Genomic DNA, 144,179 nt, shown 5'->3' with positions numbered 1-144,179 from the left:
TGCTCCTTGGGATGTTTAAAGCTTGGGAAATCTTTTTGTATCCAAATCCGGCTTTAAACTTCTTCACAACAGTATCTCGGACCTGCCTGGTGTGTTCCTTGTTCTTCATGATGCTCTCTGCTCTTTTAACGGACCTCTGAGACTATCACAGTGCAGGTGCATTTATACGGAGACTTGATTATACACAGGTGGATTGTATATCATCATTAGTCATTTAGGTCAACATTGGATCATTCAGAGATCCTCACTGGACTTCTGGAGAGAGTTTGCTGCACTGAAAGTAAAGGGGCTGAATAATTTTGCACGCCCAATTTTTCAGTTTTTGATTTGTTAAAAAAGTTTGAAATATCCAATAAATGTCGTTCCACTTCATGATTGTGTCCCACTTATTGTTGATTCTTCACAAAAAAATACAGTTTTATATCTTTATGTTTGAAGCCTGAAATGTGGCAAAAGGTCGCAAAGTTCAAGGGGGCCGAATACTTTCACAAGGCACTGTATATAGATTTCATTGTATATCCCACCAGGGGCAAACCTGGTGTTTTTAAATAAAATGCAATATGTATTAGATCAAATCTAGACAGGAACTATTATTATATAAAATGCACTCAATAATTTACAGGATTAAAAATTCATGATATAGTGATATCGGATCATTTTCCGTTATCATGCTTGATTACACTAATAGAAAAGACATTTAGCAATAGAATTTTAGGAATGAACTGGACACATCTTCTGGACCTGAAATGTATTAAATACGTTTTTTTTTTAAATGTTACCATTACAAATATAGACAGAGGACAGAGAAAAGCAGACCACCAATGTAATTTTGGATGCCTTTAAAAGTGTACATTAAGGGGAATGAAAATATCATACTCTGCAAAAGTTACATCTGATTTAGAAATGATAGAAAAATAAGAAAAAATATAAATAGTTTTGTTATTTTGGAAAAAGCCCATAAACAATCTTTACAATTACTGAATTTAAGCAGGAATACGATATTTTACTTCTGAAGAGAACCAACAACTAAGGTTAATCTCAAATAAACCATACTTCTAAATGGCAAATAAACCTGGTAAATACCTTGCATCTCTCACAAAACGAATACATTCTAAACCAGTTTTAAAAGATGAAGATCCAAAAGTGGTAATTATAAACAACAATGTGATTAATTACAATTTTAAACATTTCCATGAATTTGTCTATAAATCAGAATTAAACAGTAAGTGGGACAGATCCTATAACCTTCTTAGACATAACTCTGAAGCAACTATCAATAGACAAAAAAAATATAATTAAAAACAGAGATCAACCAAGAATAAATTTGAAATACTGTTAAAAAATTCTCACTGAGAATTAGACAGCACCACGGCTGGTACGGTGACCATATTACTGCCACACCGGCAGTCATGAGTCATGATGGCAGTCAAATTCCACGTGACTGTTTAGTCACAGTATTAAGGATTCTCCAAGTTCTGATACAGCTGATGGTCATTAGTAGCCTAGAAAACTTGCTAACTGCCTTGTACTCAGCACTCTATTGTCCCTCTAATCACTGTGACATCAATGCAAATGTATTTGAAAATCTAATCAAACACTTCATGAGAGCCCATGAGCTCATGTTGAGGAAAATTTCTATAGACTATGCAATTGCTTGAGAAAACAGAGTGATGGCCTCTTAAAAAGAGAAGGATCCCATCAGCTAGGGCTACTATATTTATTTATCAACTTTCCTAATATGAATCACATTTCTTCTCTTTACAACAGGAGTATAGCCTCCCTGGCTGGCATGAAAATGAACCACGGGAAAAGCGTCCTCCATTCGCTATTTAAGTGAATAGATTTTTTCTCTTCCAGCCCAGATTCCAACAGGTGCATGATAATGGTCCATTCTAAATAAAACATTATTTCACACATATATTATTTAGGATATTGAAAGACAAGATTAAATCAAGAATAGTCTGATGGGTGACAATTTTAGCCTAACTGGCATACATATACAGGAAGTGAGTTTCTTTGTTAACTGCTCCAAACAGAATAGCTGCATATGTGCACTCCCTCAAATCGTTTGGAGAAAATAGCCTTTCTATTTTATTCAGCTATATTCAATTGTATTCTTCATTCTATAAAATAATTTAAAATAGTGCCATGGAATTCTAAGCAAATCTTGTCTGCTAAAAGAAATTGTGTAGTTCACAGCCATATGGCATAGCCAGATCAGGGCCTAACATGAGGACAACTCAGAATATAATATCCGGTTCTTCTGAAATAGACTACATTTCCTTCATATCATGTTTCTTTAGACCTGTCTAAAATAAATAATGGATTAATTGTGATAGTGTAGGCTATATTACATGGATTTATCAGACTTTTTAAAATGTAGATGTTCCAAAGGTCTGCATCAGTGGCTTGTATGCTATGCGTGGAAGACAGGAGATGCTAAATGTGTTACTGTTAATTAACGGTCAATTACCATGAGACCGGCAGTTATTTGCTTGACAATCACTGGCTGCAGCCCTAGACAAGACCCAAACGTAACAGGTATTGTAAACATGAATATAAACTAAACTTATTTGCAGATAATCTCCTGATATACCTGACCAATATTGAAAACTTAATGCCCCCTTTTCATAATAATAAAAAAAATATATATATATATATATATATATATATATATATATATATATATATATATATATATATATATATATATATATATATAAGAATAACTCACAATCTACAGCAATCCTTTAAGAGGACCACCAACAAATATTTAATACTTAGGATGCGTAATACACCGGCTTGCAAAAGTATTCACCCCCTTGACAATTTCCTATTTTGTTGCCTTACAACCTGGAATTAAAATGCATTTTTGGGGGGTTTGTATCATTTGATTTACAATATTTTTGCAAAAGTCAATTATTTTTAGAGCCACCTTTTTGCAGCAATTACAGCTGCAAGTCTCTTGGGGTATGTCTCGATAAGCTTGGCACATCTAGCCACGGGGATTTTTGCCCATTCTTCAAGGCAAAACTGCTCCAACTCCGTCAAGTTGGATGGGTTCCGCTGGTATACAGCAATCTTTAAGTCTGGCTTTTACTACCATGACATTTAAATGTTTCTCCTTAAACCACTCGAGTGTTGCTTTAGCAGTATGCTTAGGGTTATTGTCCTGCTGGAAGGTGAACCTCCATCCCAGTCTCAAATCGCTGGAAGACTGAAACAGGTTTCCCTCAAGAATTTCCCTGTATTTAGCACGATCCATCATTTCTTCAATTCTGATCAGCTTTCCAGTCCCTGCCAATGAAAAACATCCCCACAGCATGATGCTGATGATGTTCTCAGGGTGATGAGAGGTGTTGGTTTGCGACAGACATAACATTTTCCTTGATGGTCGAAAAGCTACATTTTTGTCTCATTTGACCAGAGTACCTTCTTCCATATGTTTGGGGAGTCTCCCACATGCCTTTTGGCGAATGTTTTTGCTAATTCTTTTCTTTAACCAATGGCTTGTTTTGGCCACTCTTCCGTAAAAGCCCAGCTCTGTGGAGTGTACGGCTTCTAGTGGTCCTATGGACAGATACAAATTCTCCTCTGTGAAGCTTTGCAGCTCCTTCAGGGTTATCTTTCCATTTTTTAATAATGAATTTAATGGTGCTCCATGGGATGTTCAAAGTTTGGGCTATTTTTTATAACCCAACCCTGATCTGTACTTCTCCCCAACTTGGTCCCTGACCTGTTTGGAGATCTCATTGGTCTTCATGGTGCCACTTGCTTTGTGGTGCCCCTTGCTTAGTGGTGTTGCAGACTCTGGGGCCTTTCAGAACAGGTACTGAGATCATGTGACAGATCACGTGACACTTAGATTGCATACAGGTGGACTTTTTAACTAATTATGTGACTTCTGAAGGTAATTGGTTACACCAGATCTTATTTAAGGGCGTCATAGCAAAGGTGGTGAATACATATGCACGCACCACTTTTCCGTTTAGAATTTTTTGAAACAAGTCATTTTAATTTCACTTCACCAATTTGGACTATTTTGTGTATGCCCATTACATGAAATCCAAATAAAAATACATTCAAATTACAGATTGTAATGCAACAAAATAGGAAAAATGCCAAGGGGGATGAATACTTTTGCAAGGCACTGTAAGTAACAAACAATACATGAAGATAACTTTATTCCATTACTCAACAAAGTTTTGCTGACAACGTTTTTGTATATGTTTTCTTTAAAATGTGCTAAAGAGGAAAAATGGGTACATTTTAAAGATACGCATGCTCATCCCCAGAATATTTTTAAATGTCTATTTTCAAATAAAAAAGCTAAGGACATTACCAACTTCATAGTCAAGAATACTATGTGGAAGAAAATGAACATTTTACAAGAACCAATATCACTTCCTAGATACACAACCTCATGGAACAATCCTTGGATAGCTTTTCAGAATTCATCGATAAATTGGCACACATGAAAAACTAAAGGCATAGAAACTGTAAATGACTTGGTTATAGGAAATGCACGTATTTCCTTGACAACTTTAGAAAGCAAGTTTGGGTTAACCAATGTACAGTAAACAAAAATATAAACACAACATGTAAAGTGTACAAACTCTACATGCTTTGTAAGTATGAAAACCTGAAAAATCAGCAGTGTATCAAATACTTGTTCTCCCCACTGTATCTCTACATCTATCTATCTAGTACCAGTCAAATGTTTGGACACACCTACTCATTCCAGGGTTTCTTCATTTTTAAAATGTTCTACATTGTAGAATAATAGTGAGGACATCAACACTGTGAAATAACACATGGAATCATGTAGTAACGAAACCTTTTAAACAAATCCAAATATATTTTAGATTCTTCAAAGTAGCCATCCTTTGCCTCCTTGACAGCTTTGCACATTCTTGGCATTCTCTCAACCAGTAGAGAGAAGGATTTATGTCAACTAATTTTACTGTGGATAGATACTTTGGTACCGGTTTCCTCCAGCATCTTCACAAGGTCCTTTGCTGTTGTTCTGGGATTGATTTACACTTTTCACACCAAAGTACGTTCATCTCTAGGAGACAGAATGCGTCTCCTTCATGAGCAGTATGACGGCTGCGTGTTGTTTATACTTGCGTATTATTGTTTGTACAGATGAACGTGGTACCTTCAGGCATTTGGAAATTGCTCCTAAGGATGAACCAGACTTGTGGAGGTCTACAATTTTTTAAAGGCACAGTCAACTTAGTGTATGTAAACTTCTGACCCACTGGAATTGTGATAAAGTGAATTATAAGTTTAATAATCTGTCTGTGAACAATTTTTGGAAAGATTACTTGTGTCATGCACGAAGTAGATGTCCTAACTGACTTGCCAAAACTGTAGTTTATTAGCAAGAAATGTGTGGAGTGGTTAAAAAACAAGCTTTAATGACTCCAACCTAAGTGTATGTAAACTTCCGATTTCAACTGTATATATATCCTCATCAATCTACACAGGTGTCCTCCAGACGTGAGGCTTGGCATTCAGGCCAAAGATTTCAATCTTGGTTTCATCAGACCAGAGAATCTGGACCAGAGAATCATGTTTCTCATGATCTGAGAGTCCTTTTAGTTGTCTTTTGGCAAACTCCAAGAGGGCTGTCATGTGCCTTTTACTGAGGAGTGGCTTCCATCTGGCCACTACCATAAAGGCCTGATTGGTGGAGTGCTGGAGAGATGGTTGTCCTTCTTGAAGGTTCTCCCATCTCCACAGAGATTGGAGATGGGAGAGCTCTGTCAAAGTGACCATTGGTTTCTTGGTCACTTCCCCAATTGCTCGGTTTGGCTGGGCAACCAGCTCTAGGAAGAGAATTGGTGGTTCCTTACTTCTTCCATTGAAGAATGATGGCGGCCACTGTGTTCTTGGGTCCTTCAATGCTGCAGACATCTTTTTGTACCCTTCCCAAGATCTTTGTCTCAACACAATCCTGTCTTGGAGCTCTAAGGACAATTCCTTCAATATCATGGCTTGGTTTTTGCTCTGACATGCATTGTCAACTGTGAGACTTTATATAGACAGGTGTGTGCCTTTCCAAATCATGTCCAATCATTTGAAATTGCCACAGGTGGACTCCAATCAAGTTGGAGGATCAATGGAAACAGGATGCACCTGAACTCAATTTTGCGGTCTAATAGCAAAGGGTCTGAATACTTATGTAAATGAGGTTTTCTTATTTCTTAAACATTTCTAAAAACCTGTTTTTGCTTTGTCATTAAGGGGTATTGTGGGTAAAATGTTTTGAATCCATTTTAGAATATGGCTGTAAAGTAACAAAATGTGGAAAAAGTTGAGGGTTCTGAATACTTTCCGAATGCACGGTATATAGCCGTTCTAGTTAGCTAAAACCCTTATTTTGCTCTCTATATAAAAATGTGTATAAACTGTCACTCCAAAACCGGTTGACCAATAGAGACCCATCGTCTAAGCCTCCCTATAAACCCCGCCTACACAGAATGAATCTGCTAAAACTTTGCAATGCAAAAAAAGTTAATGAAAGCAAATCAAATCAAATCAAATCAAATCAAATTTTATTTGTCACATACACATGGTTAGCAGATGTTAATGCGAGTGTAGCGAAATGCTTGTGCTTCTAGTTCCGACAATGCAGTAATAACAAGTAATCTAACTAACAATTCCAAAACTACTGTCTTGTACACAGTGTAAGGGGATAAAGAATATGTACATAAGGATATATGAATGAGTGATGGTACAGAGCAGCATAGGCAAGATACAGTAGATGGTATCGGGTACAGTATGTACAAATGAGATGAGTATGTAAACAAAGTGGCATAGTATAGTATAAAGTGGCTAGTGATACATGTATTACATAAGGATACCGTCGATGATATAGAGTACAGTATATACGTATGCATATGAGATGAATAATGTAGGGTAAGTAACATTTATATAAGGTAGCATTGTTTAAAGTGGCTAGTGATATATTTACATCATTTCCCATCAATTCCCATTATTAAAGTGGCTGGAGTTGAGTCAGTGTCAGTGTGTTGGCAGCAGCCACTCAGTGTTAGTGGTGGCTGTTTAACAGTCTGATGGCCTTGAGATAGAAGCTGTTTTTCAGTCTCTCGGTCCCAGCTTTGATGCACCTGTACTGACCTCGCCTTCTGGATGATAGCGGGGTGAACAGGCAGTGGCTCGGGTGGTTGATGTCCTTGATGATCTTTATGGCCTTCCTGTGACATCGGGTGGTGTAGGTGTCCTGGAGGGCAGGTAGTTTGCCCCCGGTGATGCGTTGTGCAGACCTCACTACCCTCTGGAGAGCCTTACGGTTGAGGGCGGTGCAGTTGCCATACCAGGCGGTGATACAGCCCGCCAGGATGCTCTCGATTGTGCATCTGTAGAAGTTTGTGAGTGCTTCAAATTCATTATAGGAGACAAAGCAAAGGGCAGGGCAGAGTAACCAAAGATTTTAAAAATGTCAGGCAAAAAGGGAAGGGTTTCATTGCAATCGTGTTATCATAGAAAATTATTAATTTGCTCTTGCCTTTCAAAATTATTTTCTTGCGATATTATTTATTTTGCTCTCTATACATATGTTTTGCTTTCAATATCCTTATTTTCATTAACAATAATAATAATTTTGTTCTCAAATTCAGAAGGTTTGCTTGATATTAAAGGCGCAAAGGTAAGTCCATACTAGGAGGGATTGGATAGATTTAGCTAAAAGAGGAATAGTGGTAAAACACTATCAGTTGCCTTTAGATTCAGTATGTAGGCCAAACGTTATGTAAGGATGGGGAGAGAGGGGGAGGGAAAGAGAGGGAGAGACTGCTTTTAGGGAAGACAGAGAAGTATTTGTGTGCGTGTTGTGTGTGTAAGTATTTCTAGATTTTGGGAAGATATCAATTACATACTCATCGCGTCCTCTCTCTTCGTCTCCTTTTCAACACCCATTGGATGAGAAAGCCAGAGATCCCTTCCCAGGGAGATCGTTCTAGATTGACATCGAAATTGGATGTCGATCCATGTCCTGAGGACGTAGGGAAATGCCTTCAAAACTAGCCACTAGGGGCAGCACTATTACCTTCAAGTCGGCATGGATGTTGTGGACGGGGATGGAGGATATGTCAATCACATGACTCTGGATCAGAAGGTTGTGTGTTCAATCCCAGTGGTGGACACTATTTTTTGTTTTAACCTTAACCCTCACCTTAATCAATCGGAATGAGTACCTAAAGTTAACCCTTAACCTCGGAATTTGACGAATTTTGAGAAATTGAACGATACAGAGCAGTAGTTTTGAAATTTGATGTTTGGAGCTACTTCGAAATTTGACGTTTAGAGAAACGTGGATGAACGAGATGGTGAGAGCTTGTTGCCCACCCCTCTGACCTTCTACTCCAATGGGTTTTGAGGAGGAGAGAAGACAGAACGAGTATACAATTGAGAATCTCCCTATGAAAGTGTTTCTCTAGACCTAAAGGGAGTGACAGTGCGGTTCTCCTTCTTCTGGTTCTGTCATCCACTGCTTCTGTCTGGAACACATAAAACTGTCTGCATGGATGTGATCAAACAAGCCTGTGATTGGCACACTGATGAGTCATATCTGATCAAACAGCCGTCTGATTGTCTCACAGCTGGTGGTACTGGGGCATAGACAGACTCCAGTGACCTGAAAAGAAAAGCGCTGTCAAAATGGCTGTGCTTGTAAAACACAAAGCACCAAACAATCATTAATGTGCATCAACCAAAACGTCAGATTTAAGACGTTCAAGTAACAAACAAGTAAAATAAGAAATTCATTATAGGAGACAATTGCCAATTGTCAAAAACAGCTCACAAAGTCCAGTTAAAAAAATATATATAGATACAGTATACAGTACAATGCAGCCTCTAGAGACTTACTGCAGAAAGGGACACAGTGGACACAGTCATATAAAGTGCACTACTTTGGACTGGAGCCCAATGGGCCCTGGTCAAAAGTAGTGCACTAAATAGGGAATAGGGTGCCAATTGGGACGTATTTTTATACAGTGATTCATGTTCATAGTGGTTTCATTTACAGTTTCTGTTTCTCTATCACTTACTGTGTGCATCCCAAATGGCATCCCTTTCCCTATGTTAGTGCACTACCTTTGACCAGGGCCCATAGGTAATAAGGTTACATTTGGGAAGCCGTCATAGAGTCTCACAAAGCGTGAAACCTGCTCTACTCAGCAATTGAAGGCTGACTTTACTTAACATTGACAGACAACCACCCACTAACAAGCTTACTCCAATTCAAACCCAGTTTCGTTTTGAACTGTGACACAGAATGAAATATTTGATCATGTTTTTTCCCCCGGGACTAAATAAAGGACATCATATACATACACCCTACTTAGAGCATAGTAACTACATACTAACTCAGTACATTCAGTGCATTTGGAAAGTATTCAGACCCCTTGACATTTTACAAAATGTCTTCCTCATTCATCTAAACACAATACCCCATGATGATGTGGTGGACGGGCTCCTGCAGGCTGACTTCAGTAGTCAGTTGAACAGTGTTCTTTCCTCTGACACATTGGTGCAGCTGGCCTCCGGGCTAAGCGAGCGGGTGTGGCTTGGCGGGTCATGTTTCGGAGGATGTATGACTCGACCTTCGCCTCTCCCGAGCCCGTTGGGGAGTTGCAGCGATGAGACAAGATTGTAATCATGAAATTGGGGAGTACCCCCCCCCCCCGTGACAAGATTGTAATCATGAAATTATGAAATTGGGAAACTGCTACAGAGCGTTCAGGACCTCAGACTGGGGCGAAGGTTGATCTTCCAACAGCTGGAGTGGCTTCGGGACAATATCCTTAAGTGTCCCAGCCAGATCCCGGATTTGAACCCGATCCATCATCCCGGGAGAGACCTGAAAATAGCTGAGCAGTGACACTCCCCATTCAACCTGACAGAGCTTGAGAGGATCTGCAGAGAATAATGGCAGAAACTTGCCAAATACAGGTGTGTCAACCTTGTAGCGTCATACCCAATAAGTCTCGAGACTGTAATCACTGCCAATGGTGCTTCGACAAAGTACTGAGTAAACGGTCTAAATATGTATTTTTAATAGATTTGTAAAAATGTATAAAACCTGTTTTTGCTTTGTCATTATGGGGTATTTTGTGTAGATTGAAGGAAGTTTTTTTTTTCCATCTTAGAATAAGGCTGTAACGTAACAAAATGTGGAAAAAGTGAAGGGGTCTGAATACATACCGTATGCACTGTACATCGACAAAATACAGGGTGTCATAGACACAGACTTACTCAGTACATTACATTAATTTAGAGTTAGGTAAACTTGGATTTTTCAGTAAGGACATTTACAGGATACTATCATCCACAACATAACCTTCACTCCAAACCTACAACCTGATTTTGGACAAAATTACCTGGAAGGATTCCTACTACCAACAATACTTATTTCCAAGGTCTACACAGCAAATGCACTGGCAAACCAACGACCAACAAAAGAAGCACAAGAAACCTGAAAACATCATCCAACCTTGAACTGAGTAATGTTTGAAGCTACTTTTAAAGCCATGAAGGAAAATAAATTACAATGAAATATTTTACTTCATAAGGACTGAATGTTACATTAAGGCTACCAAGCTTGCTCGGACAGAACAGATCCGCCTGCAACTTCAATTAGCACTGAGGTGTGAAGTGAGAGGTGCCAAAGCCCTTGAGCCCAACAATGGCAGGAGAGTTTCACAGCCTCCCCCACCCAAAGTCCTTTGAATCCCCCTCCACCTGTGCAGAGGTCCTTACAATACAGTACCCCCTGGATTAATATCTATTTTGAACTGATATGCAGCCAGGACACTTCAATTGTAAATTACCTGAATAAGGAACAATTTTGTTGCTGTCAGAAGATATCCTCCACAGGACAACTTTGTTTGGACTTCGTAAAGGACCATTCGCCTAAACTGAAGAGACATCGCTAGCTAACAATCTCTTCCATGTGGAAAACAATGGGGGACAGGGACTTGCTAGCTATGTTAGCTAGCTATCTGAGATTTTCTACAAGCAATCTGCCCCTCCCGAAAAAAGCTGTTGTGTTGTGACACCTACTCTCGTTGCCTGCTGCACTGCTGTTTGGATTCCACTTGGCGATATGTTCACCGTCTGCCATGGCCTGTCTCCCGCTGTCTGGTACAGGTACCCCCAGCACACTCCCCCTCTCTCCCAAACTTTCGCTCGCCTCCTGCACACATGCACTGTTGTGACGAGTGACTCAGAACTTACAATGGCTAGCCCTAGTCGTTATATTTTTTTCTTGTGCTTTATGCTATTTGCCTCATGACTTCTGCGTGCTATGTTGACTATGAACTTGCTTGTTTACCCGACCGTGGGACAGAGTATGTTTGTTCCCACACTTGGGACTCTGTTGGTTACACAGACTCTTGGCCTCCCATCCTATTCCAACCACATCTAGCCGGCTTTGTATTTATGTTACCTGAAGAAATTGCTGTACAATATGATTTTGTTGCCATCTGATGCACATTTACATGTGCATCACCTGTCCCATCTACAGTTGCTATCCCCGATTCTGACTTCTGCTCTGATATGTGCTTCGCTGATTTCTGCTCTCGTAAAAGCCTGGGTTTTCTGCACTTTAACACTCTAAGCTTATTACCTAAAATTGATAAATTGAAAGTGTGGGTTCACAGCTCCAATCCAGATGTATTGGTCATTACTGAGACGTGGACAATGATGTTTAACCTTTCTGGTTGTTACTTTTTTCGGCAAGACAGATCTTCAATGGTGGTGGAGAGGCAATCTTTACTAAGGAACACCTTCAGTGCCCGGTTGTCTCCACCAAGTCTGTCCCGAAAGTATTTGATTTGCTGGTTTTAAGCATTAAACTTTCAAATAGCTCTTTGTCGACTGTTGCTGGGTGTTATCGTCCACCAAGTCCTAAAGCAATGGGACTCCCTAAATCTTTCTGAGATTATTACTAATCCCAAAAGGTATGACTCCAAACACCCAGAAAAGGCTACTCTCCTTGATGTTATCCTCACAAATAATCCAGATAAGTATCAGTCTGATGTTTTCTGTAATGACCTTAGTGATCACTGTTTTACAGCATGTGTTCGTAATGGCTGCTCAATGAAATGACCGGTCCTTATTTGTCACAGATGCTTGCTAAAAAATTTGAATGAGCAAGCCTTCCTTCATGACCTGTAAATTGGCATACAATCAGCTTGATCCCATCTGTCAAATATATTTTTCAGTGGTATTGATTACAAACACGTAAAGAAAATGAGAATTACAAACAGGTTCAGCACCTGGTTCAGCTTGGATCTGGCAGAGTTACTCCATCTCAAGAATTCCATTTGACGAAAGGCACACGCTTACTCAGGCTGACTGGCTCTCGTTCAGGAAAATTAGAAATAAGTGCACTAGGCTATCCGGAAGGCTAAAGTTAGTTACTTTAAGGAGCAGTTCTCTCTCTGTGGTTCTAACCCCAAGAAGTTATGGAAAACAGTTAAAGACCTGGAGAATAAACCCTCCTCCTCACAGCTGCCCATGTCCCTTAATGTTGATGGTGTGGCTGTTACTGACAAGGATGAACTCTTTAACCACCACTTCAGGCATGACTCCTATTTTACTCAGCCATGCCTTCTTGCCCATCCAACATTTCCTCATCTCCCAACCCTTCTAATGCGACGAGCCCCAATGCTCCTCCCTCTTTTTCCCCTGCCACGCAACAAAGTTTCTCCCTGCAGGTGGTCACTGAGTCTGATGTGCTAAAGGAGCTCCTTAACTTCTTTGATATAGGGGGCACTCTTTTAATTTTTGGATAAAACAACGTTCCCGTTTTAAGCGCGATATTTTGTCACGAAAAGATGCTCGACTATGCATATAATTGACAGCTTTGGAAAGAAAACACTCTGACGTTTCCAAATCTGCAAAGATATTGTCTGTGAGTGCCACAGAACTGATGCTACAGGCAAAACCAAGATGAAATTTCAAACAGGAAGTACCCCCAGATTTTGAAGGCACTGTGTTTCAATGAGTCCTTATATGGCTGTGTATGGGTCACGAATGAGCTTAGACTTTCTGTCGTTTCCCCATAGTGTCGACAGCATTGTGACGTATTTGTAGGCATATCATTGGAAGATTGACCATTTTACACTACATATACCAGGTGGTCGCTTGGTGTCCTCCGTCGCAATCATTGCGTAATCTCCAGCTGCATGTATTTTTCTGTTTGCTTCCGAGGAGAAACCCAACTGCCACAAATTATTTATCATTGAATAGATATGTGAAAACACCTTGAGGATTGATTCTAAACAACGTTTGCCATGTTTCTGTCGATATTATGGATTTAATTTGGAAAAAAGTTTGGCGTTGTAATGACTGAATTTTCGTTTTTTTTTCTTAGCCAGACGTGATGAACAAAACGGAGCGATTTCTCCTACACAAATAATATTTTTGGAAAAAATGAACATTTGCTATCTAACTGAGAGTCTCCTCATTGAAAACATCCGAAGTTCTTCAAAGGTAAATGATTTTATTTGAATGCTTTTCTTGTTTTTGTGAAAATGTTGCCTGCTGAATGCTAGGCTTAATGCTATGCTAGCTATCAATACTCTTACACAAATGCTTGTGTAGCTATGGTTGAAAAGCATATTTTGAAAATCTGAGATGACAGTGTTGTTAACAAAAGGCTAAGCTTCTTAGTGAATATATTTCTTTCATTTCATTTGCGATTTTCATGAATAGTTAACGTTGCGTTATGGTAATGAGCTTGAGGTAATGATTACGCTCCCGGATACGGGTTTGCGCGACGCAAGAAGTTAAACTTGACCCTAGAAAAACATCTGGGTCAGATTGTTTAGACCCTTTCTTCTTTAAGGTTGCTGCCCCTATCATCGCCGAGCCTATCTCCTACCTTTTTAACCTGTCTCTCCTCTCTGGGGAGGTTCCCATTGCTTGGAAGGCAGCCACGGCAAGTCCTTTATTTAAAGGGGGAGATCAAGCTGATCCTATCTGTTATTGGCCAATTTCTATTTTGCCCTGTTTATCAAAACTGTTGGAAAAACTTGTCAATAATCAAGTGTGTGGCTTTCTTGATGTCTATAGTATTCTCTCTGGTATGCAATCTGATTTCCGTTCAGGTTATGGATGTGTCATTGCAAACTTAATCCACCTGGCGTGTCAGATTTCAAAAAAGCTTTTCAGCGAAAGCATACCAAGTTTATGTAAGGACATCTCTCTCAGCAGACAAGACATTACAAACAGCTAGCAGCAAAGTAGATTGGTCACGAAAGTCAGAAAAGCAATAAAATGAATCGCTTACCTTTGATGATCTTCAGATGTTTGCACTCACAAGACTCCCAGTTACACAATAAATGTTCCTTTTGTTCCATAAATATCATTTTTATATCTAAAATACCTCCATTTGGTTGGCACGTTATGTTGAGAAATCCACAGGCTCGAGCAGTCACGACGGTGCAGACGGAAATTCCAAATAGTATCCGTAAAGTTTGTAGAAACATGTCAAAGTTTTTTATAATCAAGCCTCAGGTTGTTTTAACAATACATAAACAATAATATTTCAACCGGACTGTAGCTTCTTCAATAGGAAAGAGAGAGAAAATGTCTGCTCCAAGCTGTTGCGCATGCAAAACGCTGCTGGCACCCAGCCATCCAATGACGCGATGTGATCTTTCTCGCTCATTTTTCAAAATAAAAGCCTGAAACTATGTCTGAATACTGTTCACACCATGTGGAATCTGGTTGATATCCCTTTAAATGGAGGATAGGCATGCAATGGAACAGGGAGATTCGTTTCTCTTAGGCACTTCCTGGTTGGATTATCCTCAGGTTTTAGCCTGCAATATCAGTTCTGTTATACACAGACTATATTTTGACAGTTTTGGAAACTTTAGAGTGTTTTCTATCCTAATCTGACAATGATATGTATATTCTAGATTCTGGGCCTGAGAAATAGGCAGTTTCATTTGGGTACGTTTTTCATCCAAACATCAAAATACTGCCCCCTACACTCAAGAGGTTAAACGCTCTACAACAAAGATTTCTAAGTATCCAACAAGCTAACTCTGCCATTAACCTTGTCCTGAACACCTTCAAAACAAAGGTCATGTGGTTTGATAAGAAGAATGCCCCTCTCCCCACCGGTGTTATTCCTACCTCTGAGGGTTTAGAGCTTGAAGTAGTCACCTCATACAAGTACTTGGGAGTACGGCTAGACGGTACACCGTTCTTCTCTCAGCACATGTCAAAGCTGCAGGCTAAGGTTAAATCTAAACTTGGTCTCCTCTATTGTAATCACTTCTCTTTCACCCCAGCTGCCAAACTAACACTGATTCAGATCAGCAGGTAAGGATGCTCTTGAGCGGCTAGATGTAATGCTCATTATAGGACACATCACTGTACTCTGTACTCCTCTGTAAGCTAGTCATCTCTGTATACTTGTCGCAATGCTTATTTATGAAACCCTCTTAGGCCTTATCTCTCTCCCCTTATCTGAGATACCTACTGCAGCCCTCATCCTCCACATACAACACCCATTCTGCCAGTCACATTTCGGTGGGTCCCCTGCGGGACGGTTGGGCTGACATAGGCTAATGCGATTAGCATGAGGTTGTAAGTAACAAGAACATTTCCCAGTACATAGACATATCTGATATTGGCAGAAAGCTTAAATTCTTGTTAATCTAACAGCACTGTCCAATTTACAGTAGCTATTACAGTGAAATAATACCATGCTATTGTTTGATGAGAGTGCACAGTTTTGAACATGAAAATTATTAATAAACAAATTAGGCACATTTGGGCAGTCTCGATACATAATTTTGAACAGAAATGCAATGGTTCGTTGGATCAGTCTAAAACTTTGCACATACAGTGCTGCCATCTCGTGGCCAAAAATCTAAATTGCACCTGGGCTGGAATAGTACATTATGGCCTTTCTCTTGCCTCTCAAAGAGGATGGCACAAAAAATACAAAAAAGCTGTTGGTTTTTTTCCTTGTTTTATCCTTTACCATATCTAATTTGTTATATTCTCCTACATTCCTTTCACATTTCCACAAACTTCAAGGTGTTTCCTTTCAAATGGTACGAATAATATGCATATCCTTGTTTCAGGGCCTGAGCTACAGGCAGTTAGATTTGGGTGTCATTTAAGGTGAAAATTGAAAAAAAGGGCAGATCGTTAAGGTTTTAAAGGTCCCCAAAGCACACACATCCCTGGGTTGCTCCTCTTTTCAGTTCGCTGCTGCTAGCGACTGGAACGAGCTGCAAAAAAAACACTTGAACTGGACAGTTTTATCTCCATCTCTTCATTCAAGACTCAGCCATGGACACGCTTACTGACAGTTGTGGTTGCTTCGCATGTTGTATTGTTGTCTCTACCTTCTTGCCCGTTGTGCTGCTGTCTGTGCCCAATGTTTGTACCATGTTTTCTGCTGCTACCATGTTGTGCTGCTTCCATTTTGTGTTGCTACAATGCTATTTTGTTGTCTTAGGTCTCTCTCTATGTAGTGTTGTCTCTCTTTTCGTGATGTGTGTTTTGTCTTATATATATATATATTGTTTTTAAATCCCAGCCCCCGGCCTTTTGCCTTTTTATAGGTCGTCATTGAAAAATAAGAATTTGTTCTTTAACTGACTAGTTAAATAAAGGTTAAATAAAATAAACATTTAAAAACTCACATTATTATGTGTTTATACTGTGAACAGAATGAGTGCATTAGTGCTTCTTTCTTTGAAACATTTTATTTTATACGTTCAATACATGACAGTCACCAACAAAAAGCATATAACAAATGTTCTGTAAGGCTACATACCACATGATCTAAATTGTATATAGGTCATAGAGTACACAACTGAGGCTGACTTAAAATACAGTGCATTAGGAAAGATACCCCATAATGACAAAAGCAAAAACAGGCCCTTTGCTATGAGACAGAACGTTTAGCTCAGGTGCATCCTGTTTCCATTGATTGGGAGATGTTTCTACAACTTGATTGGAGTCCAGCTGTGGTAAATTCAATTGATTGGACATGATGAGAGGAACTGCAGAGAAGGAATGGGAGAAACTCCCCAAATACAGGTGTGCCAAGCTTATAGCGTCATATCCAAGAAGACTTGAGGCTATAATCGCTGCCAAAGGTGCTTCAATAAAGTACAGAGTAAAGGGTCTGAATACTTATGTAAATGTTATATCTAAGATTTGTATTTTTAACACATTTTCAATCATTTCTGAAAACCTGTTTCTGCTTGTCACCTTGCCTTGCGTATAATACTAGTTTTTCAAGAAAATATATATACAAAGCAACACACTGTACCACACATTTAAATATGACCAATCATGCATATCATTTGAGTATAAGCATGTACAAACATAAACTATGTTTGACGTCATGCGTGTCTATTTGGGGTATATTTAGAGACAGTTTTTGTGTTTGGAAGTATGTTATGTTCAGTGTGTTGCTATGTGTGTGATGCACTTTAGTGAAATAGATGTTTTGTACAATGGGTGCCAGTCCTGAACATATGGTGAAACAGTAGAGAGCCTGCCAAGGAGAGTCATCAGTCTATCCTTGCTGCTGTGACGCCCGCCTCACACACACACACACACACACACACACACACACACACACACACACACACACACACACACACACACACACACACACACACACACACACACACACACACACACACACACACACACGCACGCACGCACGCACGCACGCACACACACACACTAAGACTCACATAACCCAATAGTACACACACGCACACACACAACATTTTGACTCACAGCACAACGCACATTCTCACGGAATATAAACCGGCAGACAATCAGGGACAGACTGTAGTATATTATACATCTTCAATGGGTACTACCAGTTGCCAGGGTTGGCAGCGATAAATAGTGCAGTCGAGCTGCGCTCCTCAGTCACATCTCTCTGGCATTTTGCGAGGGGAGTGTATGATGATGTTGCACCTTAGAGTGTGAGGGGTTTAGAGTAGACAGAACCACTGACAGTATTGTGGTAAAACACATATTATGTAGGATCTTAAATTGAACCAGTTTGCTACAGAAGGAAGTGAATCCTGCAACAACAGGAAATGTTAATTATTATATTCTAAATGGCATATATGTGGATAAAAAAAATTATACAAATGTCTAGAGGTTGATACATTTTTTGTAAGGGAAAATCACGTCTGAAATTTCTAATTGGAAATGGTGGGCAGAGGGCATGTCAGTGGGGAGTTCGGCAGGGTGGTTGGCAGGGGCAGAAGACTGAGGGCAGGGGAGGACAGGGAGCGGCATTGTGGGTAATAATGGCAGCGGATGCGGAATTGTATCGCCAACTCTAATACTGAGGGCAGGGGAAGACAGGGAGCCTGAGAGGCAGTGCCCAGCACCACGTATAGGTAAGGGGTAATGGCACCAACTGAGGCATGGCGTCGCCAATTCCAATACTGCTGATTCGGAGCCAGAATAGGTTAACCTGTCTTTTTCTGCATGGGGCACCTGAGTGTCAAGCTTTGAGCACCACAGTCAGCGGGACGGGAGGGAGCCCTGTGTCTGTCCGTTACCTTCGATTGGGCCAGGGCAGGCAGGCAGGCTGGCAGGGCGGGTAAAGCAACGTCAGCCCCCAGAAGACAGGGCTGTGTCCCGAATGCCACCATATTCCCTATATAGGGCACTTATTTTGGCCCATAAGGTACTGGCTGTGGTAGGGTGCCCTTTGGCACACAGACAAGGAGGGGAAGGCGGCACTGGCAGAACAATTGAGCTAGCTGAGCTGCCAGGCAGAAAGAGAGAGATCAGAGCTGCAACATTACTGCAGTGATAAGGGGGAGGGGGAGAAGAAGGTGGCTTGACAGACGTGTCTTCTCACTCACTCACTCACTCAGTGGTGGTGGTGTAGCTGTAGCTAGCTAACTATCAAGTGAAATGGACTGAAACGGAGCTTTGTATTTATCTTAATATCCGACTGTGAGAGCCAATCATTCCTAGATGCATTTTTCTGATTTGGAAGACTTGTTGAACTGTGCTTCTACATGAAATGGCATGCTGTTGTGTTGCAGACAAGAGAGGTAGAGCTAGATTCACAGTCACACAGAGGAGCCAAAGCGAATAATTTATTTTACATATAAGTGACCCCGGGAATCAAACCTACAATCATTGTATTGCAAGTGCCATGCTCCACCAACAAGCCATACAGCACCACACTACCACCCAGAGAAAAGACCAGTAAGATCGTTTCAGGTTCCTTCACATTGAGTATCAGTGGGCACTATACTGAGATCGTGCCACACATACTAGACCACATGGGGAGCGTGAAGAAACTAGGACACATGAGGACACACACACACAGACAAAAATAGACAAACCCGGGAGTGAGAGGCAGTCGATGTTAGAGACATGCAGGTTTGTCGAAGTTGAGGCTTTTTCTCATAAAACGACAAGTGGAAAAGGGGAAATGTTCTTTATTGAGACTGTTACAATGAGAATAGGTCACGTTATTATCCAGAGGTTTCAACAATTCATACATTAAATTTGCCCTCACTGTTACCGATATTTGATGTCATAATACTAATATAACCATATAGTCGTTTAGGGGTGGGGGGGTGGGGGTGGGGGGGTGGCGCAGTGCTCGTAGACACTGGTTGATTGGTAGCGCTGGCTTTTATGGATGGGCAGCCATTTTAGAAACGCTGCAAATATCTGTCAGAGACTAGGACTAGGGTCTGGGGGGGGGCATCAATTGGGTATACCTTAGCTCAATATCAACAATTTAAAATAGATTACTCAAATCATTCCAATAACGATTAAAAGGCAAATGCAGTTTAGTGGTATCAGCGGACTGACTTTAGGACCATGAAGACGCCTGAGAGCAGAAGCGCATCGACGCAGCTGCAGGGAATAGTGCGAGGTAAAGATGGCTGTAGTAGTTGGCTTTGGCTAGTTAGTTGCTGTTTGATTTGACATTAAAATAAACTAGAGTTTTAATCCCGGTGCTGTGCTAGTGCGTAGCAGCTAATTCTTGTATGATGAGTTTGTAGAATGTTAAGTCACCTATTGACTGACCTGAATGAAGCTACGGCAACAAGGTGATAATGGCTGGAGTCAATTTTGCTTGTTTTTGCTGTACTCCAAATTCCGTTTTAGAGGTTTCAAATGGTGTAGAAATGCAGTATATGAGCGTCAATTTGGGAAAATTCGGCATCCCACGATACATTAATCAGACACTACTCTACCACATCCTACTACACACACACACACACACACACACAGACACACAGCTCCTTATCAAGTAACACAACAACAGTATCGTGGGACAAGCACACACAACTGGAACGCTAAATATCTCATGCTTTCTCCCGACGCACACTATTTCTGTCTATGGTTTACTGACACAAACACGCCATCTTACACACCCAGTAACATACAGAGTACTTCACTGAAGCAACCATTTGATGACACACAATAACAGGATGTTATTTCAAACCAAAGGTGGTTGGCATGGTGGTTGGTATGGTACCACCTTACAGTAAGACATAACTTACTGTGGATTTTTTTTACGATTTATGTTAAATATAATAAATGGAAAAGGATCCAATTTAAGGGACAGTTCCACCTTCAAAAGAACACACTCCATCGCTGTTTTTATCAAGTTCAGCATCCAGTCTACACAATGTGATAAAATCACACCATGAAGAACACTAAAGAAAATCACAGCTCTGATTTTCACTTACTCACTCACACGGCATACTCTAGAGAATACAAGTACAACATAAACATCTGCCCCGACTGAGCCTATATATCACAGTCATAGCCAAGGCCACTCAGCAGAGAAATCACAGACAGACACACACACACACACACACACACACACACACACACACACACAGTGAATTTGAGCTCCGAGGTTGGCTGACGAAGGTTTCTATGAGGTCAAACACAGGTGTACCGAGCAGTCAGGACCACGCTCTCACCAGTACTTTGTGCTGCTCTCAAACTGAGGCCACAGGCCCATAGTATTGATCAATTGATGGAGGGGGATGAGAGAAAGTGCGGGAGAGAGGGAGGGTGGCTAGGACAAGCGGACAAGCGGATATCGTTGCGCTGTGGTGTAAGTCTCTTCCCTGGTTTTTGTGGAAAATGTGTAAACATGTTAGCATGTCTGTCACCCCACCCATAGCACAGCCCCATCCCGCTGCTCCTTCCTTCTCTCTTTCCCGCCATCCCTCCATCCCTCTATCCCTCCATCCCGGTCAGTCACATGTCCCTCAGGCCTACATTCCACTGTGCTACAGTAAGCTACTTCCCCAACCCTGTGCTTCTTTCTCTCTTCCTTTCCTCCCTACTCCTCTCCTCCCTCTATCTCTCCTACAGACTGAACATTACCTCAATATATTAACTATGTCTAACAATTCCCTCATTCTCTGCCTCTCCCTTTATTTCTCAGATGAGGCGAGCATTTCTCCTCCTCCTGCCTGTGAGGAAAAAAAAGCAATCTCTCTCTTTCTGTCACTAGCATGGTGTTTATTCTCTACCGCCAGCCCCAAAAAACGCATTTATTTTCAGAAAACGTCATTTTCCGGAGATGTGTGAGAGCACCCCTCGCAGCTCCCGAGAACCCAACCCGTGCACATCACAGGAAAAAGTCACAAGTTAGGGTCTCAGGGATTGAGAGAGGTACAGATTCGGTAAGGCTCGTCTATCCAAGCAAGGAGAGAAAGATAAGGCATCAGCACGTTGCTTTAACTGAAACACACACAGACAATGTCCCTCTAGCTGTCCCCCTAGCTTTGTGCTGGAGTACAGAAGACTATCACTGTCTCACTGTGTCAGTGTTGTGGCATACAACAAGTGCAACCTTCAGTCAGGGCACACACACAACACACACGGCACCATGCCCCCATATATCTGTCACACATTGTAATACATAGACACACAAACGCACGCACGAAATACACAAATGTAGCACATAGAAATATACACAAATCCACAAATGCACACATTCAAAGAGTACGGGCACACACACAAGTGTGACCACACACATACAGCACACACGCGCACACACGAGTTCGAGCACACAGTCTCACCACTGCAGTGACCAGTCTCATGCCCAGACATACACACATCAATCTGTAACAGTGTCCAAAAGAAAGCTTAAGCTCCAGGCTGTGACAGCCATAATATTACAACGCCAATCTTTGATCTCCATCACAGCCATCAGCAATTAAGGGAGCTTCTACAAATTGAAAAATTCAACGATGCCACACACATACAGCACATGCGTGAGTGGGCACACACACACACACACAATGGGAGCCAGGCCAGAAAGGCTGCGGCAGACTGCTAGCGCCATCACACCTAAAACGGATCGCCAGGATTCAGAGGCCATGAAAGCCAATCTCCATTACCAACAGTAAATAACTTTCCTTCATATGAGAGCTCTGTGACCCATATTTTACCTTACACATAGCAGACCTCAGATATATAGACAGGCAGCATCTGCCGGGAACATGACTATCCGCTATAGTGACATTACACAGAGCTAATGGTAGACCTAGTACAGTAAAGGCAGCATCTCGGATAAGGGCTGTCTGTCAGGAGGTGTAGGAGGGAGATGGGAGAGAGGAAGAAAGGAAGAGAGGGAACTCAAACTCACCCTTCTAGTCATGGTTGCTGAGGCTGCCGCAGTCTGATCTGTGTCTGAGCGAGAGACAGAATGAGAGCAAGAGACTGAGGGGTAAAAGGTGGAGAAAGACAGAGAAGTGAGAAAGACAAAGGAGAGAGAAGGGAAGAGGAAAGAGAAACAAAAAAGAGAGCGATATCTTAGTCAGTGGACATTGTTGCAGCAGCGGGGTGATCCTGCGGGCTATCGTAGCGTGTGAGACTGCTCCAGTCACACTGCTGTCTGGACGTCTGCTGCTCAGACATGCAAGACTCCACCATGTGGAGAAAGAGAGAGAGGGCGAGAGGGCGCGAGAGAGAGAGGGCAAGAGAGAGAGAGAGAGAGAGAGAGAGAGAGAGAGAGAGAGAGAGAGAGAGAGAGAGAATTTCAGAGATAGAGACAGAGAGAAAAGGAGACAGAATGAGCGAGAGAACGAGTGAGAGAGCGAACGAGAAAAAGGGAGATAGGGTGAAGAAGTAGAGGAAGCAACAGGCAGAGTCAGAGAGTGACATTGAAAATGTGAGAGAAAGAATAGGGATCATTCTAAAAAGAGCTTATGTGATGAGAGAGACAAGAATGGGAATCAGAGAGGAGGCACATGCCAGCGTGGGGAAAAAAAGGAACAAGCCTTGAGAGAAACAAATTGAGCAGGAGATCAATAGGCCTGTGGGACTAAGTGCTGACTGTCAAGAAAGAGAGAGAAGTGAGAGGAGCGAGAAAGAAAGAGACAAGGCCATGACGTGATGAGGCCAGCATACCTGACATCTGCCAGAGTAACAAGGTGCACATACTAAATACTTACCAAACATGCGCACACACACATTTGCACTGTAAACCCGTTACCCTTTCTCTCCCCTTCTCCCGTTGTGTCCTAATCTTGCACATGTGAACCACTGCCTCGTGTCCAGTGGCCCAGAGAGAAAACAAGCGGAAGCCTGCCATGTCATCTGATCCAAGTGACAGACAGACAGACAGGCGGTGAACATAAAAGTAAATAAAACAAAGACAAAATGGAATAATAGGAAAGAATGCGTCAACCAACGCCTGTTGCTAGAAGGCTAGTCCCTCTACCCTCTACCCACGCTCCTCTCTGCGGCTAGCTCCTCTCCACGGCTAGCTCCTCTCCATGGCTAGCTCCTCTACATTGCTGGCTCCTCTCTGCGGCTAGCTCCTCTCCGCGGCTGGCTCACTCTGCTCTGCTGGGGCACATTAACCCATGTTCTCTTTTCTCTCTCTCTCCCTCTCTTTTTATCTGTCTGCCTATCTGGCTTTCTCTTTCTCTCTGTATCTCTTTCTTTCTCTTTCTCTCCCTCTTATTCTGTCTCCCTTTCTCTCATCTCATTTTCTTTCTCTCTGTCTCTCATTTCGTTTTCTTTCTCTCTGTCTCTCATTTCATTTTCTTTCTCTCTGTCTCTCATTTAGTTTCTTTCTCTTTCCCTCCTTCTCTCCCTCTAGCTGTCTCAGAATGGCAGTCTACTGAGTGAGTCTCCAGGGCAGAAGAAAGTTAACTCTGTGCCTTGCCTTCCCTCCCTGTCTGCCTGCTCTGCCTGCCCACTCCTGTGCCTGCTTGTCTGCGCTCCTTGCCTGTCCGCCCTGCCTATCTGCCCTCCATGCCCTCCATACCTGTCTTCCCTCCCTGCCCTACTCCTCCCTTTTAGAGAGAGCATCCGACAGCAGCAACAGGACAGGGCTGGACAGAGAAATAAATATAATCCATTCATTTCCTCCCACAGCTGAAATCAGTTAGACCCAGAGGCCCACTAACAGAGAGGGAGGAGAGACACACAGACAGAGAAAGAGAGAAGGAAGGTGAGAGCGCGGAAGAGGGACGAAGGAAGGGAATGAGAGAGGGACAGAGAACGACAATCGCTTCTCGCCTTACAATGTCCCGTTTTCATGCTCCTTTTCTGTCCAAATAAAAAAAATCTGAATCCGTTTCTGGTCAGCATGTCTCCCATTCCCTCTTAGCGCTGTTCCTGTCTCTCGATCCCTCTCTGTGCAACTGGGTAATACAGAGTGTGTTTCATGAAGGAAGGGAGGGAACTAGAAAGAGAATAGGGAGAGAGGGAGGGAGCACGGGAGAGAGGGAGGGAGCAAGAGAGAGAGAATAGGGAGAGAGGGAGGGAGTGAGCAAGAGCAGGCAAGGGAACGGAGTGAATGAGTTCATGCAGACTCAGAGAAAGAGAGAGTGAGAGAGAGAGAGGCAAAGAAAGATATAAACTATTTTATGTGATGTGCCTGTCTAAATATCTTATCAACATGAGCTTAGGACCGGTAAATGTTTTAATTTAAACAGGAGATGAAAAGAGAGAGACGGAGAGAGGAAAGAGAGAAATGCAGCGACAGGGACTGCCGAGGGACGAAATGCAGAGGGCACAAATCAATGACAGCAGAATCAACGTCCACATTCTCTCTCTCTCTCTTACACTACCTTGTTACTTCTCTTATTTTCCAATGAATGTATCAATATAATATCCATAAGAAAAAGCTAATAATGGAAACAGTTATAGCATAGTTACATGATAGTGTCTAGCCTAGACATGAGGTGACAGGTGAATACTTGTTTTTCTTATCATATACTCACTTTATCTCACATTCTCGTGCAGATATATCTGCAATTCATTGGGTAGAGCCTAGCTGTGTCCACCCTTAGAGATAACAATTCCTATGTGCTTTCATACTAAGCAATCAGTCCAATCCTATGTGTTACCATACTAAGCCAATCCTTCACTGTGTCACAGACAGACATCACATGCTCTGTGTGCTCATCATCACATCACATGCAGCTGCAGGAGTCCACAGTTGGTCTGGTGCTCAAATCATTTTTCTATTGCAGAGAGAGAATCCCTTTATTTTTCTTTCTCTAACCACCCCTTATCACTGTCACCTTGAGCAACTCTCATCCATCAGCCCGCACAAGCACACACACACACACAACCAGCTAATATTAGATGCTCCACACCACAGCAGCCACAGTATATTGACAGCCATTTACTAACACCCAGAAAGGGTAAGTGAGAGTGTGAGAGACAGGGAAACATGCAAATACTAACAAGCAAACACACACACAATAAGAGACACACACGCACACTCACTGACAAAATATGTTGTCATATTCCCTCCTGTTTTTTGAGCACCGAGGGAGACGATCGTAAATTGTCTCCCGCTAAGTCAGCGGGGTTAATGTACATTCCTACCTCCCCCTCATTGTACACCCCCCTTCCCTCCCCCGTATAGGAGCCGTGAACTTTTCACCTCTCCCCTCAGTCTCCCCCTCCCCCAACCCTTACACCCCCCCCCCCCCCACCTCAACCGGTGGCCTTGGGACAGAGAACAAAGAGTTCGAGCGGAAACCCTCTCTCATCGACACACCACTCCCCACACCACCCCGGCACACAACTTCATACCACTACCACCTCGAACCAACATGGGGCGTCCTCTGGTTCACTTTGGCCTGGCTGCCTGCTGCCCTGGGAAATGGGAGGGAGACCATAGAGAATGATAGAGGCCTCTTGTGGCCATAAGGCAATTTTTGTATGGGCAGAGCCATTGAGGGATTCCACCATGCCTCCGCCATGTTAAAGTAGTCAACAGGGTGGGGATTTGTCTCAATGGTAGTCTCAATGGCGCTGCCCAGGCTGTCACAAATGCTATAATGGCACAAATATATAGATGAGTCTGATATCTATTTCTATAAAGTTATTAGGTTGGGTGGACCAGACGAGCCTAACAAGGCCAGTCCAAGCTAATGGAGTACGAAACAGAACTGTGAGATTCAGAGCAGTCCGATGGGTTTTTTAAAACGTTGCTCTGGTCTGTGCTCTGCATTCGCTTAGCAAAGCAGTATCAACCTTGGTGTCAGTGTATCACAAGGTGCTTATGTTTCCACAGTGCAAGTCAATTGACTTATGGCAAGAACGTATCAAATGTGGCATCAAACAGAGATATTGCTCAGTGAAAATGAACCCCTCACCTACTTAGAATTGCACTCCAGTATGTGTCACTGAACTCACAGTAAGGACATGTCTAGAAGAGTCACATTCCCACTCAGGAGATAACAGAGCTATTGTTAGATAGATGACACTAACATATTATGACATCTGAAGAGTAAACCTATAAACATCAAAAATTGGAATCCCAACAAATATAGACTGAACTTGTTGAACCTTCCTGCATTTTGCAATAAACCTCACCTCATTATAGAAACAAGTTGGTGTAGTGGTAGAGATGACAGAACTGAATATTGGTCGCTTTCTGCTCGACAAGGCAAATGGGAAATGGTAGGTTAAGCCTTCAGAAATTATGGTAGTGTTCATATTCATAACAATTATTTAATGTACAGTTTGCATTATTCAATGAGTTGAGTGAGTTTGGAGGTCTGTCTGTGGTCCTGTGTGAGTCAGTTGATAAGAACGATATGCTAGCAATCCCAGGATTGCACATTCAATTCACACTGGGGCCACAAGAGCTTGGGACTGTAAGGTTCTATCTGCAAAAATATGATTTGTGTTGCCCAGCAACAGCCCCAAAACATCACTGCTCTAGAGGAGATCTGCATGGAGGAATGGGCCAAAATACCAGCAACAGTGTGTGAAAACCTTGTGAAGACTTACAGAAAACGTTTGACCTCTGTCATTGCCAACAAAGGGTACATAACAAAGTATTGAGATAAACTTTTGTATTGACCAAATACTTATTTTCCACCATAATTTGCAAATAAATTCATTAAAATTCCTACAATGTGATTTTCTGGATTTTTTCTTTTCATTTTGTCTGTCATAGTTGAAGTGTACCTATGATGAAAATTACAGAACTCTCTCATCTTTTTAAGTAGGAGAACTTGCACAATTGGTGGCTGACTAAATACTTTTTTGCCCCACTGTATAGCCTCGCTACTGTTATTATTCACTGTCTTCTTACGGTTGTTTTTTTCCCCTTTCCCCTTACTTTCCCCGAATGTTCACTTGATACCTATTTTTTACTTAAAAATGGCACTGTTGGTTAGGGCCTGTAAGTAAGAATGTCACTGTGAGGTCTACACCTGTTGTTTTCGGCGCACGTGACGAATAAACTTCTATTTGAATTGAAATGTTGACAAATGCTGAAAGAATCTTATAGTCCCAAGCACTCTGTCACATAGAGTAGGCCAGAAGGCTAAACTGAAAAAACCTTAACTGCAACTTAAGCCCACATTAAACTTAAAATGTACCAAATAAAATGATGGCGGACCTGCATAAGTACTTCTGAGCAAGGGCGTTCATTTAGATAGTGATTCCGAAAGAAACCAGTACTGCCACAAAAGTATACATTATGGGGACAGCTAAACAGTGCAGTCCCATTATTAACAACTCAACGAAAAGGCCCCCTTGAATTGAGTCTCCTTTTGTAGGGGGAAGCCCCTCCATTAGGAACATACCAAACATACAAATCAAGCCATTACAAACATCAAAGCATAAATGTTCCACTCAAGCTAAACATTTTATGAATTATCTTCATTGTACCTTTGCAATCGGTTTAGCATAATTGAATATAGCACAATATATAACACATGTTTTATAACCCCACCACTACTGACATGGTGTCTTCCAATCTGCCCATACACATGAACGCGCAATTCTGGACAGGCACTACAAAGCCAACACGATTGCCGTAGCTCGGGTCCTTATTCCAGCATACCCGGAAGCTACAGAGATGGAGAGAATGGAACAGAAACAAACAAAGCGCTCATCCAAAACATTGATAAGTACAATAAACGCCGCTTAAATTAAACATGAAAGCGCGTGTGTGTGTGTATTCTCTATACCATAACAAACTATAACTGAAGGGAGGTAAGAATGTGTGTAATGCATAAACTGAGATCGCTAGGTTAACGTGTGAGTCGACCCACATTGCTAACGGAGCTGAAAACGGAGCAGGAAGGGAGAGATTGTGTGTGTGTGGGTGTGTTTTATTTTACCAAAGGCTGCCCGCAGCCAGTGACGGACACGCTGGTGTCGTAGTAGGGGTTACAGACATAAATATGAGTCACCTGTTCAGTAAGGCATTTGGGAAATGATAGGTTAAGCCTAAAGAAGTTGATGTTCTTAGTCATCAAATATGATTTAATGTGCAGTCTACATTATTCAATCAGTTGAGTGAGTTTGTAAGTCTGTCGTGGCCCTGTGAGTCGGTAAGAACGTTATACTGGCAATCCCAAGGTTGCTTGTTCGATTCCCACTGGGGCCACGAGTGATGCCCAAAGTTAAGGATCTAAATGCAAAAATATGATTCTGAGAATTTACTTTAAAAACATGAACTCACATTGGTTTGAATGGTGTCAGCAATTTTTATCTTGTATTATTTTGAACTTTTTTGGTATTTAGAGTACTATATAGGTAAAGGTATTTGAACATAACAAGGCTAACTACATTTGCATATAGAACCTTATAGTCCCAAGCTCTCTATACAAAAAATGGATGGCCTCACTACTGTAAGTCGATTTGGATAAAAGCGTCTGCTAATCATTTATACATTAATATTAAGTAGGATTATATTGTTCTCTGTGGTATACAGTAATGAAAGTTGTCTGGAGGTTTTGATCCAAGCATGCAGCAGAGTCTTTACCGCACAGCTGTGAAGCGAGGGACCATGATGTAATTTTGGTAAAGAGGTGAAGGAAGAATTGAATCTGAACTTTGTACATAATTGGCTACAGATCGTTGTGTTCTTCCCCCAGCTGCCTGCGGCCCTACTGTTCTCTACTCTATGGTTTTCCCCTAGTGGAATCTCTTTCATTACCACGTCCCTCCCACAAGCCTCGCTGCTCACTCCGTGGCGTGTTCATACATGTGCTAGTCTTAGTCTCCTGTCTTTTACTGTACTCTCTCACGCTCTTTTTTTCTGTTTTTAAAAGTACGATATCTCACACCCACTCAAACACAACAGAAATCAAAACAAGATAGTTTAATGTTAATTATTAGTTCATTTCCAAGCTGTATTGGGAATAGAGGATACATCTGTTAGTCTTTGGCGGGTGTCCTTAAACTGACAAGTCAAATTTCATTAAAATATTGAGTGATTGCGCAACAGCTCAATCATAATGTCATATTGAAATGGAATTGTAAATACTGTATAGATTGACATATGATAACAATAAACCCTGATCTAACAGTGTACATAATCTGAAAAAAATCACGGAATGCAATTTATGACTGAAACACATGAATACTAATACCCACGTTGACAGCAGTTTTTCATTGTTTTTTTTCTAGCAGTTTCCAGCAGATGATGATTGGCGTTTCCTCAGGGAAAGCTAGGAGGCTGTACAGTTATCTCCTGTGATGTCACTGAACTATACAACCTACTACCTCAACCTGTTGGAACACTGCCTGCATGGGGGGGGGGCAGAAAAAAACTTGTACCTTATTATACATTTGGGGGTGAGGGGTACAGGGGTGGGGGGGGGCAGCAGTTTAGAATATGGCTGGGTAGATGGTGTGAGGTTGATATGAGTACAGTTGGAGTTTGAGCTGGATATGGCTGGGGGTGTTAGCTGTGGTGAGTAGGGCAGGAGACTTGGTTTTTGAGATGAGATTTGGGATAAGGCTGTGGTGGGGGGTAGCAAAAAGGGGTAAAGTGAGAATTAGGAATATGACAGGCTTGGGAATAGGGATGGAAAATCTCATGCAGGAGACCAATAGAGGTATGGCACTTGTACAATAAGGTTGTCCTGGATGTTATCCTTTAACCATTTAACCTTTCACCTCAAGTACCTCTCTCCCCACCCTGCCCCTCCATAAGGTTATCACATATCGTCCTGATATGGTATTCCAATACCTTTTCTACAGCCTACCTGTACTGTATACTCTTAGGTCAGAGAGGGGTGCTGTGATGGCCACACAGACACATACCTATAGACACGAGCTTGTGCGACCAGTCACCACAAGTTCGGATCTACGGGTTTGTGGCAGCTGGCAAGTTCTCTTCGGGGACTAAACAAGATGAGGAATAGTCTTGTCTAAACTAGGAAACATGTTAATGATGACGTTATCATTTATAATCAATTTTTGGGAGTCCTGTGTCTGACAGAGGACAATAAGGAAACATAGAATACCAGAATGCCTCCTAAAGGTCATGCGTTATCATTTGAGAAAATGTGTCTCCTGTATAGTTTACAACTGTCTCTTGTATAGTTCTATACTCTCTATATCCACTCATCTGCTGGACATCTAGGTAGTGAAAACCCACTGTAAGACACAGTCTTCGCGCACACATGGCGCTTCATGACACAAAACAACAAAACACAACACGACATGACACAACGCAATATCAAAACATGACACAATCAATTGTCAGTAATAGAAAATGAAAGAATACCTCACTAACAAAAGAGCAATACAAATTCTGTCAACATTGTTTAGGAATGTGCACTTCCCCCAAACATGTAAGCCCCCATGCCATCTTTGTACGTTTTAAATCATCACTGTATGACTAATAAATCACTGTGTTTATTTCATGAAAATAACTCCAAATATATGTTTTATTTCCCTGAGCCTCCTTTGGCCCTTGAAATGATAATGTGGGTGTTAGGAAACTAATGTTAAGATATTTGTCTGATCATGTAGGTGTTAAGGTATTTACGTACACAGCCCTGATTGGCTGATAGGATAGTCTAGAGACCACCCTTTTACACAGGTGAACAGTCATTGGTCTATTATAAGTAGATGATGGGGGCCAAAACTTTTCATCCCACCTGAACAGGTTGAATTCAAGGATTTTTCTTCCGACAAGCTCATACACAAAAAGTGTATTATCATACTTTTTACAATTTCAGATTTTTATTTAGACCTCAGTGTGGAAATCTAATCTAAAACAAATACAGGAAATCACGTATTTAAATGCAATGCCCCTTTAAAATCTCATGGTAATTCCTCATTAATTTCTTGTCATTTGTTTGCACTTCGGCTTCAAAAAATGTACTTCAGTGAAGGACAGTTGTTAGAATCATTCATACACAAATTGAAATGATATTATTTAAAAAAATATATTTATTTAACTAGGTAAGAAATGTAGGAAAGCGCATGGAAACCTTGCCTGAATACAGGTTCAGACTAATATGATTGTGGTGTTTGACAATAAGATAATGGACCCATCCTTGAATGTATAATGAGGTATCAAACTTTTGTCCCGAAAAAAATATATTAAAGCAAGATTTTATATTCTTTATCAAATGTAACCTTCAATAACAAGCCGAGGTTGATACACTGCACTACTATTCTGTTTGACAACTGAAGGAGACCTTCCAAATCTGTCCGTCTGAAATGTATTTTATACCACTTATAAGTTGTGAAAAGATTGAAGATCTCCTGTAATATGGCACAGTGAAGTGGACAAGACACATGACTGTCATATGCGCTTGACGTTGTATAACCCTTATAAGTGACTCGTATACTTTTGCCTCTCAATATCAAAATCTGAAAGGGAGGAGAGAGAATAGTACGTTGGTTATTACAATGCCTTATTGCATTTTCATGTTAGCGTATATTCATTATTTTCAAGAGGTAGCCAGGAAAGATCATTCAAGTGTCCACCATTAGTATCCGGGACAGACAATTAATATTTCATTTCAGATATGTCTGCCCATCTTCCTGATTTCTGAATTGTAATATAAAAATTGACCTGTACAGACTTTGCAAATAATATGTTACCACTTAAATGTCAGGGTGTGAGTACATTTGTTGAAGAAATACTGCAATGCAGAATTGCAACAAAAAAACTAGTGAAAATGGATTTAAATCTGGCCATAGCTCTTATATAAAGACAATTTAATAACTGCTGTAGAGAAAGTCACCCCAGGGGATAGTGCAGAAGGTATAATTAAACAATGAATAAGACAACAGTCAAATGAAAGGTCACATGAATTAACAGTAAATCAATGAACTCAATGAGTTCTGCTGAGCCACCTTGTCACTCTAATCCCTACAGAAACACAGCACACCTCTTGATTAAGGTGTGTAACAGAAATGATAGACCGTGTGACATTCAACTACAAATTGAAAAGGTCATTCAATTGTCATAGCGAACTGTAAATCACAACAAAACATGGCTCTGAAAGATATTTTTGATTTGAAAATGCAATGTTTCGTTTATGTACTTCACTACACTATCTTTCAGAACGATCACTGTCAAATATTTTTCACAAGCTGAGGGTGAATATACACACGAGGGAGAGATTTAATTAGCTTTATTTATGTTACCGTACTTATCTCCGAGAAATATAGGAATTCACAATCACCGTTAAAAACAATATAGGTACTATAGGGTAAGGTCAGTTGAACATGAGAGAATGAGAGGTACAGAATCATAGGTCAAGTTTCGCACTTATCACGACAAACCAAGACCAAGAGAGAAATGAATTGAGAAATTAATAGAAAAATACAGAAATAAGAAAAGAGAAATGCCAACGTACTGGTGTGGTAGTGGGTAGCCAATGGTGTGGGCTGGAGCCAACATGGTGTGGGAACCAAAGAGCTGGTCAGTCCTCGTCTCCTCGCCTGGCATCAAAATGGAGTCAGGCTTGGTGGACAGAGTAGGCCGGCTCTTTCAGTGAAAATACAGCAGGGACCTGGAACAACACACACATTAATTGTTACAACCACATTGTGAACAGAGCAAAGAGTCTGTCTGACCCCCTTAAACCAGACACACACACACACATACACACACCCAGACACACACACATACAACACACAGTCACAAACACATCCCAACGTTAGTATACCCCAAAAAAAGAGTTCAGAAACTACTAGCAAAAAAAGCCCAATAATAGCAGCATTGTTAAAAAAAAAGAGAATATCGGCAAATCACCGGCTGAAATTGAAGCAAAGATACTGTCCCCCTCTTTCTTTCTTCTTTCTTTCACCCTCCTTTCTCGCTGTCCTATCCCCAATAACAGGGGTACAAAACCCAAACCCCCAAGATGGAGTTTGAAAAAATCTACGGCGAGCTAGAGACGGCGTAAGGTTGAATGCAGACGGTGAGATGTGGTCGAGGAGGAGCTGTTGTAGCTGCTCAGGGCTGGCTACAGAGAAAGTGGAATTTGTGACCATGCAAAGGAAAGGGTGGTGTTTTCTTTTTTTTTTGGCGCTGCTTCATTTTGCCTGTTTTTTTTTTTTATCCCAGCAGGGTCCTTGGCTGCGGTTCTGACTCTCCTTAGCTGTGCCAAAACGTTGGACGTTTCCTTTTGTTTTAAACTCCCCTGAATTGAATCGAACAAGGGGATGATAAAAAGATATCGCCTCGAACAGGCAGGGGAAAAATTGACCCATAAATGTTCAAAGCAGAGCGAAAGTTAGAGAGGAAAAGAGGAGGGAAAGAAAGAGAGACAGAGAGAGGAAAAAGCGAGTGTGAGAAAGTACAAGATCAAAAATAATAGAAGCTTAACAGAAGATTGAGGAGAGAAAAAAAATAGACATTTCGAAGGAAAAGTGAATACTGAAAAGGACTGCTTTTCGCACCGGACTTTTCTCTGCAAACATGTCTCCCATCTCTCCCCAAACGCGAGCGAGCCAGCTGCCTAGTGAGTCTCCTCACCTCTCCTCCGCCCTCTCCATAACAGAGCAGCCCTCGCCTCAGCCCCAGCCTTTCCAATCTACGCCACGTAGTGAGAGACATAGAGAGAGAGAGCAGCCACTTTTCTCTCCCCTTTCCAAAATGGCTGAGGGCCGGGGCCGGAGAGGGAGACTAGCGCTTGTCACGAGAGGGCTGTCTCACCCCGCCTCACCCCTTCTCACCCTGCTGCAACAGAGCAACTCTCTCTCTTAGTCTCCTTCCTCTCACACACCCTTTGTCCCATTCACTCACTGTCAGGCCAGAGAAATGGCGCACAGTTGTGTCGTCACCCCGTAGGAAGAAGCCTTGGTCAGCCTGGACCAGCCTGCCATGCAGGGAGGATGCTGCTAGTAGTGCCAGTAGTGCCTGGCTGTATGATGATGCTCGAGTCTGGCAAAATATTATCTGCCTATCTGGCACGCGGTCTGGCAGTTCCATCTAGCTAATCTCCTCCTGATGCAGTGATATGTATTTTCTGGCTGTCTGGTTTTGTGTCTCTCTGTCTGAATTGAATGACCCATATCTTTAACCTTTTCAATACTATTCAGGATATGAAAATCACAGAGATTTTGGATCCAGAGGGAGTCATTTCAGTGTCGCACGTGCTAACACCTCATTTCCTCCCGATGTTTAGGGGGATATATTTACCAAGCTGATTAAATTTCAGCTGGTACACATTTTCAACACACGACATTGACACAACATTTTATTTTTATTTTTTATTAATAATATTTTTGCTTTCTCTCTGTTTTGGTTTGGCAGTAAATTTGTAGCTGCATAAAAACATGACAATTGCAGACTAGTAGGCTAGGTTATTGTTCATCCACATTTTGGACATTTATCAATTATAAATGGTCCAGCATTTTAAATGACTACCTCAAGACCTTAAAAATCCCATCTGTGTACTGCTGTCAGCCAACCCATTTCAGTCTATTGGAAGGTATCTTTATATGTCTGAATGTAGTAACAAAAATGTTCAGCCAAAGACCCTTGCCTTGACAACTATTTTGCTTTGATGGAATTATTCCAAATTAAATGTGCTCCATTCCTTACAATGAATAGGCCTGAATTTAAATAATATTTAATGGCAAAATGTATGTACCCTACCATACACAAACATTATTTTGAACAGTACGCATGTGGCCTGGTCTAAAATAATAACATTAAAATGAATAGGAAAATAAAATATATTTTTGTACATACACATACCCCTCCCCCTTCCATCCCACCAACACGTGAAATAACCTATTTTAAAGCAGTGTCAGGGAGAAGCTGTGTAAATAATAATGGGAACTCTCTCTGTCTCCCAGTCTGCCTGAGTCTGCTGTCTGAGCCCTGCCAAGAGTCTGCTGTCTCCTCTCTTCCACAGCCACAGCCTCAGCCTCACACAGCCACCACTTGAATCTCAATGAACACATTTGACTTTCAGGACACACATTGCCAAGTCCCCTGGCTGGCTGTCGCAGTGCCTAGACTAAGTCCCAAATGATACCCCATCCCCCAAAGGGCCCTGGTCAACAGTAGTGCACTATATAGGGTGACATTTTGGAAGCCTAGTCTACGTGGAGAACTAAGGCCTCCTCTGGAGCAGCCGGGGGAACAAAGAGGAAGGCAGATGAGGCAGACATGGGCACAACCCCAGACTAAGGCCCCATACAGCACCCCTAGAACGTGCCAGAACCCCCAGAGGACAAAGGCCAACACCCTTCTGGGGAGAGGGGTGAGGAAGCAAGGGAGAGAGGGTGACAGACATACATGGTAGGCATAACCCCAGACACCACTGAACCCCAAGAACCCCAGAGAACCACCCAGAACCCACAGCGAACAAAGACTTAACACCCACCAGGACCCAGCCAATGTCAATCAGTAAGGGAGAGAAAGAGAGAGAAGTAGAAAAGACAGGCCAGAGACCCAAAAGATCATAATCACTAGAAGCAATGTAATATACTGTAATATATTGTCATATATTGTACAATATATGAAATACCAGTGCTAACATGATCATGTAAAAATTGGACAGCAATAGTCCAAAATCCTTTACAACTTATGCTAACTGTCAATGGGAAACCAGAGTGACTTACAGGAGCAATTAAGGTTAAGGCCTTGCTCAAGGGCACATCAACATATTCTTCACCCAGTCAGCTCGGTGATTCGAACCAGTGACCATTTGGTTACTGGCCCAATGCTTTTAACTACTACTGCACAGATGTAATGTAAGAGCAGGTAATGTACAGTGTAATGTGGAGCAATTATGCTGTTTCTTTAAAGCAGTCTTGCGTTCCTCTTACAGTTTTGTGCCCCAACTGGCATCCTATTCTCTATATAGTGCACTACTTTGGACTGATGTGTGCAGAGAGGTTTATCTTTGTCTTCCAACATGTCTCTCTGGGCTCTGAACTCTTTGTTCTTTCCGGTAACTGATGAATCATGTCCACTGAGGCCCAGAGAGTGAACACACTGGTTAAAACCACATAATAGAAAACAACAGCGTCACAAAGACAGACAGACGCACAAAGACTAACGAACCATCACTCAACCAGGGAGAGGACAGTCATAAAAATATATTTTAGATAACGATATAACCACAACATCCAGAGATTCCAGAATTGAGAAAAAAATAAAACATTGTGAAACTATGACCAAAAAGTTAAGAATAGCTGGTCATGAGATGGCAAAGCTGTTAACTAGCTAGCTGCCTACTTAACAACCAAATGACACGCAACATCTGTTTGTAGCGAAGCCAACATCCAGTCCTAGAAATCATGCTTGATTCTCTAACTCTTGTTCTGTTTCTTTCTTTTACCCCTCCCTCATGCCCTCTCTAGCTTCTTCCGTTGCTTGCCATATTATCCAAAAGTCTAGCGCTCTTAACAGAAAAGTGATGAAAGAAGACAGACAGACAAAGGAGGAGAGGACAGTAGAAAGTCAGTAAAGGGATAACACAGCTGCTCAACAACTTTGTTCCCTAATAGCCTTATCTCATCTTCTCTCTCTTTGCATGGTGATCTCATCTATTGCCTCTCCTACAGACAGACACTCTTGGAGCATTGTTGCCTATAGCTGAGATACCATCTTGGAGCACTGTACTCGATGTAGCGAAGACTGGGTTGATTTCATTTTGGGAGTACTACAAGGATAATGTTGCGTCTCCTTTAAGTTGGTGGCAGCTCAGTTGTCAATAGTTTTAGTGTTTCAAAGCACTTCATTTTAATAGTGGCTATGACTGGAGACTGGGATAGAGAAGTCAACTTACTAAAGGACCTGACTGAGATCAGGTGTTTCAGTTTAGACCAAATTAAAGATGTAAAGGCTTATGTGTTTGATACGGACCTTAAAACCTGTTAAACTCCGAACGGTTGTTTTGGGCCCTGTACTGGGCCCAGCAAGTTTTGTAAGGTACACCCTAAAAAAATGTTGGGTCAGAAAATAGGAAGTGATATACACTGAACAAAAATAAAAATGCAACATGCAACAATTTCAAAGATTTTACTGAGTTACAGTTCATATAAGGAAATCAGTTAATTGAAATAAGTTTATTAGGCCCTGATCTATGGATTTCACATGACTGTTTGTCACAGATACACTACATGACTAAAAGTATGTGAACACCTGCTCAATGAACATCTCATTCCAAAATCATGGGAATTAATATGGAGTTGGTCCCCCCCTTTCCTGCTATAACAGCCTCCACTCTTCTGGGAAGGCTTTCCACTAGATGTTGAAACATTGCTCCGGGGAATTGCTTTCATTCAGCCACAAGAGCATTAGTTAGGTCGGGCACTGATGTTGGACGATTAGATCTGGCTCGCAGTTGGCGTTCCAATTAATCTCAAAGGTGTTCGATGGGGTTGATGTCGGGGCTCTGTGCAGGCCAGTCATGTTCTTCCACACCAATCTCAACAAACCATTTCTAAATGGACCTCGCTTGTGCACAGGGGTATTGTCATGGTGAAACAGGCAAGGACCTTCCCCAAACTGTTGCTACAAAGTTGGAAGCACAGACTAATCTAGAATGTATGTATGCTGTATGTAGCATTAATATTTCCCTTCAATGGAACTTAAGGGCCTAACCCAAACCATGAAAACAGCCCAATACCATTATTCCTCCTCCACCAAACATTACAGTTGGCACTATGCATTTGGGCAGGTAGAGTTCTCCTGGCATTCGCCAAACCCAGATTCTTCCTTCAGACTGCCAGATGGGGAAGCTTGATTCATCACTTCAGAGAACGCATTTCCACTGCACCAGAGTCCAATGGCAGTAAGCTTTACACCGCTCCAGCCGACACTTGGCAATGCGCATGTTGATCTTAGACTTGTGTGTGGCTGCTCGACCATGGAAATCCATTTCATGAAGCTCCCGACGGACAGTTTGGAACTCTGTAGTGAGTGTTGCAACCGAGGACAGAATATTTCAGCACTTGGCTGTTCCGTTCAGTGAATTTGTGTGGCCTGCCACTTCTCGGCTGAGCCGTCGTTGCTCCTAGATGTTTCCACTTCAAAATAACAGCACTTACAGTTGACCGGGGCAGCTCTAGCAGGGCATAAATTTGACAAACTGATTTGTTGGAAAGGTGGCATCCTATGAAGGTGCCACATTGAAAGCCACTGAGCTCATCAATAAGGCCATTCTACTGCCAGTGTTTGTCTATGGAGATTGCATGGCTGTGTGCTCGATTTTATACACCTTTATAAATGAGAACTTGTTCTCAACTTGCCTACCTGGTTAAATAAAGGTTCAATTAAATAAAATAAAATAAAATCTCCTTCGCATAGAGTTGATCAGGCTGTTGTTTGTGGAATGTTGTCCCACTCTTCTTCAATGGCTGTGCGAAGTTAGTGGATATTGGCGGGAACTGGAACACTGTTGTACATGTCGATCCAGAGCATCCCAAACTTGCTCAATGGGGGACATGTCTGGTGAGTATGCAGGCCATGGAAGAACTGGGAAATTTTCATCTTTCAGAAATTGTTTACAGATCCTTACAACATGGGGCTGTGCATTATCATACTGAAACATGAGGTGATGGAGGCGGAGGAATAGCACGACAATGGGCCTCAGGATCTCGTCATGGTATCTCTGTAATGCAACTGTGTTTGAAGTCTATAGCTTATGCCTGCCCATACCATAACCCCAACGCCACAATGGGACAGCCTTTTCACCACGTTGACATCAGCAAACCGCTCACCCACACAACGCCATACACGACCCTGTCTGACATCTGCCCGGGATAGTTAAAACCGTGATTCACCATATTTCTTTTGATGCCCGGGAAGCTGGTGTTTGGAGGATATATTGCCACTCGAAATATCAATATCAACATATTCAAATAGTGATTGACATATTTTCATAAAAGTGTTTTATTCATTTATTTGTACTATTTCTTCCTTCCAGAAGATATGGTCCCGACACAAATGCTACCCAAGCCGGCTGGTCATTCAGTATTTTTGTTCTGTATCTATGGACGCGACCAGTTGTGGAAGAAGTACACGATTGTCATACTTGAGTAAAAGTAAAGATACCTAAATAGAAAATTATTCAAGTAAAACTGAAAGTCACCCAGTAACATACTACTTCAGTAAAAGTCTAAAAGTATTTGGTCTTAAATATACTTAAATATCAAAAGTACATGTAATTGCTAAAATATAGTATTGAAAGTAAAAGTATAAATCATTTAAATATCCCTATATTAAGCAAACCAGACTGCACCATTTTCTTGTTTTTTTATTCATGGATTGCCGGGGGCACACTCCAACACATCATTTACAAACTAAACATTTGTGCTTAGTGAGTCCGCCAGCTCAGAGGCAATAGGGATGACCACAACCCAGTCGTTCTAACTAAATGCTCCAACTATGGCTAACTTACAGTCACGTCAAAAAGTGCAACCAAGAATAACAGCAAGGTAGCTGTATTTGCATTTGTTTCTGCTGTTTTCTAGTGACATTTATTTTGATCCATGACAATGAGCTAATGAGGCTCGATTTCACCTGGCATGTAAAATGTGCTCACTCGTCAGGACACTGTTGTTTAGAGGAGCTAGCCAACAACACAGCTAACACAATCACTTCAAACTGAAGCTGGAAAGACTGCAAATGATCCATAAAAATTATGCCAGCTGATTCATGATTTCGACTGGCTGTGAAACGCAGCCTGCCTGCCTGCTTGTCTGGTCCCGACTCCAGACACATTCATTACTATGGGACAGCTGGAGATCGAATTTCAATATTGAAACAATGTTGTAAATGTTGGAGAGACAGACAGCAAGGTTTATACAAATCTCAGCTATTGAAAACTAAATGTTAGTCTAAAAAAAAAGTGAGAAAATGTCTTGATGCTTTTTATAGTGGAGATTAAGTTTATGTAGTGCCTGGCTGGGCTGATGAGACAGTGGATTGCGCAGTCAGATGGAACAGAGTTAAACAGACATTTTAACGTCATAGATTTAGCCAGTGGCAACTTGTGGAATAGACACCGGCTGGAATGCGGTTTTAACCAATCAGCAATCAGGACTAGACCCACCCGTTGAAGGTGAAGGTGGCTTATGGTAGAGAAAGGAACTTACAATTATCTGATGACAGCTCTGTTGGACATTCCTGCAGTCAGCATGCCAATTGCACAAAACCTTAAAACTTGAGACATCTGCGGCATTGTAATGTGCGACAAAAATGTGCACCTGTGTAATGATCATGCTGTTTAATGAGCTTCTTGATATGTCACACCTGTCAGGTGGATGGATTCTCTTGGCAAAGGAGAAATGCTCATTAACAGGGATGTAAACAAATTTGTGCACACAACTTGAGATAAATAAGCTCTTTGTGCGTATGAACCATTTCTGGGATCTTTTATTTCAGCTCATGAAACATTGGACCAACAATTTACATGTTGTTTTTATATTTTTATTCAGTGAATCATTTGAAAGCTATAGCCCTTGTCTTTTTGGAAATGTCAATACGAATCTTCTGTAGTAGTCACATTGAGCCATGGGTGAGAGAGGAAGAGAGGGAGATCTAAAGGTTGTAAGAAAGGGGGACCTAATTACTATATTAATCTGTTTGTAATTTCTATTAATCTACAGGAACTGGTGCCTTGGTGTTAATCACCCTGAAAACAATGCCGCTGCTCCAGCCAAGAGTACAGCAATATTAACACATCATATCTCACATGACAGGCAGACAGGGAGAGGAGAGAGAGAGAGAGGGGAGATAGAGAATGAGAGAAGAGAGAAAGAGAAGGAGCGTGTGTGAGAGAGACAGAGAGAGAGAGAGAGAGAGAGAGAGACAGACAGACATACAGACATATGGAGAGCAAGAGAGAGTGAGAGAGTGTGAGAGAAAGATAGATGCAGAGGGAGAGAAGAAGATAGAGATAGCCTGCCTATGAAGCTGTGAGGGGAGCGCCAAGCCCCGACGAAGAAATGCAGGGATTTGCAGTGAAATTAAACTGACTAATGCCATTAATCTACCCAATTGAGCAGCTCCACTGGGAGAGGGGGAGAGGAAAGGGAGAGGAAAGGGAGAGGGGAAGGGAGAGGGAGAGAGAAGAGAGAGGAGAGGGGGAGGATGATTGTAAGGAACAGAAAAGGGATGGAGGAGGTGGGGGTCCCTGGGACTTGCAGAGAATTGCATTTCTCTTTCAGGGGATGCCAGTTTGTAATATGACAGTGTTCTGTAGGCAAGATGGAGGGAGAATGGCGATTAGTACCTGGAGACTAATAGTAAACATTAAACACACAGACAATGTCAAGAGAATAACAACGTTTGAAATAGTATATTATTAGCAGTTAAAAAAAAATGTAGCATAACATTTCAAAGGTTACATAAAGCTACGTATTTACAGTGTTTTGACAATGTACAAATATTAGAGTGTATGTATGAATGACGGGGTGGAAATAAATAGGCATATAAACACTGGTTATATTTACATTGGTGTTTCTGACCCAATGGTTGACCTTTTCTTTTGGCAGCAGGTCAGAAATGTTGCTGCACACTGCGGTATTTTGCCTAACAGATACGGAAGTTTGTCAAAGTTTGATTTGCATTCAAATTCATTGTGGGTTTGTGTAATTTGAGGGAAATATGTGTCGCTTACAGTATATGGTCATACATTTGGCAGGAGGTTTGAATATGCATGTGTAACAGGGTTGGTTATGTTTCCACTTGCCTCTAAAGAAATGTGCATTTAATGTTCAAGCATTCTTATTGGTTAGTTCAACTCTGATGACAATAAGGTGTGTTGTGATTGGCCCCGCTTGCAGATAGGGGGAGATCGCAAACGTCAGGTCTCCCCAGTATGAAAATGTGATGCAAGGGGTAGGTCACGTTCTGAATACTGTTTTCTATTTTCTATTTTACAATGTGTACAAGTTTGCTGTACGTTACTGATTTATACATGTGTACATATGGTACCTGTTAGGGATTGAGGGGCTTTCTGGGATGTGCTTTGGCATATGATTGCTGTAAATACGTGTGTTAGCTAGCATACACCGATGTAATGGTCACATAAGCCACTACTAACACAGTTGTCTTCATGCTACAGATTTTGCGATCGACAGCCATCAATACCGTTAAGCCCTGCACAACTAACGTGCTGTTTCCCATTTAACAACAGGTATTTACACACGTTATATTTTGTATTGTATTTTTGTATTTTGTTCGCCCAGTATGAAAATGTGATGCAAGGGATTTTGCCATCGACAGCCATCAATACCGTTAAGCCCTGCACAACTAACGTGCTGTTTCTCATTTAACAACAGAAATAAATGCTCAACTGGGACCACTGACCGAAGTGATTTATTTTGAGAAAACACAACGCATGGAGAGTACATGTACATCTGTTACACATGTCGGTTTCCATTTAATTTTGTGGGCAGTGGACACATATCTTGTCTTCTCTTGAGAGCCAGGTATGCCTATGGCGACCTCTCTAAATATCAAGGCTATGCTCACTGAGTTTGTACATAGTCAAGGCTTTTCTTAGTTTTGGGTCAAAACAAGGGCCTTCTTTTGTAGGCCCTAGTTGGTTGGGAACAGAAGCAGCAGATCATCTGCAAACAGTAGACATTTAATGTCAGTCTGGTAGGGTGAGGCCGGTTTCTGCACTGTTCTGTTCGTTGATATAAATGTTTTAAGAGGGTGGGGCTCAAGCTGAATCCATGTCTCAACCCCCGGTCCGAGGAAAGTCATCTCTGTGTTTATTGCCAATTTTGACGACACACTTATTGTTTGTGTACATTGATTTTATAATATCATAGGTTTCCCCCCCACCCCCAACACCGCTTTCCATCAGTTTATACAGCAGGCCATCATGCCAAATTGATTCAACAGCTTTTTTTTTAAATCAACAAAGCATGAGAAGCCCATTTGACATTTGCTCAGGACATTGTTTTCATTGTGGAAATGTTGGAGTCTGCTGTTGATGGTACTGCAGAGTTACTGTGCACAGATTGATTGGTAATTATTGGGGTGAAATTTGTGTCCACTTTTGTGGATTGAGGGGATCAGAACTTGGTTCCAAATATTGGGGAAGATACCAGCACTGAGGATAATATAGAAGTTTGTGGTCTGTATATTTTAACATTTCATTTGGGGTACCATCAACACCACAGGCCTTTTGTGTTTGAAGGGTTTATATTTTGTCCTGGTTTCCTTCTATTTGTTTTTGAATGTTAAGACCCATTTATGAATTTTTAAAAAATATTATTATTTACATAGCAATTCAGACTCGAAATTTAGCTCAGGTGCATTCTGTTTCCATTGTACATCCTTGATATATGCAATTGACTGGACATGATTTGGAAAGGCACACACCTGTCTATTTAAGGTCCCACAGTTGACAGTGGATGTCAGAGCAAAAACCAGGCTATGAGGTTGAAGGAAGACAGGATTGTGTCGAGGCACAGATCTGGGGAAGGGTACCAGAAATTTCTGCAGTAATGAAGGCCCCCAAGAACACAGTGGCCGCCATCATTCTTAAATGGAAGAAGTTTGGAACCATCTAGACTCTTCCCCTTCCCCGGCTAAACTGAGCAATCGGGGGATAAGGGCCTTGGTCAGGGAGGTGACCAAGAACCGGATGGTCACTTTGACAGAGCTCCTCTGTGGAGATGGGAGAAACTTCCAGAAGGACAAACATCTCTACAGCACTCCACCAATCAGGCCTTTATTTCAGTTTGGCCAGACGGAAGTCACTCCTCAGTAAAAGGCACATGACAGCCCACTTGGAGTTTGCCAAAAAGGCACCTTAAGACTAAGAAAGAAGATTCTCTGGTCTGATGAAACCAAGATTAAACTCTTTGGCCTGAATGCCAAGCTTCACGTCTGGAGGAAACCTGGCACAATCCCTATGCTGAAGCATGGTGGTGGCAGCATCATGATGTGGGGATATTTTTCAGCGGCATGGACTGGGAAACAGGTCAGGATCGAGGCAAAGATAAACGGAGCAAAGTACAGAGAGATCCTTGATGAAAACCTGCTCCAGAGCGCTCAGGACCTCAGACTGGGGCGAAGGTTCAACTTCCAACAGGACAATGACCCTAAGCACACAGCCAAGAGAAAGCAGGAGTGGCTTCTGGACAAGTCTCTGAATATCCTTGAGTGGCCCAGCAACAGCCCAGACTTGAACCCGATCAAGCATCTCTGGAGAGACCTGAAAATCGATGTGCAGCAACACTCCCCATCCAACCTGCAAAGAAGAATGGGAGAAACTCCCCAAATACAGGTGTGTCAAGCTTGTAGCATCATTCCGAAGAAGACTCCATGCTGTAATCGCTGCCAATGGTGCTTCAACAAAGTTCTGAATAAAGGGTCTGAATACTTATGTAAATGTTACATTTCAGTTTTAGTTTTATTGATTTGCAAAAATATATTACAAACTGTTTTTGCTTCGTCATTATGGGGTATTGTGTGTAGACTGATGATAATTGTTTTTTGTAATAAAATTTAGAATAAGACAAACGTAAAAAATGTGGAAAAAGTCTAGTGGTCTAAATAAGATATGGTACCAGTTAAAAGTTTAAACACACCTACTCATTCAATGATTTTTCTTTATTTCTAGTATTTTCTACATTGTAGAATAATAGTGAAGACATCAAAATGATCAAATAACATATATGGAATCATGTAGTAACCAAAAAAGTGAAAAACAAATCAAAATATGTTTTATATTATAGATTCTTCAAAGTACCCACCCTTTACCTTGCACACTCTTGCCATTATCTCAACCAGCTTCACCTGAAATGCTTTTCTAACAGTCTTGAAGGAGTTCCCATATATGCTGAGCACTTGTTGGCTGCTTTTCCTTCACTCTCCGGTCCAAATCTTCCCAAACCATCTCAATTGGGTTGAGATCGGGTGATTGTGGAGGCCAGGTCATTAATGCAGTCCTCCATCACCCTCCTTATTGGTCAAATAGCCCTTACACAGCCTGGAAGTGCGTTGGGTAATTGTCCTGTTGAAAAACAGATGATAGTCCCACTAAAAGCGCAAACCAGATGGGATAGCGTATTGCTGCAGAATGGCTTATAAAGAATGGCTTATAAAGCCACTGTGCTTCTACACCTGCATTGCTTGCTGTTTGGGATTTTAGGCTGAGTTTCTGTACAGCACTTTGACATCAGCTGATGTAAGAAGGGCTTCATAAATACATTTGACTGCTTGATTGATTGATTGATTGATTGATACCTTGTCTCAACACAACTGATTGGCTCAAACGCATTAAGAAGGAAAGAATGTCAAGAAATGTACTTTTTTCAAGGCAGACCTGTTAATTGAAATGCATTCCAGGTGACTACATCATGAAACCGTTTGAGATAATTGCCAAGCATGTGCAAGGCTGTCATCAAGGCAAAGGGCGGATCCTCTGAAGAATCTCAAATATAAAATATGTTTTGATTCGTTTAACACTTTTTTGGTTAATACATGATTCCATATGTGCTATTTCATAGTTGTGATGTCTTCACTATTATACAATGTAAAACATTTTACAAATATAGAAAAACCCTGGAATGAGTAGGTGTCCAAACTTGGTACTATATATAAAAATATAAAAACACTGTCATTGGAAGCACAAATAAAACATCCCAAATCACCTAGAGAATATAGGTGTTCGTGAGTGTCTCACCTTTCCATAGACCGGTCATTTTAGCGTGTATTCAAAACTGTTCGGACGCTAAAGACATACATTGGCAGATTGGAGGTACCAACTTCACACAAGTCCCGTGACACCGTTCAGATGCAACAGACGTTCTTGTGAGAAGATCGATTTTTGCAAAGTCTCATAGTATGACAAACACGCTGTAGCGGTGATCTGCTCCACCGCAGATTCGGAAGGCCGCAATTGAGACGCAGCCCATGCCTAAATACTAAACTCAGCAAAAAAAGAAACGTCCATTTTTCAGGACTCTGTCTTTCAAAGATAATTAGTAAAAATCTGAATATCTTCACAGATCTTCATTGTAAAGGGATTAAACATTGTTTCCCATGCTTGTTCGATAAACCATAAACAATTAATGAACATACACCTGTCGAACGGTCGTCAAGACACTAACAGCTTACAGACGGTAGGCAATTAAGGTCAGTTATGAACATTTAGGACACTAAAGAGGCCTTTCTACTGACTCTGAAAAACACTAAAAGAGTGTTCACGCAGATGAGCAGGGTCCCTGCTCATCTGCGTGAATGTGCCTTAGGCATGCTGCAAGAAGGCATGAGGACTGCAGATGTGGCCAGGGCAATAAATTGCAATGTCCGTACTGTGAGATGCCTAAGACAGCCCTACTGTAATGGCTGTTGGTGGAAGGTGAGGACCAAGGTGCAGCGTGGTACGTGTTCATCCTTTTATTAATGGAACTGAACACTGATTAACAAAACAACAACGACGAGAACAACCGAAACAGTTCTGTCTGGTGCAGACACAAAAACAGAAATCAACTACCTATCCCACACAGGTGGTAAAAGGCTACCTAAGTATGGTTCTCAAGACAACGATAGAGAGCTGCCTCTGATTGAGAACCACACCCAGCCAAACAACACAGAGATCCAAAACATAGAAAATTAACATAGAATGCCCACCCTAGTCAAATAACATATTTAAATAACATACCATGGCCTAACCAAAATAGAGAATAAAAACCTCTCTATGGCCAGGGTGTGACAGCTACAAGGAGACAGGACGGACAGCTGATCGCCCTCGCAGTGGCAGACCACGTGTAACAACACCTGCACAGGATCGGTACATTCGAAAATCACACCTGTGGGACAGGTGCAGGATGGCAGCATCAAATGTCCGAGTTACACCAGGAACGCACAATCCCTCCTTCAGTGCGCAGACTGTCTGCGTTTTGCTGAGAGAGGCTGGAGTGAGGGCCTGTAGGCCTGTTGTATAAGGCAGGTCCTCACCAGACATCACCGGCAAACAATGTCACCTATGGGCACAAATCCACCGTCACTGGACCAGACAGGCCTGCTCTTCATTGAGTCGCGGTTTTGTCTCACCGGGGGTGATGGTCGGATTCGCGTTTATCGTTGAAGGAATGAGCGTTACACCGAAGCCTGTACTCTGGAGCAGGATCGAATTGGAGGTGGAGGGTCCGTCATGGTCTGGGGCGGTGTGTCACAGCATCATCGGACTGAGCTTGTTGTCATTGCAATCTCAACGGTGTGCGTTACAGGGAAGACAACCTCCTCCCTCATGTGGTACCCTTCCTGCAGGCTCATCCTGACATGACCCTCCAGCATGACAATGCCATGAGCCGTACCGCTCGTTCTATGCGTGATTTCCTGTAAAACAGGAATGTCAGTGTTCTGCCATGTCCTCCGGACATGCCCGGATCTCAATCCCATTGAGCACGTCTGGGACATGTTAGTTTGGAGGGTGAGGGTTAGGGCCATTCCCCCCAGAAATGTCCGGGAACTTGCAGGTGCCTTGGTGGAAGAGTGGGGTAACATCTCACAGCAAGAACTGTCAAATCTGGTGCAGTCCATGAGGAGGAGATGCAGCTGGTGGCCACACCAGATACTGACTGTTACTTTTAATTTTGACCCCCTCTTTGTTCAGGGACACATTATTCCATTTCTGTTAGTCACATGTCTGTAGAACTTGTTCAGCTTATGTCTCAGTTGCTGAATCTTGTTATGTTCATACAAATATTTACACATGTTAAGTTTGCTGACAATAAATGCAGTTGACAGTGAGGACGTTTCTTTTTTTGCTGAGTTAAGGTAGTATCTCTAGATTAAACATACAGATATATATGGGACATTTTTTATTATGCTAATTCGATTTCTACAGGGTCACGGACCTCGACTCTAGGGGGGTTTAATTAGTTGATTCTAAGTTTAGTAAACTGAAATGTATGTGTTTTTGCTCTTGGTTCTTTGTTATATGGCCAAAAAGGTTGGAGAAGTGGTTTATCCATACATCTCTATTTTGGACAGCTAGCTCTTCGTGTTGTTGTTCGTTCAGTATTTTCCCAGAAGTGACATTATTCTATGAATTTTTCGATTACATCAAGCTTTTTTCTGACATGGTGTTCCTTCTTTTTTCTTAGTTTATTTCTGAAGTGTTTTAGTGTTACCCCATATTAAAGGTGTATATTTAGGTTTTCTGGGTCACTGTGGTGTTGGTTGGATAGGTTTCGAAATGTTTTTAATTGCTGTCAAAATGCTTAGGTTTTCAGCTTGATATGTTAGCTGCTATGTCAAATATACTGTTCAGGCTTTCTTCTGCTAAGTTTACACCTTTTTGAAAAATGTTGTCTAGGAGGGATTGGATTTGTTTTTGGACAATTGTTCTATGGTAAATTTCAACACTATCTTCCTTCCATCTATAGCATTTCTTAATAGCATGCAGTTTGTTGGACTTAGATGCCTCATGGTAGAGTATTGCTCTTTTCAAGTAGGCTGTGATTTCACTGTGTTATGAAAGGGCTGACTGTGAATTGAAGTTGTATTTAAGTAGTTTATAGTTCTGCTGCCAAGAGATGAGCTGTACAGTCGGTGTACCTAACGTAGGATTCTCCTCGAAGCCTACCAATGACTATCTACAGACCAAGTGTGTGAAAGAGGTGCAGGACTTGCGACCCATTTTTGTTGGTTATGTTGTTGTAGGTGTGTCTAGGGGAGCATATGGGGGAGGGAATGCTGGCCCCTCCAGGTAGGTGTTGGTCCTCCTGTGTGCTGAGGCTGTCCGGTTCTTGTCCAGTTCTGGTGTTTAGGTCACCACAGACTAGTATATGTCCCCGGGCCTGGAAATGGTTGAAAACCCCCTCTATGTTGGAGAAACTGTCTTCGTTAAAGTATGGGATTCTATATGGGGTACGTAGCACACAGGAGAACATTTTTCTCTGTAATTTCCTTATTTATTTCTAACCAGATGTAAAATGCTCCTGATTTAATTAATTAGTAGAGTGGGTTAGGTCTGATCTATACCAAATTAGCATACCCCCTGAGTTTCACTCCTGGTAGTTTGGTGGATGGGACTACCAGCTCTCCATAACCTAGAGGGCAACCAGTGGGGCCATCTCCTCTATAGAATAACAATGTCTGTATTTCAGAAAAGGATTGGAATCAAAGTTATTTTTAATTCAAAACCATTTATTTTTTTGTTCCGTTCCACTGAACCCGACCAGCAAAATAAAGTTCTGAACCGGTTCGGACCCAGAAAAGTACATTATTTTCTGTTCCTTATTAAACCTCTGAAATCATGTATTTTTTAAAAACATTTAGCTCGACATGAAATTACTTCACCAATCAGTGTGGATAGGGCAGCTTGCTAAGGAGCGGGTACGTGATTTAATCTGTATACGGAAGTTGTTAAGAGCAAATTGTATCTTGCCATAACAGTATGACTTAACTATAATGAAAGACAAACACACAAACTGTTCTGCCAGTCACAGTGTTTGGTGCAACAAGTTATCTAGCTAGCTAACAAGCTTGTGTGTGCCGAACAGCACAAGAATTAAAAACACATCTTACCTCTTTGTAGTTAATAATGCAATGTGAAATGTTGTAACTATAGTATCTGTAACTAACATTAAAAAAAGTTTATGCATTCTTCTCCAAATTTAATGTTGTCAGTAGGATACAGTAAACTATGCTTCAGAGGGGAGGGGCAGGTAGTCTACACACACACACACACACACACACTGGCAAAGATTTCCAGCTGCCAGGCAAAAACTGGAAGAAGTTTCTGAGTGACAGAGTTGGAGACAGAGTTAGGAGCTTCGTTGCGATTTTTGTGGGACTGGATACAATTGCCTGGAACATAAAATAATGTTATTAACCGGTTCCAATACTTTTAAAATAGCAGTTCTCTTCTGGAACAGCATAGATCACTTTTGTTTCCGGTTTGGGTTCCGTTCCTCAAAAAAAGAAAAATCTCTCTCCCTCTCTCCCCCCCCCTCTCTCTCTCTCTCTCTCCCTCTCTCTCTCCCCCTCTCTCTCTCCCCCTCTCTCTCTCTCTCTCTCCCTCTCTCTCTCTCCCTCTCTCTCCCTCTCTCTCTCTCTCTCTCTCTCTCTCGCTCTCTCTCTCTCTCCCCCTCTCTCACTCCTCCCTCTCTCCCCCTCTCTCCCTCCCTCTCTCTCTCGTTCTCTCTCAAGGATACTGCTATGAACAGCACCTTGATCCATCAGTGGGGAGGGGGTGTCTGTTATGTGGGAAGGAGGAGAATGTGGGAAGGAGTTTTTTTTATTGTTCCAGGCTGACTATGGACCTATACGTTGGAGGGTCAACTACCTAGTAAACTACCTTTTGGGGCATGCAAAAATGGCAGTGTGGAAGACCAGGAAACGTGAGATGATGCTGGGGCTGGTGCAGGCTCAACACTGGAGCATGAATATGGGGGGCTGATTATTAATTGTTTGGGGGACTGTGTGGGGCATCAGGGGGAGGAGGGGGGCTTAGTTCTAACTTTTTAGGTCTGTTATAATGAAGTAAAGTTTAGTGGTTTTTATTAAAGTTATTTTTTGTAATAAAATAAAAATGATCTCTCGTCTGTCTGTCTATCTGTCTGTCTGTTTGTCCCTACCATCGTCTCACCCCCCCCCCCCCTTTCGCTTCTCCCCCTCGTCTCTCTGCTCCGCCCCTCGTCTCTCTCTCTCTGTTTCATTTTGAACCCTGCTCTGGTAGACAGGGATGGAGAGAGTAGGGAGAGAAAGCAGAAAGAGAGGGGTGGCTCCATGGTTACCTGGCATTGGGCCATCTCATTACACCGCCAATTGATTCTGGCCTGCCGCCACATCCGTTCACCCTACCTCCCCCCTCCCCCTGAACCCCCAAATCCCCACCTGCCAGCCAGCCAGCCACCTTCCCATCATGCACCTTGCTCAGACTGTCTGCAGTGCGGGAGGAATTCAGAGCACACACAAACATACCAAACACAGCTTTACTTTACAGAGACACTAACCTGCCTCAATCACAGTCCCAAAAAGCTCAGAATCCAAAGAACAGGCAAACAAACACAAATATACGGAGAGCAACTTTTTGCCAAACGAGTGATAAAACCAATTGCACCCCCCAAAATGTCATACATCACCACATTGTTTACAGAGGTGTCAGAGGCAACTGGTAACATCTCCCTTTGATCTGAGAAGGAGCTAAACAGATGTGATACAGAATGCCATGAAGATCCTAAAATTTCAAGCAGATAAGCCTCTTACAGAATGAACCAAACCAACGCTTTAGCAGCCAATGGATCACTGTGTACACACCTACAACATGCAGGTACTACTACTACTACTATTGATAATAAATAATATTAATAATATATGTCATTTAGCAGACATTTTTGTCCAAAGAGACTCAGATGTGGTATCTTAATTTGATCACTCTGTTGTTGCATAGAATGGTCCAGCGCCGCAGGAAATTCGAATGATCCTCGTGATTTACATAAACTCACTGAAAACCTGCAGTTCTCTCTCTCACTATAACCCACACCTAAACCTTACGCCTCTATAGCATATCAAAATGAATTTCCATTCTAAATTGTCACTTTGAAGGACCCATTTTGTAGAACCCTCTGTGGAAATGGTCCTACATGGAACCAAAAAGGGTTCTCCCTGGAACCAAAAAGGATTATCCTATGGGACAGTCAAAGAACCCTTTGGGGGGGGAATTCTAAGAGGGGACGCAACCAAGACGCTTGGGAGTGAAAGGATTCTCTGCTTTAACTTACACAAAAACCTTGTGACAAAAATCCAGTTCCATAAACTGTACAACACACTGCATGTACTGTTAGACACTGCATTATCTCTCGTGGACAGACATGTAACATAACTGGTATTGTAGCATCTGTCAACAGACAGTGGGATGCGATGGCAAAACAACGACCCGGTACGCAGGATCATCTGGACAGATCACGATTTCACAGGTGTTCGCATATTTCGAATTTCGTAAGGGGGAAGAGACATTTGGCCCTTAGAACTGCGCAACTTGTAAAGAGAGGTGGGTGGAGTTACCGCCCTGCTCCTCGTTCTAGTATCTTTTCTATCACGTCTGCCCCCCAGAACTTAACCGAGTATCTGATGGAATTACGCAATAGTTCAGTTCTGGGTTTGGGAGAATGGACACTGCATGGACTGAATGGATTGTTAGTAGACAGAGAGAGCTCAAACAAGAACCAGGCCATTCTTCAAACACAGCTTTTTTTTTTTGCAAGCCAACAGAACCAATCACAGGCCAGCCAATGTATCATGTGACACATATCTTGCCTTGTCACAGACTTCCAGTAGTGACTGAGTTAGTTCGTGGAAGTCTGTGTTCTGTTTCATGCTCTGTTCTGTTTCGCCCCACCAATCAGTGCCACATGTGACACGTGTGCTTTGCCTTGTCACAGACACTGACTTTCAGTAGCTGTGACTGGGTTCACGGAGGTCTGCTGTGCTCTTTCCTGGCCCACCCGGCCCTGGAATAGACAAACACGTACTCTCTTGATGGCTGACGATAATCAACAAGCTCTCACAGTCTCGCTGCACAATTAGACATTTCTTGAAACGTCAAATTTCAAAGTTGCTCCAAATGTCAAATTTAGAAGGTTATGGAACCAAAAAGGGTTCTTTTTTATAAAGGGATGAGGTTAAAACATTAGATTTAGGCACTCATTCCAAATGGCTAAAGTAAGGAATAAGGTTTGGGATAGGGTTAAAATAAACGTATAAAAAAGGAATGTTCACCACTGGGATCAAACGCGTAACCTTTTGATCCATAATCAAGAGATTACCCAAGCGTACTTGATGGTAATAGCACTCACTGTCGCCCCTTGTGACTGTTTTTGAAGGCATTTCCCGACATCCCGAAGAAATGGATAGACTTCCGATTTCAAAGTCACTCTTTAGAGATCTGCCTGCTATAATACCACATCAGTAATGCGAGTGCATATTACATGTAGGCCTGTGTGCATGTTTGTTTGTATGAACCCGTTGACAATACTTAACCCATACTGTTACCAGTAAGCCCAACTATAATATACGTTATAAAACTGGTTTGGATTCTGGATGTTGATGGACACACCTATGCCTGCTAACAGTTCCATCTGAAAATTATCACTGCACGTCAATAAGAATATCATGGTCATGTTGCTGTCTGAATAATCTCCTGTATTTATCTCGCACATTATTTCCCCTTGCGTCCAGCCTAGCATTTAGTTTGGAACGTTCGGTCTGCCTGTCCGACCTTAAAAACATTGTCTCACTTGTCAGTAACAACAGAAGCAAATCGAACAACTAGATTTTTTTCTCTCCAGAATACATCGTCTGATGGAATAATGAAATTGTATGAATGACATATCAAAATAACGTTTTAATGAAAATATGTAATTCATTGTTATTTCAATATGTTGTCAAACAGTTTTATAAAAGCAATAAGGTGGTGCTGTATCGTGTCGGGCCAAACAACACCATTTACCTGTGACTGTCTTCATGATACAGCACTGCCTCTTGTGCCTTATTCATTCTAGAGTACCTGTTTAGTTCATTTCATAGCACTCCTACAATACCGCACAGCAAGGCCCGTATCCACAAAGCATCTAAGAGAATAAGTGCTGATTTAGGATCAGTTTTGCCTTTTTAGATAATAATGACCGATATGGACAGATCCTACATCAGCACTCCTACTCTGAAATGCTTTGTGGATATGGGCCCAGATCCCCTCCTAAGAGACCGATCTGGGCCTGCTGTATGTGATTTATTACTCTCTACACGAAGCCCTGAGTCTGTAGTAGGTACTGTATGTACTGTAAGCTCCGTTACATTTGCATCAGACTCATATTCCCCTGCCCAGCTGAGAGACAGCTTATGGATGGAGAGAGCAGTGCTGTCTAGCATCCACGCACATGCGTACGAACGAACACACACACACACACACACGCACACGCACTCACACTCACACTCACACACACACACACACACACACACACACACACACACACACACACACACACACACACACACATACACAATACCTGGAACACCTGTGTCATTACTTACACTCAGGAAATGGGCCTATAAAGGGAATAGAGTCAAAACATACTCTGTCCCTCTCCATTCAGTGTGTGTGTGTGTGTGTGTGTGTGTGTGTGTGTGTGTGTGTGTGTGTGTTAAGGTGAAGCATGTGTATGCGTTTGCTTGCTTGCGTGTGTGTTTTATGTTGAATCACGGATCGTACTGTGAGCTGTTTGCATAACTGAACCCTTGCAAATTCAATGATATGTCCTAAGAATCAGTGAAATCATAATCATAAGTCCTTTCCTCCCTTTCTTTCTTCCCTCTCTCTTTCCCTCGTTACACCGACACTTCCTGATCTGCTCAGCCCCCAAGGGTGAGAGTGTGGTTTAAGGAGGTGAGTATAGAATTAGCACAGTTATACCAAAGACAGACACATTATAGAATTATCTCAGCAATAGCAGTGAGGGCAGACACATTCTATTCAATATAGAATTAGCACAGTGAAGCAGTGAAGTTATCGAACTGAAGGCAGGCATCTTATAAAACTTGTGTGGTTAAAGAACTACTAAAGACAGACAGAGTTTTGATTTACAACTAATGTGAATACAATGTGAAATCACCAGAAAACGTGACCATGGTGTTGGATTTAGGTTCAAAGTTGAAATGCCTCTAAGTTGATTACTCTAATCCGTTTTTCACATGGATTCAAAAGCATCGCATAGGGTTTTTGGTTGAAATTACATGGCGGGGGGATTCAACAAGTTTTTGACCAGTGGGAATCTTCTCTTCCTTTATATGACTTTTTAAAACATTAATAGCACAGTGCCTATAGGCCTCTGCATGCAATGCCCTGATGCATTTAGTGCTAAAATCTCATATAGCTGAACTGTGAGGTGGATAATTACTGTTTTAGGAAAGTAAAGAAGCCAATAAAACAATAGGCTATGAATATTTGCATATGCTAAACATCGAAACACAAGGTACAGGGTTTCTGTAATTTGTTATAGGCTGTTTTTAAGGACATGTGCAGTGCATTCGGAAAGTATTCTGACCTCTTGACTTTTTCCACATTTTGTTTACGTTACAGCATTGTTATTATTTTACTCATCAATCTACACACAATACCCCATAATGACAAAGCAAAAACAGTTTTTTAGAAAATTTTGCAAATGTATAAAACAAAAATATTTAAAAAATACCTTATTTACATAAGTATTCAGAACCTCTGCTATGAGACTCGAAATTGAGTTCAGGTGCATCCTAAAATGTTTCTTCAACTTGAATGGAGTCCACCAGTTGTAAAATCAATTGATTGAACTCGATTTGGAAAGGCACACACCTGTCTGTCTACCTAAGGTTCCACAGTTGACAATGCATGTCAGAGCAACAACCAAGCCGTGAGGTCAAAGGAATTGTCTGTAGAGCTCCGAGACAGAAATGTGTCGATGCATAGATCAGGGGAAGGGTAAGAAAAAGTGTCTGCAGCATTGAAGGTCCCCAAGAACACAGTGGCCTCCATCATTCTTAAATGGAAGAAGTTTGGAACAACCAAGACTCTTCTTAGAGCTGACCGCCTGGCCAAACTGAGCAATCTGGGGAGAAGGGCCTTTGTCAGGGAGGTGACCAAGAACCCGATGGTCACTCTGACAGATCTCTGCAGCTGTCCACCAATTAGGCAATTATGGTTGCCAGATGGAAATCACTCCTCAGTAAAAGGCACAGCGTGCCTGGAGTTTGCCAAATGGCACCTAAAGACTCTCAGACCATGAGAAACAAGATTCTCTGGTCTGATGAAACCAAGATTTAACTCTTTGGCCTGAATGCAAAGCTTAACGTCTGGAGGAAACCTGGCGCCATCCCTACAGTGAAGCATGGTGGTGGCAGCATCATAATGTTGGGATATTTTTCAGCGGCAGGGACTGGGAGACAAGTCAGGATCGAGGGAAAGATGAACATAGCAAAGTACAGAGAGATTATTGATGAAAATAGCTGTGCGGCAACACTCCCTATCCAACCTGACAGAGTTTGAGAGGATTTGCAGAGAAGAATTGGAGGTGTACAGCTGTGACAAGCTTGTAGCAGCATAGCCAAGAAGACTCGAGGCTGTAATTGCTGCCAAAAGTGCTTCAACAAAGTACTGAGTAAAGGTGTCTATATAAACTCAGCAAAAAAAGAAACGTCCTTTCACTGTCAACAGTGTTTATTTTCATCAAACGTAACGTAAAAATATTTGTATGAACATATATAACAGATTCAACAACTGAGAAATAAACTGAACAAGTTCCACAGACATGTGACTAACAGAAATTGAATAATGTGTCCCTGAACAAAGGGGGGTCAGTATCTGGTGTGGCCACCAGCTGCATTAAGTATTGCAGTGCATCTCCTCCTCATGGAGTGCACCACATTTGCCAGTTCTTCCTGTGAGATGTTACCCCACTCTTCCACCAAGGCATGTGCAAGTTCCCAGACATTTCTGGGGGGAATGGCCCAAGCCCTCACCCTCCGATCCAACAGGTCCCAGACGTGTTCAATGGGATTGAGATCCGGGCTCTTCCCTGGCCATAGCAGAACACTGACTTGCAGGAAATCTCGCACAGAACGAGTGGCTGGTGGCATTGTCATGCTGGAGGGTCATGTCAGGATGAGCCTGCAGGAAGGGTACCACATGAGGGAGGAGGATGTCTTCCTTGTAATGCACAGTGTTCAGATTGCCTGCAATGACAACAAGCTCTGTCCGATGATGCTGTGATAGACCGCCCCAGACCATGACGGACCCTCCACCTCCAAATCGATCCTGCTCCAGAGTACAGGCCTTGGTGTAACGCTCATTCCTTCGACGATAAATACGAATCCGACCATCACCCCTGGTGAGGCAAAACCACGACTCGTCAGTGAAGAGCACTTTTTGCCAGTCCTGTCTAGTCCAGCGACGGTGGGTTTGTTGCCCATAGGCGCCGTTGTTGCCGGGGATGTCTGGTGAGGACCTGCCTTTACAACATGCCTACAAGCCCTCAGTCCAGCCTCTCTCAGCCTATTGCGGACAGTCTGAGCACTGATGGAGGGATTGTGCATTCCTGGTGTAACTCGGGCAGTTGCCACTGCGAGGACGATCAGCTGTCTGTCCTGTCTCCCTGTAGCACTGTGTTAGGCATCTCACAGTGCAGACATTGCAATTTATTGCCCCGGCCACATGTCTCCTTGCAGCATACCTAAGGCACATTCACGCAGATGAGCAAGGACCCCCGGGCATCTTTCTTTTTGGTGTTTTTCAGAGTTAGTAGAAAGGCCTCTTTAGTGTCCTAGGTTTTCATAACTATGACCTTAATTACCTACCGTCTGTAAGCTGTTAGTTTCTTAACGACCGTTCCACAGGTGCATGTTTATTAATTGTTTATGGTTGATCAATGAAGATCTGTGAAGTTATTTGGATTTTTAGGAATTATCTTTGAAAGACAGGGTCAAGAAAAAGGGTTTATTTATGTAAATGTGGTATTTTAGTTTTTCATTTGAATAAATTAGAGCATTTATAAAAACCCGCTTTTGCTTTGTCATTATGGGGTATTGTGTGTAGGTTGATGAAGAAAAAAAACTATTTAATTAATTTTAGAATAAGGCTGTATCATAACAAAATGTGGAACAACTCAAGCGGTCTGAATACTTTCCAAATGCACTGTAAATGTGGCTCTTTTGGCCAATATCCCTTGTTTATTGATGGTGCGGACTACGTGGATGGGTTATGCCCTAATGGGTTACGCACTCCATGCATATGGATGACAGTTCAATGTCTCAAATGTCCGATCAATTAAAATCTTTCCGGTCACTGGTCAGGCGCCAAGTTTACCTAACAAAAACCCAAACCTGTCATCAAGGCAAAGGGTGGCTACTTTGAAGAATCTAACATCTAAAATATATTTTCATTCGTTTAATACTTTTTTGGTTACTACATGATCCCATATATGCTATTTCATAGTGTTGATGTCTTCACTACTATTCTACAATGTAGAAAGTAGTAAAAATAAATAAAAACCCTTGAAGGAGTAGGTGTGTCCAAACTTTTGACTGGTACTGCATGTGTGCACATACGCATGTGTGAATGTGTACATGATGAAATACTCTACTTCCCCAATAGTGTTTCAGGCAGCTACACAAAGGAAGGCAGTAGTTGAGGGTTACGTTTTTAGAGTTTGGCTCTCTGAGTGCTGGAGGTGGGCCTCCCCAGATTGGGGCCCCTTTCCTTTCCTTTAGATGCACAAGGGTTGTCTAAGGACACAGTGAACCGGGCTACCCGATCTGAGAGGCCGAGCAAGGGGGGCAGCGACGGGACGACGGGCCGGCTGGAAGGAACACACAGAGAATCCTTGTAGCCCAAAACCGACCGGTCGGCTGGCTCAACCATTGCTGGTGGGAGGGGGGGGGGGGGGGGGGAGAGGGATGTGATTGGAGGGGAGAGAGAGAGAGGAGGATCCATGAGGAGGGGCAGTAGGAAAGAGGATAGATTCATGTAGGGAAATAACAGAAAGGAGACAGAGAGAGAGAGGGAAAGGGAAGGGAGAGAGAGAGGGAGAGAGGGCCAAATGTAAATGGAAAACTGTATATTTCCACTGTTGTTTAGAGAAAGTTGACAATCCAAAGCTACATGGAAATAGCATCATAACTTCATTCGTTTTTGCTCTGATATCTTGATTTATGGATCGTAGGAGACCTGCCTTTCAGAGCACCTCATGGCTATAGACGGTTGTCATTTAGGCAGTGTTACTTTAGTGTTCTTGGGCACAGCTACTATGGTGGTCTGCTTGAAACATGTTGGTATTACAGACTCAGACATGGAGAGGTTGAAAATGTCAGTGAAGTCCCTGGCCACTAGGAGCGCTGCCTCTGGGTGAGCGTTTTCCTATTTGCTTATGGCGGAATACAGCTCATTGAGTGCATGGGAGTGCATTTACTGGCATGGGAAACATATGTTTACATTGCCAAAGCAATTGAAATAGATAATAGACAAAAGTGAAATAAACAATAAAAATGTACCGTAAACATTAGACTTTAAAAAAAGTTCCAAAAGAATAAAGATATTTCAAATGTCATATTATGTCTACATACAGTGTTGTAATGGTGTGAAAATAGTTAAAGTACAAAAGGGAAAATAAATAAACATAAATATAGGTTGTATTTACAATGTTTTTTGTTCTTCACTGGTTGCCCTTTTCTTGTGGCAACAGGTCACACATTTTGCTGCTGTGATGGCACACTGTGGTATTTCACCCAGTGGGAGTTTATCAAAATTGGATTTGTTTTCGAATTCTTTGTGGGTCTATGTAAAATGAGGGAAATATGTGTCTTTAATATGCAGGGATGCAAACTGGTGAGAGCCCACAAAGGTGACACTTTTTTTTACACTGAAACATGCAAAAAATCTGCTCTGCATGCACGTTTTACATTGTACACAGGATATTTTTGCTGAATTCTGCACACAGAGTCTCAATTTTGTGTTTGTCCCATTTTGTCAATTCTTGGTTGGTGAGCGGACCCCAGACCTCACAACCATAAAGGGCAATGGGTTCTATAACTGATTCAAGTATTTTTAGCCAGATCCTAATTGCTATGTCAAATTTTATGTTCCTTTTGATGGCATAGAAGGCCCTTCTTGCCTTGTCTCTCAGATCGTTCACAGCTTTGTGGAAGTTAACTGTGGCGCTGATGTTTAGGCCTAGGTATGCATAGTTGTTTGTGTGCTGTAGGGCAACGGTGTGTAGATGGAATTGGTATTCGTGGTCCTGGCAACTGGACCATTATTTTTGTCTTACTGAGATTTACTGTCAGGGCCCAGGTCTGACAGAATCTGTGCAGAAGATCTAGGTGCTGCTGTAGGCCCTCCTTCGTTGGGGAGAGATCATCAGCAAACAGTAGTTTGAATCTGAACCTTTCACCTATTACTACCTGTCAGGGCAAGGATATTGAGGTTGTAATCTCATAAATATCTTGGAATTTTAATTGATGACGGCCTCTATTTTAAATTGCATAATCAACAACTTACAAAAAAATTGAAGCTGAAATTGGGATTTTATTTTAGGAATAAGGCCTGTTTTTCTTTTGAAGCCAGAAGGACGCTAGTATCAGCTACATTTATGCCTTTACTAGACTATGGGGATATTTTATATATGAATGCTTCCGCTCAGTGTTTGAGATCAATTGACACTCTTTACCATGGCACTTTGAGATTTATTTTAAACTGCAAAACCCTTACGCACCACTGCACTTTGTATACCAGGGTTGGCTGGCCTTCTCTAGTCACTCGTAGGCTCAGTCACTGGAATACTTTTATTTACAAAGCCATTTTGCGTTTACTACCTTTTTATTTGTGCATTTTTATTGTTCAGAAATGTGGTGGGTACTCTCTTCGTTCGCTGGACTTTATCCTGCTAACTGTTCCAAGTGTCCGAACTGAATTTGGTAAAAGGGCTTTTATGTACTCTGCGCCATCGTCTTGGAACACCTTACAAAATACTTTTAAACTGTAAGAACTTGTCCCGATTGGTGTTTTTAAATCACTGATGAAGGATTTTGAGGCTGATTCCCTGACCTGTCAATGTTTTTAATTTGCTCTTTTATACTCTTGTGAATTCAATGGTTTTTACTAGATTACTTGTAGTTTTTCATGTTGTCTGTCTGTATTTTTTTTGTAATGACTTGGTGCTGCCTATCTTTGCCAGGGTGCTCTTGAAAAAGAGATTTTAATCTCAATGAGCCCTTCCTGGTTAAATAAAGGTTAAATAAAAATAATAAAAGTAGACATTTGACTTCAGATTCTAGTAGGGTGAGGCCGGGTAGCTACAGACCTTTCTAGTGCCCTCACCAATCCGTTGATATATATGTTGAAGAGGGTGGGGCTTAAGCTGCTTCCCTGTCTCACCCCCAACCTTGTGGACATTTTTTTGTGTGTTTTTTGCCAATTTTAACCGCACACTTGTTGTTTGTGTACATGGATTTTATAAAGTTGTATATTTTCCCCCCAACACCACTTTCTGTCCATTTGTATAGCAGGCCCTAATGTCAAATTGAGTCGAAAGCTTTTTTTAAATCAACAAAGCATGAGAAGGGTGTATACGTGGTCTGCCGTACGGAAATTTGGTAAAAAGCCAATTTCACATTTGCTCAGTATATTGTTTTCGCTGACAAAATGTATGAGTCTGCTATTAATGATAATGCAGAGGATTTTCCCAAGGTTGCTGTTGATTTTCTTTTATTTCACCTTTATTTAACCAGGTAAGCTAGTTGAGAACAAGCTCTCATTTGTGACTTGGCCAAGATAAAGCATAGCAATTCGACACAAGGTTGCTGTTGATGCATATCCCATGGTAGTTATTGGGGTCAAATTTGTCTCCATTTTTGTGGATTGGGGTGATCAATCCTTGGTTCCAAATATTGGGGAAAATGCCAGAGCTGAAGATGATGTTAAAGAGTTTAAGTATAGCCAATTGGAATTTGTGGTCTGTATATTTTATAATTTCATTTAGGATGCCATCAACCCCACAGGCCTTTTTGGGTTGGAGGGTTGGTATTTTGTCCTATAGTTCATTCAGTGTAATTGGAGAATCCAGTGGGTTCTGGTAGTCTTTAATAGTTGATTCTATGATTTGTATTTTATAATGTAAATGTTGTTGCTGTTTGTTCTTTGTTATAGAGACAAAAAGATTGGAGAAGTGGTTTATCTAACTCTTTGTGTTGTTGTTTGTTTAGAGTTTTTCAATTTTCCCAGAAGAGGTTAGATTCTATGGATTCTTCAACTACATTGAGCTGATTTCTTCCGCACTGTTCCTTCTTTTTCCGTAGTGTATTTCTGTATCGTTTTAATGATTCACCATAATGAAGGCTTAAGTTTTCTGGGTCTCTATATTTTTGGTTGGATAGGTTTCTCTATTACTTTCTTAGTTTTTCATCAAACCATTTGTCATTGTTGTTAATTTTTTGATAGGGAAGCTGAGAGGTCAAATATACTGTTTAGGTTTTCTACTGCCAAGTTTACAACTTCACTATTACAGTGAAACATTTTGTCCAGGAAATTGTCTAGAAAGGTTTAAATTTGTTGTTGCCTAATTGTTTTTTGGTTGAATTCCACACTACTTTCCTTCCATCTATACAATTTCTTAATGTTATTCAGTTCCTTTGGCTTTGATGTCTCATGATTGAGCAAAGCTCTGTTCAATTTGAGTGTGATTTTGCTGTGATCTGATAGGGGTGTCAGTGGACTGACTGTGAATGCTCTAAGAGACTCTGGGTTGAGGTCAGTGATAAAGTAGTCTACAGAACTACTGCCAAGAGATGAGCTATAGGTGTACCTACCATAGGAGTCCCCACGATGTACATACCCAGCGTACGACAAAGCTGCAGGAGTTGTAACCCGTTTTTGTTGGTTATGTTGTCGTAGTTGTGTCTAGAGGGTCTTATGAGGGAGGGAATGCTGTCACCTCCGTGTAGGTGTTTGTCACCCTGTGTGTTGAGGGTGTCAGGTTCTTGTCCACTCTGACTCTCCTGTCCCCCTCTCTCTCTCTCTGTTGCTACACACAGACCTTCTCTGAGTGCCCTCTTTGCTCCTCTCCTCTCTATCTCCCCTGGGTTGTTCCACCACAAGGAGGACAAGAGGATTGACACCCACCCTCTCAGATTTTCATGAAATCGTATAATTAGTTAGTAACAGATACGATTAGTAATCCAGAAACATTCAGACCCCCAGACCCCCACCCAGACCCCCACACCCCACACCCCACACTCCATCCAACCCAACAACAAGTATACAGTATCAGTTCTATATGGTTGACAAATAGTATGAAGCTGTGGCTTCGAGTATTGATTCTCCATTATATGTAATGTATTCCCTGTGAATCCATTGATGTTTTTTCTTTCTCTTTTTTCTTTTGATATCGCTTGCATTATTTACCATAAAGTTGTATGAAAGTACCAGGTCTGAACACTAGATGCTGCTTTTCCTGCTATACAGCTACACTCATATCCATTTTGCTGGTCTCTTGTGTTTATTCACAACATCACAACATTTACTTTGCAACTTTGGGTAGTAACCATAATATCTGGCTCGTTATTCAAATAAATGTTATGGTCCTCCTCACAATTCAAGCCAGTCCTCCGTGAAAGCAAATCAGTTTGCCCTTCTCTTAGCAACCTAATGCTTCAACCCAACTCTCCTTGACTAGTCCAACAAGTGCCAGCTCTCTAAGAGGCCTATCACTATGCAAAATTGTACAGTGGCTTCAGAAAGTATTCACACCCCTAGACTTTTTCCACATTTTGTTGTGTTACAGCCTGAATTTAAAATGGATTATATTGAGATTTTGTGTCACAATATCCCATAATGTCAAAGTGGAATTATGTTTTTAGAAACTTTTACAAATGTATTCAAAATGAAAGGCTGAAATTTCTGGACTCAATTAGTATTCAACCCCTTTTTTATGGCAAGTCTAAATAAGTTCAGGAGTAAAAATGTGCTTAACGAGTCACATAATAAGTTGCATGGAATCACAAAAGACCAGCGAAATAAACACAAAAGACCAGCGAAATGGATAAAAGCATGTGGCGGTATAGTAGGAACAGTGGCATCTAGTGGTCAAAACCTGGTATTCATACTACTTTCTGGTAAATAATGCAAGTGACTTCAAATACAAATATCTCTGAACATGGGTAAAAACTTCACCAGATTCACAGGGAATACATTGCATAGTTTGGAGAAGCAATACTACAAGCTGCAGCTTCATACTACTTGTATACTGGATACTGGATTTACCTAGGGTGAGGGTAGTCCATGGGTGACTATTGACCAAGAAAATGTGGATTCCTCATGTCTTACTCATTGGTAAAAATACGTTTGGTACAAATCGGATGTTGTGTACTATATTTACTGAATATTATCTGAATCCTATTAATTAAGAAGGCCAGATACTTTTTAATTTCAACAAGAAATTATGTTTCAGGATGCCAATCTTACTTGCTTCTAACTACAGAAGCAATTGATTTCAGAACAATCTGAGATGGTGGGTGTCATGACTTGTTGAATTTACATGGAACGCCTCTCCCTCTCCCCTTCGTCCCTCTGTCTGTTCCTACACACCTTCTCTCATCGCTCTTCTTTCTTTTTCCCCCTCTCCTATCCCCCTTCTCCCGTCCTTTACCTCCCTCTCCCTCTCTCCCCTAGTTCCTCCCTGTCTCTGTGAGTTTGTGTGAGTGTGTCTGGGCTCTGCTGGATAGGCTTTGTCCTGTGAACAGTGGAGGCCGGTCCTGCCCACAGGGGCTAGAGCCATGAATACCTGCACTGTGAGAGTAGCACTCTTTCACTTCACACCGCTTTCTCTACAGGAATGCCTAACCAGTGAGGTAAGACACACACACTCACAACACACACAGACAAACACAAAGCACCCCAGTATGCATGCCACGCACACGCAACATACACAAACGCCAGTATGCACGCAAACACAACTACACACTTTCTCACTTTCTTTGTCTTACACACACATACATGTACGTGCAAACACACTCACACACACCCCAACCATACACACAACACACACTGAATGAGTCATGATGTGATGAAAAGCCAGTGTTTTGTGCGTGAACTCTCTCACCCTGGACTCACATCCTGAGAGCCTTTCTCCTCCATCAGTCTCTGCAGAGCATTCCCTCTAATTAACAACCATCAGCTCCAATATCATTAGACCACTCTCCCCTATCTCCCACAGGCCGAATCTTCCCTTGTCTCCCCTAGTCTCAGCCCAGGCTCCCCCTCTCACCCATAACCACAGGCCAAACTCACCTCATTTCCCTAGAGCCCCTATTCTCACACCAGTCACCCTATCCCCCAGGTCCAGCCCCCATTCCCAGGCCCCAGCCTCTAGCCCCAACATATAGAGGAGCGGACCCAGGTCAGACCGGTGAGTCTGTGTATGACTGTGGTGATTAACAACTTCTCAGGGTGTCTAATCCCCCAATTAATGATGTGCTAGACTTCAAACTTCAAACTCAAAGGAATGCGTCCCAAATGGCAGCCTGTTCCCTATTCAGTGCACTATGTTTGACCAGGGCCAATAGTGAATAGGGTAGCATAAAGGACACAGACAAAGACTGGGGAGCCATACAGTAAAGATTTAGCTGGCCCGATGGAGAGCAGAGTTTTCAGTAGCCTTCAGAGGGAGAGATCTATAAAAAAATAGTAAAAATTAACTACAGGTTATTTAATGAGGTCATTGAAAAATAAAAAAAATCTCTACTTTACCTCTATTTCCTATTTCAGGTTTAATCCAAACCTCAAACCCAAAGTAGAAGCAGGAGCCTTGAGCAGCCTTGCTACAATAGGGAGGAAGCAAAGGTGTGGTGTGTGTAAACCCGGTGTTTACAGCAGTTTAACTGGAGGTTGAGTACAGTATAGGTGGCCTCTGGCAGCTGTTTACTGACTGACACACAAGGCTCTCAGTGTTGTGTATTCTGGAATGAGGTGATGCCTGAGAAACACTACAGGGTCCTGTTCAGTGGGGCCCACTGTAGCAACAAAGAGTGCAACAGAAACACCCAAATCTGTTTTCTTATTAGACAAGCTCCCGTACAGTTAGTCCCCATTTCAAAATGTTTTCCTACTCAACAGTAACCAGGTAAGAATGCTGAATGGAATAGAGTGGCAGTGATGGTGTAACACAGGGAGTGGTAATGAGGAAAACAGACAGACATGGTGCTCAGTGCAGGTCCAGAGCTAAGTCTGAAATTACACCCTATTCCATAGACGGTATAGTGCACACATTATGACCACAGCCCAATTGGAAATAGAGCGTCAAAGCAATGCACTTTACATAGAAATGGTTTTCATTTTAGGCCAGGTCAACTCCCTCACCCTCACCCTGTGCCTCTCAGAGCCTTTTGTTGTAATTTAGCAGATGTAATTATCCATAGCAACTTACATTAGTGCATTAATATTAGGATAGCTAGGTTAGACAACAACATATCATCACTATCGTAGCAAGTACATTTTCCCTAAAAAAAAAGTAGTTATCAGTAAAGACAGTGCTAGTAGGAAAAGACAATTGCGTTTTGGGGGGGGGGGGGGGGATTTATTTAAGATACTCTTTAAAAAGGTAGGGTTTTAGAAGTTTTTGGCCTGAAGGTAGGGAGGGGCAGTTCCCCTTGCGGTTCCATGGGCAAGCACCAGGGTCTTGAAGATGATGCGATCTTCGACAGGAAGCCAGTGTAGTGTGCGGAGGAGCAGGGTGACATGGGAGAACTTGGGAAGGTTGAACACAAGGCCCGCTGTGGCTTTCTGAATTTGCAGGGCTTTGATGGCACAAGCGGGGAGCCCAGCCAACAGAGTGTTGCAGTAGTGTGGACGGGAGATGACAAGTGCCTGAATTAGCCCCTCGCTTCCTGTGTGAGGAAAGGTCGTAGTCTGTGGATGTTGTAGAGCATGAACCTGCAGGACCGAGTCACTGCATTGATGTTTGCAATGACTGACAGGGTGTTGTCCAAGCCCATGCCAAGGTTCTTTGCAATCTAGGAGGGGGACACCGTGGAGTTATCAAACGGGACAGAGATTTCTTGGAGCAGGTAGGCCTTCCCTGGTAGGAAGAGCCGCTCTGTCTTGTTGAGACTGAGCTTGAAGAGGTGGGCCGACATCCAAGCTGAGATGTCTGTCACCTGGGTGTCAGAAGGGGGGAATTAGAAGAGTGTAGAGAGGTCTTGAATGTGGTGTCTTTGAAATCAGTATTTACCACTATTGTTTTTTTTGTTTTTTTTATCAGTAAGAACTCAAGTTTATTACTTATTTTATTGAACCATTATGTTAGAAATACATCAAATAAACAACAAATATATTATATAGAGTGGAGAACACTGTGGTGAAGTGTGTGTACCAATTTTTTTTATATATTGTTTTATTAACCTTTATTTAACAAGGCAAGTCAGTACAAATTATTATTTACAATGACGCCTACCCAGGCCAAACCCAGACGACACTGGGCCAATTGTGCACCGCCCTATGGAACTTCCAATCACGGATGTGATGCAGACTGGATTCGAACCAGGTATTGCAGTGTGTTAGACCACTGCGCCAGTCAGGAGCCCAATGTGTATTGTCTGTTGACTTTGACACGTTGTGGCTTTCGAGTGCATTGTTTGCTGTTCATACACATATTTCATTAGGGATTTTATATATATGACCTCCATATATACACACTGCTCAAAAAAATAAAGGGAACACTAAAATAACAGATCCTAGATCTGAATGAATGAAATAGTTGAGTGTGCTGACAACAAAATCACACAAAAATGATCAATGGAAATCAAATGTATCAACCCATGGAGGTCTGGATTTGGAGTCACACTCAAAATTAAAGTGGAAAACCACACTACAGGCTGATCCAACTTTGATGTAATGTCCTTAACAAGTCAAAATGAGGCTCAGTAGTGTGTGTGGCCTCCACGTGCCTGCATGACCTCCCTACAACGCCTGGGCATGCCCCTGATGAGGTGGAGGAGATCCCTCAGGAGACCATCCCAGACCTGGACTAAAGCATCCGACTAACTCCTGGACAGTCTGTGGTGCAACGTGGCGTTGGTGGATGGAGCGAGACATGATGTCCCAGACCTGTGGACGTCGGGCCCTCATACCACCCTCATGGAGTCTGCTGGAGGTCATTTTGCAGGGCTCTGGCAGTGCTCCTCCTGCTCCTCCTTGCACAAAGGCGAAGGTAGCAGTCCTGCTGCTGGGTTGTTGCCCTCCTACGGCCTCCTCCACGTCTCCTGATGTACTGGCCTGTCTCCTGGTAGCGCCTCCATGCTCTGGACACTACGCTGACAGACACAGCAAACCTTCTTGCCACAGCTCGCATTGATGTGCCATCCTGGATGAGCTGCACTACCTGAGCCACTTGTGTGGGTTGTAGACTCCGTCTCATGCTACCACTAGTGTGAAAGCACCACCAGCATTCAAAAGTGACCAAAACATCAGCCAGGAAGCATAGGAACTGAGAAGTGGTCTGTGGTCACCACCTGCAGAACCACTCCTTTATTGGGGGTGTCTTGCTAATTGCCTATAATGTCCACCTGTTGTCTATTACATTTGCACAACAGCAGGTGAAATTTATTGTCAATCAGTGTTGCTTCCTAAGTGGACAGTTTGATTTCACAGAAGTGTGATTGACTTGGAGTTACATTGTGTTCCCTTTATTTTTTGGAGCAGTGTATATACAATCAAAGAACATATAAAAAATAAAAAAATATTACTTTGCAACCATTGAAACAACTGCATTAGCTCGGATTTATAATATAAAATAATATAACTATAAAGACTGGTATTTCACTTACCAGTCTAAGGTAACATAAAGTCTGTGACACTTTTACAGTAGATTTCTGCTAGAATATCATCCAAAATCTGTATACCTGGACTTTGATTTAGCTTTTCCAGTATTAGTAGCCATATTGTAAGTTCAAAATTTGCAAAGACTTATTTGTCATAACTCACAGATATGTGTAACGCACTTCGACATGCTCTTGCATAAATGTCCAAACGCCACTCGACTCATACGCGCGAGGTTAGATGAAAGATTTTGCTTCACACAAAGGGTTTCTACCTACTCTCGTAAAGCACAGATCATTGGCAATCCAGCTAGCTAGGTTTCAAAATGATTGGTGGTTATTGGACAAAGATACAGTCAATCAAGTGAACACCGCCCGTGTCATCAGTGCTCAATGATCGTGCCTTCCTGTCTAAAATTAGCTTTCCAGTGGACATACTGAATGCAGAATGATATAGAAAGACTGGTTACTTTTTAGAGTGTCTGAGGATTAAATACGAATGTAATTTGACTGGTTGAAACAACGTTTAGCGTTTAATTTTTACAGATTTCTTTCTTTGCAAGTTGAACGAGTGGAAATACAAAATTGATCGTGCAGACTATATGAACCTTTTTAGGATATGAAAAAGGATTTTATCAAACAAAACGACACTAAATTTTATCTCTGGGTCCCCTTAGGATGACAAATCAGAGCAAGATTTCAGAATGTAAGGAAATGATTTACCTTCAGATGTGAATGTATTAAACTGTCGCTGTGCTAAAAGTGTTTTGTTGTTGTGCACTCTCCTCATACAATAGCATGGTATTTTTTCGCTGTGATAGCTACTGTAAATTAGACAATGCAGTTAAATTAACAAGAATTTAAGCTTTCTGCCCAATTAAGACACATATATGTACTGTTTTATTTGTTGTTGTTTAAAACAACGTTTTAGTCACATGAGCAACAACTGTCCCGTTGACGTTTTAAGAAGGAAAGACATTCCAAAAAATGTACTTTTAAGAAGGCACACCTCTTAATTGAAATGCATTCCAGGTGACTACCTCATGAAGCTGGTTGAGAGAATGCCAAGAGTGTGCAAAGCTGTCATCAAGGCAAAGGGTGGCTATTTGAAGAATCTCAAATATAAAATATCTTCACTATTATTCTGCAATGTAGAAAATTGTAAAAATAAAAGTAAGTGTTCTAAAACTTTTGACCAGTAGTGTATGTGTCAACTGTTGTTACTTCTGTTTTCAATTCTGTTGTACATTTTTTGTTTTTGTTGTTACCAATTTTAATAAATGTTTTTATGTACAATGTATTGTTTTTCTTACATTTAGATTTCAGTGAGAATTTCATTCATGTACAGTATTTTTCTGGTGCCAGTATAATGCTGTACATTTACAAGGAAATGTTTTATAGTGCACCACCACCACCACCCAACCTCACCACACTGCTCACCCCACCATCACCACAATTCCAGCAATCAACACCACTACCATCACAGAAGGTTGGTGGCACCTTAATTGGGGAGGACGGGCTCGTGGTAACGGCTGGAGCGGAATTCATGGAATGATATCAAACACATGGCTTCTATGTGTTTGAGGCCATACCATTTGCTCGTTTTCAGCCGTTATTATGAGTCATCCTCCCCTCAGCAGCCTCCACTGACTTCCACCACCCTCATCCCATTCAACCGACCACCACCAGCACTACCATCAACACCACCACACACTTTCACCCCACTGCTCAACCCCACCACCATCCCAACCATCAACACAACCACCAACACCCTCATCCCACTGCTCAAACCACCACCACTCATCCCATTGCTCACCACCGCACCCACCTTGTATGATCTGACAGACCCCCCATCCTCCTTCACCCCCAGAGGCGTCCTGTCATCTCCAGTGTCTGCCCAGTCAGTCACAACCCGAAACATACCGTCATGTCCATCTCGCACCACACAGCACTAGACTGGGTATAAACAGACACCAGTTAGGACTGGTCTCTCGAGAACATGCATGTTGCTAAATCTCTGGTCTTGGTTTCTCCTCCTTAATGGACGTGTTTGTGTGTGATGGCATTTATTTTGCAATGTCTCTGTTATTTAAAGAAGGTAGGTGGGGATTTCTGAGCTTGAATGTAATATACTTGGCATCTTTTCTCCTTTAGAGGCTGTATAGAGTTATTTTCAGAGGAAACCCTTTTCGCTAGTCTAATTATCTCATATTCACTTGGTTTTGACCCCACACAATATCAACAGAGCCCTCACAGATAACCTGGATGGTCTATATCACCCCATCCTTTTCCAAACAAAATACTAATTGGATATGGTTCTCCATCTCCAGATCTTGGTGCCTCTTCTCCAGAGTGATGGTGTACAGTGCTTCTGTCACATATAGGGGCTCTTACCATCCATAACACTGGTGTTAATATCCTGGCACAGCTTAGTCAAATAAATTACGGCTGTAGGTCCCACTATACAAGCAGGGAAAATTAAGATAATACCCTATACCAAAAAGCCATGGGTGGAGGATAGACTAACATAAATGCAGTTTACACACCTTTTGCAGAATAATTGATTGAAAATATAGGGAGGTTTACTTTATTCATGGCGAACTGCGATCAGCAAATACCAACATGCTTTTTTTAACCACTTCATTATTGCTTGTAACTATTTTGCATTTTGAAAAGAATAATGGACAAGTGTTGCACAATCCAGGTGTGGAAAGCTCTTAGAGCCTTACCCTGAAAGACTCACAGCTGTAATCACTGCCAAAAGTGCTTCTACAAAGTATTGACTCACGGTTGTGTAAATTATATATTTGTCTATTTCATTTTCAATAAATTTGCAAACATTTCTAAGAACATGTTTTCACTTTGTCATTCTGGGGTATTGTGTGTAGATGGGTAAGATTGTTATTTATTTTAAATCCATTTTGAATTCAGGATGTAACACAACAAAATGTGGAATAAGCCAAGGGGTATGAATACTTTCTGAAGTCACTGTATCTCTTTAATTGCACTCCCTTTTGCTATTCACAGGCAGTGAAAGATTCATACACATCATCAATGTGTACATTCATAAATGTGTACATAGTTTTCAATATAAACATAGATTTGGAATACTGTTCATGTATAGATTCATTCATACATATTTGAATTAAATTGTTTACTGTATACAGTACATACTGTATGTGTGTGTGTGTGTGTGTGTGTGTGTGTATGTGTGTGTGTGTGTGTGTGTGTGTGTTTGTGTGTGTGTGTGCGTGCATGCACGGTCATGTTCATTTGTTCCTCCGTAAACCGGGGTGTCAAACTAGGGGGTTCAATCCTGCCTGCAGGTAGTTGGGGGTGGGGGCAAACTCAGTATACTTTAAAATGACTATAACCAAATGAAAACTATGTAGAAATCATAATCTGTCATTCTAAGCTGAGACATGCTCATTAGCTTTTTAGCTATTCTGAAAGGTAACCTTATGGGCTTTCTGTTTCAATGACAATCTATTCATACATTCATACAGTGTCCAGCTCACTAATAATCACCCAAATGAAAGCTTGATAGTCAGGATGCATCGGAAATTCCCAAAACGATGGATAGAGGAAATTTTTTGACAATTTTGACAGTGAGGAAATATAACCCATTTTCAGTGCGTCCCTCTGGATCACGTTGAAGACCGAATGAGGCCCCCAGGGCAAAATGACAAGCCTGCCATGAAGGGAATAGGGTGCTATTTGGGACGCAGGAGCAAGTTACGTTTCGGTAGATAACAACTGGCTTGGTCTAGAACTGCAGAGTGAGAGAAAAAAGAGTGAGAGTGAGAGAGAGAGAGAGAGAGAGAGAGAGAGAGAGAGAGAGAGAGAGAGCAATGCTTTAGGTCCCATCTGGGTTCACTTTGCTAATATTACTTTATTATTATTTTACGCACTGTTCAAAGTCTCACTGGGATGGCAGCCACATAGTTCACATTTTTTTGTGATTACTTCTGGGCAGGGGGAGGAATGTTCTGCTCCTGCACCTCCTACTGCACCCTATCACTTTCTCCTTAAGCCATGACGAGTAGGGACCTCCTCTCGCCTCCTTATTCCATGGGGTACATACAGTAGACAGAAATTGAATGAAGTGCTTTCAAAAACCACAGGTTTATTTTTCTGTTTCGGCGAAGCAATAAAAAAAAATTAAAAAAAACACAACTGTTGTCAGAGTGTGGCAGGGCTGTGAATAAAGAGTGGCATGACTGGTTAGGTTACTGTACAGTGTGTGCTCTGTGAGTATGAGTATGTTGAGGGTCAGTGAGAGAAACAGCTCAGTTGGTAGAGCATAGCACTTGCAATGCTAAGAAAGTGGGTTTGATTCCCAGGACCATCCATACGTAACATTTTTTTTAAAATGCACTCAGGTCGCTTTGGATAAAAGTCTGCTAAATGGCATATTACTAGAATCAGGAGGAGACTGTAGCCTAGGTTGACGATGACAACGGGATTCTAATTATTCAATAACTTTTTGCAACAAAAGGGAGCAGCTATGCTAGTTAGCAATGGTACTGGTCCCACTCTCTGACCACACTCCCTCTGGCCTTGATGGAATCTCGACCCCCCCTACACACACACATACATGCATCTGTCCTCTGTTCCTCCCCACCCACTGCTCTAGGATATGACTCAGGCGACAGCGTGTGTGTGTGTGTGTGTATGGTTACACCACCAATGCCCTGATGTCTGTGATGACTCAGAACACTTTCACTGGTAGCAGGGAGATGAGGGAAGTAAATTAACCCCGTCATTCATCCTTTCCCTGTTCTGACTCCACACACAGCCCTCCTTACCCTACTCCCTGCCTGACTCATATCCTAGAGGACACACACACACACACACACACAACACCCCCACCCACTCCTACAGCAGCAGTGGGAAGAGCACCACACCTCTTTTCCCTTTGTCATATCCGAGAGCGGTGGTGTGTAGACAGGCACATCCCCACCCGAATCAAACATGTATCGCAATGTTTCACATCCTTAAGCAATGGAGTGTGACATAAACACATATTCATTCACACAAACACACACACACACACACACTTACACACACACACACACACACAAACACACACACACACACACACACACACACACACACACACACACTGCCCAGCCTCGGCACCCCCCCCCCCCACCCCCTCCACTGAGAAAATCTGAGACGGTGTCAATGTTCAAAGAATTCCTCATATGGTCGCTTCCCAGTGGACTGAATCATCTCTATAAGTGGATTAGTTGTGCGTCCTCACTATGAGACACACCCCGGTCAAACCCAGTGCCATGTATTGTTTTCAGCAGCCTAGCTGTGTAGCATATTGTTTTCAGAGACAGAGAGTCACCTCATAGACACTGGTGGTCAATAAATCTCCACCGCTGAACTTTACGGAAGAACTATAACAAGTCATAGGTCAGCTGTGAGGTCGGTGTTCGTCATCTGCCCTTTTAGAGAAAGACTCATCAGACCCTTTCCTTGTTTCTCTACTCATAAGTGACTAAGGGAATTTGAAATTGAACGCCTAAAATTGAAAAGTTTGTTTGAGTGTGCGTGGTCAAATGTCATTGTCACTTTCTGGGAAATGTTTTGTTGTTTATTTTGAAGACAGTAACCGATTCCCTGTCCTGAGTTGATCCTTTAGTTTAGTTACTGAGTTGTTTCTGCGTTGGATGAGAGCTTCCAGTTTTGTCCTGCACTCAGTTATATCCCCACAGACAGAGTCCTGTAATGTTCTTATTATACTGAACAAAAATATAAACACAACATGCAACAATTTCAGATTTTATTGAGTTACAGTTCTTATAATGTCACGCCCTGACCTTAGAGAGCCGTTTTATTTCTCTATTTGGTTAGGTCAGGGTGTGATGTGGGGTATTCTATGTTTTGTTTTCTATGTTTCTTTGTTTCTATGTTTTGGCCGGGTATGGTTCTCAATCAGGGACCGCTGTCTATCGTTGTCTCTGATGGGGAATCATACTTAGGTAGCCCTTTTTCCCTCCTTCAGTGTAGGTAGTTGTCTTTGTTAGGGGTACTATAGCCCTTGTAAGCGTCACGGTCGTTTTTTTTCTTATTTTTCTTGTTTTGTTGGCGACTTTAACAAATAAAAGAAAATGTACGCTCACCACGCTGCACCTTGGTCTGGTCATTTCCAGGAAGACGGTCGTGACATAGAGAGCCTTTTTAGTTCTCTATTTGGTTAGGTCGGGGTGTGATTTGGGTGGGCATTCTAGTTTTTCTATTTCTTTGTTGGCTGGGTATGGTTCCCAATCAGAGGCAGCTGTCTATCGTTGTCTCTGATTGGGAATGATACTTAGGCAGCCTTTTTTCCCACCTTAGTTTGTGGGATCAATAACAGATTATTTTACCAGACTTACATTTTCCTTTCGTTCTGTGCCCCAACTGTGTGCATACTACTGATAAAGTGAACAGGTTTAGCTAATACTGTAACATTATGGAACAATGTTGTTTAAAGGGGAAGTGCACCTTCTTATTTGGTATAGTTCTTTGGCTTGCTCCTCAAGAAATGCTGGCGGCCCCCCCCCCCCCCACACTCAATCACAACAAACCTCCTGCAGGTTGAGTTCAATAACTACAGGCAGATGTATGGTGAGATGCCAGTGGAAGCTTTGAATAGGTCAGTAGCCTACAGAGTACTAAGTAATACCACCAGTTAGAATAGATGATATCTGATAAACAAACATATACTATATTATCTGACAAGCAAACATATACTATGTTGAAGTTTGAACAGGTCAGACTAAACCTACATCATTTTGATATCCCCTTCAATAATGGTCGGTGAGCAGGCAAAAGTTAAGGCTGGAGGTAAGATCTTTGCCAGCGCCCCATTTATGTGCATGGCAGTGTAGATCAGTTCCTGGCCCCTCATCAAAGGTACTTGTCGGTCACATACAAACACACACACAGAGCACTGATTAAATTATCAATGGTGGTTATGATTAGCATGGTGGAACCAACCCTTCGCTGCATTCACCTTTCTATTTCACTTCAGATATCATGATATGTGACGTGAAATGGAATGGTAAACACAGCAATTGGGAAAAAACTTGAAATAGTTTTCAACTTTGACCAGGTCAAATGTCACCAACATGATTCAAGTGTCTCACCTGTTCCCCTTGAAGGAGTGCTCACAGCAAGGGCATGACTGCATGACACACATTCCCGTTGTTGATGATACTGTTTGTCTCATCGGGACAGTCACTCGGGTCAAGCTTATTTTAGGTCCTCACTAGTTACCACAGCCACAAAGTCATAAAGCCTTACAATTTCTCTTCTTAAAATGTGATTTTAAACCTAACCCTCACCATAACCACACTGCTAACCGTATGCCTAACTTTACATTGTTTTCATGAATTTTCACGATACAGCCAATTTTGACTTTGGCTCTGTGGCAACTAGTGGAAACCCTAATTCTATGCTTTACAAATGTAGACTGACTGTAGCTCCAGATTGGAGTAGATTAGTCCTGTCCTAGACAATACAGACTGCACTTGCTACTAACTAATTTGCAAATTCGACTTGTAGGCTAACCTTAGCTAGCTAGCTAACTAGCTAACGTTAGCTAGCCTGTAGTTAGCTAGCCAGCCTGCTGTAACGGCTTTCCTCTTCCTCTTCTGAGGATTAGTAGCAAGGATCGGACCAATACGCAGCGTGGTAAGTGTCCATGATACTTTAATAATCACTGAACATGACAAAATACAAAGTGAATGAAAACGAAAACCGAAACAGTCCTGAATGGTGACACAAACAACAAAACAGGAAACAATCACCCACACCACACAGGTGGGAAAAGGCTACCTAAGTATGATTCTCAATCAGAGACAACTAACGACACCTGCCTCCCCCCAAAGGTGCGGACTCCGGCCACAAAACCTGAACATATAGGGGAGGGTCTGGGTGGGTGTCTGTCCACGGTAGTGGCTCTGGCGCAGGACGTGGACCCCACTCCATCATAGTCTTTAACGCTTCTTAACCCGCCTCCGTGGAGCCTTTCGAGCGGCGACTCTCGCCGCCGACCTCGGACTGGGGACCCTAGCAACGGGTCCCGAATGGATGGGAGATTCCGGCAGCACCGAACAGGCGGGAGAATCCGGCAGCGCCGAAGTGAAGGGCGACTCCGGCAGCACCAGACCGGCGGGAGACTCTGGCGGTTCCGACGTGAAGGGCGACTCCGACAGCGCCGGAGTGACGGGCGATTCTGGCAGCTCCTGGCTGACGGACGGCTCTGGCAGCTCCTGACTGATGGAGGGCTCTGGCAGCTCCCGACAGACGGGCGACTCTGGAAGCTCAGGACAGACGGGCGACTCTGGAAGCTCAGGACAGACGGGCGACTCTGGCAGCTCCAGACTGACGGACGGCTCTGGCAGCTCCCGACAGACGGGCGACTCTGGAAGCTCAGGACAGACGGGAGACTCTGGTAGCTCAGGACAAACGGGAGACTCTGGCAGCTCAGGACAGACGGGAGACTCTGGCAGCACTGGACAGACGGGAGCACCTGGAGGAAGGAGACGGAGAGACAGCCTGGTGCGTGGGGCTGCCACCGGAGGCCTGGTGCGCGGAGGAGGCACCGGATAGACCGGACTGTGGAGGCGCACTGGAGGTCTCGAGCACCGAGCCTGCACAACCCTACCTGGCTGGATACTCCCCGTCGCCAGGCCAGTGCGGCGAGGTGGAACAGACCGCACTGGGCTGTGCTGGCGAACTGGGGACACCGTGCGTAGGGCTGGTGCCATGTACCCCGGCCCAAGGAGACGCACTGGAGACCAGATGGGCTGAGCCGGCTTCATGGCACCTGGCTCGATGCCCACTCTAGCCCCTCCGATACGAGGCGCTGCAATATAATGCACCGGGCTATGCCTGTGCACCAGGGACACCGTGCGCCTCACGGCATAACACAGTGCCTGCCTGGTCCACCTCTCTCCACGGTAAGCACGGGGAGTTGGCTCAGGTCTCCTTCCTGACTTAGTGTGCCTCCCACCAATACATTTTTGGGGCTTCCTCACATCCCAGCCGCTCTGCCGTGCTGCCTCCTCATACCACCGCCGCTCAGCTTTCGCTGCCTCCAGCTCTGCCTTGGGGCTGCGATATTCCCCAGCCTGTGCCCAGGGTCCTTCTCCATCCAGAATCTCCTCCCATGTCCATGAGTCCCGAGATTTCTGCTGCTGCCCGATGCCACGCTGCTTGGTCCTTTGGCGGTGGGTGGTTCTGTAACGGCTTTCCCCTTCCTCTTCTGAGGAGGAGTAGCAAGGATCGGACCAATACGCAGCGTGGTAAGTGTCCATGATACTTTAATAATCACTGAACAAGACAAAATACAAAGTGAATGAAAACGAAAACCGAAACAGTCCTGAATGGTGACACAAACAACAAAATAGGAAACAATCACCCACACCACACAGGTGGGAAAAGGCTACATAAGTATGATTCTCAATCAGAGACAACTAACGACACCTGCCTCTGATTGAGAACCATACCAGGCCAAACACAAAACACAACATAGAAAATGAAGATAGACAGCCCACCCCAACTCACACCCTGACCAACCTAAAACAAAGACATAACAAAAAAATGAAGGTCAGAACGTGACACCTGCCTTGCTAGATTATCAAATGATAACATTACATAACTAATATATAGACAATATACAATATACGTGTATGAGCTACGACCTAGCTAAATTGTAATGAGGTAGCTATAAATAGCTAGCTATGCTAACGTTAGCTAAAACATTAGCTAACCTGCCTCACTAGCTAATGTTATAGCTAGCCTGCCTCACTTTATCAAAAGACAGCTAGCTAACGGTGACTAACCCCATTCCGTACAAATTTACGCAACCTGATTCAAATTCGACACAAACCTTCAAATAGGTATGTAATGACACATTATATAAACTCTTTCTCATATTTTATTTACATTTTAGAGGTGATAAGGTGATAAGTTGGACAGATCAGGTGAAAAAAAGCCGTTTCCCCACACGACATCTTTCCCTTTCACTATCACGCAATAGGTTTCGCTTCCCCACCCGCCATTTTTAAAAAGACCCGATGGAGCTCATTGCCGCCTTGAATCATACAGAGATGGGCATCATGAAGGGTCTCATCATTGAAATTGTGCTTTACAATGGTATTGATATTACAGTTGCTCTGGAAGTATTACGTTTTTTGGGCGCTAAAATGATCAATTGTACGGACCAGCATGATGTACAAAAGTGAGTTAGTTAACGTTAACTATATAACCAGCAATAACGTTATCTAACGTCATTAGCTAAGTTATACTAAAGAGGTCCATATATTCCAATATCACTCACCACCAACGGTTGGAAACCAAGCTAGCGTTGCAAACCAAGCTAGCATTACTGGTGCAGACTTGGGGATCGACACACTCCAAACACCTAGCTATTCATCATAACAGGGTCGGCAGGGCATCCAAACCTTAGAAATTTGTCTGTGGAGGCTTTTCAGTTTGCCATTCTTTGAGGACGTTGGGGGCAATGAAACAACAGTGCCCCATTCAATGAAGGGATTGAAGTGGGAGGAGGGAAGATTTGCACGTGGAGCTCAGCAAAAGGGGGAATGATTTGTTGACATAATTGTAATCCAAACTCAATCTTCATTTACTCATTGTGACGCAAATGAGGTTCCAAACTTAGTTTTAGACGAGACTGACTTTATGACCAAAAGTATCCTATTTACACTTTGTACCCAAATTTGACACTAGAGTAAATGTTCTTGACTAATATCAATGCCACAGGTCGTTTTCAAAGGGATTAGTTGCTTTTAATGGGGTAGTCACTCTTTAAATTAAACAAATGGTTAGCGGAGAGAGGCTATGTGGACGCAGCTGAGAGCCGAGTGACCCGAATCACACACCGTTGTGTAAGCTAAGGAGGACACTGCGTAGACTGTATCATGGTGACATCTAGATGGCTACCAACATTAGTTAATTCTTGAGTAGGCTGCTATCCTACTTGAAATATAATCCTGGGAGGACAGAATTGGCCACGTTAATAGCTAACGTCTATTTCTGTTTGAGGAACAGGAATAAAACTGGGAACAAAAGTGATTTTCAGAACCTTAATTTTAAAAGCATGGGAACCGGTTAATGACATTATTTTACATTCCGGGCATTTTTTTTGTCCCATAAAAGCTTCTAAGCAAAGCCCTCACTCTCACTCAGAAACTTTTTCCAGTGTCTGCCTGCTTGCCAGCTGAAAATCTTTGCCAATGTGTGTGCTTGTGTGTGAAGGCAACCTGCCTCTCCCCCTCCAAAGCACAGTCTAGTAGCCTACTGACACTCTAAGTGTTATTCAGAAATTAGCAAATGAGATGTTTTATTAGAAAATAATGGAATATTCTTTTAAATGCTAGTTAAGGATACTATAGTAATCATGTTTCACATTGAATTTATTTACTACAAATGTAGTTCTGATGCCGCTCTGCACACACAAGGTTGTTAGCTAGCTAGTCCAACGTTAAGCCAACTCTCTGAAGTTCAAAGATATGAAATGTTCCTTCATAGAAACCGCTCCTCCGCAGGTATAATTCTGTTGGCCTAATTCAGATAATGCATGTCTTAACAACAAGATGCCCAGTGCTTCAAGCCAAGCCTCCTTCTCCAACCTCTCTCACTCTCTCCCCATCTGCAAAATGTCAGTCGCATCTCACACCCTACACTTGTCTGTCCAAGCTGTTCTATCCGCACTGATTGTTGGAGTAATTTAATGTTGAGCTAAATGTAAAAAAGGAAAATGGTTTCAGACCATGTGAAATTAATTCTTCACAGTGAAAGCTTGGTCCCACAGACAATAGGGCTTTTCATCTATAGAAAAGCATTACCTACGCCCCTCACATAACCATGACACCCCCATTGATTGTGATTGAGCTAGCTAACTGTCCTAGCACACAAGCAATCGTGACCTTATAGGGATGCCTTGTGGCAACAGGAAGTGTCTTCATTAATCCCCAAAACAGTCTTCCATCCTCTGTAGAACGGTCAATTCTTAACGTAAAGACTTGAAACTCAGGGCATCGTTAAAGAGTGTTCCCAGGAGGCCGTACATTGAATTTCAGTGACTTAATTGGGGACATAGGGGCAGTTTTGAGGTGTTCAAATTATTTAATTTTACATCTTTGTGCTCAGGGGATTCAGCATATGAAATTTGAAGTCAACTGACCCAAAATCATTTTTGACCTCCATTGGACACAATGGTCTTGCAGTTCTAAAAACTAAGAGCCTTGTTATGAATTCTTGAATTAATTCTGAAGAAGATATTGACTTGAAATTGTCTGCCTGCCTGCCTGCCTGCCTGCCTGCCTGCCTGCCTATCTGCCTGCCTAGCTGTCTGCCTGCCTGTCTGTCTGTCTGTCTGTCTGTCTGTCTTCCTAACTGCCTGTCTGCCTGGCTAACTGCATGCCTGTCTGTCTGTATGTCTGTGGGAGGGAGGAGGCAGAGAGAGGAGGGAGAGAAAGAGATTAGAGGAGAGGAGGAGAATGAGACAGGGAAAGAAGGATGGAGAGAGAATGGAGGGGGAGGAGAGAGGGAAAAGGGGGAGTGTGAGGGAGGGGGGAAAGTGGAGAGAGAGGGGGAGATGGTGAAGGAGGAATAGGGAGAGAGAAAAGGGAGAGGGAGAGAGAGATGAAAGGAAGGGGAGGAAGGGATGGAAAGAAGGCGGGAGAGAGAATGGAGGGGGAGGAGGGAGAGAGAAGGGAGAGTGAGGTAAGGCAAAAGAGGGAGAGAGGAGAGGGTGAAGGAGGGAGGGGGAGAGAGTGAGACGAAAGGAAGTGGAGGCAGGGGAAGAAGGAGGGAGAGAGAAGGGGAGAGTGAGAAAAGGGGAGAGAGAGAGAGAGAAGGAGAGGGTGAAGGAGGGATGGGGAGAAGGAGAGAGAAAGATGTTAGGTGGAAGTAGGGAAAGAAGGGAGAGACAATGGAGGGGGAGAGAGAGAAGGGGAGGGTGAGGGAAGTGGAGAGAAGGGAGAGAGACTGAGAGGGTGAGGGGGAGAGTGTTGAAAGGGTGGAGGGGTTGAAAGAAGGGGAAGGGAGAGAGAAGAGAATATGGGGGAATGAAGAGGATAGAGTGAGAGAGCGACAGACATGAGATAAATAAGAAAAACTTCAACCCTGTGATGCTTATTTTTTCCCATTAAATACAATTTATTGAAAAAAATGTCAGCTACTGTGGGGTGAGTAGGGGTCTTAGTATTAGTAACACATCCTTGGTGCATTGCGGTTGTGAACCAATGCTAGGCCACCTCTGTCAATGAGCTGTCATGACTGTCCTGTGAGGATCAGAATGGGTCAGATCAGCTTCATGGGGGATGACAGTAACCAGGCCTTCTCTCGCCCACAGAGGGGGGAGGACTGGATGTGAGACAGTTCACACCCTGTTGTAAATTACAGGAGAAGGGGGCTCTTTCTCCCCCTTCAGTATGAACAAAAGGAATGTCTTTGTTAACTTCTCTAGGGTAGGGGGCAGCATTCGGAATTTTGGATGAAAAGCATGCCCAAATTAAACTGCCTGCTACTCGGGCCCAGAAGATATGATATGCATATAACTCGTAGAATTGGATAGAAAACACACTAAAGTTTCCAAAACTGTTAAAATAGTGTCTGTGAGTATAACAGAACTGATTTTGCAGGCGAAAACCTGAGAAAAACCCATTCAGGAAGTAGTTTTTTTTGGTTTTGTAGTTTTCTATTCAATGCCATTACAGTATCCATTGACTTAGGACTCAGATTGCAGTTCCTATGCCTTCCACTAGATGTCAACAGTCTTTAGAAATTGTTTCAGGCTTGTATTCTGATAAATGAGGGAGTAAGACCAGTCGGAATGAGTGGACCCTGCCGTGTCACAGAGCTTTTTCATGAGCAATCCCGAGAGAGTGCCTTTCTTGTTTACCTTTTATATTGACAACGTTATTGTCTGGTTGAAATATTATCGATTATTTAGGCTAAAAACAACCTCAGGATTGAATATAAACATCGTTTGACATGTTTCTATGAACTTTATGGATACAATTTGGATTTTTTTGTCTGCCTGTTTTGACTGTATTTGAGCCTGTGGATTACTGGAGAAAACGCGTGAACAAAACCAAGGTTTTTGGATATAATCGATATTATCGAACAAAAGGAACATTTATTAAGTAAATGAATGTCTTCTGAGTGCAACCATATGAAGATCATCAAAGGTAAGTGATTGATTTTATCTCTATTTCTGACTTGTGTAACTCTTCTACTTGGCTGGTTACTGTTTGTAATGATTTGTCTGCTGAGCAATGTTCTCAAATAATCGTACGGTATGCTTTTTTTTTTATCTGACACCGTGGTTGGATTCACAAGAAGTTCATCTTTAAACCTATTTAAAATATGTTTTGTTTTCTGAATTTTTATATTGAGAATTTCTGTATTTGAATTTGGCGCTCTGCAATCTCACTGGATGTTGGCCAGGTGGGATGCTAGCGTCCCACATACCCTCGAGAGGTTAACAGACAGTCTTCCCGCCAAATCTCTAATTGTTCAAAAGGTGTATACTGTAACAATATTTCTAACAAGAATGTGGGGAATGGTCGGAGATGATCTATAGAAAACTAATGTCATATTGGTTTTTATTTTGTGATGTCATTAAAAAGGTCATACTGTACCTTGAAAAGTATTTACACTACAGGTATGAGGCCTCCATCCGAAACGTTGTGTGTGAAATATAAAAAAATATGAAAGTATAGAAAGGAATGTGATTTTAGGAAGCATAAGAGTTAATAGTTTTACATAACTTTGCACAAGTATGTAGCCACACACCGAGTGAGGTCAGAGAGCATGTCAGCCTGACAGAACCGGACCCTTTTGACCAGAGTGCATAAAGGCTTGGGAGAGAAATCAATCTTCAGACCAGGAAATGTGAGGCGGTAGCTACAGGTTTGATATGGTTGGAACTTTGAACCGCAACACGAGGTGAAGGAAATCAACTCACCTCCCAGACGAGACCAGAACATTATCAGGCTGCAGCTGTGCGTGTAAAGTGGTTAAAACTCTGACTAGCAACACGAGGTGGAGAGAGGAGAAAACTCCCCTCTCGGACAATCACTGGTACAGCTGATTAGCTGTTTTAAGTCAAATATCTAGAAAAGCGAACTTTCAAATCATCCTACTGTACAACTCTTCTCAAATCCCCGTATCCCACTACGCTCATCACCAATGGAAACCATCAACACGGCTGGTTAGCTATCTTCCAGAGTGAACAACAGTAGAAGACAGGAAAGGGGAGATGCCTTTCGGTCAATCAGTGCCATGCAAGCATGCCGTTGAAAGGTCAACAACCTTCCTGAGGAGGGCTGGTTCTGACAGAGATAAACAGCGAACAGCACTCACATGTAAATACATTCATGAATTCTTACTTCAAACGGGCGGTGGTTCGTGTGTAAACTATATGATAAATGTGAGAATAGCTCTAAAATGTATCAATGTTTTGCAAGAACAATTTCCTTAATAATATTGTTTACATGTGTCACGTTCTGAACTTAGTTCCTCTATTATGTCTTTGTGTTAGTTTGGTCAGGGCGTGAGTTGGGGTGGGTAGTCTATGTTCCTTTTTCTATGTTGTATTTCTGTTTGGCCTGGTATGGTTCTCAATCAGAGGCAATCAGAGGCAGCTGTCGATCGTTGTTTCGGTTTCATTTCGGTCTCCTGTTGTTTTTGTCATTCAGTGTTCTGTTCTATTAAATATCATGAACACTTACCACGCTGCGCTTTGGCCCTCACCTTCTTCCACCAACGAAAACCTACAACATGACGTCAAATCAGGCTACCTGATGGGATTTTGATGAATCCACAAAATCACTAATCAAAATAAATGTTATACCACTGTGACCATTTTCTTTTTGGGAAGTTCGGACATATAAAGTTTATGTGTGAAAACAATTTCTAATATTAATATTTGAACTTTTTCCCAACTCACTTCATGCGTGCATTAGCATAGTGCATTAGCATAGCATACAAATACACCACTGCAGTTGATGTAGCTTATGTCGGCTGATGTAGCCTCGCAAGCTAATTGCAGAATGTGACGACAGAACTGAAGCAAATCGTAAAATCTGGTAAATTGATATCCAGATTTTAGTTTGGTAAAATCTTACAGTGTGTGACGTAGTAATCGTAAAAGACTGTATCCGACCTACAGCGTGGGAAGGCCTTAAGTCAAAATAATTTGTTCCCTCCGGGATGTGAATGGATCAAGGTGCATTGTTATAGGTTGATATTAAACAAGGGTGCTCTGTGAAAAGCAGGGGCGCAACTTTGGTTTGGAGGGGACATTATTTTATTTTTGTTGGTTTTTTATCCAGTGGGATAAATACTACAAACAGCCTACCCGACCACTCGGAGGTGTCCGCATGGTCCTAATGCACACCATTGACTCATTTTGTGTCATATTCCAATGATAAAACTGGGGAGGTACAGAAATGCATTTTCAGAATGTGGGTGGGACATGTCCACCACCGCCGTCCCCGTCCCCAGTGAAAGTTGGGTCCCTGGTGAAAAGTGTATGTTAAATCGGGCAACGGTCAAGGCTGGAATGAAAACGAGGTGAGGACGTTTAATCAGCCTGTGTCCAGACTCTCAATAAAGTCTGTCTGGCATTAAATCACTGTAACAATCACCATCTAGTCTTCTCTGTGTGTATTGATATATCAGATGGCGTTATAGAAAACCATGATTTTTACATGAATGTCATTCAGCTTCAGTACAGGTAAATTTTTTCTGTGAGCTGTTAATGGACTTACAATTTTTAACATTGTAACTGTGAGTCGTCCTTAAATAGATTCAAACAATGCAGTCAGTCATCCTCATAATTTAATCGACAGATTCTACCTGAGTTTCTCCCTCTCCCTGAACTTTTTTCTAAATTTCTCTGTGTCTGATAATTTTTTTTCTCTATCGTTCTATCATTCTCTCTCTCCCTCTCTCTCTCTCTCTCTCTCTCTCTCTCTCTCTCTCTCTCTCTCTCTGTTTGTTAGTGCAACTGCGATCTTTGCTGCAGTGCAGTCTGATTGGCTGAATGCCTGTCTCAAACCATTCGAACACTGGCTGGCTGAGAGGTGCTATTGGCTGCTGCTGTCCCCCTGGTTGAGGCGGGCGGGTCGGTGTGCGGGAGGGCAGGTTGCTAGGTGAGGTGGGACTGTGCCCCTTTGTTTGCGGCCAGGGAGTGGAGGGCACTCTGGGCTGCCAGGGTAGGAGAGCTCCAGGCAACAGGGCAAGACATGCCCATCCGTGGCTCTGGCTCTGGCTCAGATCCTCCCAGTCCCAGATAGACTAATCACAAAGTAATAGGATCATCCCTCACATCAATCTAGGTCTGACATAGCCAGGAGGAGGAGGGGAAAGGGGAGGAGGAGAGCGGTACTATTATACGGTTGAGTCATGATCTTTCTCACTACATCTTCACTTTCTCAAACCCTCTCAGCCGACATACTCTAAGTCATGTTCATCATTTTGAGACACATTCTTTCCATATCTAAATTTGAGCTCTGTTCATTCTTCAGAAGGGATGTGTCACTGGGTGGTGCTGTGGTCCATCATCTTTGGCGCACACACACACACACACAGACACACACACACACAGACACACACACACACACACACACACACACACACACACACACACACACACACACACACACACACACACACACACACACACACACACACACACACACACACACACACACACACACACACACACACACACACACACACACACCCTTCGCTGCAGTGTGGCCTTTATGGACATTTAAGGACCTCAGCCACCCGAGCCACGGAAGGCGGAGACAATACATGTGCATCAAAGCTTGGTCCGAGAGACTAATAAACGGCTTCTATCTCCAGGCCATCAGACTGTTAATCAGTCATCACTAGCCGGCCTCCACCCAGTACCATTCTCTTATCCTTAGTCACTGTTAATAGCCGGTACTCTACCCTGCACCTTAGAGACTGCTGCCCTAGAGTCATTGAGCACTGGTCACATTAATAATGTTTAAATACTGTTTTATCCATTTTTGTACATACGGTATTGTAGTCATGTCTCATCCTACTGCTGTACAAACCTTTTCTATTCATATACTGTTCAGACTGTGTATAGACACCATTACGTATATATACAGTTGAAGTCGGAAGTTTACATACACCTTAGCCAAATACGTTTAAACTCAGTTTTTCACAATTCCTGACATTTAATCAGAGTAAAAATTCCATCTTAGGTCAGTTAGGATCACCACTTTATTTTAAGAATGTGACATGTCAGAATAATAGTAGAGAGAATTATTTATTTCACCTGTTATTTATTTCATCACATTCCCAGTGGGTCAGAAGTTTACATAAACTCAATTCGTTTTTGGAAGCATTGCCTTTAAATTGTTTAACCTCACTAGGGTAGATGGCACTATTTTTCACCTCTGGATTAAAAGCATGCCCAAAGCCTGTTAAGCCCAGAAGCTAGGATATGCATATCATTGGTAGATATGGATAGAAAACACTCTAAAGTTTCCAAAACTGTTAACATAATGTCTGTGAGTATAACAGAACTGATATGGCAGGCGAAATCCATGAGAAAAAAACATCCAGTAAGTGGTATTTTTTTATGTTTGTAGTTTTCCATTGACTGCCTTTACAGTATCCAATTACTTAGTATTCAGATTGCACTTCCTATGGCTTCCACTAGATGTCAACAGTCTTTAGAAATCGTTTCAGGCTTGTATTCTGAAGAATGAGAGAGTAAGATCACTCTGAGTGAGTGGAAAGTTGAAAGTCCCCAGACCTGTTTGCTGCGCACCTTTCTTGTTTTTCTTTTATATTGACGAAGCTATTGTCCAGTTGAGATATTATTGATTATTATGACTAAAAACAACCTGAGGATTGATTATAAACATCATTTGACATGTTTCTAAGAACCTTACTGATACTTTGGGGATTTTTCATCTGCTTGTTGTGACCGCCTTGGAGCAATTGGATTACTGAACAAAACGCGCCAACAAAACTGAGGTTTTTGGATATGAAGAGGGACTTTGTCGAACAAAATAAATATTTATAGGGTAACTGAGAGTCTTGTGAGTGCAACCATATGAAGATCATCAAAGGTAAGTGATACATTTTATCGCTATTTCTGACTTTTTTTACTCCTCTACTTGGCTGGTAACTGTTTAATGTTTTGTTTGCTGGGTGCTGTCCTCAGATAATCGCATGGTATGCTTTCGCCGTAAAGCCTTTTTGAAATATGACACAATGGTTGGATTAACAAGAGTTTCATCTTTAAGTCGATGTATAATACGTGTATATTTTATGATTATTTTATTATGAGTATTTCTGTTTTTGAATTTGGCGCTCTGCAATTTCACCGGATGTTGGCCACCCCCAAGAGAGGTTAACTTAGGTCAAACGTTTCGGGTAGCCTTCCACAAGATTCCCACAATAAGTTGGGTGAATTTTGGCCCATTCCTCCTGACAGAGCTGGTGTAACTGAGTCAGGTTTGTAGGCCTCCTTGCTCGCACACGCTTTTCAGTTCTGCCCACACATTTTCTATGGGATTGTGGTCAGGGCTTTGTGATGGACACTTCAATACCTTGACTTTGTTGTTCTTAAGCCATTTTGCCTCAACTTTAAAAGTATGCTTGGGGTCATTGTTCATTTGGAAGACCCATTTGGGACCAAGCTTTAACTGATGTCTTGAGATGTTGCTTCAATATATCCACATGATTTTCCTACCTCATAATGCCATCTATTTTGTGAAGTGCACCAGTCCCTCTGGCAGCAAAGCACCCCCACAACATGATGCTGCCACCCATGTGCTTCACGGTTGGGGTGGTGTTCTTCGGCTTGCAAGCCTCCCCCTTTTTCCTCCAAACATGGCGATGGTCATTAAGGCCAAACAGTTCTATTTTTGTTTCATCAGACCAAGGACATTTCTCCAAAAAGTACGATCTTTGTCCCCATGTGCAGTTGCAAACCATAGTCTGGCTTTTTTTATGGTGGTTTTAGAGCAGTGGCTTCTTCCTTGCTGAGCGGCCTTTCAGGTTTTGTCGATATAGGACTCGTTTTACTGTGGATATAGATACTTTTTGTACCTGTTTCCTCCAGCATCTTCACAAGGTCCTTTGCTGTTGTTCTGGGATTGATTTGCACTTCTCGCACCAAAGTACATTCATCTCTAGGATACAGTTCGCGTCTCCTTCCTGAGCGATATGATGTCTGCGTGGTCCCATGGTGTTTGTACTTGCGTGCTATTGTTTGTACAGATGAAGGTGGTACCTTCAGGCATTTGGAAATTGCCCCCAAGGATGAACCAGACTTGTGGAGGTCAACAATTATTTATTTTTAGGTCTTGGCTGATTTTTTTTTTCTCCATGATGTCAAGCAGAGAAGCAATGCGTTTGAAGGTAGGCCTTGAAATACACCCACAGGCACACCTCCTACTGAATAGCCTATCAGAAGCTTCTAAAGCCATGACATCATTTTCTGGAATTTTCCAAGCTGTTTAAAGGCACAGTCAACTCAGTGTACTTCTGACCCACTGGAATTGTGATACAATTCTGTCTGTGAAATAATCTGTCTGTAAACAATTGTTGGGAGAATGATTTGTGTCATGCACGAAGTAGATGTCCTAACCGACGTGTCAAAACTATAGTTTGTTAACAAGAAATTCATGGAGTTGGTGAAAAATTAGTTTTAATAACTCCAACCTAAGTTTATGTAAACTTCCGACTTCAACTGTATATATAGACATCAAAATTATGAAATACCAAGAGTGTGTAAAGCTTTCATCAAGGCAAAGGGTGGCTACTTTGAAGAATCTCAAATATAAAATATATTTTGATTTGTTTAACACTTTTTTGGTTACGACATGATTCCATATGTGTCGTATGTGACATTTCATGTCTTCACTCTTATTCTACAATGTATAAAAACTAAACATTTAATAAAAAAATTAACCTTGAAAATAAACTTAGGTGTGTCCAAACTTTTGACTGGTACTGTATATTTATTTATATTCATATTTCGGACTCTGACATTTCATAATATCTTTATTTTTTACTTTTTGGATTATGTGTGTATTGCTAGGTATTACTGCACTGTTGGAGCTAGAAACACAGGCATTTCGCACCTGTGATATCATCTGCCAATCTGTGTACATGACAAATAAACGTTGATATGATTTGATTTTATATGGTTACGTGACTCAGAGCTCTGGTAGTCTGACTGAAGAGGGCTGGAATGCGGCTGATTCCGAGGACGTGTGTTTGTGTTTATGTCAGTGTGTGTGTGTGCATGTGTGTGTGTGCGAGTGAGTGTGTGCGCATGCCATAAAACCGATCCCTTTTGTCTTTTTGTTATTTTACTATTTCCTCTCTCACTCACATCTCGGGCGTTCAAGATTCTGCTGCATCATGTGTTGAGTAGGGAGCGGATGAGAGGATGTGAAGGGGAGTGTAGAACCTGATTGGATATTTTTCAGCTGCTGCTAGTGCTGTATGCAGCCCAGTGGATCACAGCTGCAGGAGATGGGCGTGTGACTGACACCTGCAGACCAGGCCTGGTAGTGAATCTGAGTTGATTACAATACACCGCCCATAAGGAATAACAGAGTAAGAACACTTACCATAAAAACCATTGACGATAGACCATCTCCATCTCCTCATTAAAGACAAAGGTTGACTCAGCCACCTGCAGAGCACAAAACAAAGAGGGGAAGTCAGAGGTCAATAACTTGGTGTTGTATGAGTAGATTAGATTAGATAGTACCCCCCCCCCCCCCTAAAAAAAGTGTATTACACATCCACCTAATCATCATTACACTTAATGAACATTACACATAATATATTATTGCACATCCCTGTAATCTCAATGTCCATGATTCCTGTACATTTTTACTACAGACAGTGGAGACATCTGATAGATTTAGTGTTGGAGTGGGTGCTACAGGGTGGTACAGAGGTAAGTCTTGACCCCACCTGAAGAACATTTTCAAGCATAGGCCTACACAATCAAAATAGCACAAATATAAGCATAGCTATAGTATAATGTCTGTTAACTGCAAGGCATGCTGACTTAGAATACTCCTCAGACCACAGTCAGCAGTTGATGTTGCATGACCTGAAGGTGTATACAGTGCCTTCAGAAAGTATTCTTACCCTCGACTTATTCCACATGTTACAGCCTGAATTCAAATTGGATTCAATATATATTTTTGGTCACCCATCTACACACACCCCATGATGACAAAGAGAAAACGTGTTTTTAGAAATATTTGCAAATGTATTGAAAATTAAATAGAGAAATATCTTATTTGCATACAGTACCAGTCAAACGTTTTTGGACCCACCTACCCATTCCAGGGTTTTTCTTTATTTTTATTATTTTCTACTTTGTAGAATAATAGTGAAGACATCAAAACTATGAAATTACACAAATGGAATCATATAGTAACCAAAAAAGTGTTAAACAAATCAAAAATATATTTCATATTTGAGATTCTTAAAAGTGGCCACCCTGTGCCTTGATGACAGCTTTGAACACTAATGGCATTCTCTCAACCAGCTTCATGAGGTAGTCACCTGGAATGCATTTCAATTAACAGATGTGCCTTGTTAAAAGTTGATTTGTGGAATTTATTTCCTTCTTAATGAATGTGAGCCAATCAGTTGTGTTGTGACAAGGTAGGGGTGGTATACAGAAGATAGCCCTATTTGGTAAAAGACCAAAACAGCTCAAATAAGCAAAGAGAAACAACAGTCCATCAACTTTGAAAGTTTCTTCAAGTGCATGTGGCAAAAACCATCAAGCGTTATTATGACTCTCTTGAGGACCGCCACAGGAAAGGAAGCCCCAGAGTTACCTTTGCTGCAGAGGATAAGTTCATTAGAGTTACCAGCCTCACAAATTGCAGCCCAAATAAACGCTTGACAGAGTTCAAGTAACAGACACATCTCAAGATCAACTGTTCAGAGGAGACACCGTGAATCAGGCCTTCATGGTCAAATTGCTGCAAAGAAACTACTACTAAAGGACACCAATGAGAAGAAGAGACTTGCCTGGGCCAAGAAACACAAGAAATGGACATTAGACCGGTGGAAATCTGTCCCTTGGTCTGATGAGTCCAAATTTGAGATTTTTGGTTCCAACTGCCGTGTCTTTGTGAGAAGCAGAGTAGGTGAACGGATGATCTCTGCATGTGTGGTTCCCACTGTGAAGCATGGAGGAGGAGGTGTGATGCTGTGATGCTGTGGAGTTGCTTTGCTGGTGACACTGTCTGTGATTTATTCAGAATTCAAGGCACACAACTAGCATGGCTACTACAGAATTCTGTAGCGATACGCCATCCCATCTGGCTTGCGCTTAGTGGGACAATCATTTGTTTTTCACCAGGACAATGACCCAACACACCTCCAGACTGTGTAAGGCCTATTTGACCAAGAAGGAGACTGATGGAGTACTGCATCAGATGACCTGGCCTTCACAATTACCTGACCTCGACCCTATTAAAATGGTTTGGGATGAGTTGGACCGCAGAGTGAAGGAAAAGCAGCCAACAAGTGCTCAGCATATGTGGGAACTCCTTAAATACTGTTGGAAAATATTAGTTAGAGAGTTAGAGAGATTAGTTTGAGAGAACATTATGAACAGCTGTCTCACATTACCCTCTTTACATAAAACTACCAATCCGTTTTTGGCTTCTAGCTTTTTAACCACAACATGTAATATTTTGCGGCATTCGTGGTAATAAAAAGAAAACCGACCTGGCAGGTGGATGAAAGTATTTTACTCGAAGAGCAAATAGAAAAATACAAAAGTATTATCAACAGCAAATTTTGTCCTACATTGACCAGCACAAGAAAAACGCGTGGAGGGCCATTTCTGAATCAATAAACAGCATATTTAAATTTTCCTGTTTGAACTCCTGCAGAATGTGGAATAATGCTGGTGCACCATCCTATCAAAATGTTGGTTGGAGATTGCCAACTTCTGCAGAGAAACGGAAAAAGCAGGTAGGCTTAAGTTCAGTTTATATGGTATGTACACTGTATAGTAGACTATTTTGTTGTCTAATAGGAATTCTCTACATTCAAGAGGTGGCCCTCCACCTAAACCTCTCAATGCGTTTAACTACCTGGGGCGCTCAAATGTGACCATCTCGGGCATTGGAGAGGGCCAAGACGCTGAACGTTTGAGCGTCAGCGAGCAACACAATTAGTAGGATTTAAGTTTATTGTTGAATTTCAAACACTTTTATCCTCATGATATTTTGATTAACAAATTACATTTTTATTGGACATAAGTAAGATAAACTGAAAACCATCATTATTTTGTTGCAGCAGATGCCTCGCTTCAGCGTCTGGCACAGCATCTGAGGGGACCACCTCACAGTTGCTGCAGGACGCACCATCCACCAGCAGCTCCCCAGAAGGTCTGGTTCCAAAAACCCTGAGGAGGACATTGGTCAGCCTCAACGGGAGAAATGTTTAATAAAAAGTATTGTGTTTGCAGGAGGCATATGACTCTCTTACAATAAAAAAGCTTAAGAAATAATATGGTGTGTTTATTTGTTCACAGTAATCTAACCTGTACTTAAATGTTAGCCCACTATGGCATACTGTATCTGTATTATCCTCTCCAATTCCTTAGCTTAAATGTTTATCTGTAGCTAGATCAGCATTTCCCAAACTCAGTCCTAGGGACCCCAAGGGGTGCATGTTTAGTTTTTTGCCCTAACATTACACAGCTGTTCCAAATGATCAAATCAGATGTGTAGTGCTAGAGGTAAAAAAACAAAACATGCACCACTTGGTGTCTGGGAAACCCTGAGCTAGATATTGGCTTCTGCTGACACTGCGCCAAAACGAAGCGTGGAGATTGCAATGCGAGCCTACCCAAAATTAAGGTTGGCAAAGTGCTGGCGGAAAATAGTTTCCTTTCCACATATGGCACTTGGGCGCGCATCATCATCAACATTTTCTCCATCAGTGTCAATATCACTGTAGTCAATGTCACTGTCATCGTCAGTTTCTGGATTTCCATCGTTGAGAGGTAGAGTGATCAGTCGTAGTTTGTAGATGTCGTGCAACATTGCACAAGAGATGATTATGCAACCTGATCTCATAGCATTTCGTATTCTGTTCATAAATCCGCAACACTCCTTATATATATATATATTTTTTTTAATGTTACGTTTTGTATGGTATGCATTCATTTGTGGCTGTTCATCATCCATTTCGTATGAGATGTTACAAATTGCAATTTTGTACAACATTTACGAATTGCAATACCTACAATATGTTACGAATTTGCAAAACATATGATATGTTACGAATTCCAATTTGTTGTGCCTAACGTTAGCTAGGTGGCTAACATTGGCTAGCTGGCTAACATTAGCTAGGCGTGGGGTTAGGGGTAAGTTTAGGTTTCAAGGTTAGAAGTTAGGTTAAGGTTAGGGGACTGGGACGGGTTAGCTAAAAGGGTTAGGATTAGGGGAAGGTTAGTTGCAAAGTTGCTAAAAGGCAGTAGTAGTAGACAAGTTACTAAATAGCTAAAATGCTAAAGTTCACATTGTACACTCACCAATCCATCCATCCATCCCGACCAACCACCATCCTTTCGTTGGAATTGTTTTAAGACGGTCATACCATAGATTATTTAGCTATTTGATTTTGAATTTTAGGACAAAAAATGATGTACAAATCTTTTGATAAAATGTTTAATTTGGTGGATACATTTTTCATTTGGCCTACTACTATAGCCCAAAGAAACACATTGAATAACACATTCATAAATTACAAAATAGACATTCAAAAATTGTACCATAAGGAATAGTGTTTTGAAGTTTATTTCCCATATTGGTTGTCACATCGGCGGTACTGACGAGTCCCGTTGGGCTTGTGGGGATTGTAGAGCAAAATGGATAAGCAATCGTGTTTGTGAGATTCTCATCCTTATATAGAGGGGTCATATTAGTTACTAAAACTGTTAGCCAACCCGATTTTCGGGATGTCTCATGGTCTGACAAACATCGCTGTAGCTCGACCACCTTTCACTGCAGATGAGGAAGGCTGACATAGGCGGATGCATTGGATTGACATATCTCTAGCTTAACTGATGGATTTTGATGGGGATTATTTCATTATGTTACTTATTAAATTGACGAACAGGTGCATCAAACTCTTAAGGATTTCCTTAAGTGACCTTCTGCCTTCTGTTTGCATTTGAAAAGTATTCAGACCCCTTGACTTTTCCACATTTTGTTATGTTAGAGCCTTATTCTAAAGTGTATTCAGTTGTTTTTTCCTTATCAATCTACACACAATACCCCATAATGACATACCAAAACAATATTTTAGAAATAAAAAATAAACACAGAAGAAAAAAAAACGGAATTATCACATTTACAGTGGGGAGAACAAGTATTTGATACACTGCCGATTTTGCAGGTTTTCCTACTTATAAAGCATGTAGAGGCCTGTGATTTTTATCATAGGTACACTTCTTCTGTGAGAGACGGAATCTAAAACAAAAATCCAGAAAATCACATTGTATGATTTGTAAGTAATTAATTTGCATTTTATTGCATGACATAAGTATTTGATCACCTACCAACCAGTAAGAATTCCGGCTCTCACAGACCTGTTAGTTTTTTTTAAAGAAGCCCTTCTGTTCTCCACTCATTACCTGTATTAACTGCACCTATTTGAACTCGTTACCTGTATAAATGACACCTGTCCACACACTCAATCAAACAGACTCCAACCTCTCCACAATGGCCAAGACCAGAGAGCTGTGTAAGGACATCAGGGATACAATTGTAGATCTGCACAAGGCTGGGATGGGCAACAGGACAGGACAATAGGCAAGCAGCTTGGTGAGAAGGCAACAACTGTTGGCGCAATTATTAGAAAATGGAAGAAGTTCAAGATGACGGTCAATCACCCTCGGTCTGGGGCTCAAGGCAAGATCTCACCTCGTGGGGCATCAATGATCATGAGGAAGGTGAGGGATCAGCCCAGAACTACACGGCAGGACCTGATCAATGACCTGAAGAGAGCTGGGACCACAGTCTCAAAGAAAACCATTAGTAACACACTATGCCGTCATGGATTAAAATCCTGCAGTGCACGCAAGGTCCCCCTGCTCAAGCCAGCGCATGTCCAGGCCCATCTGAAGTTTGCCAATGACCATCTGGATGATCCAGAGGAGGAATGGGAGAAGGTCATGTGGTCTGATGAGACAAAAATAGAGCTTTTTGGTTTAAACTCCACTTGCCGTGTTTGGAGGAAGAAGAAGGATGAGTACAACCCTAAGAACACCATCCCAACCGTGAAGCATGGAGGTGGAAACATAATTCTTTGGGGATGCTTTTCTGCAAAGGGGACAGGACGACTGCACCATATTGAGGGGAGGATGGATGGGGCCATGTAACACGAGATCTTGGCCAACAACAGCATTGAAGATGGGTCGTGGCGGGTCTTCCAGCATGACAACGACCCGAAACACACAGCCAGGGCAACTAAGGAGTGGCTCCGTAAGAAGCATCTCAAGGTCCTGGAGTGGCCTAGCCAGTCTCCAGACCTGAACCCAATAGAAAATCTTTGGAGGGAGCTGAAAGTCCGTATTGCCCAGTGACAGCCCCAAAACCTGAATGTTCTGGAGAAGGTCTGTATGGAGGAGTGGGCCAAAATCCCTGCTGCAGTGTGTGCAAACCTGGTCAAGAACTACAGGAAACGTATGATCTCTGTAATTTCAAACAAAGGTTTCTGTACCAAATATTAAGTTCTGCTTTTCTGATGTATCAAATACTTATGTCATTCAATAAAATGCAAATTAATTACTTAAAAATCATACAATGCGATTTTCTGGATTTTCTTTTTAGATTCCGTCTCTCACAGTTGAAGTGTACCTATGATAAAACAAATTACAGACCTCTACAAGCTTTGTAGGTAGCAAAACCTGCAAAATCGGCAGTGTATCAAATATTTGTTCTCCCCACTGTACATACGTACTCAGACGCTTTACTCAGTACTTTACTTAGTACTTTCAGACACATTACAAAATACTTTTGGCAGCGATTACAGCCTTGAGTCTTCTTGGGTATGACGCTACAAGCTTGGCACACCTGTTTTGGGGGAGTTTATCCCATTCTTCGCTGCAGATCCTCTCAAGCTCTGTCAGGTTGGATGGGGAGCGTCGTTGCACACGTACTGAGCAGTCTGGAGCAGGTTCTCTCTGTACTTTGTTCCGTTTATTTTTCAATCGATCCTGACAAGTCACCCAGTCCCTCCCGCTAAATAACCTCACCACAGCATGATGCTGTCACAACCTTGCTTTACCGTAGGGATGGTGTCAGATTTTCTCCAGACGTGATACTTGTCATTCAGGCCAAAGAGTTCAATCTTGATTTCATCAGACCAGAGTATCTTGTTTTTCATGGTCTGAGAGTCTTTAGGTGCCTGTCTTTAGGTGCCAGAGATGGTTCCCCTTCTGGAAGGTTCTCCCATCTCCATAGAGGAACTCTGGAGCTCTGTCAGAGTGACCTTCGGATTATTGGTTACCTCCCTGACCAATGCCCTTCTCCCCCGATTGCTCAGTTAGGCCAGGTGGCCAGCTCTAGGAAGACTCTTGGTGGTTTCAATGCTACAGACATGTTTTGGTACCCTTCCCCTGATCTGTGCCTCGACACAATCCTGTCGGAGCTCTACGGACAATTCCTTTGACATCATGGCTTGGTTTTTGCTCTGGCATGCACTGTCAAATGTGGGGCCTTATATACCCAGGTGTGTGCCTTTCCAAATCCTGTCCAATCAATTGAATTTACCATAGGTGGACTCCAATCAAGTTGTAGAAACATCTAAAGGATGATCAATGGAAAAAGGATGTACCTGAGCTCAATGTCTCATAGCAAAAGGTTTGAATGCTTATGTAAATATGGTATTTCTGTTTTTAATTTAGCATAAATTTACAAACATTTCTAAAAACCTGTTTTCACAGGGGCCTACTGAGTGGCACAGTGCTAGCTGCATCCCTACAGATCCTGGTTTGATCCCAGGCTGTGTCACACTGGCCCCGACCCATGACGTAGCACACAATTGGCCCAGCATGGTCCGGGTTAGGTGAGGGTTTGGCCGGCTGGGTGGTACTTGTCTCATTGCACTCTAGCATCTCCTGTGGACGGGTGCAATGCACACTGACAAGGTTGCCAGGTGTACGGTGTTTGGTGCGGCTGGCTTCTGGGGTTTAGCAAGCATTGTGTCAAGAATCAGTGCGTCTTGGTGGGGTTGTGTTTTGGAAGATGCACAGCTCTCAACATTCACCCATTGTTCCTAGGCCGTCATTGAAAATAAGAATTTGTTCTTAACTGACTTGCCTAGTTAAATGAAGGTAAAATACTAATTTGAGTGTCCCGGATTTAAATGTACTATGTTACGTCTAGTCTATGAGGCCAGGCTGTATTATGAGGCAGACCATCCTCAGGCTGTGACACAAATCCTCTTCCAATGGCCTTTCTACTCCACTCCTTGTGATCTTGTGAGCCCCTCAGATAAAAATAATAATATTTACATGTGATTTTAAATAGATTCATAATGTAATTGTGCTGTGATAAAGTCCACTATATACAGTTGAAGCACCATGGGACCACTCAGCCGTCATATCTCTCAGGAAGGAGACGCGTTCTCCTAGAGACGAACGTACTTTGGTGCGAAAAGTGCAAATCAATCCCAGAACAACAACAAAGGACCTTGTGAAGATGCTGGATGTACAAAATATCTATATCCACAGTAAAACGAGGCCTCTATCGACATAACCTGAAAGGCCGCTCAGCCAGGAAGAAGCCACTGCTCCAAAACCACCATAAAAAAAGCAAGACTATGGTTTGCAACTGCACATGGGGACAAAGATCGCACTTTTTGGAGAAATGTCCTTGGTCTGATGAAGCAAAAATAGAACTGTTTGGCCATAATGACCATCGTTATGTTTGGAGGAAAAAGGGGAGGCTTGCAACCCGAAGAATACCATCCCAACCGTGAAGCACAGGGAACAGCATCATGTTGTGGGGGTGCGTTGTTGCAGGAGGGACTGGTGCACTTCAAAAAATAGATGGCATCATGTGGCAGGAAAATTATGTGGATATATTGAAGGAAAATCTCAAGACATCAGTCAGGAAGTTAAAGCTTGCATTTGGGTCTTCCAAATGGACAATGACCCCAAGCATACTTCCAAAGTTGTGGCAAAATGGCTTAAGAACAACACCGTCAATGTATTGGAGTGGCCATCACAAAGCCCTGACCTCAATCCTGCAGAAAAGATGTGGGCAGAACTGAAAAGCGTGTGTGAGCAAGGAGGCCTACAAACCTGACTCAGTTTCACCAGCTCTGTCAGGAGGAATGGGCCAAAATTCACCCAATCTATTGTGGGAAGCTTGTGGAAGGCTACCCGAAACGTTTGACCCAAGTTAAACAATTTAAAGGCAATGGTCCTGAATAGTAATTGAGTGGATGTAAACTTCTGACCCACTGGGAATGTGATGAAAGAAATACAAGCTCAGATAAATCATTCTCTCTACCATTATTCTGACATTTCACATTCTTAAAATAAAGTGGTGATCCTAATTGACCTAAGACAGGGAATTCTTACCACTATTTAAAGTCAGGAATTGTGAAAAACTGAGTTTAAATGTATTTGGCTAAGGTGTATGTACATTTCCGACTTCAACTCACCTCAATTGCCCAGGAAAACAATGTTTGTCCTATTGCCTCACCTGCTATAATTGAGGTGAGTGCTCAGAAGACTTCGAAGGAAAGGGGTCAGCAGCCACCTCCTTTGGGGGTACCCCTTGTCACCAAGCAAGTGACATCAAGGGGGAACAACATTGTGCTCAAACAACTCTCACTGATCACTTTGGAGTCATGTGTAGACCCAGGCCAGTTGGCTACAACATCAAGAGTCATATAGTCTGCATTGGGTATTAATACTGTGGTACCGCTTTCGATCGATGAATGTGTCCTCATCCATGTGTGGAACAATGATGTTGATGTTGATACAATCAATGACGCCAACAACTCCCAGGAAACCAGTGATTTGCATGCAATCATCTTGTTTTTGAATAATTTGGCGTTGAGTGGTGGGAAAATCAATTAACCTTCAGATGATTTGAGGTGCCGTAATTGCCATTAGGGTTTGACGGATTTATATGCTGATAGTAGTCTGTGATAAACCAAATCATTGCTGTTACCCTGTTGCATTTTTCCTGTTACAAAGAAGCGTAAAATGGTGATTACTTTCATCTCTGTCGAGAGAGTACACGATTGTCCCGTAGATGGAGAAATAGCATCACGGACAAGGTCAGTAACAAAAAGTATACCATCCCTATCTAAACGGTATCTTTTGATTAAAATCTCTTTATAAAATGTTTGTAAAACATCCCCCTTCTCCCTAAATATGCTTGCTTGCCATCATCTCAATGCAGCCATTTTATGGCAACTCCTAATTGGTGAGCTCTCTTAAATATACCCTGAGATATGAGTACTTTTATGTCAAAGGAAGGTTGATAACATGCTCTTGCTCTTATGCGTAAAAGCAGGACCAAATTTGCGTCACTCTGCAAATTTTTGAGCAGTTAGAACCAATTTCCTACTCTGAGATGCTTGATAACTGCAGGTCAAGCTCTCCCCTTTACATCATAATGATATGGACAGGAGGGAACTGATCCCACATTAGTATTCCATACCCTGAGAGACGCTTTATGAATATGGGCCCTGGGCTGGGTGATGCAGTCTGCTAGTGTGTGTGTGTGTGTGTGCGTGCGTGTGTGCGTGCGTGCGTGCGTGCGTGCTGTAGTGGCAGTCAGTGCCGTTTCAGATGAGGGAGGACAATTTTTTTTTTCATGAGCATGGCCTTATTTCTATTACAGTATATTGGATGATTGTCATTCATATTCCATTCACCCAGTTAAATTGAACAGCGATAGGTTTAGGCTACATGATACTCAAATTTTCCCTATACTCATCATGAGGTTGCTTCAACCTAGCCTATGAATATAGGGAAGGACACTCAACAAGCACAGCACTTACACAAATGACTGATGATCGGCTGAGAGAAATTGATGATAAAATGATTGTAGGGGCTGTCTTGTTAGACTTCAGTGTAGCTTTTGCCATTCTTGACCATAATCTGCCGCTGGAAAAATGTACGTGTTATAGCTTTGCACCCCCTGCTACAATGTGGATAAAGAGTTATTTGTCTAACAGAACACAGAGGGTATTCTTGAATGGAAGCCTATCAAATATAATCCAGTTAGAATCAGGAATTCCCCAGGCTAGCTGTTTAGGCCCCTTGCTTTTTAATTTTTTCCTATAACATGCCACTGACTGAGTAAAGCCAGATTTTCTATGTATGCGGATGGCTCAACACTATACACGTCAGCTACTGCAGCGACTGAAATGACTGCAACACTCAACAAAGAGCTGCAGTTAGTTTCAGAGTGGGTGGCAAGGAATAAGTTAGCGTTAAATATTTGTAAAACTAAAAACATTGTATTTGGAACAAAACACTCACTAAACCCTAAACCTCAATTAAATCTTGTAATAGATTATGCGGTAATTGAGCAAGTTGAGATGACTAAACTGCTTGGAGTAACACTAGATTGTAAACTATCATGGTAAAAACATATTGATGCAGTAGTAGCTAAGATGGGGAGTAGTCTATCTATAAAAAAGCGATGCCTGCCTTCTTAACAACACTATCAGCAAGGCAGGTCCTACAGGCCCTGGTTTTGTCGCACCTTGACTACTGTTCAGTCGTGTGGTCAGGTGCCACAAAAAAGGAATTGAAATTGGATCAGAACAGGGCAGCATGGCTGACTCTTGGACGTGCACAGAAAGCTAATATTAACAATATGCATGTCAATCTCTCCTGGCTGAAAGTGGAGGAGAGATTGACTTCATCAATACTTTCATTTATGAGAGGTATTGACACGTTGAATGCACCTAGCTGTCTGTCTACACTACTGGCACACAGCTCGGACACCCATGCATACCCCACAAGACATGTCACAAGAGGTCTCTTCACAGTCCCAAGTCCAGAACAGACTATAGGAGGCACACAGTACTACATTGAGCCATGACTACATGGAACTCTATTCCACATCAAGTAATTGACGCAAGCAGTAAAATAAAATGTAAAAAACAGATTAAAAAACACCTTATGGAACAGCGGGAACTGTGAAGCAACACAAACATTGGCACTGACACATGCATACACACACACATACGATAACATACGCACTATACATACACCTGGATTTAGTACTGTAGATATGTGGTAGTGGTGGAGTAGGGGCATGAGGGCAGACGGTATGGAGTGAAATCTGTGATGTTTTAAAATTGTATAAACTGCCTTAATTTTTCTAGACCCCAGGAAGAGTAGCTGCTGCTTTGGCAGCAGCTAATGGGGATCCATAATAAATACAAATAGAAAATGAAAGTTTACAACGTACAGTGCCTTGCGAAAGTATTCGGGCCCCTTGAACTTTGCGACCTTTTGCCACATTTCAGGCTTCAAACATAAAGATATAAAACTGTATTTTTTTGTGAAGAATCAACAACAAGTGGGACACAATCATGAAGTGGAATGACATTTATTGGATATTTCAAACTTTTTTAACAAATCAAAAACTGAAAAATTGGGCGTGCAAAATTATTCAGCCCCCTTAAGTTAATACTTTGTAGCGCCACCTTTTGCTGCGATTACAGCTGTAAGTCGCTTGGGGTATGTCTCTATCAGTTTTGCACATCGAGAGACTGACATTTTTTCCCATTCCTCCTTGCAAAACAGCTCGAGCTCAGTGAGGTTGGATGGAGAGCATTTGTGAACAGCAGTTTTCAGTTCTTTCCACAGATTCTCGATTGGATTCAGGTCTGGACTTTGACTTGGCCATTCTAACACCTGGATATGTTTATTTTTGAACCATTCCATTGTAGATGTTGCTTTATGTTTTGGATCATTGTCTTGTTGGAAGACAAATCTCCGTCCCAGTCTCAGGTCTTTTGCAGACTCCATCAGGTTTTCTTCCAGAATGGTCCTGTATTTGACTCCATCCATCTTCCCATCAATTTTAACCATCTTCCCTGTCCCTGCTGAAGAAAAGCAGGCCCAAACCATGATGCTGCCACCACCATGTTTGACATTGGGGATGGTGTGTTCAGGGTGATGAGCTGTGTTGCTTTTACGCCAAACATAACGTTTTGAATTGTTGCCAAAAAGTTCAATTTTGGTTTCATCTGACCAGAGCACCTTCTTCCACACCAGTCTTCTCCTTGTATGAGCTGAAAGTTTAGAGGGACGGCCAGGTCTTTGTAGATTTGTAGTGGTCTGATACTCCTTCCATTTCAATATTATCGCTTGCACAGTGCTCCTTGAGATTTTTAAAGCTTGGGAAATCTTTTTGTATCCAAATCCGGCTTTAAACTTCTTCACAACAGTATCTCGGACCTGCCTGGTGTGTTCCTTGTTCTTCATGATGCTCTCTGCGCTTTTGACGGACCTCTGAGACTATCTCAGTGCAGGTGCATTTATACGGAGACTTGATTACACACAGGTGGATTGTATTTATCATCATTAGTCATTTAGGTCAACATTGGATCATTTAGAGATCCTCACTGAACTTCTGGAGAGAGTTTGCTGCACTGAAAGTAAAGGGGCTGAATAATTTTGCACGCCCAATTTTTCAGTTTTTGATTTGTTAAAAAAGTTTGAAATATCCAATAAATGTCGTTCCACTTCATGATTGTGTCCCACTTGTTGTTGATTCTTCACAAAAAAATACAGTTTTATATCTTTATGTTTGAAGCCTGAAATGTGGCAAAAGGTCGCAAAGTTCAAGGGGGCCGAATACTTTCGCAAGGCACTGTAGGGGCCCACATGTCGAGAGACAAATTTGATGTGACAGACAGTGACACATGGACAGACAGTGACATTCAATACTGTCTTGCACACTGCATCTAGCTGATAGTGGGTGTAATCATTAGTCCAACAGTTACAAACGAGAGTATCTATTGAACAAATTCAGGTATGTTTATCCCCGTTCTCTTCCGCTTGCTTCTGTGAAAGAAACATTTTCGACAGAATCGGTGAAATGAATACACCCTTGATCACACATAAACACAGTTCACAGTTTCATAGCAGCCATGTTGTATTCATTCTCACATCTAAGTTATGCGCTCTCCTCCTTTCACCTCTTCCCTTTGCTTGTGGACCTCAATGCACAACACATCAGCTGTATGTGACCAGGCAAAAAACCTTTCCAAGCCAAACCGCTACACACAGCCTACATCGTTGTCACCATATTAGCTAAAGGAGCGTCATAGCCAGCATAGCTAATAGAACTAACGCGTTAGTAAACCCGCTACAATCATGCAGTAACGTTACAGTGTAGTCAGTAAGCATTTACATCTGCGGGCCCAGGTGGCAATACATTTGTAAAACCAAAAGCTTACCTTGACTTGGAAGAGTTCCAGTGTCGTGTTAAATAGTCATAGCCAGCTAGCTAATATAGTATCCCTCTGTTTGAGCAGGGTGTTTCAGTAGGCTAAACTAGCTAGCTGCATTTGCTAGCTAAGTAAGTGAAACTGAAAATGAAAATAGTAACGACATCTCTTTCTCTGTCTCTATTTCTCTATCTTCTCCTTCATTTGTTCAAAACTGTTCAACAATTTTCTTTCTCTCTTTGAGTCCACTACTCACCACATTTTATGCACTGCAGTTCTAGCTAGCTGTAGTTTATGCTTTCAGTACTAGATTCATTCTTTGATCCTTTGAATGGGTGGACAACATGTCAGTTAATGCTGCAAGAGCTCTGATAGGTTGGAGGACGTCCTCTGGAAGTTGACATAATTACTGTGTAAGTCTATGGAAGAGGTGAGAACCACGAGTTCCTAGGTTTTGAATTGAAGTCAATGTACTCAGAGGAGGATGGAAGCTAGCTGTCCTCCGGCTACATCATGGTGCTACCCTACAGAGTGCTGTTGAGGCTACTGTAGACCTTTGCAAAATAGTGTGCTTTAATCAATTATTTGGTGATGTGATTATATTTAGTATAGTTTTACCTAAAAAGGCTAACTGGAGTACTGTCAAACACTGCATGTACTGTCTGCCAGTGCTCAGACTCTACCCTAGTACGATGCGGCTCACTGAAAGGCACATTCATGGAGACAGGAAAGATGTCTGTGTTTTAGGAGAGGCTGAGCAGCTTCTCGCTGTCTTTGTCTCCCTCGCTTTGTCTGCTTTTCGCTCTTCATCTTCCTCTCTCTCTCTTTCCCTCCAATTCTCTGATGTTCATCTCTCTTTTGCTCCCTCCTTCTGTCTGCCCCCTCTCTCTGCCTCTCTTGTTCTCATTCACTCTATCCCTCTCTCTCTGTGTCTTCAGTTGCCCTGATGTCTCATGTCAACTCATTCCTCTCTCTCTCTGCATGTTTGTGTGTATGTGAGTCTGTCTCTCTGTTCCTCTCTCTGCTCTCATTATGTTCCTGTCATTCTCTCTCTTTCCTCCTGATGGAGGGAGGGTGGAGATATCTGCATTGGTTGCTATGGCACCAGACATCTCTCTCTCCCTCCTCAGACACAGGGGTAAGTGTGATTCTGTGTGATTGTGAGTATGTCTGTCAGTTTGTGTGTGTGTGTGTGTGTGTGCGTGCGTGCGTGAGTGTGTGCGTGCGTGCGTGTGTGTATCTGTTAACATGATGTGTTGGGACAGTAATTGGCATCTTTGTCAGCTTCGGGGACGGAAGGTTTCCATTTAGAAAGATCGCCATTAACTCTCATTAAAACGGATTAATTTATTGGTGAGTGGCTGCAAGACTGTGCCACCCTTTTGTTTGCTGGTGATTTACTTAATGAGAGAAATGGCTATAATTCACTAATGGCAGATTTGAATGAAATGAGGTAGCAGCTGGCATATGATCAGACGATTATCATAAATAGATTTGATTTGATCTGTGAGTCTTTCTAGGTCTGTTTGTGTCCTTTATGTGGGGATTGGTGTGTGTGTGTGTGTGTGTGTGTGTGTGTGTGTGTGTGTGTGTGTGTGTGTGTGTGTGTGCGTGCGTGCGTGCGTGCGTGTGCCAGACAGAAAGTGTTTTTTATAACTCATAACATTACTATTGAGTCAGAAAATTAATGCATTATGCAAAAAAAGTACGAAAAAGGTCCTCTGTAGCTCAGTTGGTAGAGCATGATGCTTGTAATGCCAGGATAGTGGGTCCAATTTCCGGGACCACCCATACGTAAAATGTATGCACTCGTGACTGTAAGTTTGTTTGAATAAAAGTGTCTTCTAAATGGCATATATTATTATTATTAATATATTAGGTCATTAAGCTAAATCCACAGCCTCTCGTTTTCCACATCTATCTATTTCCCTTCCTGTCTCCCTCTCCCCCTCCCAGTCCCCTTTTCTTTCTCCCCATCTCCCTCTCACCTTCCCCTTCTCCCTCCCAGTCTCTCTCACTCCCCCTTTCTCTCCCTCCTTATCTCTCTCTCGCCCTCCCCATCCCTCTCTCTCCCCATCCCTCTTTCTCTCTCCCCCTTCTTTTGACCCCATCTCCCTAGCAGTTTCCCGTCTCTGTCAGTCTCTCTCTCTCCCACCCCATCTCCCTGACAGTCTCTCTGTCTCCCTCCTCGTCTCTCTCCCTTCCCGTCCCTCTCTCTCTTTCCCGTCCCTCTTTCTCCCTCCTCGTCCCGCTTTCTTCCCATCCCGCTACCTCTCTTCCTCCCCGTCTCCCTAGCAGTCTCTCCCTCCCAACCCGTACATCTCTCTCCCTCCGCATCTCCCTGCCTCTCTCTCTCCCACCTGTCTTCCTCTTTCCCCATCTCCCTGCCACCTACTCTCCCACCCCGTCTTCCTGACAGTATCTCTGCCTCCTCGTCTCTCCCCCTCCCCATCTCTCTCTCCCTCCCCATCTCTCTCCCTCTCCCTCTCTCTCCCTCTCCTTGTCTCTCTCCCTCCCTGTCTCACTCCCAGTCCCTCTCCTCTCTCCTCAAATTCCAGTAGAGGGCAGTGTCTTTCCACTATGTCCGATTCCCCACTCGGACACATAACTATCTTTTAAATAACAATATTACAAGACAATAATATAACAAGATATTTTAATAGATCAAATAAATGTCTCATTCAGCAAACACGACATATCAGAACTTTATAATGAACTCTCCACCTGCACTCTCTAGCATCTCTCCTCTCCCTACAGTATCTCTATAAAAACTTATTTCCACCTTTCTTCCTCAAGCCTAGAATTCATTTTTATTTTTGTTGCATTGTAAGTGAATATGACATTCCAAACAATGCTAATTGTAAAGGTATAAGGATGAGGTGAACAGTCACCTCAGGTCAAGTCATAGAGAGAAAGCATTGTCTAGTGATATCTTGTGTATGAAAGAGAAGATAAAAAAGCAGCATAGGGTAAACTAAGAAGATAAAATAATTGCAGACAGGTCATAGTCCAGCAGAAAGGTTAATTAATTGTATATTTTATGATACAATTCTCAAACTTACACTAGTACTAGATACCTTATGGAACATTATTAAGATTGGAGGCATTCTGGAAAGCCTTTCAGACAACCAGGGTGGCGATTTTTTTACAAAATGGCTGCCATTGGGATTTCCTGTTAGAAGAAAATAGGGTAAAATTATCCCAAACAATATCAAAAAGACTTAGATCATAATGTTATCTACCCACTAATTAAACTCCACAGATAATGTAGACAATTCTGATCGTAAAGTACATTTAAGACCTTCATGTGGGTCATTTTGACCATTGTCCAGCAGCTACGCAAAGAAATTGTGGACTTTGTGATAGAGGCTCCAAATTTCACACACAGCTATACGGCATTTATAAATAATTATCTGGGGCTATAGTCCCATTCCAGATTTTGTTTATTACACCCCTGGTGGCCATTTCCAATATGGCCACCAACAAGCTACATGGGGCCATATTGGACACATGGACATATCATTACAAAATGCTTTTATGATGAGACCTTTCAGCTTTTACACAAGTAAAAGTCTAAATAAAAATGTCTAGCTGTAGTACCATTGCAGATGTAACATATTATACTCTAAAGTGGTGGTATTCAAACTTGTTTTGAGTGGACTCCATTTTTTAACTCATCATTGCTGGGGACAATATGTTTCTCCAGAAGAACTTCAAGACCCCACCCCACACCAAATCTAATCACACATGCTGAAAAACAATTACATGTCCATTTTTACATCAACAAATGGGACATGTTTCAGGAAACTAGGTGTAGGTCGCATGTCACAACTTCACAGGAGCGGCATTTGAAAAAACATTTATTCTTTATCAAAATGCTTTTTTTTTTTAAAATACATTCTGTCTGGAACATGTAAACTTTTATGTGGTTTAATAATAAACTTGTATTCCATCCATAAATATGAATAAAATTGTTCAATTACGAGCCTAGTTGGTTTAGCCATGGAAAAAGTCAGAGACCTTCCCACTAGCCATGATTTGCTGAGATAATGGATGGGCTGGACAAGCCAGGAGATTAGTTTGGATTGGTCTGTCATGTAACATGCTTGTGTCTGTAATATAAGCTGTTCAGTATGTGTTGATGGTCCTTTCTACAGCAGCGTTTTTGAAAGATATGTTAGCCATCGAGAACTAGTTTGTTAGCTTTAGATACCTGCAGATTCATACTATAGTTATGACAATAATTGTATTGTTCGGGATGATGCCGGTTCATTGTTTAGCTCGCTAGCTACATGTCTAAACAAAATACTCCACTTCGGCCGGATTATTACATCATCCATTAAATTAGACCCATCCACTTAGCTAGATGTGGCTGGGGGTGGTTATAGCATTTCCTTCACATGACCGATCAATTTAGACAAGTGTGTTGTGTAAGCGTCATCTAATAATGATAAAATTTGTATCAAATATTTTTATCTGGACACTTTCTGTTTTTTGATAGTGCAAGTCATCATTTCAGTGTACCGTTGACACCTATCCTGTGCATGTGTCAAATAAACCAAGATTTTATTTGATAATATTTTATATTTAAGATGGCGCCAGAGAACAAGGCTGACATTTTACGTATTCCTAACCAATTGTGTTTTTTTTGTTAATTTCTTTGCGTTGTTTCTAACTTATTTTTTAACTTATTTTGTACATAATGTTGCTGCTACCGTCTCTTATGACCTAAAATAACTTCTGGACATCAGAACTGCCATTAATCACGACGGACTGGCAGAATCCTTTTTTTTCCTTTAACGAGTCTGACGAGCCCGACATGAATGATATACTGCTTACCTGGGAACAGGCCCAGATCCCGTCATTTTCGTAAAGAGAAGGTGGAGACAAAGGGGCCAGAGGGTGGGCTGCCTTCTGAGAATTCGTAGGCGATCGAATAAACCCCCACTTCCTTCCATTCTGCTAGAAAACTTGCAATCTTTGGAAAATGAAATTGATGGCCTAAGCGGAATATTAAACTACCAACAGGACATTCATTAGTGGTCATATCTTCAAAGACCAAAAAAAATACATGATGAACTCGAATGTATTTTCCACACTACCTTGGACATTTTAAGCTTAAATCATTAAAATGCTCCTTTAAGGTATATAGTATTATGTACCAAATGTGATAATTTTATCATAAAAGGCACAGTGTTGGGCATATTTGGAGATAAGGCTACTTCTAAATGTATTTTTATTTTAAGTAGATAGGGTACTTCTATATGTCTTGGTACTTGTAACGTCTGCTTCCAACTCACACTCGCAAACACATAGTTCCCCTGAATGCAGCTCACTCTCCAGATCCCAATCACCTGAATTCTGATCACCTGTTCATGTAGTTCAGTTATTTGCACCCCATCAATGTGAGGTATTGTTTGTTTTGTGACACACTTCCATTAGTAGTGCTGTTTTTCCCGTAATTTACTCCTCCTGTGTATGATAGTTTTTGCCTGCCTCAGTAATGACACCTTTTGCCTATTCCCTGCCTGTCCTTTAGCCTGCCTGTACTTTAGCGAATTTACTGTTATCAACCTATTGCCTGATCTCCCGGACGACGTTACTAGCCTTTTCCCTGCCTGTACTGTTTCCTTTTTGGGCCCCCTATTGTAGGACCTTCTGCCTGCCACTAGACATAGCTACCTGGCTCCTCCTGTGGTCCTTTACAATAAACACCTGCTGCGCCCTGCGCTTGAAACCAGCTCTCTGTCCCCCATCGTGTTCATTACCGTACTGTATTTAGGGTAATTCTATAAGTGTTTTAATGTAGTTAGGGTACTTGTGTGTGTGTTTTAGAGTACACTACATGACCAAAAGTATGTGGACACCAGCTCATTGAAGGTCTCATTCCACAATCATGGGAATTAATATGGAGATGCCGCCCCCCCTTTGCTGCTATGAAAGCCTCCACTCTTCTGGAAAGGTTTTCCAGTAGATTATGGAACATTGCTGTCGGGGTGGCAGGGTTGCCTAGTGGTTAAAGCGTTGGACTAATAACCGGAAGGTTGCAAGTTCAAACCCCCGAGCTGATAAGGTACAAATCTGTCGTTCTGCCCCTGAACAGGCAGTTAACCCACTGTTCCTAGACCGCCATTGAAAATAATAATTTGTTCTTAACTGACTTGCCTGGTTAAATAAAGGTTTAAAAAAACAGGCACTAATGTTGGGCATTTAGGCCTAGCTCGCAGTCAGCATTCCAATTTATCCCAAAGGTGTTCGATGTGGTAGAGGTAAGGGCTCTAGGCAGGCCACTAAAGTTCTTCCACACCAATCTCAACAAAACATTTATGTATGGACCTTGATTTGTGCATGGGGCCATTGTCATACTGAAACAGGCAAGGGACTTCCCCCACAAAGTTGGAAGCACAGAATCATCTAGAATGTCATTGTATGCTGTAGCATTACGATTTCCCTTCACTGGAACTAAGGGTCCTAGCCCAAACCATGAAAACAGCCCCAGACCATTAATCCACCAAACTTTACAGCTGGCACTATGCATTGGGTCAGGTAGTGTTCTCCAGACATCCCCCAAACCCATATTTGTCCGTTTGACTGCCAGATTGTCATCACTCCAGAGAATGTGTCAGATTTCAAAAAGGCTTTATTGCGAAAGCCTACCTTACGATTATTTGAGGACATCGCCCAGCAGACAAATCATTACAAACAGTAACCAGCCAAGTAGAAGAGTTACACAAGTCAGAAATAGAGATAAAATTAATCACTTACCTTTGATGATCTTCATATTGTTGCACTCAGACGACATTCATTTACTCAATAAATGTTTGTTTTGTTCGATAAAGTCTCTCTTTATATCCAAAAACCTTGGTTTTGTTTGCGCATTTTCTTCAGTAATCCACAGGCTCAAACGCAGTCACAACAGGCAGACAAAAAATCCCAATTGTATCTGTAAAGTTCATAGAAACATGTCAAACGATGTTTATATTCAATCCTCAGGTTGTTTTTAGCCTGAATAATCGATAATATTTCAACCGGACAATAACGTTGTCAATATAAAGGGTAAACAAGAAAGGCACTCTCTCTCTCGGTGCAATTTGAGTCCTACGTCAATGGATACTGTAATGGCATTGAATAGAAACTTCCTGGATGGATTTTTCTCCAAATCAGTTGTGTTATTCTCACAGAAACTATTTTAACAGTTTTGGAAACTATCCAAATCTACTAATTATATGCATATCCATATCTTCTGGGCCTGAGTAGCAGGCAGTTTAATTTGGGCATGCTTTTCATCCAAAATACCGAATGCTGACCCCTACCCTAGAGAGGTTTTAAGAATGATGGAGGCCACTGTGTTCTTGGGCCATTCAATGCTGCAAAAATGTTTTGGTACCCTTCCTCAGATCTGTTCCTAGAAACAATCCTGTCTCGGAGCTCTACGGTCAATTCCTTCAACCTCATGGCTTTGTTTTTGCTCTGACATGCACTGCCAACTGTGGAACCTTATATAGTGTTGTGACTTGACATTAACATTAATCTGAAGACTGTTATTTATCTAATTGACTGGCTCCATGTGGATGAGCTGACAGAGAGGGCTGCTTCACTTCTAGTTCTTAGGAAACTTTGCAGTATTATTTCTTACATTGTTTGCCCAGTAAATGTTATGTGTTATTACATACAGCCGGGAATAACTATTGTGTATCAGAGTGGCGGTAACTCAACAGCATTACTAGCATTACGACCAGGAATACGACTTTCCCGAAGCAGATCCTTTGTTCGCACCACACAGGGCAATTGAACCGATTCCAGAGGCTGACCCAAAACAATGGCGAGGAAGAGGTAGTCAGAGCAGTTTTCTAGTCAGACTTAGGAGGCACTCACACCACCGACCGCTTCTGAGTATATTACTCTCTAATGTTCAGTCCCTGGAAAACAAGGTTAGGGCAAGGGTTTCTTTCCATAGACATCAGGGATTGTAACATACTCTGTTTCACGGAAACATGGTTTTCTCTGGATATACTATCGGAGTCGGTCCAGCCGTCTGGATTCTCAGTCCATTGTGCCAACAGGACAAACTGAAATGGTCCACCCAGACATGGAGTGTGGTGAAGAAGGCGCAACAGTGCCTCTTCAATCTCAGGAGGCTGAAGAAATTTGTCTTGTCACCTAAAACCCTCGTACAATTTTATAGATGCACAATTGAGAGCACCTTGTCGGGCTGTATCACCACCTGGTATGGCAACTGCACCACCCACAACCACAGGGCTCTCCAGGACACCTACAGCATCCAATGTCCCAGGAAGGCCAAAAAGATCATCAAGGACAACATCCACCCGAGCCACTGCCTGTTCACCCCGCTATCATCCAGCAAGGTCAGTACAGGTGCATCAAAGCTGGGACCGAGAGACTGAAAAACAGCTTCTATCTTAAGGCCATCAGACTGCTAAATAGCCATCACTAGCACAGAGGCTGTGTACAGCCTGTACATACACAGACTTGAAATCATTGGTCACTGTAATAAATGAAACACTAGTCACTTTAATAATGACACTTTAATAATCTTTACATATCTTGCATTACTCATCTCATATGTATATACCGTATTCCATACTATCGACTGTATCTCAGTCTGTGCCGCTCTGACAATGCTCGTCCATATATTTAGATATTCTTAATTCCATTCCTTTACTTAGATTTGTGTGTATTAGGTATTTGTTGTGAAATTATTAGATATTACTTGTTAGATATTGCTGCACTGTCGGAACTAGAAGCACAAGCATTTCGCTACACCCGCAATAACATCAGCTAAACAGGTTTATGTGACAAGTAACATTTGATTTGATTTAAAAAGTTACCATCTCCCGAATTAAACTCTAAAAGGTTTAAATGACCTATTACATCTATAAACAGTCAACTTATAAATCATAACCTCGTATCATATCATCATTCTGAACAGTCGTAACCTCCTTGCATCTGCAAAAACCTGAGCCTTACTTATGATTCTGTACTTCACAAAATGTATTCATTATTTATTTAAAATCAAATCAAACTTTATTTGTCACATGCTCCGAATACAACAAGTGTAGATTTTACCGTGAAATGCTGATTTACAAGCCCTTAACCAACAGTGCAATTCAAGAAGAGTTAAGAAAATATATTTACCAAGGAGACTAAAATAAAAAGTAACACAATAAGAATAACAATAACGAGGCTATATACAGGGGGCATCGGTACCGAGTCAGTGTGCGGGGTTACAGGTTAGTTGAGGTCTTTTGTACATGTAGGTGGGGGTGAAGTGACTATGCAACGAAAATAAACACCGAGCAGCAGCAGTGTACAAATGGTAGGGAGGTATGCATATTGTCCAGTGGCAATTTTATTAATTGTTCAGCAGTCTTATGACTTGGGGGTAGAAGCTGGAGATTTTTGTTGAGATTTTTTTTTGTGCCTAGACTTGGCGCTCCGGTACCGCTTGCCATGCGGTAGCAGAGAAAAAGTCTATAACTTGGGTTACTGGAGTCTCTGACAATTTTATGAGCTTTCCTCTGACATCACCTATTATATAGATCCTGGATGGCAGGAAGCTTGGCCCCAGTGATGTATTGGGCCGTTCGCATTACCCTTTGTAGTGCCTTACGGTCAGATGCCAAGCAGTTGCCATACCAGGCGGTGATGCAACTGGTGCAGCTGTAGAACCTTTTGAGGATCTGGGGACCCATGCCAAATCTTTTCAGTCTCCTGAGGGGGAAAATATTTTGTTGTGCTCTCTTCACGACTGTCTTGGTATGTTTGGACCATGATCGCATGGTCATGATCGCATGATCGCATTGCCAGGTCGCAATTGTAAATGAAAACTTGTTCTCAACTTGAACACCTGGTTAAATAAAGGTGAAATAAAAAATAAATAAAAAATGATAGTTCAATGGTGATGTGGACACCAACTTGAAACTCTCGACCCGCTCCACTACAGCCCCGTCAATGTTAATGTGGGCCTGTTCGGCCTGCCTTTTCCTTTAGTCCATGATCAGCTCCTTATTTAATAGCTAATTAAATGAGAACACAAAATAACATACACACTTTGCACCGGTTACCGACTGGAGATTTAATACACTGAAAACAGGTCCCTAGCGGAATGACAACAACATGTCTGCTTGTTAAAGAAGAGATTGAGAGAGAGAGGGATAGAGACAATTAACTTTGGTTCATTCATAAACTACTCTAACCTACAGTAACCATATACTTTGCACACGAAACGCTGCCCACTTTGAGTAAGAAATCTTGAATGTATTTACGTGATATGCCTGGGTTCGGCGAACAGGGCAGCCTTGGAAAGGGGGTTGGCCTTTTCGTGGCACTTTTGTAAGGCTTTGATTGTCTGAAATGGTCTTCTATTGTTCTATTGTTGTCCTTCTTTGTAGTTGACAAGTCACCGGATACCAGACGTGTAGTCCTGGACAGAACTACAGAGTAGACTTTCCATCCATTCATTCTTGAATAGGCTTCTTTGAAGATAGGCTAGCAGAGTAACAGGATGATCCTACTTAAATTCTCTTTCGAAGATACTTTACTTAGAACAGCTAATCAGCCCTACCAGTGATCGTCCGGGTGGTGAGTTTATTGTCTCCACCGCGTGTTGAAATTCAAAGTTTAAATCACTTTAAACATGCAGCGGCAGCTTCACGCTGTTCTGGGATAATGTGTTTTTTTCTTAACCCATAATTTATACAGTTCACTCGAAAGGGGCGGTTCAAGCCGGTTGACACGCTCGCTGAACTCACTCCGGGCGGTAACTACTCACTGTGCAAAGTTAAGAAAAGCAATTATCTCTAATAGCTTTTCACATAACATCCTGCAAATAACAAAAAACCTTTCAGAATTTTTCATATTACCTGCACAACACATGGAAACTTCAAACTCCGTATTCTAAAATGAACGCTCCAAGTGTGTATACTTTCCAAATTACAGTATTTCCTTCAGAGTTTTTTATTACATCACAAAATAACAAACAATATGACATTAATGTCCAATAGATCGCCTCTGACCATTCCCCATGTTCTATGTTAGAAATATTGTTCCAGTATTTGCTTTTGAATGTGTTAGTTTCAGCAGGAAAAAGTATGTTAGTTGTTAACCCCTGAATACTTTCCGAAGGCACTGTGTAGTGTAGTTATGGTACTCCTGCAGGTCTTGGAACAGATGTTGGGGTACTTCTGTAGGTGTTTTAAATTAGTTAGGCTACTATAGCTGTTTTAAGGTAGTTAGGGTACTTCTACAGGTCTTGGTACAGCACAGGATACTTCTATAGATCTAGCAGATCAGATGGGGAGGGTAAGAAGAAACTGTTTGAGCCTCAGGAACTGGTACTGGAGCTGTTCTGACAGCTGGGCTAAGGGAGGGTGGGAACTGTGTGTGCGTGTGCACATGGGTGTGCTCGTTTGGGAGTATTCATTCACTTGTGTGTGTATGCTCACTTGAGTGCATGTGCTTATGTGTGTGTCCATGTGTGTGTCGGTGGTGTCGGATGAAGGAGGTGTGTTTTTTTCCAACCTGAGGGGCCTCTGCTCTGGCGGGGGGGGGGGGGGGGGGGGGGGGGGGGGGATTAAGGCGGTGCGTGGCTGGGGGCCGCAGCAGGCGGCGGCCCTGTTTCAGCTGAACCCAGTGCACTCTAGCAGCACTCAGGGCGTGAGGTCACAGAGTCCAGCATTCCTCTGGAGCCCTGTCTGTTTACACGACTGCTGGTTGCCATTCCCCAGTATAAATTTTTTATATCTGTGTCCGTGAGTTTCTAGTAGACAGTCCATATGGTTCAAGATAAAATAGCCTAATTAATTAAACAAATCATCTAATCAACAATGGCATTATTTTCAGTTACCTCTGCAACTCGTCCAACTGTTTACTTTTTTCACAACGGCCACCAGTTAAAGGCCAAAACATTGAAAACAAAAACATAGTCAAATAAATAAAAGTGTGTAAAAAAATATATAGCGGATAGTGACTGCTGAAACTGTCATATTAAACACCAAGTTGATGGTTTACTAAGTATGACTTAGTTGATGGTTTATATTTAGGATAATGTTTTACAACTTTGTCATGAAATCAAGTCATCTCATTTAATTATTTCATATTTTACACACACCTGTGATAATCTGAAGTCGTGAGAAGGGCCACAAGATGTCTTGTGATGTCATTGCAGGGTAGCAGAGGGAAGCGAGGTCTTCACATACAGCAGATGACTGTCTCCGGCACCCTGGCTATTCCCTATGTAGTGCACTACTTTTCACCAGAGCCTATGGTAGCACAAAGTACTCTGGTCAAATGCAGTGCACTATTTAGGGGATAGGGTGCCAGCCTCTATTTCCCTTTCTCTCTGGGTCTGACTCTAAAATGTACCCCTGCAGCCCATCCTGGCCCCTAGCCCCCAGCCTGGCCTGCCTGACCCTAACTGGCCGGGAGGATGTAGCTGTAGCTAGCTGTAGGCTTCTCTCCCAAGGCAGGTTAAAATGTAACCATGTCCTTGTTTTCTCAGGGAAGTGTGTTTATCTAAAGAACCAACTGTGAGGCCCTTTTGTTTAACTAAGTGGAGAGGCTCGCCCTAAAAGTAAAGCTCTCTGAAAACACACACACACACACACACACACACACACACACACACACACACACACACACACACACACACACACACACACACACACACACACACACACACACACACACACACACACACACACACACACACACACCAGGTGGCCCTTCTCTCCTCCCTTTACTGCTGGTTAGGGACAGGACAGTGTGCCCAATGTGGGTGTGTGTGTCTATACATTATTATTCTGAACAGTGCAATAGATACAGATGCACAGAGCACTAACTGCCTATAGAATAGAACAGATTAGCCTTATAGTTTCATATGGCACAACCCACTGAAGCCTTAGATGAGTAATGATATAGAAATTAGAATGAATGTGCTGTAAATTTGAAGTTTAGAACACCTACAAAATGTGACATTTGGTGAAATGTAAAATTTTGCTATGAGACAGAGCTAGATGAGCACACACACACACGCACACATATACAGAAGACAGACACGGGGTAGGGCTGCTGCCTTGTCTTCAGTTTGGTATCTGCTGTAGCTCTATCCCCTGGGGCTGGAACTGTAGAAGACATTTGACACATTCTCCAGTGTTCCCCTTTGCCCTGCATCTGTTGAAGAATGGTACAGTATGTGCTATCCTACGACTCATATAACTCATACGCACACATAAACACACATATACCTGAAAAAGGAAACATCTTCGCACATTCAGAAAGAAAATATTTACAACAAAGACACTGACACTAAGTACAGACGATCCCTCACTTGATGACACCTCAAATCATGGACACCCTAATGATGGGAGGGAGGGAGAGAGAGAGCAAGAGAGAGAGAGAGAGAGTGTGTGAGACAGAGAATAAGGAGAAAGAAACAGAGTGAGAGACAGAGGGCTATTATAATTCCTCTGGAGATTACAGAGGTGTTAAAAAATATAAACAGCCCTCTAGTCTAAACCACTCCCAGTGCCAAGTGTGTGTGTGTGTGTGTGTGTGTGTGTGTATCTGTGTCCTCTAGTCTAGAAGATCCCAAACTTACAAACAACTCCCAGTGCCCATGACAGTTCTTCACTCCCCAGGCACCATCATGCAATAAAACACCCCTCTCTCTCTCCACCCCTCTCTCTCTCGTACAGTATGTGCTATGGTCAGCAAGGCACAGAATATGCTAACATGCATGTTTTTAAAATATTTGTATGTTCTGCTGACTCTGTTTACTACATAGAGTAACAAAACAACTGATTTAGAAACCTCAGGGCTCTCAGATGCAGACCACACAGCCCACACAGCCTGCAGTGCGCGAGCATTGCAAAATAAATGTACACATACATGTTATTCAATCATTGCACTCACACTGCTCGCGCACGTCAACGAGCGTTTGAGTAGCCAGGCGCTAAAATAGAACTTGGTTCTATTTGTGATGCTTAACGCGCTGCAAGTCCCGCCTCTCCCATCACCTCAGTGGTTTTTAGGAGCATATACCCACGTGGGTGATTGAAAGATGAACTGAGGTCCACATCCAGTCCCGTCGGTGGTAATGCACCTTAAAGTTGGTTGCCAACCGCCATGTAAAGTCCAAAGAAGAAGAAGCCTGAAGGAGGCGAGATTTACTTGAAACAAACTTTTAGCCTTTTATCTGTGGACTAATTGTCGAGGACCCAGTGCATTTCAGGTAAAATAACAACCAAATGTTTATATTCCAGGACAAATTAACTAGCAACAGCAAGCTAGCTAGCTAAATTGCCATGAATGTCTAATGCTTTTCGTCCCCAAATTAATATAGTTGGTTCAGAGTTTGTTTTGATATTTCAACCTGCGTGTCCTGATCACATTTGGTGAGGAGGGACAAAATCAACATGCGCATGCAGTCTGGTCAGCATGTTATGATCCCAAGGGTGGCCAGACTTAGCCACAAAAATGCAGGGGGCTCCCAGGGGAGAAGCATGAAGAGGACCTTCAGGCCACTGTGACAGAGCAGAGCAGGGGGACCCGGGGGCTTTAGGGCTGAGGGATAGGGCTGGGGGGCAGAGCTGGCCACAGAGCTCTATTAGTCCAGTCTGTCAGCAGCCATCCTCCCCAGCCATCAGTCCTCCCTGGAAATACATCTGGGAATTAATGGGCCTCACTCACAACATGCCCTCTCTCTCTCTCTTCCATTCCTCCATCTGTCTCTCTGTCTATGCACACATCCTCCCTCTTTTCCTCCTTCCTTTCCTCTCCACACATAGTCTCTCTCCATTTCTATCTCTTTCTAATGTGCCTTAACATGCCTTCTCTCCCCCTCTCGATTACCTCCACTCTCTTTCCCTTCCTCCCTCCAGATATATTACTTTACTCAATGACACTTAATCACTCTGCTCGCGATCAATATCAAGAGAGCTGTTAAAGCATGAGGTAGCACACAAACACACCTACACAGACACGCTCACACACACAGCTCAACAAAGCTAGATAGCAAAATATTGCAACACACGCAAGTACACAACTCCAACCCAGGCTGAGTGGGTGAGAGAGTTCAGCCAGCCAGCCTGCCTGCCTGCCTGCCTGCCTGCCTGCCTGCCTGCCTGCCTGCCTGCCTGCCTGCCTGCGACCGTGCAGTGGTCCTGAGGACATGAGTGTGCGCTCTGGGAAAACGTGGGCCTACTCACACTAATCGCTATTTACTTTTCCTGCCCACATATCAAGCTTCTCTCCTCCACATACAAGTAAGTAAGTAAGTGGGTAAGTAAGTAAGTAGAGTATAGGGTACCATTTAAGATGCAGTTATAACTCTTTCCACATTGTCTTCGGAGAGGGAGTATGATGGTTCTGAGTAGCAGCATGGGAATACTGGGAATACGTTTACAACCAAAAGGCTGACACGCTGACTCAATCACACCCTAGGTAGGTCACTCCCTTGAGGTGATATGTGCACATAAAGAATTGATGTGTGCACACAAAATAATGACTTGTACAACAGTGGCGGTCAGTGCCGTTTCAGATGAGGGAGGACAATTTTTCATGAGCATGGACTTATTTCTATTACAGCATATTGGATAACTGTCATTCATATTCCATTCACCCAGGTAAATGTAACATCAATAGGTTTAGACTACTACATGATACTCTAATTTCACCCTATACCCATCATGAGGTTGCTACAACCTAGCCTATGAATGAAAGTTTACAACGTAGGTGCACACAGGTCGAGAGACAAATTTGATGTGACAGACAGTGACATTCAATACCGTCTTGCACACTCTTGTCTGTATCTAGCTGATAGTGGGTGTAATCATTAGTCCAACAGTTGCAAACAAGAGTTTCTATTGGACAAATTCAGGTATGTTTATCCACGTGTTGTTCCATTTGCTTCTGTTTAAGAAACGTTTTTCAACAGAATCGGAGGAATGAAACCACCCCGATCACGCGTAAACACAGTTCACAGTTTCATAGCAGTCACGTTGTATTCCTTCTCACATCTATGTTATGCATTCTCCTCCTTTCACCTCTTCCCTTTGCTTGTGGACTTCAATGCACAACACATCAGCTGTATGTGACCAAATCTGGGGTGTGAACTGCAATTCTATTCAAGCGTTGATTGACATGGTAGTGGCTCTATAGTATTCGAGAAAAGTTGAATAAACTGACCCCTCCGACGCTGTACGTTACAACGTGACATGTCATGGCGTAACGTACAGCACGCATAAAGCAACTAATTCTGTCTTACAGCCTCTCTCCACCCGGTGTAGCACTTCTTTCACAGTTTAAAAACAAGAGAGGGACAGGGACAGGGTAAGGGGGGATACCTAGTCATTTTTTGCATCACTCATCACTGCAAGCTATCATGACTCTCAAAAGCCTGTTTACTTCTGAAGATCACTTTAGCACCGCCCTAAAAACCCGATTCAAATTCGACACAACCCTTCAAATAGGTATGTAATGACACATTATATAAACTCTTTATAGTGTTTTATTTACAATTTAGAGGCTATAAGGTGATAAGTTGGACAGATCGATTGAAAAAAGCCGTTTCCCCGCACGACATCGCTCCTTCTCACAATCACGCAATAGGTTTCGCTTCCCCACCTGCCATTTTTAAAAAGACCCGATGGAGCTCATTGCCATCTTGAATCATACAGAGATGGGCATCATGAAGGGTCTCATCATTGATTTTGTTGGAAAGGGGAGAAATTGTGCTTTACAATGGTATTGATATTACAATTGATCTGGAAGTATTACGTTTTTTGGGCGCTAAAATTACATCAATTGTACGGACTAGCGATGTTCAAAAGTGAGTTAGTTTACGTTAGCTAACAGCAGGGTGTTTCAGTAGGCTAAACTATCTAGCTGCATTTGCTAGCTAAGTAAGTGAAACTGAAAAAAATGACACTATTTCTCTCTTGCTTCTCCTTCATTTAGGAAGAAATTAATTATTTCAAAACTGTTCAAATATTCTCTCTCTCTCTCTTTGAGTCAACTACTCACCACATTGTATGCACTGCTGTGCTAGCTAGCAAAAGCTTGCGCTTTCAGTACTAGATTATTTCTCTGATCCTTTGATTGGGTGGACAACATGTCAGTTCATGCTGCAAGAGCTCTGATAGGTTGGAGGACGTCCTCCGGAAGTTGGCATAATCACTGTGTAAGTCTATGGAAGTGGGTGCGAACCATGAGCCTCCTAGGTTTTGTATTGAAGTCAATGTACTCAGAGGAGGACGGAAGCTATCTGTGCTCCGACTACACCATGGTGCTACCCTACAGAGTGCTGTTGAGGCTACTGTAGACCTTCTTTGCAAAATACCATGTTTTAATCAATTATTTGGTGACGTGATTATGTTTAGTATAGTTTTATCGAAAAATGATCCCTTTTGAAATGTTAAAAAATATATTTTTTTATTAAATTCACAGAGGAGGATGGTCCTCCCTTTCTTCCTCTGAGGAACCTCCTCTGGTGTACACACAAAATGTTAAGCAAACCAACAACCTAACAATCTAAGATTATGTCCACACTACATGAAAAGGTATTTATATAAATTTTGGACATAATACAATATTATCCCAACTCTACCTTGTAATTTGAATATAATGTAACTTATTCCATGGGATAATTCTGAGAAGGGAACCTTAACATCAGGCAATACAGCTAACACCAGACATTCAGCTCCTATTTCATCTTAATTGCTTTACAACCTCTATAAAGAACCTCATCAGTCAGGTTGATTGGTGTTGTAATAGCAAAAATGTTTGTTGGCTTATAAACTGATACTATCCTGGTGTTGCAGTAAGGTTTTGGAAGGTGTTGTAGCCTTCTAATAGCAGTACTCTTTCATTATTAGTGTTCATTACAGGTGTTGACTGCAGATGTTGATTGCATTGTAGGGGATTGACAGGTGGGCACTTTCACACACAGTCACACATGCACCCACCCACACGCATGCAAAGTCACATACTGTATATACGCATCTTTTTTCCCATGGCCTCGGCTATGTCAGTGTGATAGAGGTTTTGTGTCTAGCACCAGTGCACTATAGGAACCATTGGGAGGCATTCAATGCCATTGGAAAAATATTATCTAGATTGTAGCACCCGGCACCAGCATTCCACAGACTGAGTGATTATTTATACATTTTAACTGCTATACACAGAGATTAACATAAATCGGACAATTGAAATTTGGGCAATTCATATTCACAAATATTGTGCAACAAACCCCACAGTCAACTACTCTCTCACCTGCCAGACTCACGGCCCTCCAGCGGCTGTGGGAAGAAACCAAGTCAACAACAGCAACAACAACAACCATGGCCATGGATGCATCCCAAATCACACCCTTTGCCAATATAGTACACCACTTTTGATCAGGGCCCATAGTGGTGTAATTTGGGACCCTTCCCGGTCCATACAGGTCAAAAGACACGATTAGAGACATACAACACAGTCAGACAGAGATACTTTCAGTTCATAGTCTGATTCTGGATCACATTCTGGAGCAGCTAATTATACTCTGTTTGCATCCCAATTTGCAACCTTATCCACTACAAATTTGACCAAGGCCTTGTTCAAAAGTAGTGCACTATATATTGAATAGGGTGCCATTTGCGACACATTCTGTGAGATAAAAAGGCTTCTTTAAGAATAAAGCTGGGGACCTGCCGCCAAGTCATCTGGGACTAAAAGTCTGCATCGTATTTATAGCTTATAATTTTAGCAGGGGCCTGGGGCTGCTGGTTGTCTGTCTGCTCGACTTAAAGCTATCTGTGTTAGTGAGAGAACTCAGACCCAATGACAGAGAGATGATTGACTGACTGATGACATAAAGGGGCTGGAGAGAGAGGAAGATTGCTGATAGATAATATGATAGGTTTGGCATGACAAGGGTGCAAACAGATTTTCGGACCAGGTTCAAATCGGACCATTACCTGACAAACAGACAAACAAACAATTGATAAAGAGTGAGACAGAGAGCGAAGGATAGATATTAATATCAAACTGTTATCATATAATATATTCTATAATAACCACAGCACATCCCTGAGTGGAACTGCAAGTTGGCTCTCTAGTACCCACAGTCCTTCTATTGAACAAAGTATACAGCAAAATCTCTACAACAAAAGCGCCATCCACCTGTCTATCATCCCTGTTTTTTCTCGCAATCTCTTTCTCTCACCCCATCTCTCTCTTTCTCCCCATCTCTCTCGCTACCCCCTCATTATTCCCCTCTCCAACCTCTCCTCTCCCTTTCCCTTTGTCTCTCCTCACTGTCAGGTAGTTATGATCTCTTGTTTCACAAACACCTAATTTGTCCAGTGTTTTGTCCTGTGTGGTCTATACTTGATGACAGTGGGGAACAATGACAGTATGGCTGAGTATGAAAGAATATGGCTGAAGTATCAGATAAATAAAAATGTACTATACAGAAGGATGGGCTTTTGTGTCAAAGAGATGTAAGCAGAAACACACAATGAAAATGTATGCACTCACTGCACTCACTCACTTTGGATAAAAGTATCTGTTTGGTGTAATACAATGAGGGTATTGGTGCCACGTAAGCTCAATCAAGGGAACTGTATATGAAAGTAAACAAATACAATACTCAGGTGGAAGTAACAAATTACAAATACTCTTGTTACTGTAATTGAGTAGCTTTTCTGAGTAATGCCAGTCATTTTACTTAAGTATGTTTTGAACGAACTATTGTACTTTGCTGCCTTTTTTAAAACCATCCGTTAACAGAGTACAATTCAGTAGGCTATCCATAATAGTATATCATGAGGGCATGGAAAGTTTGCGAGAGCCCCTCGGAGCCAGAAAAAAACTGCTCATCATTGTTTAGTCAGTGACCAATCAAATCAAATTTCAAGCATTGCATCAGTCCAGGCCAATCACATCAAGCTGTGCATACAAACTGAATGATAATAGTTGGAAGACTTTTAAAAGGCAAAAATAACTTTAGTTCGAGACGTATCGTGAAAGAGAGGAAACATTTTTATCAAAGCGGTGTGTGTGAAAACATTGGAAACGGAGGAGACTGACCAGTTCTCCTTCAAGCACAGGAGAGGCGATGCAATGCATGCTTTGCTTACCCAGGTCGGAGGTGGAAGCCTACAAAAAAAATGTAGTAGTCCACTATTTTTGTTAAAGATTATAGTTTTGGGAAAAGAAAACTCTATTGAGATAAAATGTTTAATCGAAAGGGAAAATGTGCAGAATGGAGGGCAAAATCCACTCACTTCCACTGCCAGCCACTGGGCTTCTTCTCATCAGCATACTGTATTTAGTAGTGAGTGAAAACGCCAACTGGAAGCTTCACATTTATTCATCCAGTGAAATATCTGGCTCATTGTTCTATCAGTGAAATGAGGTTAAGGTCAGGAAGTGAGTTATCTAGCTAGCTAACATTAGCTTGCTTGGTTATGACATATACATGTACTTTACCTGTGTAAATTAGTATATTGTTCATCTAAAAGCCAGAGATTCAATAAGTCTAACTGTGAATATTACTGTGCGTGTAACTGTTTGAGTCTACACAATATGTACAGCAAGACATGGATTCATTAGACATCTTTTTAGGTCTGAGAACATCTGACACACTTCAGTCTCGGTATCTGAGAATAACAAGTATGGGTCTGTTTGGGCTATTGTACTGTCAGCGATATGATGAAGTAAGTTGCCACATAAAGCAGTATTTGCCACTATACAGGTTTGGCCTACCATTAGCATCGTCTTGACACAATGACATAGGACAAGACAGAGCAACAGAGGCAGGACTCATCTGATGAAGATGATTTTGTCTCATCATTGATGCCCAATAGGTCACGAGGTACAGGGGAGATGGATGGGGACCTTGCCTGTCTGTCAGACAAGATGGACTTGCTTCATTCATCTCCAAACATAAAAAAGCTGTTCCTCAAACTGAACACAGGCCTGCCTGCCTGCTTCTACAGCCTGTAAGCATATTTTAACCTGTGTTGGACTGCTACTCAATGCAAAGTGAGCCAGGATAGACTTTTTCAGTGTTGAAAACTAACAGCAACTTCTAAGAAAAGTGAAGGCGCTAGAACAGAACTCCTTTGTTTTGCTCAAGAAACAGTACATTTAAGTCGGTTCAGTTGCCAGAATCACGACCCAGTCGTTCAGGATTTTTGTTCTGCACCTATCGATGTGACCTAGCCGTTTGTTCGAAATGTTCCATTGCCATTATTATCCCTTGCTTGCTAGCTAGCCAAATACGGCTAACTTACAGTCATGTCAAACAGTGCAGACGCCGATGTTTGTCAAAGAGGATGGTTGGTGGGCCGGAACACAATTATAATCATTGACCACAGTCAATTGACCACAAATAACTGCAAATTGACCACAGTTATTTTCAAATAATAATAATTTCATACCTTGATTACATTGAGACATGATCGTATGTGTCAATTTTTTCATGGGAATACTTGGGAATAGATTTCCTAAATTAAAGTAATTTTTAGCTGAATTCCTAGTAATTTTACTGTCTTTTTTTTAACCAAAAAACAAATCTCCCCATCCCCACGCTAGTTAGCAATTGCGCTAACGCTAGTCAGCAACTTCCTTCCTCCCTCAAGGGAAATAAAGTATTCTTTCTAACAAAGACATGTACAACTATTTCAATATGTTGTGTATCCCTGGAAATAATCAGAATTCATGTAAACATGACAGTTTTGAAAACATAGCTTGTCCAAAAAAAGAGGTCTCTTGGCAAAACGTACCCCTGGGTGTGGGGTAAGTTGAGTTGCGCAACAACGTAAGTTAAGCTGCCTACACAATGAATGAAATATTGTGTTGTTCATTTTCATAGTTTTGAGTGTGAGTACTTTTTGAACTATACAAATATTTTCTCTCCCACACACTGGCCGCCTTTCATTCTAACCTGAGAGCAAACAGCCATACTGACTTTCACTGAATTAAATATTACCACTACCTTTTTAAAACCATGTCTATCTATATTTCTCAAAAAATAAATAGAGATGCACACGAATTAGGCTCCATAACATTTAATGGGTATAGCAAACAATATTTCGGCACGCAGTGCCTTCTTCTTCTATATTTATTTCCCAAACAAAATGCAGCACAATCCAAATCGCTTTTTTGTCTTTTAATAAATTCAAACATCTTATAATATAGGCTTAAAACCTAACCAACACTTTGTACTTAAAAAAAAACTTTTAACATTGGCCAGGCCCTGTTGTTACCTCATGTCCCAGCGATAATGCTTTGCATTACGCCTGGGAAAAAAACACTTCAATTTGCTAAATGTACAATTGGCTCAAACCATTGGCTCAACTTACCCAAAGCAAACATTTTGACTATATTAGCCCACACAGCTACAAGGATGCACATTCATGCTAAGTTTAGAACCTCATATTGAAGCTTATAGAGACCCCAACTGAAGTATAGAACAATCATAGAATTATCCACTTTGGTTTAGATGCAAACATCATGAAACCTCTAACACAATACATTCATTTCACTTATAGTTAAAGGGCCTCATTGCCAGAATCTCAAACTATCCCTTTATGTACCTCAGGGGCCAAACAGAGCCCGGGTGGTGTGAGACCCTCTGCCGATGTAGAGCGGCACAGTTGGCAGGAAGGAGACCCAACCGGTTCAGTAGTTCTATATCTGTATGCTTGTTTCCCTTCCCCAACCCTGCACCTCTCGCTCTCTCTTGCTCTCTCTTTATCCTCACCCCCTGTCTCTAATTCTCTCTTTTCCCTCCCTCCCTCCCTTCATCCACATGACAACTGTGTCACGTGTGTCACCTGGCGAGCAGCCGCCACATGTTGATACCTGGGGAGCGAAACATGAAGGGAAGGGGAGTGTGAGCAGCAGCTATTTTAGAAAAACAAATGTGTGTGTAAAATAACACATTGCCAGAATGTTATCTGGATCCTTAGCTTTAAGAAAGAGGTTTCCGGAGGTGCGAGTGGGGGCGGGGCTTGGGCAAAAACTCTGTATCAGTAGCCACGATCTTGCTTATTTTGGTCCTTTACTCTGGTCAATAGGCAGAGTTCTTAGAACTGCTCACCAGGTTCCTGAGGCTGACACCACCATGAGGCCCTGTTGGAGGGGAATCTCTCTCTGCTCTGCTCTCTGTCTCACTCACACACGTGAGCGTGCACACACACACTCTGGCAAAACATTAACAGACCTGTTAGGGAGTGTGGAGAGTGTGCTGCTATTGCAGTTAGTTTGCAGTTTCGCAATTACAACGGCCAGTTACCATGGCTGGGTCTGATCTGAATCAAGCAGCACATGCACTGAGACGGAGCATAGAGACGGCCATTCTAAAAGGTTGACTTGAAACAGTCAGTCCAAAATGGCACCCTATTCCTATAAAGTGCACTAATTTTGACCGGAGCCCTAAGAACCCTATGGGCCCTGTTAAAAGTAGGGCACACCATAGGGAACAAAAAAAGGCCTCAACAATAGTCTGGTTTCTGTCTGTTTCCTCTTTCCTCTATTTTTTTTGTGTTATTTCTTACATTATTAACAGAGGAAATGTTTTGTGTTATTACATACAGCCAGAAATAACTTTTGGATATCAGAGCAGCGGTAACCCACCAGCATTACAACCGGGAATACAACGTTCCCGAATTGGATCCTTTGTTCGTACCCCCCAGGGCAATTGAACTGATTCCAGAGGCTGATTCAAAACACTGCAGACGGAGAAGAGGTATTTGGAGTCGACTTCTAGTCTGACTCAGGAGGTGCACACACTATCCACCACTTCCAAGTATATTACTCGCTAATGTTCAGTCTCTGCACAATAAAGTAGACGAGCTCAGGGTGAGAATCTCAGTACATCGCGCAAACAGGGATAAAGAACTCTCCGGGGAAAAGAATGGCAGGGTTGTATGTTTCATGATTGACTACTCATGGTTTGATTGTGATAGCATACAGAAACTCAAGTCCTTTTTTTCATCCGACATAGAATACCTCACAATCAAATGCCGAACTTATTACCTGTCAAGAAAATTCTCTTTGGTTATAGTCACAGCCGTGTATATTCCCCCTCAAGCCGATACAAAGATGGCCCTCAAAGAACTTCACTGGACTTTATGCAAACTGGAAACCACATATCTGGAGGCTGCATTTATTGTAGCTGGGGATTTTAGGACATTTCTTGAAAAAGTTCTGCCAACACATTGACTGTAGCACTGGCTCTGAGAAAACATTAGACCACTGCTACTCAGCTTTTCGAAATGCTTTCAAGGCCCTGCCCCGCCCTCCCTGATCACAACTCCATTTTGTTCCTCCCTTCCTATAGGCAGACTCTCAAACAGGAAGTACCAGTGCTAAGGACTATTCAACGCCTGTCTGACCAATCGGAATCCACGCATAAAGATTGTTTTGATCACATGGACTGGGATATGTTCCGGGCAGCCTCTGAGAATAACATCGCCAAATACACGGATGCAGTGACTGAGTTTATCAGGAAGTGTATAGAAGACGTGACTATTAAATTCTACCCTAACCAGAATCCGTGGATAGATGGCAGCATTCCTGCAAAACTGAAAGCGCGAACCACCGCATTTAACTAGGGCAAGGTGACTGGGAATATGGCCGAATAGAAACAGTGTAGTTATTCCCTTCATAAGGCAATCAAACGGGAAAAATATCAGTATAGAGATAAAGTAGAGTCACAATTCAACGACGCAGACACGAGAAGTATGTGGCAGGGTCAACAGACAATCACAGACTACAAAGGGAAAACCAGCCACGTCGCGGACACCAACAAGCTAAACACGTTCTTTGACCGCTTTGAGGATATCACAGTGCCACCAACGTGGCCTGCTACCAAGGACTGTGGGCTCTCCTTCTCCGTGGCTGACGTGAGTAAGACATTTAAGCATGTTAACCCTCGCAAGACTGCAGGCCCAGACGGCATCCATAACCGCATCCTCAGAGCATGTGCAGACCAGCTGGGTGGAGTGTTTACGGACATATTCAATCTCTCTCTATCCCAGTCTGATGTTCCCACTTGCTTCAAGATGTCCACCATTGTTCCTGTACCCAAAAAGTAACTGAACTAAATGACTATCGCCCCGTAGCACTCACTTCTGTCATCATGAAGTGCTTTGAAAGGCTAGTTAAGGATCATGTCACCTCTACCTCTACCTTACCTGACACTGTAGACCCACTTCAATTTGCTTACCGCACCAATAGATCCAGAGATGATGCAATCGCCATCAGACTGACCTATCCCATCTGGACAAGAGGAATATCTATGTAAGAATGCTGTTAATTGACCATAGCCCAGCATTCAACACCATAGTACCCTCCAAGCTCATCATTAAACTCAGGCCCCGGTTCTGAACCCAGCCCTGTGCAACTGGGTCCTGGACTTTCTGATGGGCCGCCCCCAGGAACCAACATCTCCACTTCGCTGATCCTCAACACAGGGGCCACACAAGGGTGCGTGCTCAGCCCCCTCCTGTACTCCCTGTTCACCGATGACTGCGTGGCCATGCACGCCTCTAAATCAATCGTCAAGTTCGCAGACGGCACAAAAGTAGTAGTCCTGATTACCAACAATGATGAGACAACCTACAGGGAGGAGGTGAGGGCCATGGGAGTGTGGTTCCAGGAAAACAACCTCTCACTAAATGTCGACAACACAAGGAGCTGATCGTGAACTTCAGGAAACAGCAGACGGAGCACACCCCTATCCACATCGACAGGACAGTAGTGGCGTAGGTAGAAAGCTTCAAGTTCCTTGGCGTACACATCACCTACAATCTGAAATGGTCCACCAACACAAACAGTGTGGTGAAGATTGGCTTGACACCTACAACCCTCACAAACTTTTACAGATGCACAGGCTCTCCAGAAGTTGCACCAACGCATCACCGGGGGGCCAACTACCTGCCCTCCAGGACACCTGCAACACCAGATGTCACAGGAAGGCCAAAAAGATCATCAAGGACAACAACCAACCGAGCCACTGCCTGTTCATCCGCCCATCAGCCAGAAGGCGAGGTCAGCACAGGTGCATCATAGCTCGAACCGAGAGACTGAAAAACAGCTTCTATCTCAAGGCCATCAGACTGTTAAATAGCCATCACTAGGCAGCTTCCACCCGGTTATATAACCCTGCACCTTAGTGGCTGCTGCCCTATACACATAGACTTGAAATCAATGGCCACTTTAATAATGGAACACTAGTCACTTTAATAATGTTTACATATTTTTGCTTTACTCATCTCATATGTATATACTGTATTCTATTCTGCTGAATTTTAGTCCATACCACTTCAACATTGCTCATCCTATTATTTCTATATTCTTTAATTCCATTCTTTTACTTTTAGGTTTGTGTGTATTGTGTGCATTGTTGTGAATTGTTAGATATTACTTCACCGTACAAGCAAATCGCTACACTTCGCTACACAATGACTTAAGGTAAACATGTGTATGTGATCAATAACACTTCATTTGGTTTGATTAAGGTACGGGTCGCGACAGACATGTTAATGGTGGGTCGTGACGTGTCAGGGCAAATGTATAAGTATTTAATTTATTACCGGAATTGATTTGGCCAGGTACAACTGCGCTCTCTGTTCAGTGCGCTCTCTGCTTAGCAGCGGTCTATGCTCAGTTTGGCAAGTGGGAGAGGAATATGCCTGTGTGCTTCGCAATTTACCAGATTTCTTTTCTGCAGTTTTCTTGATCACTCCATGACCCACCCGCTGCAGCGCCGTCGTTCAGCAGCAGATGATGCGCTTTCAACCACTGACTTGTAATTACCAGTCGTCATCACTCACCTCTGTCATCAAATGCTAGCCACTGACTGAGTTCTGACTGGCTCAATGGTCATGAAACACAAATACAGTGATGAGTTTCTCTCTCTTTCATACAAACTTTGAATAATAACGAGGAGCACCCACAATGTGTTTTGTACCAGGAAGTACTTAATATTAACTCTCTCAAAATGTAAAAAAAAAATGTATATAACGACACCTCCTGACCAAACATACACAGCATGATGGTAAACCCAAGGAGTTTGTTCAGAACAGGGCAGAGTGCTTCAGGAATCGGTGCTTCGACAGTGGAAAAGTAAGTCAGCTAGCAAGGCATTGTTGTCATTTGTTAACAAAGATTAAAAGCAGAAATAAGGGAGTACTATCTCTCAGTGGTAGATGTGAGTTTCTCTTTCAAACAATCCCATGGCCTTGTACACAGCTAATAGCTAACGTTAGCCAAAGCAAGCTAGCTCGCTACTTTTGTGCAATCCTAAACAATAGTAGAGATGAAGATGAAATGAAATGATTGTTGAAAAAAAGTTTAGGTTGGAACTGTTGCTGTTAAAATACAATTACAATTTTTTTTTCTGAACTGGAATAAACTGATTGAAGCAAGATGCTTTTTGAGTCAAACACACAGTTCTGGGTTGCTCATCTACAGCAGGAAGCGGTCTCCTGCCTGACTGAGAAAGCAGTAGATGTTCTGATCCAGTTTGGCACCACATACCTATGCGAGTCAGGGTTCTCAACTCTGACAAACTAAAAAAACAAGTACAAAAACAGTCTCAATGCTGAGCATGACCTCAGTGTTACACTGTCAAAAACTGAACCCAGAATAGACATGCTTGTTGAAAACTTCAACCAGCCACACATCTCTCATTATGACGGTGTGTGTGTGTTCTGTTATACATTTGTGTGATGTGATCAAATCAGTTTATTCCAGTTCAGAATTAAAATTATTTATTGTATTTGAACAGCAACAGTTCTAACCTAGACAGATATGTAAGAGTGTTTTAATGGGGAAAAATAAACATGAATAGATATGTATATGGGTATTTCATTGAATTGTAATTTATTTTTGTCTATATTACATTTGTTTTAGGCATACGGGCAATGACATGTACAGTGCCTTACGAAAGTATTCGGCCCCCTTGAACTTTGCGACCTTTTGCCACATTTCAGGCTTCAAACATAAAGATATAAAACTGTATTTTTTTGTGAAGAATCAACAACAAGTGGGACACAATCATGAAGTGGAACGACATTTATTGGATATTTCAAACTTTTTTAACAAATTAAAAACTGAAAAATTGGGCGTGCAAAATTATTCAGCCCCCTTAAGTTAATACTTTGTAGCGCCACCTTTTGCTGCGATTACAGCTGTAAGTCGCTTGGGGTATGTCTCTATCAGTTTTGCACATTGAGAGACTGAAATTTTTTCCCATTCCTCCTTGCAAAACAGCTCGAGTTCAGTGAGGTTGGATGGAGAGCATTTGTGAACAGCAGTTTTCAGTTCTTTCCACAGATTCTCGATTGGATTCAGGTCTGGACTTTGACTTGGCCATTCTAACACCTGGATATGTTTATTTTTGAACCATTCCATTGTAGATTTTGCTTTATGTTTTGGATCATTGTCTTGTTGGAAGACAAATCTCCGTCCCAGTCTCAGGTCTTTTGCAGACTCCATAAGGTTTTCTTTCAGAATGGTCCTGTATTTGGCTCCATCCATCTTCCCATCAATTTGAACCATCTTCCCTGTCCCTGCTGAAGAAAAGCAGGCCCAAACCATGATGCTGCACCCACCATGTTTGACAGTGGGGATGGTGTGTTCAGCTGTGTTGCTTTTACGCCGAACATAACGTTTTGCATTGTTGCCAAAAAGTTCAATTTTGGTTTCATCTGACCAGAGCACCTTCTTCCACATGTTTGGTGTGTCTCCCAGGTGGCTTGTGGCAAAGTTTAAACGACACTTTTTATGGATATCTTTAAGAAATGGCTTTCTTCTTGCCACTCTTCGATAAAGGCCAGATTTGTGCAATATACGACTGATTGTTGTCCTATGGACAGAGTCTCCCACCTCAGCTGTAGATCTCTGCAGTTCATCCAGAGTGATCATGGGCCTCTTGGCTGCATCTCTGATCAGTCTTCTCCTTGTATGAGCTGAAAGTTTAGAGGGACGGCAGGTCTTGGTAGATTTGCAGTGGTCTGATACTCCTTCCATTTCAATATTATCGCTTGCACAGTGCTCCTTGGGATGGTTAAAGCTTGGGAAATCTTTTTGTATCCAAATCCGGCTTTAAACTTCTTCACAACAGTATCTCGGACCTGCCTGGTGTGTACCTTGTTCTTCATGATGCTCTCTGCGCTTTTGACGGACCTCTGAGACTATCACAGTGCAGGTGCATTTATACGGAGACTTGATTACACACAGGTGGATTGTATTTATCATCATTAGTCATTTAGTTCAACATTGGATCATTCAGAGATCCTCACTGAACTTCTGGAGAGAGTTTGCTGCACTGAAAGTAAAGGGGCTGAATAATTTTGCACGCCCAATTTTTCAGTTTTTGATTTGTTAAAAAAGTTTGAAATATCCAATAAATGTTGTTCCACTTCGTGATTGTGTCCCACTTGTTGTTGATTCTTCACAAAAAAATACAGTTTTATATCTTTATGTTTGAAGCCTGAAATGTGGCAAAAGGTCGCAAAGTTCAAGGGGGCCGAATACTTTCGCAAGGCACTGTACCGATATTTACATATAGTTGCATATTTTCCTAAGCTTGGATCCCAGGAATACAAAGAATTTCATATTTGGGTCCCAGGCTGAAAAGGTTTAAGAACCCCTTCCCTATGTAGTGCACTACTTTTTACCGGGCCCATAAGTATCTAGTCAAAAGTAGTGCACTATGTAGGGAATATGGTGCCATTTTGGAAGCAGACCAATCTGAGAATTGGTCTTTCTATTTCTTTGCCTGTGTTTTTAAACACCCCTATAGCAGAGTGAGAGGAGGAGAGAAACAGTGGGAAGGGGGACTGACTGTGGAAATGAAATTAGAACAAATTAAGAGAGATGGAAAAAGGGTAAGCAAGAGAAAGAGAGAGATAGAAAGAAGGTTGAGAAAAATAATGGGTATGTGAGAGAACACATTTAGAAAGGAAAGGCAGGGAAGAAAGGTCCTGTAGGGTAGGGAGAGAGGATGGAAAGAGTGGGAAGAGAAGAAAGGGAGAATAGAGGCCAAGGGAGAAGGGGCCAGAGAGAGAAGGGGCCAGGGAGAGAATGGGCAAGGGAGAGAAGGGGCCAGGTGGTGAAAGGGCCAGAGAGAGAGGCCAGGGAGCAAAGGGGCCAGGGAGCGAAGGGGCCAGGGAGTGAAGGGGCCCGAGAGGCCATATTTTACTAGTGACTACGGGCGTGTGGTCCAGCAGGGGTTAGTTTATTAGAGTTGTTGCTTTTATGAGGGGCTGGCTTACCCTACCTAACAAAATCCCAGCCTGCAGGTTCAGACCAGCCTTCTCTATTCTGCCCACGGCTACAGCCCTGACAGCAGCACACGCACACTGCTGCTCCATAAAGGACTGGATCAGTCCCCTATAAACCCACTCACACACTGTCTGGCACACATGCACACACACACACAGGACAAGCACTCTGTATTCTCACACCCACACAAACACACACAGATGATTTGCGCATTCACTCCCCGCTGTGTACACATGCATGCGGTATTGAACTATCCCGGATGGGTCATAAAACCACATGTACTGTATGAAGAGGATTAGCTATCTTCACTAGCATTAACAAATACTCTCATCTACCGTGTGTATCCTACCACAGTTGGCTGATGCTGTCAGCGGATGAGTGCTTCAGGCGTGAAACTTGACTTTCTCTCCCCATAAAAAAGAGGAGGCAGTGAGATCATTATAAGGAAAAAGGGAAAAAGGGAAGCAGCAGAGAAGATAGGAGAGAAGGGGAGAGAAGACAGAGAAAAATGGAAAGAGAGGAGCTGACAGAACTCAAAGTGCATTTCAGCAGAGTTTATAACCATTTGAACTGTTGTCCTGACTAACAGTCACTTGTTTACTACAGTTTGAATCTATCCTTTTGATCCCTCCCCTCCAGCCTCTGATCAGAAAAAGCTTTTGGTTGGACTGATGTGCCACTCAATTTATTCAACGTTCTCCATTTTAAAAGGGTATTATGCTCTTCTTGTATTAAAGTTCCACTCATCTAAACTGAACAGAAATATAAACGTAACATGCAAAAATGTCAAAGACTTCACTGAGTTACAGTTCATATAAGGAAATCAGTCCATTTAAATTCATTAATTAGGCCCTAATCTATGGATTTCACATAAGTGGGAATACGGATATGCATCCGTATTGTCACAGATACCTTAAAAACAAAGGTAGGGACGTGGATCATAAAACCAGTCAGTACCAGGTGTGACCACCATTTGCATCAGGCCTCCTTTGCATTGATCAGGCTGTTGATTGTGGCCTGTGGAATGTTGTCCTACTGTACTTCAATGGCTGTGCGAAATTGTTGGATATTGGCAGGAATTGATAAACGCTGTCCTACAAGTCAGTCCAGAACTTCCCAAACATGCTCAATGGGGGACATGTCTGGTGAGTATGCAGACCATGGAAAAACTGGGACATTTTTAGCTTACAAGGAATTGTGTACAGATCATTGCGACATGGGGCTGTGCATTATCATGCTGAAACATGAAGTGATGGTAGCAGATGAATGGCATGTCAATGGGCATCAGGATATCGTTACGGTATCTCTGTGCATTCAAATTGCCATCAATAAAATGCAATTGTATTCGTTGTCTGTATCTTATGCCTGCCCATAACATAACCCCACCGCCGCCATGGGGCAATCTGTTCACAACATTGACATCAGCAAACCGCTCGTCCACACGATGCCATCCACTACCATTTGCCCAGTACAGTTGAAACTGGAATTCATCCGTGAAGAGCAGACTTCTCCAGCGTGCCAGTGGCCATCGAACGTGAGCATTTCCCACTGAAGTCGGTTACGACACCGAATTGCAGTCAGGTCAAGACCCTGGTAAGGATGACGAGCTCGCAGATGAGCTTCCCTGAGACGGTTTATGACAGGTTGTGCAGAAATTATTTGGTTTTGCAAACGTACAGTTTCATCAGCTGTCTGAGTGGCTGGTCTCAGATGATCCCGCAGGTGAAGAAGCCGGATGTGGAGGTCCTGGGCTGGCATGAGACTGGTTAGATGTACTGCCAAATTCTCTGAAATGACATTGGTAGAGAAATTAACATAAAATGATCTGGCAACAGATCTGGTATACATTCCTACAGTCAGAATGCCAATTGCACGCCCCTTCAATACTTGAGACATCTGTGGTATTGTGTTGTGTGACAAAACTGCACATTTTAGAGTAGCCTTTTATTGCCCCCACAAGTTGCACCTGTGTAATGATCATGCTGTTTAATCAGCTTCTTCACATGCCAAACATGTCAGGTGAATGGATTATCTTGGCAAAAGAGAAATGCTTACTAACAGGGATATAAATTTAAAAAATTGCACAATATTTGAGAGAAATACGTTGTTTGTGCTCATGGAACATTTCTGGGATCTTTTATTTCAACTCATGAAACATGGGACCAACACTTAACTTAACAACGTCTTTATATATTTGTCTCAGAATATATGCTTTTCCCAAGGTGATGCTTATTTAAAAAGGCAGGTTATAGTAAAGTAGCATATGGAATAAAAATAAATGATCATACCATGGATCATTGAGCTATTTTATTTAGAATTTTAGAACCCCTGTAAGTATTTAACAAATATATACAACATTTGTCCTTTACTACTATAGTCCATAGAAACGCATTGAAAACACATTCATAAATGGCAAAAGAGACAGTCAAAACTAAATAATAAGGAATGAGGTTTTGAAGTGTCTGTCCTATATCCCGATATAAGATATCCGATATAAGATATTCCTATATCGGGATATCGGGATACCACTACCTCCATACTTCCAATAATTGTTTTAACCGATATCTGGTTCCTTTCGGATGAGTCCCTTGACACTTGTTGAGAACACCACCATGTTCGTGAGAATGTCCCCTTTCCATCGAGGCGCTACAGACGTTTTCATGAGAAAACCGATTTCTCCTGATCTGACAAACAGCGCTGTAGCTTTTCCCCTTTCCCCCGCAGATGCGGAAGGCCAATATAGGCAGAGGAGGTGGATTGAGACGCAGCCCATGCAACAACAACAAAAAAACAGATATCTCTAGCTCAAACTGACAGATTTAGTTGGGAATGTTTTTATCATGTTACTTAGATTTACTGGCGTGTGAGTCAATAGACTTAAGGATTTGAAATGGTAAATTAGTATCATTAGGTTGACAGTCATTCTAACTCTGAACCTGTGTTCTGAAGTCTAATTCCTCTCTCCAGTCCTCATACTCTTTCCACAGAGCTGAAGGTTGGGATGGAGCCGTTCATTGCCACTGTTGCCTTCAACCTGTTTCTTTACGGATTAGGCCTGAAACGTTTGTTAAATGGTCTGTGTCTACACAAATCAAATGACCTTTTCAGACCTAAGCCACATGTCACGACTGGCTCTGAATATGGATCAGTTTAATGCCTACATGGCCTCGCATCGTCTATCTCCACTGACTACCTCTGGCTGACTCTGCTCTAAACTTTGACCCTGTGATGCGTCATCATCGGCAGTGACCCCGGAGGCAGGATTTGAGAACACAAAAGGGCGTAACCTGATTTTCTGACCCTAATGCTACTACCCCCCCCCCCCCCCTCCCAAATCTGCTACTCTGGCACATCAGGGCGTCTGTGGAAATTTTCCCTCCACTAAAACCTCCACCCTCCCTTCCACAGGCAAATACAGATGCCTATCAACATAAACAATCCACATAGAAAATAGATTGTGGACACCTTTCAATTGATCAACATTGAATGAATCCAAAGGACTCCATTGTTATTCAAAGTAGGCAGACATCTTTTACACCATGATATTGTATTTCTCTTCTCGGTAATACAGCTGTGGCAGGCACTATGCTCTTGACTCAGAACTTGAATGAGTCTTTTACATAGATGTTTTATAAATCAATCTTAAACACTCCTTAACGACGGAGGATAGTGCAGACACCAGTCCAAAAGAGTAGAAAAGGGATAAGAAGAGCACATCCACAGCTGAGATGGACTCATGTTAATCAGTAGGATAGTGTTTACTGTAGTTCCCTTTTTAGAGTAGTGATATCATCCCCAATTGTAAGAGCATCTGAATTGAACAAATACACTAGTAAGTGATGAACAATCAATCTGATTCACTTTGACACACAACAGCCCCAACAACACCAGAGTGACAAAAGTCAAGTAAGTTTAATAGTGTTCATGTCAGTTGTACAGTTAACTGATAAATAACTTTATTGACGCACAACAGCACCAGAGTAACACAAGTCAAGTCAGTCTGAGTCGGTTGGCGACATTTGAATGACTGCTAAACAATGTTATTTTTATGTTTTTAGACAACATTATTGATACACTAAAAGCACCAGAGTGACACAAGTCAAGTCGATCTGAGACTTTTCCACTTGAGCGTTTCCATGGCAACATCAATGGTCAGTCATCCAGAGCCAGTGCCCATGGCGAGGTGACCTTGGTTGTTATTTTCCATAGAGGTCAGCTACTAAGAACGTCAGGCATGCAGTCAGAGCACTGAAACATGCCTTCCTCTCTCTCTTTTTCTCAGTCTCTCACACTCACTCTCATCCTCTTTATCTCTTTCTCTCTCTGGATCTCTCGCTCTTTTCCAACACCCCACACAACCCTTCTTTTTTACATATTCTGTTTCTCGCTTCCCCTATCTCTGTCGCCCTCTCTGTTTCTCTTCTTACTTGTCAAATGTATGCCGTCTCTCTCTCTCTCAGCCCCCCCCCCCCCTGTTCTGTGAGGGTGAATGGGTTCACTGGGATGTGGTTCAAAGGCTGTGTGAAACTCACGTTGGTTAATACTTCCCAGCTGGACCTATCTTTGCTCAGATCTTTGAAAAAATAGAAGGGGGGGGGGGGGGGGGCTATTTTAGTCTGTTCCCCTGCAGGATATCCTTTTGGACACCAAGTGTGTTTTGAATCCCTCTGCTACACCATTTAGCAATGTCATGAAATATACAATCTTGTTGGGTACAGAGAGTGTAAATATGCTACACATTATGACAGTCGAAAATATATACATATGTTTTTTTTATGTACAACAGCAGTCACTGGAAACATTAGTGAACACACAAACAGCAATTAATCCATGGGATTCAGTTTGCTAATCAAATGTTGTAATAAAAAAAACATGTACAATTTGGAATGCACACCACCCCACTAGGACAACACGCATGTCTCGTGTGTTACGAGACATGTTTTTTCTTAGCCACTGTGCTTCTGCCTCTGCATTGCTTGATCTGGGGTTTAAGGCTGGGTATCTGTGAAGCACTTTGCGACCACCACTTCTGTAAAGGGGGCTTTATAAAATATATTTGATTGATTGATTGTGTTTTTGATACACTACATCTACAGTTATCATCCTGTGACACTAGCTAGTCCAACATCCCAGTTATAAGCTACACCTCATATCATAATATAAATGATTATAACAGTAACATAATATTTTAATAACAAACAGGGGACTTCCTCAACATTAGATTAGAGATGAATTAGTTCTAAACCACCAGTAAAAAGCTTAAAGAGAACAAGCATTTCACATCATTGCACCATAATTTATGGCTGACAATGACTAAAAACAAACAACGAAAGACGAAGGAGTTCATAAACTCCCTGAACCTAAGTGAAATACCCAGACACCACATTAATAATGACATGAAAAGCCAAATATCAAGACAATATTCGAACATACGAATAGCATCTTAATATACACTATATATACAAAAGTATGTGGACACCCGTTCAAATTAGTGGAGTTGGCTATTTCAGCCACCACATTGCAGACAGGTGTATAAAATCGAACACACAGCCATGCAATCTCCATAGACAAACACTGGCAGTAGAATGCCTTACTGAAGAGCTCAGCGACTTTCAACGTGGCACTGTCATAGGGTGCCACCTTTCCAACAAGTCAGTTCATCAAATTTCTGCCCTGCTAGAGCTGCCCCGGTCAACTGTAAGTGCTGTTATTGTGAAATGGTAACGACTAGGAGCAACAACGGCTCGGCCGCAAAGTGGTAGGCAACACAAGCTCAAAGACCAGGAACGCAGAGTGCTGAAGCACATAGAGCATAAAAATTGTCTGTCCTCAGTTGCAACACTCACTACTGTGTTCCAAATTGCCTCTGGAAGCAATATCAGCACATGAACTGTTCGTTGGGAGCTTCATGAAATGGGTTTCCATGGATGAGCAGCCGCACACAAGGCCAAGATCACCAGGCGCAATGCCAGGCGTCGGCTGGAGTGGTGTAAAGCTTGCCGTAATTGAACTCAAGAGCAGCGGAAACGTGTTGTCTGGAGTGATGAATCACGCTTCTCCATCTGGCAGTCCAACGGACGAATATGGGTTTGGCAGATGCCAGGAGAATGCTACAAGCCCCAATGCATAGTTCCAACTCTAAAGTTTGGTTGAGAAGGAATAATGGTCTGGGGCTGTTTTTCACAGTTCAGGCTAGGCCCCTTAGTTCCAGTAAAGGGAAATCTTAACACTACAGCATACAATGACATTCTAGACGATTCTGTGTTTCCAACTTTGTGGCAACAGTTTGGGGAAGGCCCTTTCCTGTTTCAACATGACAATGCCCGCATACTCAAAGCGAGGTCCATACAGAAATAGTTTGTCGAGATTGGTGTGGAAGAATTGACTGGCCTGCATAGAGCCCTGAGCTTAAACACCTTTGGGATGAATTGGAACGCCAACTGCTAGCCAGGCCTAATTGCCCAACCTTACTAAAGCTCTTGTGGCTGAATGCAAGCAAGTCCCTGTAACAATGTTCCAACATGTAGTGGAAAGTCTTCCCAGATGAGTGGAGGCTGTTATAGCAGCAAAGAGGGGACCAAGTCAAGATTAATGGAAAATTATTTTGGAATGAGATGTTCAACGAGCAGATGTCCACATACTTTTGGTCATGTAGTGTGTTAATAAAAGATTGATCAACTGTAGAATGTTATTGATAACTGAATTTCTTTGTGTGTCTTTTGAAAACGGTTTATTGAAGACTACTCCGGTGTTCTCTCACTGGGCAGGGCAGGCAAATACATTGTCCAACCAAGCTCTTTCACTAAGGTTTCTGCACTCTTCCCTGGAGTTCACTCAGTACATCGTGGAGTGACTGGAGAGACAGTGGTGTGTGTTTGTCTCTATTTCCGTAAGCATGAGACGTCTGGATGTCTGAACACAAAGAGGCACAGGCATGCCCTGGGAGAACACACACACACACCTTAACATACAAATGTGCGTACACAAGTAAGCATACCAACTTTATACGTGTGAACACTGGGAACACGTCACAATTGTACAAAGTGTTCTAAACTTGTCTCAGAAAAATGAATATTCTGAATAAATTTGATTAGTCTGTCTCCACTCCTCCTTCCCCACCCCCAAACACATTCACACAGAAACAAACCTGTGCGATGTCAAATGCACTTCCTACCTTGTTGTTTGGAAGGCCGTACATCTTTCAGTCCCTCTTTATCTCTTTGTTCTTCAAAAGACTTCCATCTTCTCATGCTGGAAGACAGAAAAGTTCAAAACAAACTCTTCTCTATGCACTTCTTTTCTGCGGTTGTTCTTTCGCACAAATCCAGCACTGCCACTCTCTTGCCAAGTCTCTCTCAACCAGCTCCTGACAAAATAGTCATGATAAACAGAAAGTGAAAAAAGAGAGAAAGCACAGAGAGAGCAGAGAGCACATAAAGGGCCTGTGCCTGCACACACGCTCTCTATAAGTCGTCAAAAAACGGAGCGAGCCACAGAGAGAGAAGCACTCTCCTAACAGAGGCACACTGCAATGAACATGGTTTATTTTCCACTGGCTAGCTCCCCTTGTGTGGGACTCCAACCCTGGCTGTTCTCCTTCCTCCGCCTCCTCTCTTATCCTCCCCCCTCCCATCCCAGCCGCTCCAGCTCCAAGCTGCAGCCACTGAGCATGCCGAGTCAGAGCATGTGTGTCCAGCACGTGTGTATATCTGCTCGTGAACACATTTTTATGAGCAGGCACTGTAAGTGCACACTGCAATGCACAGTAAGCGTACATGTGCATGTATTCATACCCGTGGGAAGCAGGGTTGCTAAGGGTGCTGCAGCATTCCCTGAAAAAGAATAATAAAAACAAAAATTGTTTAACAAAAAAATTAGAATAATTAACATTTTCACAAAAGTAGTCCACTGGGCCTTTACTAGTCCTGTATTAGCGGACTGATATAGCCATCTATAACCTTCCCCCAACAAAAAATCACAGCACCCCCACCAACAAACAACTTCCGGCAGCAATGCATATATTATCTCAAGTGCACACGTATGTATTTTATATACACCTGAGTTCTTGTATTTGTTTTAGCATGAAATATATGCAGTAGTCATATTCCTAATATGCATTGCAGATGTGTGTACAATACGTGTCTGTGAATCGTTCTACATTTTTTTTAGGGAGAATAAGGTATGCTATCTGGGTCTGCATCCCAATGGCACCTTATTCCCTATTGTACTACTTTTGACCACGGTCCATGGTGCTCTGATGAAAAGTAATGCACTATATAGGAAATAGGGAGACATTTGGGACACATCCAGGTAACGAAAAACTAGTGACTATGCATTGTTGGTGCAGAGCATCTTACTTCCCTTCATAGTGCCTTTAAAATATTTAGTGGACTGTGACATTTATATTTTTGTTGTATAGGGGGGCACTGAGTTTTTCATTTTAAAAAGCTATTCCCATGCTGCATTTGCAAAATAATAAATTTCTTGTCATGTTTGATTAGATTTCTTCAATAAAACCAATATACCAAAACAGTACCTCTGTTAATCAGATTTCTTTATCAAAACCTCCTATCTCTAAACCGTCACCATATTAATCAACTCTGAGGAGGAAGCCAGGATGTTATTAGGTTGAGACTAAAGTGACTGACATGTGGGAACCATTTTGGTTTTATCCCACAAATCCAAAAATATAACGTGTAGTATCCTCTCTGATGACTGACCATAGTGTGTGTGTGTGTGTGTGTGTGTGTGTGTGTGTGTGTGTGTGTGTGTGTGTGTACATGCTGCTGTGTGTGAGTGTGCAAATATAGCCATAAAACTGTATTATAACCTGTTAAGGCATATGAATTGACACCCTGATATACAGGCCTAAAACCGAGCCAGTAAGAAGACAGTGGCAGAATAATTTTAACCACACATTTTGTTTCTTTACAAAAGTGGAGAGCAACATCTATTCAGTGAAGTCCACAAAACATATTTCATGTAACAAACAAAGAAAACAGGAGCTGCCCCCACTATTCCAGCAGCATTTCAACTTCAACTAATCACCTGTGCTTAGCCTCAACTAAAAGATACCAACAATTATTTTGTCCAATCAATGTAAACTTAATATGATGTGGCTGTCCTTGCTACTAATGTGTATGTGTGTGTGTGTAAGTGTATGTGTGTGTGTGTGTGTGTGTGTGTAAGTGTGTGTGTGTGTGTGTGTGTGTGTGTGTGTGTGTGTGTGTGTGTGTGTGTGTGTGTGTGTGCAAGTAAAAAAAGC

The 144,179-nt window shown here is 42.2% G+C and overlaps 1 long non-coding RNA gene across 1 annotated transcript; it reads right to left on the bottom strand.

Moving 5' to 3' along the window:
• Positions 1 to 31,573: 31,573 nt before the first annotated feature.
• Positions 31,574 to 142,506, bottom strand: LOC110534237. Its single transcript, XR_002475102.2, has 3 exons — positions 142,089 to 142,506; positions 90,742 to 90,806; positions 31,574 to 33,305 (listed from the first exon to the last, which is right to left on the bottom strand). It is a non-coding gene; the product is annotated as an uncharacterized LOC110534237 (long non-coding RNA).
• Between the last annotated feature and the right edge of the window lie 1,673 nt (positions 142,507 to 144,179).

This window comes from Oncorhynchus mykiss, chromosome 10 (genome assembly GCF_013265735.2).
Source record: "Oncorhynchus mykiss isolate Arlee chromosome 10, USDA_OmykA_1.1, whole genome shotgun sequence".
NCBI lineage: Eukaryota > Metazoa > Chordata > Actinopteri > Salmoniformes > Salmonidae > Oncorhynchus > Oncorhynchus mykiss.
Note: the sequence above shows the minus strand (reverse complement) of the source record. Positions and strands in the feature narration are given on the sequence as shown.